Genomic DNA, 144,179 nt, shown 5'->3' with positions numbered 1-144,179 from the left:
CCCGGGGAACACTCATACATCTGGGAGATGCCAATTTCAGTGGCGACCCAGCCATAAATGTGCTGGGTAACAGCACCCACCCTCTCACAGCCAAAGTCGCAGTTGGACAGCTCTCCCATTAATCAAAAATTTCAAGGACTCAGAAAAGCTCTATCTGCCATTCTCTTATTTATTATTTCTCAGGAGGATGCGTGTAATTGTTCAAATGTGTGGCTTCCCTGTGGTTAATCATCTGAGTGTTGAGATAAAAGCTCTCCTGAACGGCTAGCCATCTATTGTTTGTGAAGGAAAACTCCACGTGTGTGAATACTAATGCTGTTTTAAGGGAGGCCTTCCCACAACATCTATTTCAATTTCTTTCTCTGAAAATGCAGAAACTGAGACATTGAAACATAGAATAATTAACATATCAGTGTGCACAAAGCCAATAGCTACATCATCCATCCCAAGTTGTTATTTTAAGTTTTTTAAATGATATTATTATACTAGGTATGGTGGCACGCACCTGTATGCTAGCACTTTAAAGGCTGAAGCAAAGAGATCGAGGCCAGACCAGGGTAAATAATCACTTCCAGGCAAATAATCTCTTGAGCTACATGGGTAAACCCATCTTTAAAAGAAAATATAATATTGTTGTAGAAAACCTTGATGTGGGTCCCTGCTTCCAACACATGGATGGAGCTTCCCTCCATGTGCGCCACAGTCCCTAAACTATGAACCCAAGTAAATTGTTCTTACTCTTAGAAACTAAACCATCGAAACGTAAAGATACACTCCCTCAAAATTCTCTTGCTCCTCTTACTGTTAAAAATATTTAATTGTTAATGTATATGTGCATATGTGCATATGTGTGTTGTGTGCATGTTTGTATGAGTGTGTGTGTGTGTGTGTGTGTGTGTGTGTGTGTGTGTGTAAAGGTTCCAGTACATGTGAATACAACATGAAATGCAGAAGAGGGTGTGGATGTCCTACAGCAGGACTTACAGGCAGTCATAAGTCATCCTATGAGGATGCTGGGACTCAACCCTGGCTTCTCTGGCAGAGCAATTTGAACTCTTAACCACTGAGCCATCTTTCCAGCTTCTAATTTCTCTGCTCTTTACAAATTATTTAGGATTTTTTCTCATAAATTGTCTTTCTCTATACTTTTACTTTTAAATCTCCCAGGGTCCCAGTTTCTAGGTGTATTCTTACTTAGACGTTACGCTTATTGAATAAAATGTTAGCTTTCAAAGATGAAGTACTCCAAATGAAGCAATTATGGCTGAATAGCATTGGATAGCAAGGATTCCTGTGTGCCCGATGTACACCGTCATTTGAAAACATTTTCTCAGTATTTATCAGCCACATCTGGGTATTAGCATGTTGTCAGAGCGTACTATGACACATGTTGAAACCGAAGCACTGTCAGATCACTCACCGTATGTATGTGTCTATACGTCACCAGGCTATTCAGCTGGATGTCTTTTGTGCAGACCCAACACAGGGAACCAAGCCAAAGGTCATGTGGGTTATGATTAAAATCCATGCTATTTTCTGTGTACACAGCTGCACTCACTTCCTTGTCCCCTCATAGATGCTCTGTGTAATGATTTGAATACGGATCTCCCCTGTGGACTTGTGGTTGAAGACTTGATCCTTCAGATGGTGGCGCCACTTTGAGAAGTAGTAGAGATCTTGGCAGGGGAGAATCTAGCTGGAGCTATTGGGTGAGAAGGGCAGGCCTTTGACGCTTATACAGGGTTACAAGTATCTTCCTGTCCACCATAAAGTGGAACAGCTACACTACCACCTGCTCTCCTCAGCATGATGTCCATTCAAGTACAGGGTCCAAGTGACTGTGGACTGAGTTCTCTGAATCTGTGAGCAAAGTAAGCCTCTCTTTCAAAGTTGCTTATGTCAGATAATTTTGTCACAGCAACATATGTTTAATTAACTCATACACATTTTCAATTATACTTTAATTTATTCTTCTCTCATACACCACACCCTGACTACAGTTTCCCCTCCTTCCACTCCTTTTAGTGCTCACCTACCTCCCATCTCCCTCAGGTCCACCCCTCCCACATTTCCTTTCAGAAAACAGCAGCCCTCCCAGGGATACCCACTGAACACAGCACCACAAGATACAACACCAGGGAGAAACTTTCATATCAAAGCTGGAATATACCACTCAGGAGGAAAGGGGTCCTAAGAGCATGCAAAAGAGTCAGAGACACCCCCTACTCCTACTGTTAGGAGACCCACAAAAACACCAGGCCAACGACACACACTTTTGAGAGATTGCTACAACCCTTTCTAAGTGCAGAGCTGAGATTTAGAATCATGTCTTTCTGACTGTGGTGGTCCACCAGACCTGAGGCACACAGTAGGATCCTTTCCAGAGAAAGGCAGGTTAAGGAGCAGAAGGTGTTAGTGCCTTGAGTTAAACAGGGGGTCAGAATACATTAACTTACGTTTGCCTTCATTCTCAGAAAACCCAAAATTCTGTGTTTTCACTCATTCACATTAGTTCTCCTGCTGGTGGGGAGCTATCTAGGAAGGTTTCTCCTTGCCCTCTTTCTCAATAGGTTCTGAGTCACTTCAGCCCTTTGTGGGAGAGAAGCTTGTATTAGTCAGTTTTTCATCACTGAGACGAAATATCTGAGAGTAGCAGCTTGAGCAGGGAGGGGGCTAATTACAGTTTAGAGTTTCAGAGATTTCAGTCCATGGCCAGTTAGGACCATTGTGTCTAAAGCGAGGCAAAGCATCATGGGAGGGGAAACATGGCAGAGAAGGCTGATCGTTTCATGATGGCACAGATGCTTAGAAAGCAATAGAAGAAGGTACGGTGACAAGGAGTCAAAAGAGTGTCGTCAGAGACTTAATCCAATCATGCCCCATCTCCAAATGTTTCTGCAACCTCCAAATAATATCACCAAATTACAAATTGATCAGCAGATTCACCCACTGATTCAGAGTTTCTGTAACTCAGCTACTTCTCAATAATTGAACCCCAAATTGAGGACCAATCCTTCTCCATGTGAACCTTTAGGGGAAGGTTTCCTACCCAGGGGTGAAGGAGAAAAGCAGCAGGGTTGGTTGACCATTCTGAAATTGTGATGGCAGAAAAGACAGCCTGGAGCTGCTCACACATTGAAAATGGTGTGTCCTTTATCATAGAGGAAGCATGTGTCCGTATGCCACGAACGAACTCTCCAGAATCCTTCAGTGTTCATGCTGTCCGAGAATTGTCAATCTGCTATCCCCAGCCCAGTGGGTCCCTTCCTGAACAGGCTGGCTTTCCCAGCACTAACACAGATGAGCAGCAGTCGGGGAGAAGCTCACCTGGATGGAACGGAGGCACCTTTCACTCTAGGGTGGCCTGTGCAGCCCACTGATATAATAGCAGTATCGAGACACTCTGGTTTGATGACAGACCCCCAGCTACAGTGAGGCCAGGCTGTATCCACAGGGTGCGGGCTGCCATCTGATTGCTCAGCTCCTGTAGCTGCGTGAATGAGCTTGGAGAAATCTTCATTAACTGATGCATTAAGATAATGGAGAAATAATGGCCCACATAGGACAATTACTTTCATTATTATGTAGGAATTAAATCAGAACATCTTTTCCCCACCCACTCTGCGCAACTCAGAGAAGGTTCTTGGGGGTTTCAAGCTCTCTCTCCCTCTCAGATGGGGAAAGTTAAAATAAGTGCTCGAACTTTAGTTCATTATCTCCCAATCCCCAGAACTTTGTGTACACAGGAAATATATTTGTTTACCTTTGTCCTCCTTTCCTCTAGAGCAGTTCTCAGCCTTCCTGATGCTGCGGCTCTTTAATACAGCCTCAAGCTGTGGTGACCCCCATCCATATCATTATTTTCGTTTCTGCTTCATAACTATTTTTTGCTACTGTTGTGAGTTGTAACACAAATGTCTGATATGTGACACCCCCCTACCCCCAAAGGGGTTGTGACCCACAGATTGAGAACTATGCCTCTAACATTTTACAAAGGAGCCTTTGGCAAGATTTATTACAAAGGTGGAAAATGGGGGAGGGTGACCCAAAAGCACTGTAGAGTTAAAGCTGTCTAGTTTAGTTGGAAGAGGCTCTGTCTGTCCTCAGAAAGCTTAAGGCCAAAAACTCCACAGCGACTGTGGCTTCTCTCATCTCAGTGCCCACTGCACTCTCTGAGTGGAGCCCGAGTGGCGCTCAGAAGTCGGGATAAACCTGTGCTTCTCGGGGCAGAGAGAAGCCTCGGGTTAGATTGGTGGTGAGGATAGAAGAAAGAGCTGGCATGGCCGGGGTGGAGACTGTGTAGAAGTCTATCCTGAGTTTGCATTCTCCTCCAGACTCTGAGTCTGAGAACAATGAACGGCTTCCTTTCAGGTCACATATGTCACGCTGTGCTTTGAAGATGACGAACATACAAGTGATTGGTTGCATAAGCTTGCATACATCGAAATACTGAGCTGAAAGTTGGATGGGGCAGGAGCATTAGGCTACTTGTTTACAAGACATAATAGTGTTCCTTGTTTGGTTTTCTTTTACTGACTGAGCTGTAAATATTTCATTTTTTAACTTTGTTTTATATTGCGGGACAGGGTTCGAGGCTGGCTTTGAATTCACTCCGTAGCTGAAGAAGACCTTGAACTGCTGATCCCTCTGCTTCCGTACAAGGTTACAGACATGCGCTGCCAGACTTGCATCTATTCAATGTAAAGCCAGCGCTTTCTCTATACTAGGCAAGCACGCTACCAACTTAGTTATGTCCTCAACCACTGAGCTGGGATTTTCAATAATGGCCTGGCTCTCTGTTAGCTGGCTATATGGCCCATTGTTGGTAAGCACCATCTCCTAAAATATATATGTGTGTCCTAACCTGAGGCATGTGTGATTAAGACATTGTTTGGAAATAAAGTTTTGTAGATGTGTACAATAAAGATATTCACATCTCGATTATTGTAGAGGGAGAGATACATGTGTGGAATGGGGACATGGGGTCAGAGACATGAACAAGGAAGGGGGCTATTGGCTGATAAAGGCAGAGAAAAGCAACACAAGCAAGAATTTCCATGACTACCCAAAGGAAGGCTTCTCTAGAGCCTTCATGGGGAGTGTGGTCCTGCTGATGCTATGTTTGCGACTTCCTCCTTCTGGACTGCAAGAAGATACATTTCTGATGTTTAAGCCACCCTGTTTGTGGTCATAAGTTCTGGTAATCATTACCTGGGAACATCAGGACCGTAAGCAAACTGCTTCCGTTTCCTGTCCCCACTGTAGACCTTTCAGGCATGGCTGTCTGTAGGATCTGCAAGGCTCTCTGTGAGAATATCATCTGTAAGCAGGTACGACCTTTCTCTTAGGAATGCCAGTGGTTTTTCTTGGAATTAGATGGCAGCTATAGAAAGGGCTAGACAGATAGGCCAGTGTTGCTCATGTTTCCATCTCTGGAGGGTTCTCTCAGGGCCAGGTTCATAGTGAACAGTGAGAAATATTCTGGGGAAGGAGAAGGTTATTAGTAATGACCAATAGCATTCTGTAATGATAATTGCAGAACATTCCTGGCCAGAAACTGCTCTGAAGGTGGGGCATTGGATAGTAAACCACTGTGTGAGGAAAGCCTGTGTGAGGCTGAAACAAAGAGTGAGGATGTTGAGGGTGGAAGCATTAAACATGCATGTAGAGAAGCCAGAATTGTCAGGTTGCAGATTTCAGAGGCTAACATAGACTGTCTACGGGGTGTATACAAGAGACTATGGGTGCCGTTTTGCCTGACCAGTCTTAGCTTTACAAAGCCACAAGTCACTCACCTGTAATCAACTCAGGCAGTCTTACAAAGGTGCTATGGATACCACAGATCGGAGGACCTTTACTTGCAGAGTCAGTCTTGCACAGCCTGTCACAGAGCAGATTTACTCGAAATAGACTTAGTGAAAACATCTATTCCCAGAAGAGCTTAGAGAGCTGTAGGGCAAGCAGAGGGGTTTGATCATGGTGTTTGGATACTAGCCAAAGATGTAAGGAGAATGCCAGCCTTGGACAGGTCATATTTTTGATAGTCTTTGCAGAGAATGTATGTGCACGCACGTGTGCGCCCATGTGCGCACACACACACACACACACACACACACACACACACACAGAAACAGACACACAGAGAGAGAGAGAGACAGAGACAGAAAGACAGAGACAGACAGAGACAGAGAGGATAGGAGAGAAAGAAAGGGCTGAGATGGCTACTAGTTTTCTACCAAAAGCTTTTCTCCTTTAACACTTACATTATACAAATAAGTTCCTTCATCTTATTTTGCTGTTGGGAGGTAACGGATGATCAGAATTGACTCCCACGGTGCTGTGTGTAAATGTGGAATGCTTGAACACTTACTTGGCCCCAGCTGGTAGTGCTGCTGGAGAAAGTGGACCTATGCGAGCGGAAGTGCATCATTGTGGGTGGGCTTTGAGGGTTCATAGCCTGGAGCCAGTTTCTGGCTGTTTTCTGCTTCCTGAATAGGAATACAATACAAGCAGCCAGCTTCTGCTCCTGCTGCCAGGTTTTCCTGAGTATTGCCTTGTCTTCTTCACCATCACGAAGCAATCCCTTTGAACCGTGAGCCAAAACAACTTCTCCTTTCCTTAAGTTGCTTCTTGTCAGGTATTTGGTTGCAGCAGTGAGGAAACTCATTAACACAAGCTGGGAGAATAGGGTGTATTTGGCTTCTTTGTGGCTACAGTCCATCATGGTGGCGGGGGAAGGAGGCAGCTGATCACCTTGCGTTCACATTCAGGAAGCAGCGCAAGATGCATGCTGATTCTCACCTCGATTTCTCCTTTTTACTCAGGATTCTAGCAGTCGGATGGTGCTGATCACATTTAATATGCTTCTCCCCACTTCAGTTATCTAGAACTCCCTTGCCGCCATGCACAGAGCTTTGCAAATAGGGGATTCTAGCTCCCGTTAGGTTGACAGTCACGGTAACTACTACCCACCCACTGAAGGCTCTGGCAGGGCTGTTCACTGTGCCTGGACTGCACAGCCACACTCGGAATAAATTCAGCAGTTTCTCTGATCTCCAGGCCCTGGCGAGCATGTAAAAAGAGGATCCTGCTGAGGTGCTTTCTCTAGTCTTTCTGGTTATGGCTCTGAACAGTGGGAAAGAAGAGGCAGTGGACAGCCATGAGTGCACGTGAGTAACTGGAAATGCCACATCCCACCCAAACCCCCACCCAGGGAAGGTGGCAGACTGCAGGACTCTAAGGAGTCTGACTTCGGCCAACATCATGTCTCCTTTGCACCTGTGCTGTCATCTGTCATGTGACCACTCCTGTGCTCTTTGACTTAGGCTGTTTGCTGGCATTATCCTCTGAAGTCACCGGTGACACGCTTCACACCAAGTTTAGTGACCTTTCTGCAGACACTCATGCTCCCAAGCTGTCTGTGGGGGTCATTATGGATGCGGTCTCCTTCCTTCTACTGCTGTCTGACCATTTCAGCTTTCTTTCTTTCTAGGTCCCTCTGTGCCCACTCATTTCTGAAGGACACAAGAGATTCTTAAGGCTTTGCCCCCACTCCAAATGTTTAATCCTAGTTAGCTATTAAAGTTATTATTCTGTAACATTTCCAAGAGCATTTAGGTTTTCTCTGAACTATTTTTAGCAACCAGGTGAACTAAGTGATCTCAGGGACAAATTCCTGTACTCTGTCAAAAGTGTCTGTGTTTTGGAGAAAAAGACTACTGGATTGAGGTGGGGTCATTTCTGGGACAAGCTAGAATCCCAGGACAATGGAAACTGTCAGGAATCTATGAGGGTAACCCTAGCTAAGACTCCTAGCAATTGGAAATATGGAGCCTGAACCAATCATCTCCTGAACTAGGCAAGACTTCCAGTGGAGGGATTGGGGCACCAACCAAACAGCAAAGTCACTCTCCTATTCTCACCTGCTTTGGGCATTAAACTCTTTCTCTTCTACTTTTTGTCTGGCTACCCTTATTGTAGCTTTCAACTTACCAAAATGCAAGCTCATTGTGAGGAAGGATGGAAAGACATGGAAATTATGGGGACAGGGGAAGATGCACTCAGATGTCTGTTGATACCACTCAGGAGCCGAGAAGCAAGACTTTCTGTACAACTAGCATCCCCTGTGAAGGCTGACAGGGTAGAGCCAGTGTTCCTCTTGTATACTGATTTTTTTTTATTAACTTAAGTATTTCTTATTTACATTTCAAGTGTTATTCCCTTTCCTGGTTTCTGGGCCAACATCCCCCTAACCCCTCCCCATCCCCTTCTTTATGGGTGTTCCCCTCCCCATCCTCCCCCCATTGCCACCCTCCCCCCAACAATCACGTTCACTGGGGGTTCAGTCTTAGCAGGACCCAGGGCTTCCCCTTCCACTGGTGCTCTTACTAGGATATTCATTGCTACCTATGAGGTCAGAGTCCAGGGTCAGTCCATGTATAGTCCTTAGGTAGTGGCTTAGTCCCTGGAAGCTCTGGTTGCTTGGCATTGTTGTTCATATGGGGTCTCGAGCCCCTTCAAGCTCTTCCAGTTCTTTCTCTGATTCCTTCAACGGGGGTCCTGTTCTCAGTTCAGTGGTTTGCTGCTGGCATTCGCCTCTGTATTTGCTGTATTCTGGCTGTGTCTCTCAGGAGAGATCTACATCCGGCTCCTGTCGGCCTGCACTTCTTTGCTTCATCCATCTTGTCTAATTGGGTGGCTGTATATGTATGGGCCACATGTGGGGCAGGCTCTGAATGGGTGTTCCTTCTGTGTCTGTTTTAATCTTTGCCTCTCTCTTCCCTGCCAAGGGTATTCTTGTTCCTCTTTTAAAGAAGGAGTGAAGCATTCACATTTTGATCATCCGTCTTGAGTTTCATGTGTTCTGTGCATCTTGGGTAATTCAAGCATTTGGGCTAATAGCCACTTATCAATGAGTGCATACCATGTGTGTTTTTCTGTGATTGGGTTATCTCACTCAGGATGATATTTTCCAGTTCCATCCATTTGTCTATGAATTTCATAAAGTCATTGTTTCTGATAGCTGAGTAATATTCCATTGTGTAGATGTACCACATTTTCTGTATCCATTCCTCTGTTGAAGGGCATCTGGGTTCTTTCCAGCTTCTGGCTATTATAAATAAGGCTGCTATGAATATAGTGGAGCACGTGTCTTTTTTATATGTTGGGGCATCTTTTGGGTATATGCCCAAGAGAGGTATAGCTGGATCCTCAGGTAGTTCAATGTCCAATTTTCTGAGGAATCTCCAGACTGATTTCCAGAATGGTTTTACCAGTCGAATACTGATGTTTTAGGGTAAAACAGAAATAGTGCCAGCTTAAGGTCTGCATGTAAATGACCTTGGGTGTGGCCGCACTCTTTCCCCCATACATTTCTAGGGAATGTCAAAAAAATAGTTAACTTTTCATAGTGAAGGTATCTTCCATGACTGTATCCATCAGCTGACATACGCAGAGGACTTCACTTTGTCCTATCCTCAGCATCTGAAATGAGCTGTTGCCACCCACAAGGCTGAGGCACTGGGGTAAAAAAGGGCTGTTCTGTTTCTTCATCTGAAGCCAGGCTACTCTGCAAGGCAAGGCTTATCATTCCCCGGGCTACACTCCCCTGGACACTGGTCCCAGAGGCTCCAGCCCTCTGCAAATGCGGGATTCAGAGATTCATATCTACCTGAGCCCACCCTGCTGCTTCCTGCTGCAGAAGATGGGGAACAGCACAGCTGGGCTTGAGGAAGGGAATGGCGAGAGGAGACTTGCAGTCTGAAAAGGCTGTTTAGGATGCATTGTGTATCTGCCTTGAGGAAATTGCTAGGTCTGAGGAAATTGCTAGGTCTGAGGCAACTGCATTTCAGAGAACCCCTGTATCCTGCTAAGGCCTGAACTTCCTCTCCTGGCACAGCAAATGCTGAGACAAAATCTTTCACATGGTAAAGGCAGAAAACAGTTGCTGAGTTAGGCAGTTTTTAGAGCAATGACGCCACAGTTGGACACATAATTTCCTTTCATTGATCTTGCTTCACTTTACTTCTGCCCCCACCCCCAAGTCCCTCTGCCCACTTTCATTTCTCCCAAGACCACACAGTGAGGACAGAGGAGATCAGTGGTGTAAGAACTGCATTATTTTCTACCACATTCTCTCTCTGAGGAGGGCAAAGTGGAAACGGGGATCATGAGCGGAAAGAATTCAGGACAGGAAGTCTCAGCATCCGGAGTTTCTGTTTTGTCCCCATCCTCTCGCCTGGGAGGGAGGACCAGCCAACCTCCCACTCTGCAGTAAAGAGGCCATGCTGGTAAGTTCTCTGCAGTCCTGCAGGGTTAAGGCTGAAACATGCATGCTGCTCCTGGCTCTCACACTATGGTGCTGTCTGAATTAATTGGAGCTGGTTATTTAAGTACATTCCAGGTGCAGCTGCTGTGGAGGACGCCAGGCTTTTTCCAGAAGTTTTAATGGATGGCCAAGGTGCTGGTTCATCAGAAGGCTGCTTCCCCGGGGAAGCCTTCAAAAGCATAACCCTCAGGGAATCCCCAGGGCCTCCTGAAGTGGGCATTCCTCAATGTGAGGAGCTCATGAGAGGCCTCACAGGGTTTCCACTAAGGTAAAAGACAGCTGGGCCTGTCCCAGCCAGAAGTCCTGGGCTAGAGCAGGGAATATGCCTTCTTTGAAACATAGCTTTACTTAGCTTCCTACTTGAAATTTTATCACAAACTCATATGATGGTGTATATAGCCATTAGAAATAAGAAAGAAACAGGCATCTCTTTTTTTAAAAAAAACTTTTTTACTATATTCCACAAAACAGCAAGTTGGATGCATTGATAAAACCCTTTTAATTGTATACCATGTATATAAAATACATAAGTAGCTACTGTTTATTGAAGACTCACCAAATGCCAGAATTTAATTAAAGGCTTTACATGTATCATCTTATCAGATCCTCCCAAAAAATTGTAAGGAAAGTAATATTTTAAGACTCAACCATATAAATGAGAAAAATAGCATCAAAGAAAATGTAAGTGAACTCCTCAGATCCTCCAATCAGAATCAGAACCAAGCCATGAATACACTTACTGTAACTCTAAGAAAACTACTGATAGTGAGTGATTATTTCTTAAAATGGGTCATCTTCTTCACCTTAGAGGATCTGTAATAAAAACGTTATAAAGATAATTTGCATATATAATACATGTGAAGAATGTCTTATTGGAAAACAGCCAATTAATGGCATTTTAAAAAGAACACGATCTGAACAGAGCCCTGTGCACTTTCATTTCCATCTCTGTCGTTCTCTGATGTGTTTCAAAGGCCGCTTGGCGAGGCCCTTCATCTGCCTGGAATCTTTGGAAATACCCCGGGGCCTAATTGTTTAGCCGCTTAATGAATCTCATTCCCTTGGAGATTCTCTACCAGGTTTAATAACGTCTTTAAGACAGCCGAATCACTGGTTGCATGGAATTACACAGGCATGGCTGTAAGCCAACTGTAATATCCTCGGATTTCATATTGGGCTGGTGTTTGGTATTTGGTTGTGTTTTGTTTAGCTGACTCTGAAGCAAATGAACTTTCTATAAGGCTCAATGTGTCAGCATAAAAGAAAGTCTCTGTAAAGCTTCTGATTCACATTTCGGGGTGGGGGGTGATGGGCTGTTTGGAAATAGGTGACTTCCAAATGCTGACTAGACACATTTGCAAAAGGTCACAGTGGCCAGGGGAAAATGAGCTTCTGTATGGAACTCTGTTCATGTTAGTGGTTCAATTAATCTTACGGTTGCAGAGCATTCGAGTGGGCAAAGAGAAGCAAGATCGACCCCAGGCCTGGAACGCAGCCTCTGAATCTGAAACAGCACAGAATTTCTCAAGGCAGACAGAAGAGGCTTAACAACCAAGAACAACTGCCAGCTCCAAGGAATCCCATGCCCTTAACTCTCTTACCACCTTCCGCTGGTCCCTGTGCATTTGGCATACACTCATGTGCGTATGTATGCATATAAATAAAAATGTGAAAACAGAAAATCAGGAAAACAGCCACTCATTCTACTGGCGCCATGACTTTGAAGAATGTCACCATCTCAAGAGTGTCTGTGGCAGAGGCTCTCAATCTGTAGGTCAGGACCCTTTTGGGGTTTTGGACCCTTTCACAGGGGTTGTCTAAGACCATCCTGTATATCAGATACTTACATTAAGATTCATTACAGTAGCAAAATCACAGTTATGTAGTAGCAACAAATGTGATTTTATGGTTGGGGGAGGTGGAGTCACCACAATATGAGGAACTGTATTAAAGGGTCCCTTGCAGCATTAGGAAGGTTAAGAACCATGAGTCCAAGAGATCTTCTGGATTTCCAAGGCTATTAACTCATTTTCATTTGTGCTTATAGCTTAACATATGGGTCACAGCATTGGTCCTGGCATGCTGCAGTCAAAGACGGAGAGCTCTCATTATATAGGCTGTAAGCTTTGGCTCATTTATCTTCAGAATTTATGGTCAGAAACAAAGAACCCTTGGCTTTCTTTATTGATGATGTCAGACATGCAAGCATCTGATTCTCAGTATCTCTGCTCTCCTCCACAACGCCTTGCTCCTGAGTGTGATACCAAGCTAGGCTCGGCACTGAGAAGATGCCCAGTAACCACAGGTATACCTGTGTGTCCTCCTGACCTATTATTATCCAGTGTTATTGTTTCCTTGGCATTGAAACCTTCTCACCTGGGGAGAGTGTGGGGCTCACAAGGTACATGAAACTGACAAGAAACTAACAACGTTCAAAGTCCTTCATTGAGGTTATGTGAGTAGTAACATTCTCGTTGGGGGATAGCGAGTCTTCAATGGTGTAGCTGTCTGCAAGTTGCAGTTCGCTGGCCGTTCAGCCATTCCAGGCAGGCTTTTCAGGGGCACTGCTTCTGTAAGTACTCATAGTAAATATAATGGTTCCACAAGTTGGACTTAGATACAGTCATCTATCTGCTCTGTGTTACTTTCTTTACCTGGGGAGATGAAAAGTGAGCTTCCAGGAAAAGTCACGCAACAAGGGGACAACACAGAGCCACAGTGCACCCATTATGTCCCACATAGTAGCAGGCCCCCTCCCACAACTCTTTTACTAAATCCAGCCTCTTACCCTGTGAGGCAGATCCCTTTTTAATCCATTAGCTAATGAGAAAATAGAGGCTCTGGGAAGCAAACCCACATGTTTATAAAGGGCTGCAGAAGCTATTGCAGAAGCTAGAACAGAGGTTTGTCATCATGTCTACCCAGCTGCACAGCCCTGTGGGGCAAATTTCTATGCACTGTTGTTTCTACAACTTCTGATGAGGAAGATGCTCAGGTAGGGTGCCCTACACAGTATCTGGGGGAGAGGTGTGTGGTAGGAAGGAGTCAGAGGCTTATCTGTGAAGTACTGTTCTCTCCTCACTCCTACAATCTCAGTCCCGTGCTTGGAGAAGTCATGTCTATATCACCCCAGAAAACATGGACTCCAGGTCAAAAACAGGAACTCTACAGAAACAGTAGTAACTGGAATATAGATTCCACGCCTAGGCCTCCCAGGCCACAGTTCCCACAGTGTGACACCAAGAGGTAACATATGCCTCGATGTTGCTGGTGGATTGCATTCTAGAAGAACTCGGGAAAGAAAACGCATTTGAAAAATGACAGTAAGTTCCTGCTCTTGCTCTACTACCAAAGCTGGGAATGAATCTTCCCTTCCATCCCAAGGGAAATGCCACCTCTGTCTTCTGAGCTACTAGATAGATATCCAGGGGAAGAGTTTGTGACGAAGACCGTCATGCCTCTGCTTACAAGATACATGAGAACATGAGAAAGTTCTGTGGCATTGTTTTCCTGTAATGACAAGACATGGGTAATATGCTGTATAAGTGAAGTAGGTGGCAGGACAGAATGACCTCACATTTATAAAGCATTGCTTTTTGTATATTTATTTTGAAAGGGGTAGAAGAACATTTTCAGGCTTACATTTTTTTTAAAACAAAACCTACTTTTAATAGGGGTTCGCAAACCCTTCTAGCCAACCATCCAAAGGTAGGGGAGAGAGGATGAGAAATAGACACGGGGACGTGGACCTGTTTAGAAGTAGTTCTTTGGGGGCAATTCCAATCTCTGTGGTCAGGAGACTAGCAGTCCAGTTTAGTAGCTTTAGGATAGCAAACACAAATCAGCAGTGGTGATATGATGCGACAGAAACAGCCAAGCCTCCATTGAGTCAGCAGGAGTCAGCAAGAGTGACCAGAACCAACCAGGACACCAGGAGAAGTTCCCTGCTGTGCCTATCTCAACAAAGCGAAGATCAGCCAAGACTCAAGACCAACAAAGCATCGCAAGGCGAGCTATGCAAGTGCCTGTCACTGTCCGTTGAGTTCTATTTAAACTCTCTCCAAACATCACATGTCCTCCTGCAGGTCTTCACAAAACACCACATGAGTCTGTACCACATGACATGACCGAAAACTTCTACTTCAAACATTCATCCAGATGTCAACAGAGAAGAGGCAACTTTTATTGGTTTTCAGTTTAAATTTGTAACATATAGTACTAGTGATAATTTTTAAACAAAAAATACTCCTAATTTGCAACTGAATAACTGGGAGGGCCCTTACAGTTCTATTGCTGACTTATGCATGGGCATATAACACAGGTCAGCTTAACACTATACTTTATCTTCTTTCAGGAGACCTGCCTCTGATGCTGATGCCGGTGCCAATGCCAGTGCCGATGCTGAGAATGACAAAAGTGGCACATGGACAGCTCTCTCCTTACTCATCCTCACCAAGTACAGCATAGGGATTAGGTAATTTTTACCTTCCCATCAGTCAAACAGACCCATCTCAATGGATTCTCTAGAGGAGGCATTGTTTTGCTGTATGCATTTAATCCAAACGACTAAAATATTATAAACTATTTGTAATACTCATGTCTTTTTTATAGTTTTATGGTTCCTCCACTGCTGCACCAGCTCCAGTGGAGCCTGACTGACATGAAACAATCGTGGTCCGCAGGCCAGAGACATCTGTTCCTCAAAACTTGGTCTCCTGGAAACACTTGGCCACTTCCTGCTGGACTTTCTGCCTAGCTGATTGGAATAGGTATGATCGGGAGTTACATATTTGCTCTTTTGTTTCTTTCTCTACTAACAGGAACATGGAGACCTGATTTGGTCTTTATGGACCATGCCTCTTTTGAAAGCACTAGCAAAAATTAAGTAGAATCAGAGTTGTGATCAATAACTTACAACAGGAAGAATTAACTGTGGAAAATCCAGACCTCCTAGATAGTGAAAGAATTAAGGTGCTAGCTATTAGAGGGGAAAGTCCCATCAATTATAAAAAATCCAAACATTTAGGAATTCCTATCAAGTAGTTACATGGAAGAAAACATTATATAATTAGAGGAAGGTGGTGGGCCCCTCCTTTAGGTAAAAACAGCCTGAGTAGATACAGGACCACTGCAATGTCATTGCCCTACACAGGGACATATAATGAAGAAGGTGATAGATGAGTTAATATTGATGGAGAGTATTATATTATTCTTTAAATTTTATAGAACGCTTGGCCAGATCACGTCCCCATGCTTGCCTATTATCAAAAGGAATTATCCTATCTTTAAAAAGACAATTACATAAATTTTGGCTAAGAGAGATTAAAAGACTAAAGATTCCTTGCAGCCGCTGTCCTGTTGTTATCCAAGAGATGATAGAGATTGAGATAAATGAGGTTTATGATCACTGACTGTCACCAGTCCGATTCTCAGGAAAATTTATTTCCTGTCTTGCTTTCTGTTCTGAACTTCATGTAAACTGTTAAACTTTTTCTTGGTTATTGTTTGAGTGTACCCTGGCAAGGGGCCAAAAAATTAGCTCCTGTTCAAGCATTGTACATAACCACAAAGCAGATTTCAGTAAAATTGCAGCAGATTCAAACCTCCCTGAGTGTGTTGTGTCTGTCTGTCATTGCGCCGAACCTGTGCCTTCCTGAGTACCAGAGCCCTGCTTCTCCCACGGTGTCCTCCGCCTGAGTGGTCCGTGGCATTCCACAATACAAATATATGTCATGCACGTACAGATACCACACATTGTATACACAAGGATATCCACACATACCATACACACAAACAACCCCAATGCAACGCACAACCCCCACTCCATCCTTTCACACACGTACACATGTATATATTCCCCTTGTGCATACTTCCCCATGCCCCTGTTCTTAGCTCTAAACAGGAATAGTAGTTCCCTAAGTACCTCACAAACTGTGATTAGTATCAGATAAAGTAAAAGGAAAGACCTCTAGCATAATGTCTGGCATATAACTATTAGATAATGTCAAATTTTCTGTAATGAGTAAATAGTACTCTCTAATGAACCAAAATAAAAACAAACTTTAAATTTAAACCACTCCCTTAGTCTCTAAGTGTTAATACACCTATTTTTCTGGATGTTACTGTCTGTGAAATTTACCATATCTTAGAGCATAAGGAGCCAAGACTTTTTCTAATAGCTGCTTTTTAAGAGAGTCAAACTACCAGGAAAGAGACTGATTTTTAAATAAATGCTTCAATCTGTAAAACTGTAGAAACCAACTGATCACTTAATAATTGCTTGTCAGTCTGTCCTACAGGCGTGAGCAGAGAGATACGTGCCGTTTGTCTGGGTTCCCACACAGCAGACACTCTGGATTTAAGTGTCAGAAGCCCACACTCCTTAGCTGAAGGCCCATGAGGCTACTGCAGGACCCTGAAGCAGCAGCCCTCAAATAAGTCCTGAACAAGGAAGGGGGATGAAGTCAGAGCCTCCACAGCCCACTCTTGGACTCCTTCATTATCCACAATATTCTTCTTTGTCGTTTTGTCTCATGGGTTAGGAAGATGGGGCATGGAGTTGGCTTGGGTCACTGCTGTCTACTCACCTACAGCCAGGAAAGCAAGGCCACATTATAGACATGTGGCTGCTAGGGGTCATGCTTCTGTGTGTGTGTGTGTGTGTGTGTGTGTGTGTGTGTGTGTGTGTGTGTGTGCGTGTGTGCGTGTGTGGTGTGTGGTGTGTGTGTGTGTGTGTGTGGTGTGTGATGTGTGTGTGTGTGTGTGTGTGTGTGTGTGGTGTGTGTGGTGTATGGTGTGTGTGTGTGGTGTGTGTGGTGTGGTGTGGTGTGTGTGGTGTGTGTGTATGGTGTTCGTGGTGTGTGAGTGTGTGGTGTGGTGTGTGTGGTGTGTGTGTGTGTGTGTGGTGTGTATGTGTGTTCTCTGTATGTGTGGTGTGTGATGTGTGTGGTGTATGGTGTGTGTGTGTGGTGTGTGTGGTGTGGTGTGGTGTGTGTGGTGTGTGTGTATGGTGTTCGTGGTGTGTGTGTGTGGTGTGGTGTGTGTGGTGTGTGTGTGTGGTGTGTGTGTGGGGTGTGGGGTGTGTGTGTGTGTGGTGTGTGTATGTGTGTTCTCTGTGTGTGTGTGTGTGGTGTGTGTGTGTGTGTGGTGTGTGTGTGTATGGTGTTCGTAGTGTGTGTGTGGTGTGGTGTGTGTGGTGTGTGTGTGTGTGTGGTGTGGGGTGTGTGTGTGTGTGTGGTGTGTGTGTGAACTGTTTTTCTTACATCTTACATTATTCCAGATAATGTCCTCTGCATTTCAGTGTCCTAACCAGAAATACTTGGGTGACACCGAAGAGCCTTTGAACTTTAACAGTACACAACAACATGTCATTCAGCACTGGGGAGATAGTCTCAAAAGAGCATTCAGTGTTGAGGACAGGTGACAGACCCAACATAGAAAGAATGACTAGAATAGAATTGCCAAAGCAAACCCTCTCCCAAATACACCATTCTTGTAGAATAACACAGTCTAAGTTGCCTTGGTAGGGCTTTTCCTCTTTGGAAAGTATCTTTTCCACTTCTGTGCAGTTTCATGGTGTTTGAGAGCATCCCAGCCTGCCTCTGTCACAAGGTTTCACTACAACCCTCTTCCTTCAATGAATTAATTACCTGCTGGGGCAAGGAACTTAGCCCCTGGATGGGGTGCAGTGTGGGGGTTAACCTTGGTTTGAGGTTGAATGTACCTTCCATGTTGAATCTGCCAAGTGAGTTCTCCCAGACGTGCCCTGTCACAGAGTCCCCGTTTCTAGTCACCCAGAGCTCTGTGATTCCAGGCTGGGTGACGCGGAATAACGAAACCTGTAATGATTTTGTTTGAACTACTTCTTTCATTTCATAAGCTGTAAATTCTTCAGTGGACATAAATATCCTGTGGTCTTCATGCTACTACTCTGAGAAAAATCAGAAGAATCTCGCAGACCAAATTATATATGAAACATCCCCCTCCGGGAGATTCATTTTTTCCTACTGAATTATTAGGTAAAGATAAGAACCACTTGTAGGATGATGTCATTATGCAGGTGAAGGCCGGTACAAGATAAAACAAGGTCTGTCATTGGACAAGAAGGAAGGATAGGCAGGAGAAAAGTTTCTGAGAGGAGGAGGAGACTGGAGTGGGTGAGAGGAGCAGTTGAGAGAACATGGAGGCAGATGTTAAGATTCCTCTCTGCACATTTACAGGTTGCTATGAATATTCTTTTTTTCAGCTTTATTAACTTGAGTATTTCTTATTTACATTTTGATTGTTATTCCCCTTCCCGGTTACCGGGCCAACATCCCCCTAACCCCTCACCCTCCCCTTCTCTATGGGTGTTCCCCTCCCTCTCCTCCCCCCATTACCACCCTCCCCCCAACAATCACGTTCACTGGGGGTTCAGTCTTGGCAGGACCCAGGGCTTCCCCTTCCACTGGTGCTCTTACTAGGATATTCATTGCTACCTATGAGGTCAGAGTCCAGGGTCAGTCCATGTATAGTCTTTAGGTGGTGGCTTAATCCCTGGAAGCTCTGGTTGCTTGGCATTGTTGTTCATATGGGGTCTCGAGCCCCTTCAAGCTCTTCCAGTTCTTTCTCTGATTCCTTCAACGGGGGTCCTATTCTCAGTTCAGTGGTTTGCTGCTGGCATTCGCCTCTGTATTTGCTGTATTCTGGCTGTGCCTCTCAGGAGAGATCTACGTCAGGTTCCTATCGGCCTGCACTTCTTTGCTTCATCCATCTTGTCTAATTGGATGGCTGTATATGTATGGGCCACATGTGGGGCAGGCTCTGAATGGGTGTTCCTTCTGCCTCTGTTCTAAACTTTGTCTCCCTATTCCCTCCAAAGGGTATTCTTGTTCCCCTTTTAAAGAATTAGTGAAGCATTCGCATTTTGGTCATCCTTCTTGAGTTTCATGTGTCCTGTGCATCTAGGGTAATTCAAACATTTGGGCTAATAGCCACTTATCATTGAATGCATACCATGTGTCTTTTTCTGTGATTGGGTTACCTCACTCAGGATGATATTTTCCAGTTCCATCCATTTGTCTATGAATTTCATAAAGTCATTGTTTCTGATAGCTGAGTAATATTCCATTGTGTAGATGTACCACATTTTCTGTATCCATTCCTCTGTTGAAGGGCATCTGGGTTCTTTCCAGCTTCTGGCTATTATAAATAAGGCTGCTATGAATATAGTGGAGCACATGTCTTTGTTATATGTTGGGGCATCTTTTGGGTATATGCCCGAGAGAGGTATAGCTGGGTCCTCAGGTAGTTCAATGTCCAATTTTCTGAGGAACCTCCAGACTGATTTCCAGAATAGTTGTACCAGTCTGCAATCCCACCAACAATGGGGGAGTGTTCCTCTTTTTCCACATCCTCACCAGCATCTGCTGTCACCAGAGTTTTTTATCTTAGCCATTCTCACTGGTGTGAGGTGAAATCTCAGGGTTGTTTTGATTTGCATTTCCCTTATGACTAAAGATGTTGAACATTTCTTTAGGTGTTTCTCAGCCATTCGGCATTCCTCAGCTGTGAATTCTTTGTTTAGCTCTGAACCCCATTTTATTAATAGGGCTATTTGTCTCCCTGCGGTCTAATTTCTTGAGTTCTTTGTATATTTTGGATATAAGCCCTCTATCAGTTGTAGGATTGGTAAAGATCTTTTCCCAATCTGTTGGTTGTTGTTTTGTCCTAACCACAGTGTCCTTTGCCTTACAGAAGCTTTGCAGTTTTATGAGATCCCATTTGTCGATTCTTGATCTTAGAGCATAAGCCATTGGTGTTTTGTTCATGAAATTTTCTCCAGTGCCCATGAGTTTGAGATGCTTCCCCACTTTTTCTTCTATTAGTTTGAGTGTATCTGGTTTGATGTAGAGGTCCTTGATCCACTTGGACTTAAGCTTTGTACAGGGTGATAAGCATGGATCGATCTGCATTCTTCTACATGCTGACCTCCAGTTGAACCAGCACCATTTGCTGAAAATGCTATCTTTTTTCCATTGGATGGTTTTGGCTCCTTTGTCAAAAATCAAGTGACCATAGGTGTGTGGGTTCATTTTTGGGTCTTCAGTTCTGTTCCACTGGTCTATCTGTCCATCTCTGTACCAATACCATACAGTGTTTATCACTATTGCTCTGTAATACTGCTTGAGTTTAGGGAAGGGATCGATACATACAGGATTTTGTGTATCTAGATGAGCCAACTGTATCTTATCTAGGTGAGTGATTATATCTTATCAATTGGATAAGGTCATTGTATTGTGTCCTCTTTCATGTGGCAATTTCATTGAGTTCAAGAGAGTGTGTGGTGGCTAGACATACTGGGCTGCCATGGAATTGGGATGTGTATGTCTAGCACAGTGGCAACCTGCCTTGGGAAGTAGATGAGTAGAGAGTAGCCACCGGCAGTGTGATATGGGTTGGAGCAAAGCTGGTGAGACGCTTTGCTGACTGAGATGAAGACATCCACCAGATGCCATGAGGCACTACGGTGCTGACTCTAGTGTGGGGAAAAGAAAACCCCTATTTCAATTACTGCAACAACCACTTTCCCCAACAACCTAAGTCTCCCAAAATCTTCATTGTATCACTGGGGTTACTTCTATCTTTGGTGCCAGCATCAATATTATCTAGCTATCCAAGGATCTTAAGATTTAAGGGTTACACAAATGACGTCATCATTCAGAAGAGATATTTTTTCTGATGCAAGATTAACTTTATACTTATAAAAGATGCTTTCTACTCTGAAAGACAATTTTATTTTATTCCTTTTTCTTTCTTCCTTTCATTCCTGTTCTCTCTTTCTCAGTCTCTCCCTCCTCTTCTCCTCTCTTCCCCCTCCCTTTCCCTTACCTCACCCCCTCCCTTCCTTGCACTTCCCTCTTCTCTCCTCTCCTTTTCTGTCTTCTCTTCTTCCCTTGCTGTTCCTCTCTCATCTTCTTTCAATTCTTTTTGTCCTCCTCACTTCTAGTGCTTAAGATGGTACCCAGTGCTTTAGGCCTTCCAAGCCACTGTTTATCATGAAGCTCTCCCCAAAGCCCTTGTTCAAGCCCCTTGACTAACAAATGAAATGAACACAGTTGGTCATGTGATTGAGGTCCATTCATTAATACCTAAGTATCTAAGATCACATTATTTCATAGCATAATCACAATGGCTAGCTGCTGAAATAACAAGTATAGTATCATTAAAAGCATGGGTGGCTATGAAGTGGTAGAGAAAAAGGATTACCAAGACCATTTGTTTAGAGAAAAAGTGGACATGGGATGAGCTGCTCTGCTTTGGAGAAATCTTTATGACAGTCCTCTTGATCATCAACTGGACCAGATTGAGAAGCACCTTCATAATTAATAAGGAATATGTGTTTGTGTGTGTGTGTGTGTGTGTGTGTGTGTGTGTGTGCATGCATGTGCCTGTGTCTGTGTGATTTCCACAGATGATTAACTATGTTCTGAATATTAGTGGCACCTTCCCATGGACTGGGTGTCCAGGTGAAATAGGAGAAATTAAGCATATATTTCTGTGGTTTAATTTGTACTAACGTAAGTTGCACCTCCCCTCTTTTCCCCTACTCTTATTCTTGTCCACAGTGATGTGAGGTGTTCTACTCCACACCCCTCCATGACTGTGAAAGTGAGCTAAATGAATCTATCCTCCTGTAAATTGTTTCTCTTAGGTATTTCCCAGGGCAATTGAAAGTCAGAACAACCAGGACCTTGGTACTCAGGTGGATTAGTTGCTGTAAGTACCTGACAATCGAGTTTTAGAAGTTTCTAGAAGTGATTTGTGGGGAGAATTTGGGAAAGTTTGGGACTTCAGGCTACAACAACTCTAGGATCTGTAGGTGGGTCATAACGGGCCATTCTGCTGAGCACTCAGAAATGTCAGGAATTGTCCAGATTCCTACCCATCCAGGCTCAAACACATAAAAGTTTTAACTGATTTGAAAGACTTTGCTTTGAGGAGAGAGCTCCAGAGCACCTTGTTTGCAGATAGCCAACTAGAAGAAGAAGCAGGGAAGTCATTTCTTGCACTCGGTCATCCACTTAGACAGAGTCTATCACAGCAGTGGTCTAGGGGGCCCTTCTACTATTCAAACAGGCCCTGGAGTCGTTCACACAATGCTGGCTTTTCAGGTGTGCACAACAGTTGTGGTGTCGTGGAGGATTCCATCCAGATTCTGAAAGAATGCCGGATAGCATGTGATCCACAGTCCCTGTCAGTAGCTCTTCAAGGAACAGTGGTTGAAGTATGAGAGTGAAGCTTGAGATGTAACCAAGGCCCCAGAACCTTACCCCTGAGAGCAATGAGGAACATCTTCCAAGAAAAGCTGCCCCAGCCTAAAAGGTAGGTCATGCTGACTTCAACTCATAAGGTCACAAGGGCAGGGTTGCCTAAGTGCTTGGGAACTTACTTCAAGCCACCATGTGTACTCAATGCCAGATAAACCACAGGAACCGATGTTTCTCATTCAGAAGCTTGGCTGTGATTTCAACACATCTTTCTTTGCTATTCTCCTACTTTTCCCTTTTGAAGTAGGATTGTTCTATTCTTTGCTACTGTACATTAGCAATACATGAGTTGACTTTTTTCCCAAAAGTTTACAACTAAATAAAGTATTTCAAGTCTCAAAGGAAACCTTGAACCTGGGCTTCTCAATAATATTGAAGCATGAAGTCCAGACTCTTAGTAATACAGCAAATACATTCTGCATTAACAAGATGAAGATTAATTTGGAAGGTGGGTCAGAGTAGAAATAGATTGATAATGGTTTAAGAAGATACATTTGGGTGTCAAGTTGACAGGAAGTAGAATTGTTATCATTGATCTTCATGGTCAATTTGATTGAATTAAGAAGCATCTGGGATATTTATAAAGCACACCTCTGGGTGTTTCTAGTCAGGATTAACCAACATGAAGGACACAGAAACTGAATCTAAAATGGAAATCATGATACTACCTACTTTGGGTTGTTTTGTAGGTGAAACTATCTCTTATTGTCAAGTGACTAAGAACAGGGAATTCTGTGTGAACCTGTAGTTGAAAGATACAGGGAGAAAGTAGAGAGGAGAGGATGAGGAAGAATAAGAAAGTGAGGAAGGGCCAGTGAGAATGGAGGAAAAGTGAATCATTAAGGGTCCTCACTGTCACCCTCCTAATTATCTCATAGGTCTTCCCTAACCTTTTGTCCATTGGTTCACAGGAAGAGAATATTCGGTGGGTAGTATATGTTGGTGGGAAAGAGAGAAAAAATATAGGAGTAAGGACAGATGGAGCTGTTGCCTTATTAATCATAATAACTGTATTCTCATGTAGTGCCAGGGAAATGTTAGTGATTCCCAAAAAACATGTAGGAGTTGATCTGATGCAATCCCAGTCGGACCTTTTTATTCAAGCCCCTCTGCGCACCACCACCACACAGGATGGTTTTGGTGATAAGAGGCCCTGAATGTCTATCGGGGCAGACTTAATAGTAAGCAGCAAGCATTTGGGGGGCTGGATGAGTGTGCAGACAGCTCATTGGGAAGCCACTGTGGCCTTTAACATAGTTGGCTGCTGCTGGGAGTCACACCATAAATTTAATTTCTCCTTCCCTGTGCATTGGTGGCCATTAGGCAGGGGTAGGCTTGTAACTTGGGTGTTCAAGTTTGTTGGGGAATAACCTGGAGATGTGACTCTTGTTGGGGGTGTAACCTGGAGATGCAGGTCTTGTTGGTGGTTAGAGACTGGAGTCAAGCTTTGGTTTTGTTGGGGGAGGGTAACTTGGAAATGAAAGCTAGCATACCAGTGCCTGTTAGTTTGCCTGAGTTTAAACTTAGGTCGGATTCTCTAAAATGGAGTCTGAACTTAAAGATTTGATCCCGGGCTGGAGAGATGGCTCAGTGGTTAAGAGCACCGACTGCTCCTCCAGAGGTCCTGAGTTCAAATTCCAGCAACCACATGGTGGCTCATAACCATCTGTAATGGGATCTGATGCCCTCTTCCGGTGTGTCTGAAGACAGCTTCATTGTATTTAAATGTAATAAATAAGCATTTTTAAAAAAAGATTTGACTTCACACTCTAACATGCATAGACCACATAACATTTTAATGCATTCTTGTGGGTTAAATGAGCCCCTTCTGGCAGCTGTCTTCTGAGATCCACATTCAATTTAAAGCTGATTTACAATGTCTTCCGAAGACATTGATAATTCTAGTCTTGAGTCACAATTGTCAGAGACTGTGGACAAAATGTGAACATGTTCTTGGGATAATGTGCCCACTATTTTTTGTTTTAAAATTTTTCTCTTGGGCATTGTTAGCTTTTTGTATTATACACCATCATAAAGGAATTTCTGAACCTTCAGGATCTGAGCTCATTGAAAAGGCAGAGGATTCATTTTGAAGATTGTTAGAACTTGCACTCTCCAGTCCCAGGCACTTTCAGCTCTCTGGGTACCTCCCTATCCCTCTACAACGGCTTCTGAGAATAGCTGCTTTGCATCTGGATTCAATTCATTGCTCCTCCTTTAATTAGCCAAGAGTATCTTATTATCAGGCCATCCCTGGTCAATTATCTGATTTCCTGCAGTATCTATCAATCAACAGGACAGCGCCTCTGATTTAATTTGTATGCTCATGGCTCTGAGGCTCATGTGGTCTTTCTTGTCAGAGATATATTAAGGAGATTTATTGCCCTCTTAGCAGATATTTCCTTCCTTGTTATCAACTTCTCCTTGGAGCTGGGCAAACCTGCTAGGGCAACTCTTGCAGATCCTGGATCTCCTCTTGGAAAGGTATTTTCTGCCTGAGCTGGCTCAAGGTATGACCCACCTCCAAACGCTGATTCGCCCATCACATTGGGGAAAGTACCCTTAACTAGACCTGGGAATGGCAAGGTGTGCTTCGAATCTCCTTGTTTTCTGTTGGACCAAATAGTGAGAGATGTTTAGAAAAATCATTCTTTAAAAAAAAACTCTCTTTAAGAAAATATGAGTCAGGCAACTGTTTTGAACCCACAATGTATTTCTGTAGGGTTGGTAACTGAATGGGATTGAGCCTTAAAGGGTAAATTTTTTTTGGTTGCTTATCTATTCTTTTTTTTTTCATCTTTATTACCTTGAGTATTTATTTACATTTTGATTGTTATTCCCCTTCCTGGTTTCACAGCCAACATCCCCCTAACCCCTCACCCTCCCCTTCTCTATGGGTGTTCCCCTCCCCATCCTTCCCCCATTACCACTCTCCCCCCAACAATCACGTTCACTGGGGGTTCAGTCTTGGCAGGACCCAGGGCTTCCCCTTCCACTGGTGCTCTTACCAGGCTATTCATTGCTACCTATGAGGTTGGAGCCCAGGGTCAGTCTTTGGATAGTGGCTTAGTCCTGGAAGCTCTGGTTGGTTGGCATTGTTGTTCATATGGGGTCTCAAGCCCCTTCAAGCTCTTTCAGTCCTTTCTCTGATTCCTTCAACAGGGATCCTGTTCTCAGTTCAGTGGTTTAGTGATGGCATTCGCCTGTGTATTTGCTGTATTCTGCCTGTGTCTCTCAGGAGAGATCTACGTCAGGTTCCTATCGGCCTGCACTTCTTTGCTTCATTCATCTTATCTAGTTTGGTGGCTGTATATGTCTGGGCCACATGTGGGGCAGGCTCTGAATGGGTGTTCCTTCTGCCTCTGTTCTAAACTTTGCCTCCCTATCCCCTCCCAAGAGTATTCTTGCTCCCCTTTTAAAGAATTAGTGAAGCATTCGCATTTTGGTCATCCTTCTTGAGTTTCATGTGTTCTGTGCATCTAGGGTAATTCAAGCATTTGGGCTAATAGCCACTTATCAATGAGTGCATACCATGAGTGTTTTTCTGTGATTGGGTTACCTCACTCAGGATGATATTTTCCAGTTCCATCCATTTGCCTATGAATTTCATAAAGTCATTGTTTCTGATAGCTGAGTAATATTCCATTGTGTAGATGTACCACATTTTCTGTATCCATTCCTCTGTTGAAGGGCATCTGGGTTCTTTCCAGCTTCTGGCTATTATAAATAAGGCTGCTATGAATATAGTGGAGCACATGTCTTTGTTATATGTTGGGGCATCTTTTGGGTATATGCCCGAGAGAGGTATAGCTGGGTCCTCAGGTAGTTCAATGTCCAATTTTCTGAGGAACCTCCAGACTGATTTCCAGAATAGTTGTACCAGTCTGCAATCCCACCAATAATGGGGGAGTGTTCCTCTTTCTCCACATCCTCACCAGCATCTGCTGTCACCAGAGTTTTTTATCTTAGCCATTCTCACTGGTGTGAGGTGAAATCTCAGGGTTGTTTTGATTTGCATTTCCCTTATGACTAAAGATGTTGAACATTTCTTTAGGTGTTTCTCAGCCATTCGGCATTCCTCAGCTGTGAATTCTTTGTTTAGCTCTGAACCCCATTTTTAATAGGGTTATTTGTCTCCCTGCAGTCTAACTTCTTGAGTTCTTTGTATATTTTGGATATAAGCCCTCTATCAGTTGTAGGATTAGTAAAGATCTTTTCCCAATCTGTTGGTTGTCGTTTTGTCCTAACCACAGTGTCCTTTGCCTTACAGAAGCTTTGCAGTTTTATGAGATCCCATTTGTCGATTCTTGATCTTAGAGCATAAGCCATTGGTGTTTTGTTCAGGAAATTTTCTCCATGAGTTTGAGATGCTTCCCCACTTTTTCTTCTATTAGTTTGAGTGTATCTGGTTTGATGTGGAGGTCCTTGTTCCACTTGGACTTAAGCTTTGTAGAATTTTAAAAGCATCGTTCTTTTTGTTCACTCATTTGGCTACTGTTGAGTTCTTTTGATATGTAAGGTGTGTCTTCACGTTGGGAGTGAAGGAGAGAGAGTGAGGGAGAGATAACTAGAGGGTCAGTCTTGGAACTCCACAAAATAATCTTTGGTTCTGATCATGCGTTGTGGAAAGGGTCAAAATGAGGCTGTACCCTCTTCCGGGAAAATTCTGTAGACAGGTTTAGCTTTAGGTCTCTCGGAATGTGTTTCTTGATTATCTTATTCTCTTACAACTGGAAAACAGTAAGAGGCATTGACTCAGACCCTCCGTAGAATACATTATTTGAATCTTCTGTTTCTCATGGAAATGCAAACAGCAAATCGGCTGAGTCCAAGAAAGAAACCAGACTATTATTTTAGGCATTCCTCTTCTGTGTATTCTCTTGTGACAACCGCACTTCTGCCTATACAATCCTAGAAGGGAAAAATATCTATCTGATAGCAATCAAATTGCCCTTCTGCCTGTCCAAAGGAGATGAGTGACATTTTGACTAACACAGTATGTTGCTCTTTTATCCTCTGAGGGGAAAAGTTAAACTCTAAAAGCATGGCAAATGCCACATTCCTGTGTGAAGTAATCTCCACATACCAGCTGAAGCCACCTGTCCTAAGACAATGGGGGTTATGTGGAGTCCTGCAGGAGGCGCTGAGGAGAGGGGCTGCCTCGAAAGAATCCCTAGAGGTAAGATTAGATACATTTCCCCTTGAAAAGATTGGCATTGACCTTAAACTTGAAGGACACATACACCCAATAATCCCAGACAGTCAGTCACCAGAAAAGTCCCGGGATGACTTCCTGAGAAGTAGATCAGTATAGAGGGAAAAGAATGTCCCATCTGCACTGACCATGTGAATGAGCAGGGGATGGCAGGGTAACTACGATGTCCTAGTTTATGCGATGAAACATTACAGAAGTCAGAAGAGAGACTGCAACTATACACAGCTGTGTGAGTGAGCCCAACAGATACGATGTAGAACGAAGGATGTGTGTCATGAAGAGCAGACATGGTAGGCCTCCATTCATAGCAAACAGGACAAGCATGACAGGCGATATTCAGCAATGTTTGGGAAGGCAAAGTGATTGGACATATGAGGGCCAAGAAGTGATTACGTGGCAAATCAGTAAAGGGCACAGGTGTTTGGAAGGAGACCCTCAATGGTGTTTGAGAGAGTAACTGGCAAAGTTGGCCCATGTGGTAGTTATATAGGTCTTTTGTTTGTGACTACTAAGCTGTGCTTTTAGATGCACATTTTATGTGTCTGTTATGTTAAGCAAAGAAGATCCAGTGTCCTTTTCTTAGGGCTACCTTTCAGTAGCCAACTCTGTCAGGTTTCTCTGTCCACCAGATGTCCGCCGATAGTTTTTTCCACTAGCATTTAAGACCTGCGGTTGGATTTGCCCATGTCTCTGAAATAGCAACAATTAGCTCTGATCTCTCCCTGCCATCCATAGAGAGGGCTCTTTTCCCAGGGCCAGCCCCTGCCAGCTGCCCTTACACAGTGCACATGTCTCTTTGGGATCGTGTGTAAACACAGACTGTAGCCCATTGATGTGCCTGGGACTGCTGACAAGCGCTGTGTTGATATTAGGAGGAAACAGTGGGACCATTCACATGAAACCTAGTCCTCCCATTTCAGTATCATGACACACAGAGAGACTGAATGGGGAGAGGCGAGGTGTGATTGAGAGGAAAGAGAGGCTGGGGAGGAAGCTGCTGGTGTGAAGATGCCCTTTATCTGACAAGACATTATTTCCAGCTATCTGACCCATACATGACCAGGCAGTCCAGGGCTATAGGAATGTGTCAGAATGTACACGTATTGGCAGGGTTAATTCAACTGAGTCACTGTCTAACAAGCGCTACTGATTAGCTTCTGGTGCTCTGGACTTACCTACCACTGTAGGTGAAATGGCTAAAAATGTCCACTACTGCCATTTTACTAAACCAGCAAAATGTCTAACTGCATTTTAAGTAGTCACCCTTAAATCCACAGATAAACGGAGCTCCTGCCCCTCATTGAAGAAGCTTCTCACAGAGAAAGACCATGACAGAAAACCACAACTCATCAAAATGCCTAGAAAAATGATAGTGGGGTGCCCCGCCCCAAGACATACATCTACATCGTAACTCCTGCACCCAAGGCTCACAACATGGCAAAGGAGACAGGAAGACTATGATCCAGAGGACCAGGAAGTCTGCCCTGAGACTGTGTCTCCTGGAAATGACCAGGAAGCTTCCTCACGGCACCTGAGCTATATGGCTGCCTAACCAAGGCCTGAACATGGCATCAAGAAGCTACTGTCCAGCTCCCCCAGGAGAGCTTGGTAGAAGGCATGGCTTTATGTCTGTGACTCAAATGGACCTGAAAATGTTGAATCGCACAGCTTCTCAGGGTCCTGGCAGCAAGGGCGATGTCCTTCGTGGCTTTCCTGTGGAGTCATGACCCAAGCATAAGGAGCAGAGGCCTTGCATTCTCAGAAGCAGGTTCATTCTCCAGAAATAAAGGCTGGAGCTCAATGAAACCAAGCATAGCCCGATCATCCTTCTAATTCCAATCACTGAATCTCTCTTTTCCTTCTTCGGGGAGGACAAAATGTGCAAGAGTCCAGGAATGTCACAAAGGGAGCAAAAATCCCTCTCTTGGGAATTCAGAGTGTAGGGTAGCCCCATCCTGTATAGGGGCTATCTCATGGCCATTTCCCCCCATATTCTTCTTGACTCAGAACTTCATATTCTCTCCAATTATTTGTTGGATTTCATCCAGATTGATTTTTGGATGCACATTGCAGACTGAGTGATCTTTCTACAAACTAACACACATTTTCCACTTCTGTCCCCATGATTGAGTTCAGAGTAATTTGCGTAAAGTGTAACTTGTAACGTTGTTTGTGTCTTTCAGCCTGCCAAGATCGCTCCATTGACGACTTTGCCTGTCTCCGTTTTTCATCTCAGCTAGTCCAAACTGTTGGCGCTCCCTTAAACAAACTGTGGCCTTGGGTACCTCCCTCCACCTTACCCTCCTATTCCTCTTCCATAAGTGTTTGGGGGTCTCTTCCTTGGATTCACAACAAGACTATTTGCATTGCTATCTACAAGCTATCTGTGTCCTGGTATTTTATAATTTAATGAATGTATGACATCCTATTAAGTGAATATTAAAACTGGGACAAAAGATGACAATTGACGTGTGCCCATCCTTTGTAGCCCACAGAGGATTACCATACACTCCCCTGTCGGCTCCTTCAGTACAATCCTGACCTTTACTGTGCAGATTAACCATTCTGACCCCATTACCAACACTCTGAGTGCTTCCACTTTCCCATGAGAGTTCCTTCATCGGTTATGGCTGCTAGAAGGCAGGCAGTGCAAAGAGTCCTCAAAGGCACTATGTTATTTACACTGGGTGCACCATGGCAGCAGGACAGAGCCCTGACCAAAAACGGTGGTCTTTCTCCTCTTTTTAAACATGACCCCCGTTTCTATTCGATACCAGACAATGTCTTTGGTTCAGATTCCTGTCAGCTTTCAGCCATGTTTTCTCCAACAGGGAGTGCACACAGCCAAGCCTCCTTGTGACTGTTCTACATCTCATTTCCTCTCATAACGACCCTGCGGACATTAGGTGACATCATATAAGGAGAACCAGGAGTGATCTCTGAAGTCCAGTCTGTGTGGGGACCTCTCTTTACTTCTATGACCATCACTGTCTCTGTCCCCTCGGTATATCCGGCTCCTAAAGCTAAGCAGAGCATCACCTTCTCCTTTAAGCATCTGATTTCTTCCAGCAAACTATAAAGCACAAAACACTCCTAGCATACATGTATCGCTGAAAGGTCTCTTATTTAAATGCATTGCAGGAGGCCTCTCTTATTCACGGGCTTGCCTTGTATGGTTTCAGTCACCCATGGTCAGCTGCAGTCTGTGAATATTAAATGGAAACTCCAGATATCTCCAGATGGTTTCATAAGTTCTGAGTTGCGTGCCACTCCGAGTAGTGAGACAAACTCTCCGGCTGGCCATGCTGTCCTATCTCAACTAGGACAGAGATTAACCCTTGTGTATCCGTTCTGTATACTCTACCTGCCCATTGGTCATTCGCACAAGCATTGCGGTGCTTGGGCATAAGTTACTTTTATATTACTTAACAACATCCTGGAGAAAAGGAGCAGTGATACAAGGTAATGATACTTCTCAATGGTTCTGCTTTCTTATTGGCTATTGCTGTTGATTTGTTACTGTTCCTAAATTATAAATTTTATAATTTTATTTTATAAATTATATAATTCTGTAAGTTTCAATATTTCAACTCAGCAACTTTTCCAACCTGTATTGTGCATAACTTTCCCATGTACTATCTCAGTTATCCTGCTTAACAAAACCTGATTAATTTTATTATCCTCCTTTCAAATGAATTAAACTCAAGTTCTGATTGAGTAAGGACTTTGCTGAAAGACACCATGCAATATGGGATCAAGTGACACTTAAACAGAAATAATTGAGTTTTTTTTTCTTTTTTTCTTTTTTTTTCTTTTTTTTCAGAGCTGGGGACCGAACCCAAGGCCTTGCACTTGCTAGGCAAGTGCTCTACCACTGAGCTAAATCCCTAACCCCCAATAATTGAGTTTTTATTATTACTAAACTATTAATTAAACTATTAATCATATACTCACCATTGTCCAGGTACTGTTCTCTTATTATAAAAGCAAAACAGTGCATAATATTGATGAGATGAGATAATCACATTAAAATATTGAGCTTGATAGGCTAAGAATTACATATAGAATAGATTTAGTATAAGTTTCTATAGATCCTGTTCAAGAGGGAGAGACACAGAACACATATAAAGTATAGCAGGAGTTAAAGATAGCAGGTAGAACTTGAAGAAGGGGTCAGAACGCAGGCAGGTGGTAATGCTAACTAGAGTGGTCAGATTGGCTGTCACTGAGAAGTGTACCAGAGTGCAAACCTAGAGTATTCTAGGCAGATGCTACGGCTGGTGAAGGGTCATGAACAAGGAGAGAGTGGCAGGAAATGAGGACATATCGGTAAGATGGGTGACAGTCACATGGGTATGTGTCCTGGCCTTCTGATTTCTGTGAAAGCACAGAGAGACCTCAGGCCTGTCCAGCAGACAATTATCATTATAGCTGAATATGAAAGGGAAACACAAGTTGAACTTTAGATATAGACCTAGACACGGGGAAAGCCATGGTACCATTTTGAATTCAATTCGTTGCACATTCTACTGTGTTAAGGAAGCTACTTGGATCTATGTTCTCTGGGGATTAAAATATGTTTAAGTTAATATGTATGTGCATGTACTTGCATGAGTTTATGTGTGCCGCATGCATGCAGGAGACTGAAGAGATCAGAATGGGTATCGGATCTTCTGGAACGGAAGTGACAGGCAGTTCCAAGCCTGTATGTGAGTACTGGGAGCTGGACCCAGGTACTCTGTGCAAGAGCAACAAATGCTCTTAATCACCTCAGCCCCAACTTCCTGGAAGTTTTCAATGCCCATGACTCAGAAGCAGTATGCCCTTTCCCCTAGAGTGAAAAATCAGTTTAGGTCTTAAGAGGAAAATGGGAAATATTTTAAATTTCCCCAGACTACTCATTATAATAGTGTTATTGGACCTTACACACACACACACACACACACACACACACACACACACACACACACACTTCCCCTCACCCATGTGTGTTGAGTAGTGTGTGTGTGAATGTGTGTATGTATGTGTGAATGTGCACGTGGGGGAGGGGTGTGTGTGTGTGTGTGTGTGTGTGTGTGTGTGTGTGTGTGTGTTCTCTCTCTCTCTAGCAAAACTGGTCAGATGCTCCAGAATGAGGGGAGGCAAGTATGGTATTTTGGGGCAAATCAAAGTGAGGGCGAGGTTGCTAGCCCAAGAGGGAGTGTAGAAATTAAGGAGACGAGCTGGTGGAATCTCAAGACCGAATCACTCCTTTCTGTCCTAAAAGAGGCCACCTGCACTGTGCATGGTCAGCGGGGAATAGTGGCTCCCACAAACGAATGCATGCAGGGGACGGTATATCTTAAGTGCCTAGGAGTGACTAGCTAAGTAAAGTCGCAGCAAGAGCCAAGAGGTCAAATTGGTTCTTGAGGAAGAAAGCCTTAGCAATAAGAAAGGCTTTGATCCTCCAAAGGTGAAGTCCATAGATGCTGGATCACAGACTTCCGGTTTATGGGAAGATTGGCTAGAAAAATCATCCTCCCCAGGGAGGTAACGTCGGCAAAAAGCTGAGCTAGCCTGGATCAGAAGCCCCGGTGGATGACCCACATAGACTCACTTCTCAATCTTTGATGCAGAGCTCATGCCTGACTCCCATTCTTCCTGCAGGGAAACTCACGGCATGATGAGTTTACTGAGTCAGGGCCCCGACTTTCATGTCTCTCTTTGTTTCTTATCGCATGAACCAGTGACCCATGAGTCAGCAAGAAAAGCACTTATTCTACTCCGGGATGGATTGCAGCGCTCCAGGAGTCGTTCCCAGGCCTCCCCCGCGCCCTCCACTTCAGCTTCATTAGCCCTTTAGCTTTTTTCCCCTCCCCAAACCTTGTTTGGATTGTTCTTAAAACTGACCATAAAAGCAACCCTAAACAAAGATTTATTCCTGTTTTGGGGAGAGGTCTCCAGAGTTCTATGAAGTTTAGATTTTTCAGCTCAGTGCTCCACAATTCCACAGTAACCATCAGTGGCTCTTGAAGTACTGGGCTTTTCCAAGTGAGGATTGCGGGGAAAGCACTGAGGGGCAGAACACCAGAAAACAAAATGATTAGCCAAAAGTCATGGCCGGCACACTTCAGACCCCTCTCCTTTGTTGGTTATAATATATTTGTTTCAAAGTTACAAACCTGCTCTACCCAATGGAGTGCTTAGGAGTATGGCTTCCAATCCTCTTGCTGGCGAGCAGTACCAATGACCTATTTCTTGCCTTCCCTAATGTTTTCTCTCTGTTCACATCATAAATCAGATCTCTCTAAGCACTTTATCACCTCTCAGGCTCCAGCCTCTGTTTGGAAGATGATAGCTCGTACCCCAGGGTTGGTATTTTTAAACCTAGCATTAATTACAGTAATTCTCTCTTACTCCTCTTGGCACTTGCAGTAAGAAGGAAGTGACAGTTTGCTCATTTCTTTATAAAGAGCCTAAGGAAGTTTGTTAATTAACTGCAAAATTAGCCGAGGTGAGGTGGGGTCTGACTTGGATTGTTTTCTAAAGACCCAAAGCAAAATTACCAGTACTGCGGAAAGAAAGTGTTTAAGGTTAAATGAAGTGCGCCTGGGTATTCAGAATGAGGACGTTCTTGTCAATGTCTAGATCCAAAAGAGGTGTCAAATTCTAGAGCCATTCCTCTTCAGCTTCATTCTAGTTGCAGAGAGCCAGGCATTTCGGATGTTTGATTCTGAGGAGCTGCAGTTAGTTCTTTTCTCTGTATAAGCTAAGGATGGGAGGTTTGGAGACGTGCTCTACCTGGAAAATCCTTGTAAGCTGCTCTCAGGTCAGCACTAGCGATGTCCCTGGTCCTCTGCTGAGCACTGCCTATAAGCACTGAGCTGAAGGTGTCCACAGTACAAGTGGGGTAGATTCTCCGTGTGTGTGTGCGCGCGTGTGTACCTGTTCTAGTGTGTGTGGTTACATGTGGGGGTGTATTGGTTCTCATTCTACCCTGTCGCTGGGGCCATGGCTGCTTGGGTAGGAAGAACATGGGAAGCAACCTAGACTGTGTTTATCCTGCACAGCTGTCCTCAGGTACTGGGCTTTAGGGAAGCACTGAGACAAGATGTGGGAGGCCAAAGCTGAGGTTCCCTGACGTCAGCTCCCAGCATCCACTCGCCGCCGGGGTGCCAATCAGAGGAGTTGGGAACGAAGGATCAGTGGTCTACCGGCTGCGACTAGGCCAGGACCAGGTGCGCCCACACTCCTGGACGTTCAGGCACCACTGGGTCTCGAGGAATTGGTAACAGAGTTGGGAGCCCATGGTCTGAGGACAACGACCATGAACCTAGAGCCAGGGAAAGTCCTTAGTTTAGCGAAGGTTGTCCGGGAGCACAGAGAGGTCTTCTGCGGGAAACTTAGGCAGAAGTGGCTAGGTAGTCAAAGCCTTTCTATGTTCCCCAGCAGTGGTTCTTGATGAAAGAGACAGTCCATGTTTATCCATACCACTTATTGACTGTTATTCATGGAAAATGGGTGCATACCAACTCCTCAGGGTGGACCAGAGATTAAATACCTTTTGCCCGGAGGAATGTCCAAGAAGGGAAGTTTATTGCCTAAACCCTTAGGGCGTCTAGATAGCTCATTAGCATGGAGAAACTGTGTTTTGGAGCTAGGTGACCTTAGGTGGGAAGTGTGGCACGTGTTCTAGGCCAGGAATCAAGTAGGGGGCAGAGAGCCACCTACCGTCTCAGGCAGACGCTGTACCAAGTTTCCTGGCATGGGCCATAGTTCCACAGGGATGGTGTTTATTGGAGGCTACAATTTAATATTAAGTGACATCATTCCTCAGGAAAGCTGCCCACATTATTTATTTATTTATTTATTTATTTAAATTAATTAATTAATTAATTAATTTTTTGGTCAGAGTCTGTCACTAGCCTAGAACTTGCAGATTCAGTTAGGCTGCTGCCCTCGAGTCCCAGGGATCTGCCTGTCTTCAGCTCCTCAGCACTGATGTGAGGTCACACATCATCACATCTATCTGGTTTTTAGGTGGGTTCAGGAAGTCAGGTGTGTGTAGATTCTTAGGCCCACCTCACTCACTCCCCAGTTCTCTGTCTCCCTCCACTAAGATGACCAGAGTCCACCAAGTCCAGCTTCTTATGTAGGTGCTGAGGATTAAATTCAGGCCTCCATGCCTGGGTACCAAGCCCTTTTCCAACTTAAGTACCTTACCATCCCTCCTTGCCAAAACCCCAACATTGTAGCAAGGATGGAAAGAAAAACAAAACTAAACAAAAAACAAAACCAAACCAAACCAAACCAAACCAAACCAAACCAAACCAAACCAAACCAAACCCAAACCCTCCTCTGTCCACTAGATGGCGCACATTATTCTACCAGATGAATAACACACTTCCCTTAAGGCTAAGGATATAATATTCTTACAATTTCTTTACACTGCTTCCAGAATCTTTCCACACACTACTGCTACAATGAAAACACTAATCAAAGCCATGAGTACTCACATGATAAATTCACTAATGCAGACGGATGCTCAGAATACTGTCAACTTCAGAGCGTAAAGGACATCCCCGCTCTACCTAATCCCTCCTACCACCTTAGATCCTTAGAAGTGGGTTTCTCTAGTCGTATTAATAGCTAGCTCTAAAACTACAAGTGGGCTGACTAGGTCCAGCCCATTTTTCTAATTAGTTCTGGGCTAGTAAATTGGCAGCCTACAGCACTGTTCTCATATAGATGTGGAGCAGGTCAGTGTGACGCCAGCGCTTCTGGGCTCTTCTCTGCCCTGTCCTATGGCTCTATCCTAATGAGCACTCTAAAGGCCTTGGCTTTTAGAGCAGTTGACAATTCTCAAACTTCTAAGAACACAATTATTATTTTACTAAATGTGATATTCCCATTCAAAATCAAATAAAAAAATCATTTAAAAGAGTAGGCTTCCTTTGCATGTCCAGATGTGTGTTTGAACCACTCCCTCAAGTTCTGGCCTGGCCATGTCTTGCCCCTGCCATCTGTCTTGGTGCCCAGAAGGATTCCGCATGAATTCACCTGCATCTTCAGCCAGACCCTATGTTATTCAACAGAAGCATGAGAAGCCTTTCACTCTCATCCCAAAAGAGAATCTGTTTCAATTTCCCTTCAAAGGTGACCATGGTCACTCTAGAGACTTCCCATAGTAAATGAACCAGGTTTGCAAACATGGACACTTACTGCCAGCAGAGAAGTCTCTGCACACAGACCACTGAAGGACACCCTCAGCCAAGCCACTGATTTTCATGAGTGTGCATGATATGTATGAATGATGTATGTGTGTGTGCCCTTCAGTGTGTGACAGTGTAGGTGCCACCATGCCATAGGGCACTATGCTCTTGACAGGGCAGCTCCAGAGTTGGTCCTTATTTTCCAATGGCAGCTGAACTGCCTCCTGGGAGCTTCCAAGACTTCTCAGGCCTCCACTTGCTCTTTGTCTTTAAAGGAACCCTGGAGTTACAGACACCTGCTGCCATGCCTGGGTTCATGGCGGTTTGGAGGACCCGAACTCAGGTCTTGACACTTGCACGGCCCATGCCCCACCCACAGAGCCATCTCCCCAGCCCAATACTGACTGTTTCGAACTAACCTTTGTTTTGCCTCTGGAAGTTCACAAAAGAATGCTTCTCTCTCTCTTTCTCTCTCAAAGAATGTTTCTTATAGGGTAGCTATTCAGAGGCATCAGGTTCATCTACTTGAAAAAAAGAAAAATACTTGGGGGGAGTATGCGTGTGTGTGTGTGTGTGTGTGTGTGTGTGTGTGTGTGTGTGTTGGGGAAGGGCGTCTCGCATCTCTCCAGTTCACCCAGCCTGCAGCCAAAGTGCAGCACTAATGGAATAACTCCCGCGGGTGCCCGCGAAGCCATGGAAGCAATTAGTTCATATCAAACTGTTATTATGAAGTTATTTCTGTAACAAAAAAATACTGTCTTCCTTTAATTTCTATGCAAATGCATGAGAAGCCAACACAGCGTGGTTTACCTCAAGATGCTTTTGAAAGATTTTGATGCGCCCTTTTGAGGAGACAACTGAGGAAAGACAGAAAAGGCACGGGGGCAAAATGGGCTTGTCCTGAGCTGAGGAAGAGGAGCAGCAGCATCTCCCTTCAAGTCAATATCAAGTCCCCCAACAGTTTTAACCCATGACAGAACACACTGGCCCCTGGTGGCATTTGGAAGTAGCATGGCAGCCATCCATCTATGGGACAGAGTTATATCTCAGCCCGACCCTGAAACAGGAGGTCATAGACTAGGAACAGCCATGACCAGTGTGTGGTCAGTGTTTCTATGGTGCCTTGTTATGAGGCCCAGGAAACTTAACAGACAAGAAATAGCCCAGCACCAGGACTAGGAAATTGGCACAGTTTGCAAACAAGCATAAAGTTCTGAGCTCTGTCCCCAGAGGTGACATAAAAAGCTGGGTATGGTGGCATGCTCTTCCAACCTCAGCTGGAGAGGCAGAGACAGGTAGATTGTGGCACTCACTGGCCAGCCAGCTCTCCCCAAGCAGGTCTAACTGGGAGACAAACAGTGGATGGCTTCAAAGGAATGACACTGGAAACTGACATCTAGCTTCCATGCATACAATTATACATATGAAAACACACATTCAAACATACATACATACAGAGAGACAGACAGACAGAGACACAGAGACACAGAGAGAGACACAGTAAGAGAGAAAATGAAAATGTCATATGAAGAAGCAATGTGGACTAGGAACAGAAGCACTTGGGGTGGGGTGGGGTGGGGTGGGGTGGGGTGAGGACAGAAAGCATGGACCCTGTCCAGTTCAGTGCTGAGAGATTGTGTCCTCTAGATAGTCATCTATGTTCCGCGGCTCCAGTTTCTCCTAACATGGAAATTGCCTTGACACTACATAGAGCCAAACAATTTTAACTACAAGACATTTAAAATTCACTCAAAGACAAAGAGCTACAGCTGGTGTCTTACACACCAGAGTAGCATCCCACTGAGCCTAAGGATTCCTCCATTCTGTGTGCAGGGATGATCTGCCCATTGCTGTATTTATTCTAACAAATATTTAAAATTACATTTGTGCATGCCATGTAAATATAGCCTACCATGAAAGGGTTGACTAAAACGCATTCGATTTAGTATTTACTGTGTCGCAGGTGTAAGTTAGCAGCCAGGCTCTCAGGAGACCTGATCTAGACCATTATTAATTAGTAAACAAATGAATTTGGTCATATTTTAATTCCAGAAAAATATTTTGTTCGGGGGGGGGAGGGTGGAAAGAGTGTTTCATGCCAGATCACTTCACTGCCCGATGATGGGGTGGGTGAAAGTTGCTATCCACTTAAAGGCCAAGCTTCATTACACATTGACTTTTCAGGTAACTTGTCGTACGGGATGAGATGCAGAGCAGAGGCTTCATGGATTCTCCTTTGCAAACGCAGGGAGACCATCTACGAAGAGCAGGTGAGTCCAGGGTGTTATTGATTCTCTCCATGTACCAACACAGTGTTGGCAGGAGATCAATCAGACCCTGGCTGAAATACTCATGGATTCTGAAAATGAATGTGCATATGGGAAAGCATTTCCCTGTTGCAGATGTAAGATTTATCAGCTCGCCTCTTGTGACCCACATGGTAGCAAAATTAATGGCTGTTTAGAAGCTATAAATTTAGAAATAGCATCTGTAGATAGGAATGCATGTTTACACATGCTGGATGTTAAGTGGTGGATGAAATGGCTGGGCCACTGGAAGGCATCCTTTTTTGAACACCAATTAGTACACAGTGGATCTATTTAATTGGAAAGAGCTCTTACTTTCTAAGGAACACAGCATTTATACAAATGTTCCAATAAGCAAATAAACATTAGCTTTGCAGCATGAGTCAAAGTCAACAATACCAGCTCCTAGGAAAAGTTAGGAGGACTTTGGTCCACAGCATATTGGCGCCTTGTCGAATGTGTCACCCTTATCAATAAATCCTACATATTTGGAGGGTCTTGGGCAAGGAGTAAGAATTTTAGGTAAATATTAAGAATTGGGCATCATTGTGGAAACTGTTTTGGGATATACTAATATGAACATTCTTTAGATTTGCTCTTTGTACAACAAAGTCCAAGGGTGACATTTAATGTCTTAGTCTTCCCCAACTCTCAATCCCTACAATCACAAAGGAGAAATTAATCAAATTCTCTTGACAACCTATTGGACAAGCAAATAGTAGTATGAGTCAAGGCTCAGAAGATTTTAGGTCCATCGTTAGAACAGAACTTTAATTACTAGTTAGATATGCAAATGCAGAGCCAAAGACTGTACCAGGGACACATACACTTTTCAAAGATTTCTTATCCTTAAGAATTTTATATATGTATATAATGATACATGATCATGCTCAGCGCCTGTGATGGTTTGAATGAAAATGGTCCTCATAGGCTCATAAGGAATGGCACTACAAGGAAGTATGGCCTTGTGGGAGGAAGTGTGTCACTGGGGGTGGGCTGAGGGGGTTGAGGTCTCAGATCCTCCACCCAGGCCCAGTATCACTCTCTCTCTGCTGCCTGCTGATCTGGAACTCTCAGCTCCCTCTCCAGCACCCCATCTGTCTACACGACGCCATGCTTCCCACCATGATGACAATGGACAAAACTTCTGAACAGGAAGCCAGCCCTCTTAAATGTTTTCCTTTATGAGAGTTGCTGTGGTCATGGTGTCTACGGAAACCCCAACTAAGGCACCCCCATTTTCTCATTTCTACTTCCCTATAGCTCTCTCGACATGACCTACTCCTAACTTCAGGGTTTGTTTTTTGTTTTTTGTTTTTTTAGAAAACATAATCCACTAAGTCTAGTTAGTGCTGCCAAATGTACGTGGGTGTGGGACTGTCCACTGCAGCATAGGAATCCTACCAGTAGCCATGCCCTTCAAAAGGAGTGACTACTGCTCCCTAGTGAGACCAACCAGCACATCTATGCTGGATCTTTGGCTGACTTGATCTCGTACAGGTAACTGCAGCTGCTGTAAGCAGGTCTAGCTCTCATGCCTAGAAAACAGCATCTCTCAGTATGCCTCTCTGTCCCCAGATTTGTATTCTTTCCCCTTCCTCTTCCACTCTGTTCCCTGAACTTTGGTGGTGGGGTAAGGGAGTGCAAATGGAGATGACCCACTGAAGACCCATGAAGAAGGCTCTCACTTTCAAACATGCAAGAAATCATTTTAAAAATCAACCATAAATTCAATCAGTGACAAATGTAAAACTTGTAGGAAAGAGCTAAGATCGTGCTTATAGGAAATATCATAGTCCTTGACAGACAGGGATATAAGAGTAACAAATGTGTCTAGGGGGCAGCTCCATCCGCAGAGGGCTTGCCTTGCATGTACAAGGCCCTGGGTTCAATCCTCAGAACCACAGAAGCTAAGCAGTACAACCTGTAATCCCAGCACTCAGGAGGAGAAGGCAAGTTCGAGGTCATCCTCAGCTACACAGTGAATTTGTGATCAGCCTGAGTTACATGAAACCTCATCCCTTACCACCCCTCCCACATAATAAAATAATACATTTCAAAGTTATCAAATTAAGCATCCATCTCAGCTATTTCAACAGCGAAACATAACTGAAGCATCGTTGTAAGAAATATTTACGAGTGAGAGCTTATATAGACTATATGTGCTTTTGGATTTCCGTGCTCTGTAAGCTGTGTTTACCTCATTAATCATAAGAACACTTCACTCCAGGCCTTGGTTTCTAATGCCATTCTCCAGTCAGAGGAACCAGAGCTGCCTGGGAAAATCCCGACTCTAAGACGGGGCCAATAAATACACAAAAAGAATGTAAACCCAGAGAACCTAGCTGCCAACATATGAGAAAAAGCTCAAGCAGGCAAGACATCCGACAAAGGTTAGAAACCCACCAAAAGAGCTCCCTGTGGCCAAAGTAAGGAAAATTTGAGCAAGAGAATAAATTAGGTTGTAGCTCAAAGTGTAAACTAAACATACAGGAGTTCATCCTGGCTTGAATCAGTGTCTGGATAGAGAAACAGATAAATCCTCCGCGCAGGGGATTTTCAAGTAATTTATATGATGCGTCAGTCAGTTGTGTTTTGTGTTGTTGGTTGGTTGGTTGGTTAGTTAGTTGGTTAGTTGGTTGGTTGTCAATGTGAGACAAACTGGAGTTCTCTGGGAACCAGGAATCTCAGTTGAGAAAAATGTCTCCATCAGATTGGCTGGGAGAGAGATCTGTGGTTACATGTTCTTGGTTAATCATTGATGTGGGAGGGACTACATTGTTGTGGGTCATGATGCCACTACCTCTTGGCAGGTGGTTCTGAGTTCTAGAAAGACTGAACTGGGTGAGCCTAGAGAGCAAGCCAGGAACAGCATTCCTCCAGGGTTCTGCTTCAGTTTCTGCCCCCCAGTCTCCTGCCTTTAGTTCCCACCCTGGCTTTCCTTAATGATGGACTGTGATCAGGATGTGTAAGTCAAATGAACCTTTCCTCCCCTGTGTTGCTTTTCCTCATGGTCTTTATCACACCAATAGAAAGTAAACTAGGACCAGTGGATACTCTTCTGAGGAAACCAGTGTCCCAGCCTTGCACATCCAATGACTGTAAAGCCTTCCTGTCAAAGCTCTAAGCAAAAGGGTAAAAACAGGGCAGTCTCGTGGTGGAGCAACCTGGCCAATATTTCACAGCCAAACAACTAAAATCAACATCAAAAGCATCCCCACAGAGTGTGCCCTCGCTAGAATGTGAAGAACACAACACTTCTACATCTGTGGTCTCCATCTGTGCAGGTCTTCCAGAGAGCCATACAAGAAAGTGTGCAAGGCCTTAACCCTGCTCTCTGGTGCTTAATATTAGAAATGACCTGGGTTGGGAGGATGGCTCAATGGTTAAGAACACTGGCTGTGCTTCCAGTGGATACAAGTTTGATTCCCAGCACCCACATGGTAGCTTGCAACTGCCTCTGCCTGTGATTCCAGGTCCAGGGGATCCTAGGCCCCTGACCTCCCAGGGCACTGCATTCATGTGTATATACCCCCACCGAGACAGACAGACAGACAGACACACACACACACACACATACACAATTTAAAATAATATAACTAAATCTTCCCCTCAGAACATAATACCTGCCAATCTTTCTGAGGATCCTTTGACCAAACCCAATCGCAGGGTCCTAAAGTAACTACAGAGGAAGTCGGATGTACAAATAGCTCTTGAAAAAGCTATAGAATCATACAGTTCCTGCGGTGCAGATTTGGAATGCTTCGTTGGATTCTGGAAGCAGAAGGAGAAGAGAACGAGATGGTGGGAGAATGGGAGAGTGAGCTAGAGAGACTATCTTATAAAACTGGCATATTCAAGCCAAATACAATAAGCTTAAATATTTAAGACTCCAGGTCTCTCCTGGGCATGGTGTTCTTCATCAGCCTGATGGATTTCTTTAATCCACAAGGTTGCAAATTTCGTGGCTCTTCCTCAGTTCATAATCTCCTGGCAGTGATGTATATCTTGCCAGCCAGTAATGGTGGCCTGCAGGGTTTATTACTAACGATGCAATTTGGAGTTTAAGGTTTTATTCAAATCCTTACACATCTCTGCCTCTTTCTGCTTCCAGAGCCATTCTGGGGTCTGTAAGAAGATGTATTTTTCTTTAAAGCAAATCCACTTTTACAAACTGACTGAAGTCTGGCCCTAAAATAAAGAATAGGTGTTGTCAGACAAAAGATAACAAGCATTCCTATTGTGTTGCTCTGAGCTGCATTTCAAGGTGTTTGAGAGCCACAGACAACTCTCAGACCTTAAAATAGGTGGGATTTGGGAGACAAACAGATGACAAAGTGCTTGCTGTGCAAGCAGGAAGTCCCACCTGCAGACTTAGTGCTGGGAGGCAGAGACAGGCAGGTCCCTGGGGATGCTGGGCAGCCACTCTAGCTGAGTTAGTGAGATCCAGCTTATCCTAAAAATTTTTATCTAAAAATATGCAATTTCACCAGAACTCTGAGCTCCATATGTACCAGCACACATGTTCATATGCACTTGTAGATATACATGCTCATACGTACCTGCACCAATACACATGCAAACACATGCTCAAACACACAATCATTAAAAGCCTTCCTCTTTTCCTTCCAGAAGTAATTCTGTCCAAAAGCCAACGAGATCACAGGTCCCCATACAGAGATCCATGCACCTGTCAAGCATGGAGCTCTTCCACTGAAGGACAGGCACATAAAGGTGAGCTGAGCAGGGGAAGCATCTTCCATGAGGGAGGTGGCCCATGTGAGTTAAATGAAAGACTCAGAATCCCGGCTCTGTCCTAACCTAACCCGGCTCTGTCTGGACAGGGAACTTGTCTTAGATTCACTTGTCAATAATGTGAATGACTAACCCAGAGCAGTGACTTTACACTGCAGTGGCCCTACAGGAGCTATAGAGACTTTTAGAGGAATGACGGAGGCAGGCTGTCAATCACTGCTTCTGGTCTGTGATCTATATGAGTCTCATATGGTCATGGTTATCTCTGAGGCTTTTGCTTTGAACATTTCGTGCAAGGACCTGTAGATCCTCCACATGCATCTCTGTGACCTCAGTAAGCAAAAAACAGCTCAGCCAGTAAAGGACATCTCACTGGGAAAAAACCACAGAGAAGGCCCTTGGAGACACAGGGAAGTCAGGTACGTCCAAGCCTATGCCTGGAGAAACTGCTCACAACCATCCAGAAGGGCAGACAAAAGATAGCTAATCAGTGCAGCTGAAGCCTGAATTGAGGAGTACATGAATGCTTTGGGTAGAAAGATCTTCAAGGACATTCCCAGCCTCTTTAGCTCTGAACACATACATGCACATGCTCACACACTCATGCACACATGTACCCCTGCTCACATAAAAGCATATGTAATCATACACATACCCTCACATAGAAAACAGCTAGATAGCAGGCATGCTTCTTGACAATGTCTAGGCAAAAGATTTGGATGAAAAACACTCCTAGAATCCAGAGTGTCAGTGGCTGGAAAAGTTCAATCAATCATGAAAGTTGGAGCTGAAATAAATGAAAATAAATGATCCGAGATTCACTTGAGGCATTCTGCTGAAGCCCAGGAAGTTTCTGACTTACCCTTGGTCACATGACCCCTGTTGTAATTGGCAGATGTGAGACGAGGGCTCCTGTTTGTTGGCCCCATGCTCTCTTCACTTAATATCCCAGTACCCCCTCCCAGGAAGCCTGTCAAGTAGAATCAATAGTTCTTTCGTAGATCCAAGCAGAGAAGACAGAAGCACTCCATAGATTTGAAGACAGGCAGAAATGTCATTCCCATTTCCCTTAATTTCTCTAGCTAAAAAACACAAATCAGTTCTAGATCTGAGTAAAGAGAGATGCTATCCAAAAGGGCTACATAGAGAGAGGGACAGAAGTCTACTAAAGGAGGGTGTAGTATAGTGTTTGTGGTGCTTGCAGTGGTACTGAGCATAGGATCTCCAAGCCTCTCCAAGCTCCACTAGAAAGGGCTGTTATTGCAAGGAGAAGAGCGTCTAAATGCAGCTAGGTATGGGGCAGAAGAATTAGTCAGTGCCCTGAGGCCAGGCTGGTTCTTGAGAAAACAACTACTAAGAAAGGATTTGAGGCAAGGTGAGATTCTTTGCCAAAGTTTGAATGGCCAAACGTTTGCTCAGAGCAATCACAGCTATTCGTTTATGAGAACAAGATTGGAAATTTTAAGGATCTGCCTGGCATTGTGTCTAGTGCAAAAGGAGGCATTTGTAAGTCTGACCCAAGTCTCATGGGAAGGATGGTTTCTTCCAAGAAGACAGTTCCTAAATATAAAGGGATGTCTTGACAGGCTGTTCCAACTATCGCTGCATCCTGTATCCCTGGGCTCATAAGCAGAGTGAGTGAAGCATTCGACATTCTCTTCTAAAGCCAGCCTCCATCTCCCTCACCCCTAACCACCACCCTGTAGCCCTCTCTGTAAAAAGTACTTTATTTTAAAAAGGAATGTAAGACTCTTCATATTGCACACAGACTGAAAGGTGGCCAGCTGGCTGCAGTGTTCCTCTTGGTAATTGCAAATGAATATCAATTTCAAAATACTGAGACCCAAGCTGCACTGCCCAGTCTTTCTTTCAACTGACTCTTTCAAAATCCAATTTTTCATGGTGCTCTTTTTCTGACCTCAGGATAAAAGACTCTTCTGTGACAAAGCTTGAGATAGTGTCTCTTCATTCTGTCCTCCAGGCAGCCAGTTATGTGGGACTATAACACTTGTTACCCGAATACCAACTATAGACGTTTTTCCTTTTCCATAACAGCCTGGAACCAATGTTCTGGGATTTCTAGTTGTCCATGCAAGACTCACTTGCATGGGGTATTCTGCCAGTTTTACAATTTTAGGAAAGACTAAAAGTTGCTATGTATATCAGATAGACTCTCACAACTTGTCCTTTACTTTGGAAAAATAGTTTGCTCCACACCCAGATTTCCTTATTTCCTTCTTTTCACCCTCAAGTATTTAGAATTGTTTTCCAAATTATGTGCAGACTTCCTACCTTTGTTGGGAGCTTAGCTTAATCACATGTACTTCTGCATTAGTCAGTTTTGGGTGTGGGGGGAGCAGTTCTTTAAAAGAACAGAATGGACACAAAGTAAACATATCAGAAAGAGAATTTATCAAGTAGATTGGTTTATAACATTTGGGATGGATAAACCAGGCTGGCCTTGAACTCACAAAGATCTCTACCTTTGCCTCCCATTTGTTGAGATTAAAGGTGTGCACCACCACACCTAGTTCACCTCCTCGTTTTGTAACTATTGGATTGTTTTATTCGCAAACTTCGTACCATACATAATTTTTTATTAAACTTAAATATGTTCTTTGACAGTTTCTCTTGTGTTTGTAATGCACTCTGGTTACTGCTACCTGCCATCCTCCCACCCTTTTTTGAATTAGAGAAAACCTTTCCACGGAATACTCTCTACTCCTTTAAGCTCCTCTGGCCTGCAGGAGGAGCCCTTCTCACTTCTCTTGACACTCACGCCTTCCTTTCGAGGAACAGGTATGAGCAGTAGCCTAAACCTTTCAGTTATCTTCTCCCTTACCTAGAGATCACATTTAGAGTTTAGAGCTCATTTATGTTATCTTGCTGCAAAACTTTTTGTTGTTGTCAAGATTGGACAGACTCTCCAATCACACAAGAATGACCAATGTTGCCTTTTATATTTCAGATTAAGCAATTGGCTATGAATGTTTCCCGGTACCATAGTTGAAAAATGGCCTTTGCTTTGCTTGTTGGCCACTCCCTACCAATTATCTTACTTCCCTGAGGGTTTTCACTGAGTTTTCTTGTTCTCTTTTGAAATTTACTTTTACTGAGTATGCAAACTACTGGTTTCACTGTGGCATTTCATACAGCTTGTACTCATTGCTCATCCCTCCGCTGTTGTGACAGTGAAGAGGTTCCTTCATCTTTGTCTTCTTGCTAAGGCCATTTTAGATTTGGTTAGAATTTGATCTCCTTGATGGGAAATTTCCCAGCTCTCTTCTAGAGCCCAAGATCAAGATGCTTCAGCTAACGTATCTCAGCTTCTGTTAAGCTGCTTGCTTGCATAAAACCTCCCGCTACAGCTGTAGAGGGAGATACCAGGATGTGCTTTTTGCCTTTAAAAGTCCTTATTGTAGGCATTGTTACTACACTTGTACCCTGGATACCTGAGTGTAGTCCCAGCTGACTAGAATGAAGACTTTTAAATCGGCTATAAACTGTCTCTGAGTGTTCATCTCTGAAGGGCACCCCATAATACGATAGAGATGGGTTTCTTGTCTTGGTTCATTTGTGATGTATTTGCAGGTGGACTTTAGGCAGCAACAGCTTTAGCTGCCACTATACGCTTCATGTGCTCCTCAGTCATTAAAAATCTGGAACTTTCAGCATAGTAGGACATTCCACAGCCAGCTAGCATTATTTCAGTTCAGTGGAGTCTTATAGAGATATTAAAATCCACAAATGAAATAAGTCACCTTTTGACCAACTCATGTCAGAGATTATGACAATTCATTTAGTTCTGGTCTTCAGATCTTGGCAGAGATATAGAATCCTCCATGTTTGGCAATACATCTTTTATTACCTCCCTAATTTGAATAAACCAATCTACCTTTCAGGCTCCCATCCCTCCCTCCCTCCACCTTTTTCTATTTTTAAAATAAACACCGCACATATCAGTGTACTCTGTTCATCCATGTAATGCTGCTATAGTGGGCCGAGGGCAGAAGACTCCAGGATGCCGAGGTCCTGGCTTAGCTCTTTGAATCCAAGCCTTACAGAACGTCGACCTTTCATCTTACTGTGTCAGACACTTGACAGAATTGGGACTGTCTTCGTTCTCTGAATTGGATCGACTTTTTTTTAATTTTCTTTCTGAAATGAGCAAAGGGAAGGAAATTCTGCAGTACCCAGAGACCTAGATAACCAAGCAGGATTACTCTGTTATCCTTTTCTCCTTGTTAAAAATAGTATGGTTCGACCTCTGGAACTGTCCGCCCAGTTTCAGTTCTTTGCCACGAAGTTAAGTTTTTCACATATCCCCACAGAAATGGCCTCATGTACATTGGTGAGTGGTCAGAGGGCTATGAGAGCTGCTTCACAGCTTGGCTTGATTCCAGTGCCTCCCCTGAAAGAGTCTCTCCTTGTAACAGCCAGTACATCTCGGGAGCAGCGACTCAGCATAAGCATTTATATTCACATGTTTGGTGAAATAAGGAGAAATATATACCTGAGAAAGGTATACACAGGCTCACGGAACTTACTCCTTGATGGTTACAAGGAATTACTTAATCCCCCCGCTCCCGCCCAGCCCCGCCTTGGCAAGGGAAGATCACTAGTTTGAACATGAGTTTGAGTTCCAGGAGACTATAGCTGCACGGTAGAGCCAGGACCAACTGTGAAATTTGTTCCATTAGCATAAATACCAAGTCCAGCCCTTACTCAGCGTTCTTTCACACTAGATCACCTGTTCACCTTTTCATTGGCCTTGGCTCTCAGTTTCAGGTAGCATTGAGGATTGCAGAGTTTTATAGCCAATGCATAAGAATAGGTAAGGGCCTTTCTACCTTTGCAGGCACTTCTATGTTCAGACTATCTTAGGGTTTCACTGCTGTGAAGAGACAGCAGCTCTTTTTTTTTAAAATATTTTATTTATTTCTTATATATGAGTACACTGTAGCTGCCTTCAGACACACCAGAAGAGGGCATCAGTTCTCATTACAGATGGTTGTGAGCCACCATGTGGTTGCTGGGATTTGAACTCAGGACCTCGGGAAGAACAGTCAGTGCTCTTAACCACTGAGCCATCTCTCCAGCCCGACCAAGGCAGCTCTTAAAAGGACAACATTTAATTGAGGCTGGCTTACAGTTTCAGAGGTTCAGTCCATTATCATCAAGGTAGGAACGTGGCAACATCCAGTCAGGCATGGTGCAGGAGGAGCTGAGAATTCTACATCTTCATCTGAAGACTGCTAGCTGCCGAATACTGGCTCCCAGCTAGAATAAGGGTCTTAAAGCCCACACCCACAGTGACACACATACTCCAACAGGGCCACATCTTCTAATAGTGGGATGAGCATGTACAAACCATCACAGTGCTCAAGAGTGGCAGTTTTTGTTTCAGCAAATGGATGCTCCAGGTTTTTACTTAACATGCCCCTTCCTTATAGATCAAGGCTTAGCTGAGGACTCTTGAGCAGTCTCCACAGCCACCTAGACACTTGAGGGATAAACTTAGCAGCTTCTCTTAGAATGAAGGTTTGTAGCCCTCAAATACAGAATTTAATGGTTGTTTATTTTTCTTTTGCATTTTTTCTTTGTCCTGCTAGTTCAACAAGTACTCCATTAAAAGGGAATAGTGATTCTCTACTGTCAAGGTTTCTTTTTTAAGAATGTTGATTACTTTTTAAATTGTGTGTGTGTGTGAGTGTGTGTGTGTGTGTGTGTGTGTGTGTGTGTGTGTGTTTCTGGGGGTAGTTGAATGTGAGGGCAGGTACTTGTGACACCAGAAGAAGGTGTCAGATTCCCTGGAACTGGAGTTAGAGGCAGTTGTGAGCTGGCTAGTGTCGGTGCTAGAAATTAACCTTAGGTTCTTGGCAACAGTAGCCAATTACCCCTCAAGTTAGTTTTTAATCTTTTGTGTCCTTCTGTGTTGTCCCATGGGCTAACAATTGCCCCTTGTTCAAGGTAAGGAAATTCTGTCTTTGTGAGACCAGGTGCAGGTGCCTTCTTGGCCATACCAAGCTGCTGTTCGAATCTTTTCCTCTGAAGCTTGAGATTCTCTTGCCCAGTGCCTGGGTCTCCTTGCTGCTGGCTGACTTGTCAGGCCTGTCAGTAGATCGCGTGGATTGATCTCTGTGTTTGTTTTCCACAAACATTATTCTTTGTTCTTCCCCTGTCACAGCGTTGTAAGCCTGGCTGCTCTGAGTGAAGTTTGAGTTCCACGGAGCTCTGCTTCCTTGTGAGGCCAGTGACTGTTGGCATTTTAGACAAGATAATTCTTTGTTGTGGGAGTAGCCTTGCAGTAATGCCTGCTAAGCAGGCTCCCTAGCCTCCGCACACCAGATAGCAGGAGCACGTCTATCCCCACAGTTTCTAAGCAATGCCAAGAGTCCCCTGTAGACATGTATGCTCCTAGTTGTCATGCTTGGCTCTAAGGGACCAGCCCAGCTCTTTATAAAACCGAAAGAGTATAGTGCTCTATCTTTCTATCTGTGCGGATTAATGGAGAGCTAACCGTAATAGTGGTCCAACTGAGTGAGGCTTTGTACTCAGAAAATATACTACTGTAAGAGCTGGTTTGGGTTGGAAACACTAATGCAAATCACAAAGGCCTTTTGTGAAGAGTCCCTGGAGATATTTCAGTTGGTAAAAGGCTTGCCCCACCAGGATGAGGATCTGAGTTCAATCCTCTGGATTCACATAAAAGCCAGATACAGAGGCATGCACTTAAACTCTCAATAGTGAGAAGACAAGACAGGTGGATCCTGGAATGCCCTTCAGTCAGCTTAACCTAGTCAGTGAGATCCAGGACAGTGAGAGGCTTGGTCTCAAAAATCATGGCAGATGTCTCCTGAGGAACCACAAGCAAGGTTGGTGCTTGACCTCCACAGAACACACATACTATGTGAGTCAAGTCTGGAGAAGGCATACTTCCATGGGGTCACAGTAGGCTTTCACATTTGATCTCCACAGGGTTTAACTAATTGCCTTAGTCTGGTTTGGATCTCCTCAGTACTAAAACAACTATTATTGTCATTATTCCTGCTGTGCTAAAGTCGTTCTTAGCAAACAGAGTCCACAGGCTTTAAAATGGTCACAGTGGATTATTTTCTTCCTAGGAACCTGATGGGCAGACATTTATTTTCTTTGGTTATAAATTAAGCAAATCAAAAAAATTAGAGAAAAACTCTAATTAGGTAATATTGTGATTATTTCTTATTCTGCTTTTCTGCCCCACAAATGGGAAATGACTCAATTGCTTCTTATGAATGATTTTCTTTGAAAATCAGCTGGAGGGTGGTGGTGACAGCGCACACCTTTAATCCCAGCACTCAGGAGGCAGAAGCAGGCGAATCTCAGTGAGTTCAGGGCCTGCCTGGTCTACAGAGCTAGTTACAGGACAGTCATGGTTACACAGAAAAACCTTGTCTTGGAAAAGCAAAAAGCAAAAACAAATAAATGAAATCCAAATCTGTGTGGCAGAGCGTAAGAGAGCATATGTGCTGCCCCAGGATGCACTACCTCCAGATGCCCCTTAGTAATTAGTGCAGAACACAGCAAGGGTCCCTAGTCAGGCATCATCTTCAACATCCTTCCTTTTCCTAAGTTTCTAAAATATCAAAGTTCATCACCACACACCTGCTCTGTTTTTCAATGTAATCTCCTCCCTGTGATAGTTTCTGATCTAGTTTAGACTAAATGATAATCTTGATTTGAGGGTTCTTACCCACAAAACGATGTCTATCATAGCTAAATGCCGCCTATTTGGGTGTGGAGGGACCACTCTGCCACCCACAGACTATGCCACTAAGATGATGGCTGTGTCCTTCAGGAAGTGATGTCGCTCCTAATTCCTAATTCCTTCTGGTCTTAGCAGATGGACTTGGCAAAAATGGTTTGATCTTGATGTAGTGACAGCAGAATACAACAGGGATCTACTGGATTCAAGGGGGCTTGAGAGAGCTGGAGAGATGCCTCATCAGTTATGAGAACTCGCTGTCCTGCAGAAGGCCAGGGCTTAGTTCCCAGCATCCATATCCTGAGATTCAGGACTACCTAGAACACATCTGCTGCCCTCTTCTGGTCTCTGTGGGCACTGCATATCTGTGGTACGCATACATTCGGGTTCATACACACAGATACATAACAGATAAAATACACACACACACACACACACACACACACACACACACACACACACACTTGAAAAAGGTTGTCTCAATTTACCATGGTGATAAGAACGGGTACACACTGTTGTCCATCAAGTTGGGTTGGCGGGAACACAAAAGGGCAGTTGAAGGAAGATATAAAACAAAGGTTCAGAAAATGGGAAGTGTGAGGGAATTCTTTCTACAGTGCGGCATGTTTTTATGACATATAGGCCCCTGGATAGTTTACTCACACAGGGAGAATGTGGTCTACTGACCATTTGTCAGCCTCAGACTCTAGGGTGTGCCTGGAATCTTACTGACAACCAGTGATACTCTGGCATACTCTGATTCACCCACAGAGCATCGGGCATCACTGTCACCAAGCATGAGGTCCTGGTTACAAGGAAAGTGGAGTTTGTAGCTGAGATGCTGGGATACAGTTTGAGAATCTGCAGGATTCCGGTCACGGCCATTTTGGATTTGTTTTTAATTTCCCTAGGCAATACTCTGTCATGACCCTACTTCTTTCTCTTTAACACCCTGGCTTTCCTGAAGCCAGCTATCTCTTTGTGGAGTTTGTTTTTATCCCCATTGTTGAATTGTCAATGAAGCAGTTGTGCAGAGACTTGGAATACTGGGTGACTGGGGCAGTTCCTTGAGATGATCTCAAAGCTGCAGTGGTGCCCAGACTCCCCAGCATTGCTGTCATCCTAGAGGTAGCCTATCACAGGCTGTCCAGTTACAGGTTTGTAGCGGAATTTCCCCAGTTGATTAAATAACAAAGAAGAGAAGAAGCCAATCACTGGGTGAGGAGGAGGTGGGCCTTTTGGATCTAAGAGAGGAAGAGGAAAGGGCAGGAGAAGGGCACTTCCTTTTAGACGGAGAGCGCGGGCAGCAAAGCAGAGGGACTGCTGGGACTGGTGGCAGAATCCAGTGATTTTGTTATCTGTTGATTCTAAACTAAGATTGCCTGGTGTTTGCCATTTTGCGATTCAACTGAGCTTGGGGGTTTGGGGGCGAGGAGGAAGTGGAGTGCAGGGTCTCGAGAGTGCGCCCCCAGCTGGTCAGTTTGGCAGCAGCCAGCCACGGGGGGCGGGGGGGGGGGCGGCGGTTAGATTATGGGAATGAGCAAGTGAAAGGCAAGAAGTTGGGTGACACTACATGGGGTTAACCATGGGGGCAGGGAGACTGCCAGGGACAGGGAGTAATGTACGATAGCATGGATTGATTTTTTTTTTAATTATTACACGCAACACAGGTTTGTTTGTTTTTGTTGTTGCTTTTGTTTGTTTTCTTGAAATTGATTGGTCAGGAAGAGGTAGGGTTTAAGGTGGGAGGGAGACAGTAAGCATCAAAATCACAAAGATGCTAAACTGTGAACAGAGGCAAGGCTTCAGATGGAGTGGGGAGGAGCCCTGGTGCTTCGGGAAGGAATTGCTTCTCACCAAGGCTTCCCATGAATCACACTGCTGCAGCCAGAGGCCAATGTCCTCACAGAACAGAATGTTCATTTGAAACACCAAGAAACAGAATTTGGAGTGCTCCTTCTGAGCTAAGGGGCCAACACAGTCCTCTCTCACATTTACAAAGCCTGGTTCAGTTTGCAAACAACGTTCTGGAATTCCCCACTATTTAAAATGTAGTCTGGGAAGCCGAGCTTGATGGAGCCTCTGGTGAATGAGCGCAGACCCAAAGATGGGCACCTTGTGGGCTGCCCTGGGAACAGGCATGGCAGAGAGCTCCGGGGTCAGAAAGCAGGAGTGTTCCCCTGTATCCAAGGCCAGATAAATTTGCCTGTATGCATCACTCAATGTGTGTGTGTGTGTGCGTGTGTGTGTGTGTGCGCGCGCGCGCGTGTGTGTGTGTGTGCGCGTGCGTGCGTGTGTGTGTGTGTGTGTGTGTGTGTGTGCGCGCGCGCGCGCTTCATTGCTCTCCAGCTTATTTTTCAAGATAGGATCTCTCACTTAGAACTCAGAAACTTTCTAGGTCTCCAGGATCCTCTTACCTTAGCCTCCCAGAGCTGGGATTATAGGCGCTCACCAGATGAGATGGCTTTCCACATGGACCCTAGCATGGCTAGGTCACAGCAGGCTTCCTGCTCTCAGCCTTAGCAGTCTCACTTCCCAGGGGGCAAAGCGCACTGCAGGCTGATTTTGAACACTCCCGGAGCCAAACACACGGCCACACGTTTATTTTTGCCATCCAGTTGACTCAGCTGTGAATCGGCACTACCGAGAGTGACAGATCCCACTTCCTACTCAACGGCCCACTCGGCCCCGTGTTGCTGAGAAGACGTCATGGCGGGGGAGGATCTGTGGGTGAGAGTGAGAATTTTCCCTAGGGTATATAGGAAACCCACAGTCCCCAGGACATAGATCCTACTGGGAACAGCCTCAGTACAAGCCTGGTAATGACTATGCTGCTTTGTGTTAAGACAAACCATGAGTTGGGGATGAAGAGGGCTCGGCAGTTACAACCACAGCCTGCTGTTGTAAGGATCTGGGTTGCGTTCCCAGCACACACAGCAGCTCATAGCCACCTGCCGCTCCGGCTCTAATGGATCAGATGCCTCTTACATACACTCACAGACACATATCTAGAGAAATACACACAATTGAAATTCTTTTAAGTCTTAAAAAAAGGGAAGAAAGGGGAAAATGGTGCAGATGCATTCTAGATAGTTCTCCAGATTTCTCTTTGTCAGGAAACTTCTTTGCTCCAAAAGAAAAAAAGAGTAACTGATTTGACAGCCCTGATTTTTGTCATGTCCCAACATAGTCTATGGAAAGGGGACTGAGGCAAAGACACAAGGTGACAGACACATAACTACTTCCTGGTTTTCTCCCTGATACACACATTTAGCTGTTGTGTCTTTACCCACACAACTAAAGCAGGCTGACCAAAAAAAAAAAAAAAAAAAAAAAATGAGTCTTGTAGAAAAGGGCCTGCAGTCCTAACAGCATATAGAGAGTGCAGGTGTTTTACTTCTGGCCTCTTGTCAGTACATTTTGTTGGAAATTCTCCTTCTCCGTGTCCTCCCTGACCCAGCTCTTCACAGCCTGTGCATCTTTATCAGCCCCCGCTGTTACGAACTTTTGATGTATGCTTGGCATTATCAGTAGTGTAGTGCACAAAGCTGGGTGGCTGATGGAGAAATTCATTCAGTTTCTCCTGTTTGGAAAGTTAGTTACGTGAAATGATGTTTTGCTGGGGCACACAGGGGAAAGGATGTCTTCCTAAAGCAGACACCTGAAAGATAGTTTTCCTGAAGCAGACACGGGTGGAAGGATGTTTTGATACAGCAGACCCGTGAAAGGACCTGTGATGAAGGGGCATAACTATGCCTCCACAGACAGTGGGAGATGAGCACTGAGCGTTGGTTTGGTTTGCTCTGTCTTGCTATTTTTCCCTAACAACACACATGTATTAGTTTACTTTACCTAGCATTGTTGAGCTCAACTTGTGGTAACGACACACCACTGAGAGAAACTCACCAAATAACTGCTTCTGAGGTTCCTGCATCAGCTCCCTGTTTGCCAAGGCCTCGCCTCAAGCTCGTGAGCCTTGTGCCTGGTGTCTGCTTGCCTAGAGGACTGGTCTACAGCTGCTGAGTCGGATTTGGACTGAACTGCTGACTAAGAAGATGGAGCTCACCACCAAAGAACCACTGCTGAACAGGCCCTCTTCCCCCTTATCCTAATAACTTTTCTTTCCACTACCTTGGCTGGGTGGCAGACTAGAGGAGAGGTTGAACCCTTATTAAAAGAAGGTTGCAAAGAGTTTATGCCTTCATCCTCCCTTCCTTTTCATTTTTGGTCTGCTCCCCCTTCTTTCAGTCAGTGAAGGAGACAGAGTAAAAGGATAAACACATTTTATTAACCCCATGGAGACAGGAAGAGAAAGGAGAAGATGAAAAAAAAGAAGAGAGGGGGATGGGAGAGGAGGAAGAGAGGGAGGATGGAGAGGGGGAGGGGAGAGGGGGAAGATGGAGAAGAGGAGGAGGTGGAGGAGAAGAAGGGCAAAGAGGGGAAAAGATATGATCAGTCCATTAGAATGGTTTGGGGGAAAATATGGCAAGATCTAAGACTATGAGGCAGATGCGACTGGGGCATATGTTCCTGGAGGGAATCCTGAAGGGCACATTCTCTTCAGGAGGGTCTTAAATGCCAGTCATCTCTTTCTGATGCATGAAGTCTAGTATTCAGGAGAAAAAGGGAAATTTGGACATAATATAAAACTTTTAAAATGTCCCTAATAGCACAAATCTGGAAACGACCTTAATATGAACCATCGTCATCAAACAGATCCTTTCCTGTTTCACACAACTGGACAGAAGTCAGCAGTGAAAAGGAACCAACAACTCCCATGCGTAGCTACAGTATAGGAGAGTCTCAGCAGGAAAAAACAAAGTTCCAGACTGCGCAAAACTGAGTGACGATGATGCAAACCTTTGCATATGTATCTCGTTCTCTTTGTCTGTTCCTTTGTTGATGGATGCTGTTCTCGTTAGCTTTAACTGTCAAGTTGGCATAGCCTAGAGAAGAGCCTCTATTGAGGAACTGCTTAGATCAACTTGTTTCGTGGGTGTCTATAGAGGATTGGCCTGACTATTAATTGAGGTAGGAGGGACCAAGCTCATCCCAGGGCGTGTGGTACCATCCCTAGGCTGGTGCTCCTCCGCTATATAAGAAAGCTAGCTGAATCCTGTGATCCAGATAGCAAACAGCATCCTCCCTGGTCCCTGCTATATTCTTTGATTTGTGAAGTGAGTTATTGGTCAGAGATAATGCTGCATGGGATAGCAGGCAAGATTGCCTTCCAGTTCCTGTTTTGAGTTCTTGACTTCTCTTCCCTTGGCGACGGACTGTGACCCGGAGTCAGAAGTTGAAACAAACCTTTCTGGTTCTAATCTGTGTCTAGTCAGAGTAACTTATTACAGCCACAGAAAGGAAACCGGAGCAGATACCTTGGGCATTCCCACAGCTTAGCTGTTGGGAATAATGCTTCAACAAACATCACTGTGCAATTATCTTTGTGATGTGGAAGCTAGGTGTCCTTCAGGGATGCATGTACACAGTGAAGTTCTAGTCAATCATAAAGAAGAATGAAATGGTATCATTTCCAGGTAAAGTAAGAATGACAAATAATGTTTTTATCATGTATGAATCGTAGATTTCATGTAAATACATAAAACCATGTGTATCATGTGACCTGAAAGTAGAGGCAAAAATGTCTGGGAGATGAAGGGGGTGGGGAGACGAAGGGGGATGGGGAGACGAAGGGGGATGTAAGTGTGGGGAACACGGTCACAGTACACTAGCTCCGTCCTTAGGAAACGCAGCACAGCACAACATGCATGAACACTGAGTTTTAAGAAGGGAGGCTGTCAAAACAGCTCAGCAGGTAAAGGTGCTTGCTCGCAAGCCTGATGACCTGAGTTCAATCCATGGAACCCACACAAAGTAAAGAGCCAACTCCCCAAAGTCTCCTCTGACCTCCAAATGCACGCTGTGGCATAATCACCAACCAACCAACCAATCAAACAAACAAACAAACAACCAATGTTAAAATTAAAAAAAAAACAACAAAAACAACAACTGAACAGGTTACCTTTGCAAAGGGGATTAGCTGGCAAGAGGTCTGAGGAAGTTTTCTAGGATGGCAGAGGATAGTTTGTGTCTTGTTGGGTTTGCTATGCACACCATTGTCAAAACTCACAGAACAGAATACATATGGTTACTCCATTTCACTGGATGCATGTCACCATGAAAACAACAAAATGAGGCATCCATCCTCTCCAAGCATCTGTAATGCTATTGATTAGGGGCTCTGCTGACAAAGGTATTCTGTCTTTCAGAGCAGTCAGCACCATAAAGTCTGAAAGCCAGGGTGATACAATGACATTTCCCAACTAGTGCCCTGAAAACACACACAGAAACTGGAAAGTCACCATCTATCCTGCCCCTGTTGGTGCCAGAGAGATGGGCTCTCTAAGGGCCTCCTTGGGATGAAGAAACCAGCCGTTCACATGATGCACACTAACAGACTGATGGGGGAGAATAGCTAAGGGAGAGCTGCCATTTCAGCAGGCCAGCTATTCCAGTAACATTAACTCATTTCCTCCTCCCCAGGAGTCTCTGAAGAGGTGGTATTTGGCTTCTAATCTCTCAGTGTGGGGTCTGCAGCTCAGCCAGGCTGTGACTCTTACCTGGGAGAACAAGAGCAGGCCTAGGATTCAAACCCAGTTCTGCCTATGTCCAGAGCTCAAGTTCTTAACCAGTGTGCAGCTCTGAAGTATGCAGCATCTGAGAATTTATTTTAAATGCAACTAGGCTACATGAGGGAGGGGTAGATGGCATTTAGAAGCCATGGGAAGGCTATTTTGGGTAAAAGTGAAACACTTGTAATGTGATGAATCAGATTATCTGTCTCATAAATTAATATTTTCACATCTGTTTTCTCATGATAGAATGTGCCTACATGGCCTAGGCTGTGAGGGAAGAAATACCGTCTATGCTTTGCTCTTTCCTTAATGATGCTGATATAAATACACAGGAGAGGCAGGCTTCTTCTTTCAGTGAACTCCAACAGCATGTAGCCAGTGGAATAGGAAAGTGTTCATATAGAGAGACTGCGTTGTCACTCCCGATGGAACTGAGCAGCCATTGAGGCAGAAGGATACTGAGCAATTAATTAGAAGTCTGCCCAGGCAGAAAGAGAGAAGGAAAGTGGGTACAAACTGACCAAGCTTTGGAAAAACTCAATGACAAATGGGTAGCAGGAAAGCCTGTGAGGGCAGGAAAAAGTCCTTGACCATCTCAGATGAGCAGTGCTTAGAAAGGAGACCCTTGGGAGTTCTGTTTGTCTTTACCCACTCAGATGAAGGTAGGGGGACTGAGAAAAGGAATGACTGCATTTGGATCAAGATCCCATCCCTGGATATATAGACAGCATTGTAATGTTCAGTAAAGTAAGCAATACAAACATAGAGTAGAGAGAATTTCCCATGCTCTACCCAAATCCATGCATTGTTCCAAAAGCAGCATCATGCTAGGGAGAATGGATGACTTGTTTTCACACCGATGCATAGTTGTCAGCTAAGTACCGGAGTTTGAATGTATGTGTTTGTGCCCTGACTACTGCCTGAGATTGCTAGAGGAGAGCAGAGCAGTCTAGGATCCCTTGCTTGAGGTTAACAGGCTGTAGCTCCTGCCTTGTGCTACTACTATAAATGTGGGTTGAATTAAGTTGAATTAAATTAAACAGAGAACTATTGACTTAAAAAAAAAGAGCAAAAGTACAACTGCAGTGTTTATCTGGGTATGGTCAGTGGGCATGCTGCATTGGAATCACCTGGGGCATTGTTTCAAAACAGGAATTTATTATTTGTCTCCATTGTAAAAAATATGCTATGCCTGTGCAACAGGCATATTTTAAGTTGCTTGGCCTTTTCTTGGGAGATATGAACATACATATCTTTACCTCAGATAGGTCATTAAAAACCAATTCCATGCAATTTGCAAGATAGGTTGGACAGTAGAAAAGTCTCCCCAGAAATTACTTTTTATGTTACCTTTTAAACAGTTTTCTGAGCCTTGTAAGTTTCTTTTACTTCCTAAATCTTGTAGATTTCATTTACTTCCTGAGCCTCATAAATTTCATTTACTTCTGAGCCTTGTAAGTTTCATTTTATTCCTGAGTCTTACAAGCCTCTAAAATGGAATGTTTCTGTTCAGAAGAAAGAGTTATGCAGCACAAGGATCCAAAATAAAATGATGGGCAAAGTAAGGACTACCCCTGATTTTCTAAATATTAAATTTAATCAATTCAATGAGAAAAACAGACAAGTCTAAAAGTTTGATAATACAAATGTAAATAAAACAATTATATGAGGTTCCAGGTATGTGAATGGGTGGTAGAACACTTACTTAGAATGTACAAGGCCCTGGGCACACATACAAAATACACACATGCACACACACACACACACACACACACACACAAATGCACACACACACACACACGCACACATACTCATGCATGCATGCACACATGCACATACTCACACAACTCACCTACCCACATACAAATGCTATAACAGTCATACCCGTGATACTGCTGTAAAAGTAACCCATTTGCTAAGAAAGAGATGGGCAGGAGCTGTAAAGAGGAACCACTTGAGGTGAGAAATGCAGAAAACACTATACTAAGTAGACAAAATTTTCCAAGCTTCACTCCAGGCCCATGTTGGGAGCGATGCCCTTGAAGCCCTCCATTGCTGATGTTAAAATTAAGTATGACTAGGCTCATGGAAAATCCCCAGCCAGCTGCAGAAGACTAATACAAATCTGGTGGTCAAGAAAAATAATAATACGATAAAGTTGTCCTGCTGACTAATAATATGACAAACCTGTGACCTTTCTGACAACCTGTCAACATCAGCCTACTCCCTGACCACATGAATACTGTGCCCTTGGCCTGCATAAATGTTTCTTACTTCCCCCTCCCTCTGTTACCCATGTTATGGTATAAATTCAGCCTTGGAGAAAATTAAAATTGTCGCCTTAATCAGACTCTTGTCTTGGTGTCCTTCTCGTCCCTTGTCCCCCATTCTCTTCCAGGTATGCCTGGACCCATCGCTTACAGGCCCACAGAATGGGGCCAAGAGAATAAGGGAGAGAGGGTTTCTTAATCACCTCATAGGTAAAATAGCTCTCATGGAGAAACAAAATACATTTTCTTCCTCTAAGATTATAACCTCACTAGATCCAAAGCTTGAAAAGCTGAAGCAGTCTGCCAATTGGGATCCCTTTGGGACTCACCTCAGCCTGATTCACCTCTCCTATCTAAACAGGTGAGATGAGTATTCTGTCTAAGACAAGCCAGTTGACTGTGTCTACCCAATGGGCTATGAAGAGAAGTCAAAAGTGAAACCTCCAAGGCCCATCACCCTTCCTCAGAGACCCCAAATTCTACTATATCTTTAAAAAATGAGTCCTCTGTCAATCTAAAGCCCTACACAAATCCATGAGAAACTTTCCACTTCCAAATAGTGTAGAAATTTCTGGGAAACTGAATCACTGGTCATTTTCAACTGGGGAGAGGAAAGGTTTTTAACCTGGAGGACCACACCCAGACCACTCTGCAATGCTCCTGGTCCCAGACTCAATAGGCTTTAGGCAGGAGCAATAAGCAGGAGGAACAAGTGAACATGTATGTATGCGACGGTGAATGGTGGTTGCTAAGCATGGTTAAAATTCAGTTTACACCATGTCCTCAGCACCTCAAATTCCCAGAGAAACCACAAGCGAGATGGAGCCAGTTCAACAGAACCGTCTCAGCACTGGGGCGTGTCCATTGTTTTACCATGTGGCAGTTGGGTAAGTTTCTACCACACAGTCAAGTCACAGGTTGACAGGTATAAGGAAGAATCGAGATTTGATTTAAGTCACTGACATAATCTGTTATAGCAACCCCCCTGAGCATCATTCTGACTGATAGAAGTATGAAGTATGACCCTCTATCCCATGTTATAGAAATAAAAGAAACCAAATAAAAGCAAACCAAAAAAACTCATGAACCTAGTGAGCTATACAATGTATTTATCTCATACTAGTTAAATTTACTGTTGTGGCTTTATTTCTGTTGTGGTCAAAAGTAACTTAGTGATGATAGGTTTTATTTGGCTTACAGTTTCAGGTTGCAGTCTATTACTGTGAGGAAATCAAGGCAGGAACTTAAGTAAAGCATCATATCCACACTCAAGACCAGAAAAGTCAAATGCACCCATGTTGCCCCATTTAGCTTTCTCCTATCCTGTAGAGTTCATGACTCCCTGCATAGGGAATGATGCCACCCATCATGGTCAGTCTTCCTACACCAATTAATAATCAAGGCAATTCCCCATAGACATATACACCACAGACATGCACCAACTTGGTAAACACAATTAGCCAACTGAAACTGTCTTCTTGTGTGGTTCTAAATTGTGGCAAGTTGACATTTAAAACTAACTATCACTTTTAGTAGCCATTAAATGCATGCCCGACTGTAGGTTAAATAGTTTTCCTGTGTCAAAGATTAATTACTTTGGTCTAATCAAGGACAAATGAATAGCCACCTTATTCTTTATTCTACTTCCTACCTTGGAATACAAGGGCAGGATTCATTTCTCTACATTTCTTGAGAAGACCCCAGTTTATAAGAACCAGTAGCTGTTCAAATGACTGTTAGTTAATAAAATGTGCAACTTCTTTCACTTTTAGGATTACATGATCTCACCCAATTCTGACTTACACTGCTCCAGGTCTGGAGAGCGGGTAGAATATGTGTATGGTTGGCTTCTTCAGAATTTTATTCTTAAAATCTGAGTAGCTAAATTCTTGATGGTAATCTGAATGAATTGAAAACCTAAATATTTGAGAAGTGCCATTGCCTGAAAAAGAAGGCTATTAAATTTGCAATCAGGGTCTTTAAAAACTAATTGCCAAGAAGTCAAATTGCATTTTATTGTAGTCCCGAAGTACAGAGGCCAGAGACTATTGACTGCCAGTTACTTCCCGAGTTTAACTGGTAAAATCTAATTCTGCTACTGTTATGGGACAATTTGTCAGGAGTTATAACTATGAGGTGGGAAGTTTACAGCCACCTCAAAAACAATTTTATTTTATGGTATTCGTGCTTTTGGTTATCATTTTAAAAACTCTTAAAAAACAGAAATCACCCCTTACTGTTTTCTATCCCTTGCTCTGTTAAAAAACAGAAGATGCACTTGACTCCTGTTTTCCTTTTGGCTAATTTTGTCATGGGGATAGCACATGATCGGAATGATGGTATTTTAAGATTCAGTAGACTCATTTTCATGGGGAAGGTAGTAATAGGAAGTGGAGGTGGAAGCAGCCTCCCTCTGTGATGGCGAATGAGCTGAACTAACTCCTTTGGTGGTTTACTGTGGTGGCTGTCAGGGTGGCTGCCTTGGCCTGAAAGATCTTTTATGTAATTTAAACACACTTTCTGCTCTCAGAATGGGGATAACCAATTTCATAGCTCCCACTTTGCAGTACTTGGAAGAGGCTCCTGGTGGTGATGGAAAGCTGTTGAGTGCAGGCAAAGGTATAAGCACTCTGCTGGAAAGAAACATCCCCATCCGGAAGATGGATGAGCTGAGCTCATTTTGACGGCATCCTCTTAACAAAATTCATTTTGAAGCAAAGACAGGACAAAATGCAAACTCTGAAATTAAGGCGCTGAGATATATTTGTATCAAAACCATTTTTTCCTCCATTTCTATAAAACAAAAGACTACATAGTAAGGAACAGAGAGCCCAACCCTCAGAAGGTCACGCTAATGGAAAACTTTGTCTCTTTGAGCTGGCTTTTGCTGCCACATCCTTCAAAGATGGCAAGATCACATAATGGATCGGGGCTACCTATGTGAGAATAGCTCCAGGCTATCACTTCATGATCCTTGGGACCTTAGCGAACATTTTAACTAATTGTTCCGGTGGAAGGAGAACTTGATTGTACCTTGGGTACTGTGAAAGCTAGACCACAAGGAGGTTTTCAGGTTAGGTCCAACTCACCGTCAAGTTGAGAAGGAGTGAGCAGACATGGGAGAGGTTGAAGGGAGAAAAAGAAGAGGGGTGATTTAATCATGATTTAATTAAAAATTTTAAAATCTGTAAAAAAAAAAAAAAAGAACATAGAGACTGAACAACAAGACTTAATTGATTCTAGTAAACTAAACTGAATGCCTCCCTGAAAGTAAAGTGAACCTTTTTATTCATTTTCTGTTAAACTTTTCTACTCAAATAAAACAAAGATGAACTTAACCCAAATGTGTAAGCGAGGATAATAACTGAAAAATATTGAAGAGCTGCCTCTCAAGGGCAACTGAAACTCAGTGACAAAGAGAAAGTACCTTTTACCAAGTTGGAGTGCCCTCGCAGGAAGCCAGTCACAACCAGAGCAAGGAAACTCTCTTTGGTACTGTGTTTTCAGATGGATTTGCATTTGTGCAGTTCAAGAGATCTTAGCCATCTGACAAGTAAGACACCTGAAGGCAGAAGTCTGTTTGTCACAATTCGTCTTGATGTCTCCTGATGGAGAGACTTATTTTAAATGTACAACATCAGAACTGAACAAAGACACACGCCAGCCCTCCATATGAGCATTCTGGTGGAAGCTGCTCCTTTCAAAGGCTCTAAACCTGAACTAACCATATGTTGAAGGAACTCTGCTTTTCAGAACAAACTAAGGAAGGGTTTCTGTCATCATGATGTGCCTCATAAACTCTGGTAATTGAGTACAAAAAAATCCCAATCCCATGGCAAAAATAAGGATAAAACTAAAACGAAATGTTTCCAGAATACAGAGATACTGAAGACTCAAGATGAGAAGGCGATCTATCTCCAAAAGGGACGGGCATTCAAACAGTCCGTGATGGGCATTCTCTACTTAGCCACTGTGGTCAGGCATTCAAACAGCCCGTGATGGGCATTCTCTACTTAGCCACTGTGCTCTGAGCCATCAGCTCTAAGCTAGGTCAAGGAAGAGGCCTGCTCACCAGTTCTGACTTAAATTTCCACCCAAGCTGCTCCCAAGAGCCCATGGTCCAGAACATTCACTCTGGCCTGGGGTACTAGGGCTCCTTTGGCTCTGGCATCTACAGAGCTTTGCTCCCAGCAGATCATATCAGTTCTCCTGGCTGCTTTCTCCTAACTTATAAAATAAAGACTTTGATACTGACACCCGCTGCACAGATGATGAGAGTCAAGGCAATGGTGAGAATTGAGGTTATGGTGAGAACAAAGGCAATTTAAGGGATAAAGGGTTACTATGGCTCAAAGGTCAAGGGTATGGCCCATGATGGTGGAGAATCATTGTAGTAGACCATGAGGCAGTTGGTCACATGATATCCACAGTAAAGACTCAGAGGAAGATGGATTCTGGGTACCCCTCTTGCCTTTCCTTTTTATTCATTCTGGGGCCTCAGGACATGGAATGATGCTACCCACATTCAGAGCTTGTCTATTCGTGTCAGTTAATCTAATCTAGAAGCTTACTCACAGATAAGTCAGAGTTGTATCTCTTAGGTGATCCTAGATCCTGTCTATATTTTTTCTGTGTTCTGACAATATTAACTACCATACGATAGGGGCTTTATGTTTTTGTTGGCCTATATGTGGTAAGAAATAGATGTGAATCAAATCCAGCTCTTCTTTTGAGGAGTCCATAGTTCCCATTACAAAGAAGGAATCACGTCTAATATAGTTGGGAACCAAGATGTAAGCCCTCATCTTAGAATGTTTAGGGTTTCTTCCTTTGGGCCTCTACCTGCTCCACCTCAACTGTCACAGCTAATTTTTAATATCAATAAATAGTCTCTGCTCTTCTGACCCCAGAAAGTCCTTTATTCAGAGTTCTTCTCCCCTTTCAGTATCCTATGAGAATTCCTTTCAGTAGCTTTTGTAGAGAAAGCCAAGTTACAAGAGAGTCACCTCAAGAAAAACTTGATTCATGCTCATTGATTGGATTATGCGGGGCACTGTCACAGAGGCAGTTTCTTGCTGAAGGCATTTGTCCCATGCCCAGGAACTGACCAGAGACCAGTGATAGTTGGCAATCAAGCAGCAAGTGTTCTATGTGGTTCTCAGTCTACTTACTGTGAGAGCAGCCTGGAGGACTAATTCCTGAGCATGCATATGGTTGCATGTCAGTGTTCAACCACCACACAAAACTGGAATTGTGACGCCTGGTGACAAAATTTTAAAGCTAATTCTAGCTTTTAGAGCTGGGAGTTCTCAGAGTCTTCATTATTTTCTGCTATAAAAAATCTAAGGGCTCACAGAACAAGAAATGTACAAAGGGAGGAGGCTAGGTAAGGAGCATGAGCAGTTGATATTGTTTCCTCAATGAGAGCCAAGTGTACTTGGAGCTGGGACATCACATGTCCAAGTCCCTCCCTGGTACAGAGAGAAGATGTGCACATCAGATGGGTTCCTTTGGCTGTTTCAGAGTGCTTTGAAGCAGAGGGACGGGGAAATGGCTTTCAGTCCAGATCATTCTCAATGACTCCTCCAAGATCCGTGATATCAAAAGACTTCACTGAGGGCTCCTAAGGAGCTGTCCCTATCCTGCATGCTGAGATTGTCCTGATTGCAATTTACTTTTAAAAGAAAAAAAACCAAAAAATAAATAAAGTAAGATGTGCAGATGTGAAATACATTGGCATCCCAGAGAGAAAATGAGCATATTAGGGGCTATTTAAAAAGACCAGCAATAAAGTAGATTTTCAATGTTATGATAGTGTTTTTCTAACTTATTTGAACACTGGGTATGTATGCAAAGCATCTGTTAGCACCCCACCTCCAGAAGAAGGGGGGGGGGATGTACAGTGTGCAGGGCTGATGCCATGTGACTCAGGCAGAATCCCGCTATGGTGGCGGCTGTCCGTGGTCCTGAAAGGCAACACCTTGCCTTTGCTATTTATAGGTTACACAGTATTCACAGGTCTAGCCCCTGCCTGTGCCTGAAGAGCAATACTAAGCATCTCTAAGCACCACCTACAAACATGGCAGTGCAATGTTGAACTCTAGACCCTAAGACATTCTAAATCCAGTGCACGTACACCGTGCACCTGGCATCTCTCCTCCTCAGTTCTACTACTTCCCATCACCTTCCTCCTTCCTATTCTCAGCCAACAGAACTACCACTAGTCCCCTTTCTCACATCTGGAACTCTGACAGATCTCACATTTATGCCTATTTCCCTTCACTAAACTGGGATTGTTACTCCCTGTGTGATGATTATACGCCGGGTTCTGGGAGTGCAGTGGTCAATAGACTGATGGAGTCATTATAATCATGCAGCTTGATAGAGCACACGGTCTGCTCCCGTCCCTTGGCTCTTCACAACTAGTCCACCGCTGAGTCCTGTTTATCCCAGGATGCTTGTCGCATGCACCTACAGTGGTAGAGAGATTCTACCTGGTAAATCTGGTCTCAGTTCCTCATGTTTCCAGACCATCCTGCATACTCTTACAAAAAGGAAATCCCGAACCACTTGCACTGTATTCTTATGTACTGCTTCTTAACTAGATTCTCCTGTGTCCAAAGAATCAATTCTTCATCCCTTGGCTCCCTGGCCCAGCCTCACATTTTCCTAGCTGTGCATCTTGTTTATGCCTCCCTCCCTCTTATTACATGGTAAAAAATACCCCAAGCCTTAGCTCTAACCTGCTTCTGAGATGCAGGCTTCCTCTGAACTCATGGATCTCCTACTGAACAGGATCCATCTCCACATGGCCCATAAGCCATAGAATGGTTTCGAAGTGCTTTAGCCTGGCGATTTATCAGGATCCCCTGTGAAGTCATTTCCTCCCCATTAACCTTGGACACCAAGCGAGGCTTATTTAACTAAACTATCTATGGTACATTCTGGAAATTGTGTGATTTAAGTACAGCTTCTCAGGTGATTCTGGGTTATAGGCAAGATTGAGAAACACTATCATTGTGGTCCATCTCTGTGCTTCAGGAAGAATTTGTCCCATGTCCCTGAGATATATGGTAAGTTTTTATTACACTTTTGGTGTGGATGTTTATAGGTTCATCAGATTGTTAGCTACTCAGATTCACAAAATGTTGTGAAATCTAGGCAACACTACCATTCTGTGTGTGAAGGAAGGGATAGAAACACACTAACACAGAGGGAGACAGACAGGAGAGAAGAGAGAGGAAAGAAAGAATGATCACTTTTATTGAATAATTTAAGGTGCATTGTATGTAATAGTTACTCAGTTCATAGGACCTGAAGAGAGAAGGCTGATCATACCTGGATTGCATATTATCCCTTTCAATTAGTAGCTTTTCTGGCTACAAGTTGTCAGTCGTTCTTACTAAGCTAAACAATTGGAATGTTATTGCAATCTCTCTCTTATAAAGTGTTTCATTAATTCCAGTGAGCTATCACATGCTACAGCTATTTTCTTTTTTTGATCCCTATACTTTAACACTAGAGTAATCTCATTTTGGGGTCTTCTCACAAATCTGAAAGTGGGAAAGGGAAATTACCAAGAACAAAAATCAGTTCTGAGTTCCAACTCAGAAGGAAGTAGTTACAATAATCATGTGTTTAATGAAGGACACACTCTCCTGTGGGCACTGAAGATGGTGTGTAGAGGCAGGGGTACGTGTGTTATGTGTTCTCTATATTTCTTTCCTTCGCATATGGATATGTCGTCATTGTAAGATTTAGTACTGTACTGCACGTTGTAGAGGGGGATTGACAGATTCATTCATACAAGTACAACCAAGTTGCAGTTCACGGTTTGCCACTTAAAGGACATTTGGCCTTTACAAATAAAGCCTCAGTGCTCCCACTTTACCTCAGGCTACTACCTGCCTTCTTGGTATTGGATAATTCAGATGAAATTACATCTCGAACTCCTTAGCACAGTACCAGGCAGGGGCAATGGTGCTAGATAATGTTGTTTTCAGAAATCTCTGGTAAAGGAATGATCCTTCTCCTCTTCTGAACTGTCTAGTATTTGTTGCTGAAGCCTTCTCTGTGTCTTCTATAGCCTTTCCAGCTGTAGGTATGGTGGTACAGACTTGTAATCCCAGCACTTTGGAGGCAAAGGCAGGCAGAACTCTGAGAGTTCAACCAGCCTGATCAATGTAGAAAGTTTAGACCAGCCCTGGCTCTACAATGAAACCTTGTCTCAAAACCAAACACAAACAAATAAACAAATAAAAGCAGTTCAAGCAGAAAGCTGAAATTCAAGTGAAAAAATAGCATTTGCAAAAGTCTTACAAATGAAAAGAGACACTGCTGTTATAAGAAATAGGATTTTGACACAGGCTCGATTGCCCGGTTGCTCCGACACAACAGGGATTAACTACAATTCATTCTTCATTGTTGATGTTCTATTTAAGCAGTAGAGAAAACTCATTGGGCAATCACAGGCTAAATGAATTTGGCCTCCTGACTATTTTGCTACAGAGGACAGAGCAAAACTATTTCTAATGTCCCCCTTTCACCGTGGAAGAAAGAAGCAGCTGAGTCAAAAGAGGGAATGTAAATGTTTTCTTATTTCTTATGTAACTGGTTCAAGAGGATGGGAAGGGGGCTTCCTGAATGAAGAGTTTCGAGCCTCGGCTTTTACAGCTTCCTATAAGTTATGTGACATCCAGCAAGACCTCTCATCTGTTGGTGATCCTGAGACTAGAAATTATAGCACCTACTCTGACACCTTGTGGAGCCATTTCTGATATATTTGCATATTCATTCGCATAACTATTTAATCTATACATATATTAAGCATTGTATAGGCTTATCACCAAGTTCTAGAGGAATAAAGATGAATAAAAGTAAGTAGAGCTGTCACCTTCTGGGATATTTTCAGGAGGATAGCCAAGCTGTCAATGGCACACATTGGAGAAGTATCCAATCTAGACTCAGCTATCTTGAAAGCTTGAATGAGCCCATCTGAGATAAGGAGACAGGAGGGGTGTAATGAACTCAGGCAGAAGCAATGTGATGTGTATTAAAGGAAGGATACAACACAGTGCAAAGCCTAAACAGTGCAAGTTAACAAGGCTGGAGAAAGAGGGGGAGCCATGCAGGGACCACATGATGCAACAGGACCAGAGAGGAAGGCCAGGAGAGATGTGTGTTAGATGTTAGAGCATCACCTAGTGTCAAGAAGAAAGCAGATGAGTGAAAAGGGAACATCATACTAAGGGGCATGCTTGACTTGGTGAAGAAGGAGGAGGGGCTATGGGTAGAAACAGAAGTGAGGAAGTAGGCAGTCCGGACATAGAGCAGCTCAGAGCATGTGCAGGACAGAATTTTGGTACCTAGAAGCAGTCATAAAGCTTGGTTGTGGTCTCAGCATGAAGAAGATCCAAACATCTATCTATCCCTCCGCTTCCATTAGGACAGATGTGAGCATGTTCAGGAATTCTAGGAAAATGACCCAATAGGTGTTTTGGAAGCAAAATCCAGGAAAATGATAATGGAAGGATTGTTTATTGCACATATCTAACTATATTTAACCTTAGTTCATTTTAGCTTTAGGTGCAGCTTGCTATTAAGTCGCTATTTAATATTTGTATGGAGGGATGAAGTGTTACCTGAAGTCTGGACTCTGTTGTGAAATTGAAGAAGATAGAATTTAATTTCCTGTGCCTTCCTCAGAGTCCCAGAGGAGAAGACTCAGCTAGATCTATCTATGTGGGAGAGTGCTCAGGGAACCCCAGACTGTGGACGGAGGACAGATAGCCTGTCTTTGGTTTGGAAGAGCTAGAAGCTGTGTTCCTGTCATAGGCCAGTGGTGAACCCATCTCTATTAATCATGTCCAGAGATTCCATGGCTGATGAGTATTATGCTCAAGTCCCAAGGACCCCAAGACCACCGCAGGGACCCCAAACACCACAAAGGAACCAATTCTGATTTAAACACACAAGGGCCTTTATTACAGGCTTGAGAGCAAGGACTCCCACTGTCACTATCACATTGGGTCAGAAGTGAGAACCCTGAGTCTAGGAGTGTGGAATATTTATTGTAGTTACAGCAAGGCTGGGGAACTTCTTTGTGGGTCAGCGAGGTAATATTTTTAAAACTGCATTTCTAGTGTAATCTGCAGGAAACAAACAAAAGGGCAAAACCACCTGACAAACAGAATGACCAAGATATCTATTTCCTGTACGGTGTTTTAGGTTATCTATATGTACCTTGATCCTGCTGTTGTAGCCTGACTGGCTGTTACTAAGGCACGGGGGGTCGGGGGGAGAGAGGGTTGTCATAGGATGTTTGCTCAAGTGGACTTTGTGCACTCTCAAAAATAGAGTAGGTTGGGCTTTACAATGAGACCAGTCATAGGAGAAAATGGGAAGGGCTCTCATGGGGGCCAGGGAGTGTGCAAGGCCGTCCATGGGGGGGAAGGGCACTATTACCTTGAGAACAAGAGAAGCTGCTTCTCTGTGCCCATGGTTTATTTAAGGGTTCACTCCAAGTAATGACCATTCTTTGGGTTTGGGTATACAACATCTGGTATCTACCATTATCTTTATAATACCCCGTGCTCTCCCTTGTCATTCCTCCCTCAGCTGTTGCTCTTAGCAACCACTGGCCTTTCATGGTTCACATAGCGCCTTTGTCTTGAAATCTCAGCTTTGGGACTAGTCCTTGGTTTTCTGTGTTGATGCCTGAGGAACTCATCTTTAGAGCAGCAGTTCTGGAGACAGACAAAATTCAAAGGCAGAGCTAGCATTTGGGGCAAGTTAAGATGGGTACTCTGGGCTTAAATGCAGGCTATTCCTGTTTACAGGATCTCCTCTAGCCGACATGTTGGCTGTGCATCCTCAGAACCTCTGGAGGCCACATCAAGGACACCTTAAGACAATGAGGAGCAGAAGCCAGAACCAAACAAGACTTTCCCTACCATTAGGATCCTACCAACTCTTTTACCCTCCTTCAAACATTGCTTTTGCTGAGCAGTACACGTTGGAGCCTGGAGGCACATATCACATGTGCATTTCCTCTTGATTGCTTCTGGATTCTGTCCTCACAGACAACAGACTAACTGGCCCCAGTGCCTCTAGGAGCAGACATCCTTTTTTAACCTGCTGCAGACCTGAGTCAAACAACCTGTTTATGCAGATGATGCAGGTGTCAAACTGAAGCCCCTGCCTGTAGGGAGGACAGCCTGCCTGAGGCCATTTTTGACAGTCAGAATAATAACCCAGGAGATGGAGCAGATCTGGTTCTTCTGCCGTCAGTCACATGGTCTGAAGTCTGTGAGAAGTGCTAATGCCTTTGTGGTAACTGTCAGTTATTATATGTTATACATAATGTATATAATACATAATATATAATATGGTGTATTCATTGTATTTTATAGCAGTGAGAAGGATAGGAAAATATGTCCGAGAGAGGATGGAAGAAAGACTTTCTCTTTCTCTGCTCTTGGAGTCTGCACAGAGACAAGTTTGCTTCCAACACACACACACACAATGAACCTCTTCCTTCTTTTTAAAAATTAAGTCGTGGGAAGGTTTCACAGGCAAATGGAGACCCACTGAACTGATTTCATAGGCATTCATTCTTTCAACAGAAATCGCCATGCCTGTGCGGCTGTGTGTGAAGCAGAGTTCTGTGTGCTGGGATGTCACGTGAGTGGACTCTGGATAGATTACACCCCTTGACTGGAATTGAAAGTGAAGCCTGTGATGGTTAATCTCCATCGTCAGCTTTGCTGAATTTAGAATGACCGGAAGTCACAGCACTGGACAGATCTCTGCAGACATTCCCAGAGAGGTCTGAGGTAGGGGGACCTGCTTTGATCATAAGCAGCATCCTGTATCAGCTTGAAGCTCGGGACTGAATAAAAAGGAAGAAACGAGAAAAGGAGCCTAGCACCGGCATCCATCTCCCTCTGTTTCTTGACCATGACATCCATGTCTCTCTGCCTCTTTACTGTGGGTAGTGTGCCCTGCTGCCTCGTGCTCCTGCCGCCACGCCTTTCCCATTATGATGCACACACCCTTATACTGTAACTCAAACAAAGCCTTCCTACGGCAAATATTTTTACGCATTTTTCTCACAATGATGAGAAAAGTAATGAATATAAGGACCGAGCTTTACTCAAAAGGAAACAAATGTGAGTCAGAACTAGGAGTACGGTTGTCATGACGTGGGATGTGTGTGCCACAACCCAACACTTGTGTAGAAGTAGCTCTGTACCATCATCTAAGGTGCAGCAACGCCTCGGTGATTAAAAACAAGACACATTTTTGAATTCGAAACAGCTTCTTTTCTCCATATGATTATCAAATCATTCACAAACCCACCTCCACTCACTTGAAATCATATATCCCTAAATGCTGGATTGAAGCCCAATCCCCTCCCATTCCACTACTGAAGGCACCAGAAGCAGTGGATCCCTGTAAGGGGTCTTCTGGGGACTGAAGCCACGCCCTTGAAGTGAATAGTACTTGCTTTTAACTATAAGATAATAAGTTTTGCTCTGCCATACATCCCATACATACATCCGCTGCCACCGTGGGTTACTTCACTACAGGTCCAAACCAATAGCGCCAAGTAATCACAGACTGAAGCTTGAAAAACTACGAGACAAAATAGACCTTTCCTCCTTATAAGTTGGATTTCGTCTCCGGAGTTTGTTCTAGTGATGGAAAGCAGGCTGACACAGCCTGATTAGTGCATTAGTCTCTGAGATGGCCTTCTTGCCCTTGGAGTCTCCTGCACTGCTCTTGGCATGGCAACTAGAGTGAGCTGTGCTGTTACAAAGTACAGAGGCACCCATTAATTACATGATGGACCTTGGCAATGCATCAAACGGGGAAAGCCTCTGTTCTTCAAGCAGGCTGTAGAAGAAGAGACAAAGAAACACAGGTGATAGGAACTGAAACTAAGTCCTTTGTAGAAAGAGCCCTGGGTCTCAAGAAGTACAACTTCATGGAAGATAATATAATTTTATGTGAGGTAAAAATACACTTGATGGATCCTCATGTTATCCAGAAGAAAAGTCCGTCTTTTTATGTTGCTTGTAAGACCCTATGGCATTAGATCCTAATCATGTCCCTGATCTCACCCCACCCCTAGCACGGCTGAGACCCAGCAACCTCCTTCCACACAATCTCACCTCAGGCCTGGCCAGGTTACTCTGTCAGGAAAGCCATTGTTCTCCCTTATGGTTTGAAGGTGAAATGTCTCCCGTAGTCTCCTGTGGTGAATGTTTGGTTCTCAACTGGTGACTATTTAGGGAGGTTTTAAACACACAGGAAATGATGCTTTGTTGTACAGTGTAGGCCATTGCAGGGCAAAGCTTGACAATTGTACCCAGTCTTCTTCAATGGCTCATTCACATTTGTTTCATGTTCACTGATGAGGTAAAAGCTTCCTGTGCGCCCTACACCACCACCATGATGTTCTGTCTGTCTCATGGGGTCCAGCAACCGTGAACCGAACTCGCTGAAACTCTGAGTTAAGATTTGGCAAATGGCTAGTCCCGGAAGTGTTTACGTCATGTATGCTGCAGCAGCTGTGCGGAAGTAACTACTTCAGGACAGTAGGGAAGACACCTTGAGGACATCTCAGGATCTATGGTGCAAATGTTTTTAATTCATCTGAAGCCTCTGAGGCTAAGAAAGCATTTTCTTGGGTTCAGCTGCCCAGAAAGGCCACAGCAGCAATGGTCCAGGAGAGCTCTGGCTGGAGGCCAAGTGTGGTATCCTCTATGGGATGATTTTCAGGGATGTGGAAGGAATTTACAGGGCTCCCATTCGGATTTCAAAGAAAGGAGCCTGAGGTCAGGCAGTGTGTAGCAGGGAAGCTGCCACTTCAGGTGGCTTCTGAGGAGACGGGAAAAGCTGTGAAGTTGCAGGGGAGCTTGGGTGTACCAGAAACGTGAATGTCTGCTACAAAGAGACGCAGTGAATGGGGGGAGCCAGTCTAAGACCAGAGACAGAGCTCCCAAGCCCTTTGGAAGTCCTCTCATGAAATCATGTGCCCAGACTCTGGGATGCAGCTCCAGGCATTAATTCTGACTGTGACAAGTGTTCGTCTTACTTGGTCCAATCTGTCCTCAGTCAGTCCTTCTCTTTGCGATGCTAGCTCTGTGCTGTCCCATCTTGGGGGGCAGGGGTGGAGACGGAATGTGCCTCACAGGGAAACACAGCCGCCCTGTCCCCGTTGAACTCTGAAGATTCGGGGGATTCTTGGAAATTCACTTCGCACTCTAAGACGTTCATGAACCTTTGAAGAAGGACCAGGGCTGAGATGTTATGCTTTGAATATGAAATGTCTCCTACAGGCTCCTGTGCTGAATGCTTGGCTTGTAGCTGGGGAGGGTCTGAAGGCTTCAGAAGGTAGAGTCAGGTAACCAGTGCTGCTCCTGGAAAGCCATGTTTGTATCTGGGTCCTCCCTCATGACCATGTGCTGTGTAACCTCTTTTGCTTCAAATTCTCAACTACCAGGACGTTGTGCTTAAGCACTCCAGTCCAAGAAACCATAGCCTGAACCCTCAAAACTATTAATGAAAATAAGTCCTTTCTCCTTCTAATAGTTTGTATTGAGTATATTGTCACAACTACATAAGAATAATCAATATAACCAGATGTCCAGTATCACATTATCAGTGATGTGTTTACTGCTTCCTTAATGTAAAACATCAGCCTTCCTCAGTCCTCTCCCCTGGATTAATTTTTCTGTAATCCCTTTTTAATGCCTTCCATCACAGTCTTTTATTTATTTGTCTTCTCTTTTGGATTTTAAAGACCAGGGCTTTGCCTGAGTCATCTATTTCTCTATTCCTAATTCCTGGAATACCAGATGCTTATTAAAGTTGTTGAAAAGAGCATGCTGTGTGTAGTTCCTGTGTGTCTATACCTGCAAAGGAATTGCTGAGACAGAGTCTGTGAACATTTAATAGACACTCAGAGAGGAGCACACCTCAGCACTTAGAAGGCTGAGCAGAAGGATTCTGAGTTCAAGAGCAGCCTGAGCTATAACAGTTATAGGCCAGCCTTGGCTAAACAGTGAGGCTCTGTCTTAGAAGAAAAAAATTTACTTACAAATTAATTTGCAAATTGATTTATTAATTTTTATACCAATAGCCATGTGTTAAACCCCTATATTTTTATTAGACCTTTCTTATTTTTTTCCATTTATAGTAACATGTTTTTACTTATATAGAAAAGATGATATCTAAACACATAGACTAATATCAGGCAATTGTCAGAGAAAGTGCAGGCACACTAATTAAAGTCAGGGTGTCACATGCACATGAAAGTAGGAAGGGGCTTTCTTGGAAAGAACAGAATTCATCAGCGGAGACAGGGTAACAGTCAGGGAAAGGACGAAAATGTATTATTTATATGTACAGAAACGGTTTATTTCTTCTAGCTCAGTCTGCATCATTTGTGACTTCCCCACAGCTGCCTTACACTCTCAGCCTTGGCTGTGAATTCATGTCTAGGAAGGAGCTCTTGCTAGGATCCCTTAACCCCTTACAGGTGTATGCAGCCAATAGACAGCTATAACCTGCTGGGAGAATGAGCAGGAGTTTGAAGCCTTTGGGGCCCAGATCTGTCATCCACAGGGCTCATTTGTTGTGAAAAAAAATGAAGGAATCAAATAACCAGTAACTGAGAAATAACTAACAAGGATACCTGGATACAACGGCGTGTGAGCAAATGCTTGCACGTGTGATACAAGGCTCTGTGAGCAAATTGGGACTGCAGGTGGATGCACGGGGGTATCCTCACTGCGCCTCACTTCCCTCATTTGTAGTTACCACTGCCCCAATAACAGCGTTCTTGGATTCTATACTGGCCGAAGCCATGATACATTGCAAACTTTACTTCTAAAACAATGATGGATGTGGGGATAAATGTCCTTGACACAATGGCAACCAAGAAAAACACCAAGCTAGAACAGCGAGTCCGGGTTACCTTTAAAATCTCAGCCTGCACCCTTCAAAGGTCAGATAGTGAACAGGACAGCTCAAGGGGTTAACACACACTCAATACAAATGTTTTTCTGTTTCTTTCCCTGTGGTATCCAAATTGTCTTCTAGAAGCGCAACTCTTCAACCCTCGTGTTCAAATATTACAATGGAAAAGAGAAGCAAGTACTTACCTTGAAATATATTCCAGTTGGGCCATCCCCAAGATAGCCACAGGTAGATCTCAGGGATGCTTGGTGTGGGACCCATGAGAGCCTCACTCTGGATTGTCCCCAGAGAGATGTCACTTATCTCTGAGGATGGCAGGTGACTGGGGGTTGGATTTGCCCATGCCCTTCTTGTCAGTGTCCGCCTGACTGCGTCTGTTACTTATGGTGCTGCCTTAGCCCAGCATGGCACAGGGTGTGCTGTGTGTGAGTGTTCTAATGAGTTGTCTTAGAAGAAGTTTTCTTGACCTTTTACCTCACTGTTGTTCCTTCCACTGTCATATAACTAAGTCAGAGCTTGCCTACAGAAACTTGGTTATAAGTTCTCTAGGGTACAGCCACTTAGATGTGTACAACCCTCCACCTCAGAAACCAACATTTGGGAGAAAGATGAAGAAAGACGATGCTTTAAGTCTTATGGAACTTCCTGATTGTTTGCTATATCTAGGAATTATCAGGTGAATAACCTCAAACTTGTGCCATTTTCTTTTCTGACTATTATTCTTACTGTTTTCCTTCCAAGTTTAGTATTTGGGTCTCTGGTTTTGTTCTTTATCTAGACTTTGGCCTGACAATTTTTTCAGAGACCATCAATCCACATCTATGATATAAAGAGTATGCCATTTGTTCTTGCAATGAAAGTGGTCTAGCCACTTGGGAATCTCACCCTCTGAAAAGGGGACAAGGCAAGGACACAGTAATTTATGAGAATGGACTGATCAGCTGCAGCTGGTGCATAGCAACCAGCCTGGCCATCGTAGACAGCTCTGTACACACGCCTGCCTACCTACGGCCTCTTGGGCTTTTCCTATTGACTGTTCTCATCAGTTCCAGAAACCCTGGGCCTTATTTACAGAAACCAATTCCTCCAACCCACCCAGGAATCTCTCCCGGGCCATCATTATGACTTTCATATCCAATCCAAGGAAACTGAAGCTCAAAACTTGGTTTCAAAACCTGGTCATAGCTACAGGAAGGTGAATGACAGAGCTTGGCCCCAAAGTCTTCCAAACGGCTATTCACTGTCATCTCAGTGGGGTTCAGACATCTACATGTTGGATATACTTGTTAGTCGCCACAAAGACCCTGGAGGAAATTCTCCCTTCAGAGAATGATCCATATTTGCAAGGCAGCTCTGGAGAAATCTCAAACATTGCTTGTTGGAACCTGGGCTGAGGGGGAAAAAAAAAGGAATTCTAGCTTGGAACCATCTGAATCTAAATGTGGAATTCTTTCAAGGGGCCATTTGTTAAAATCAAGCATAACTTGAAACTTAATGGCTAGACATTATCTAAAAAAAATTATAGACTTCATAAAGCATGAGGTGCCACTGTGGATCAAAACCCACACCAAATAAGACACTAAAATTCATCTGACTTTTCTTTTTACTAAAATGAGAATTTGAAAATCAGAAAACAAATTAGGTGGGTAGCATCTCCCATGGGCAGATGACAGTGAGGGGATGTTGGTGGGATATTTTTTCCCAGAGGAGCTTACTAAATAATGTTACTTTGTTTTATACTTTCCACAACCCTGACTTATGCATGTAGAGCAAAAGAATACATTTACAGTCCTTACGAGTTAGCATCCAGCTGCATGTTAATAACAAATACACAGAGGAACCCAACAGTACTTAATTTATACTATGTCATATTTGTTCAGGTTTATTTAACATCAAACAAATCAAGGTTAATGGCTATAGCTATGTTAACATCCGCACACATGAGCGTACACATGAGTGAATTCCACCTCCAGCTGAACACAACCTCCCTGATTAGGGATGCCCACAGGATAATGTCCTCACATCCCATCTGCTTGCTCTAATGAGAGCATCCTGGGGAGCAGGTACAAAGCAGTGCCAGCCTCAGACAAGCTCCTTGTCCCTTTCATCCTCCTCAGTAGGATGGGGAAAGCCACAGCCTTCCTGCAGATCTCATGTTTATATGGAGCAACTTTTGGGGCATTGGGGATGACAGCTTTGTGTTCACCAGTTCATGCTCAACATAGCATAGTACTCCATGAACACTTGCCAGTCATGACAGGAGAGATTATTTACAAAGCACTTAATGATAAAGCATCATTAAGATCTTTGGTCTGACAATGATAGCCATCACTTATATGAATGTGACTATGAACCACTTGATAAGATTCTTCTAGGGGGCTGGGGATTTAGCTCAGTGGTAGAGCGCTTACCTAGGAAGCGCAAGGCCCTGGGTTCGGTCCCCAGCTCCGAAAAAAAAAAAAAAAAAAAAAAGAACCAAAAAAAAAAAATAGATAAGATTCTTCTAGGCTGGGCATTATGTTGTCCATGTTTTGCATGAGAGGTGGTTGACAGTGTACAAGGATTGTGGATTGTCCAGTGACAAAGCTGACACTCAAAGCTAGAAGTCTACAACCCTTATGTACTATCCCTTCACTGTGTCTGCTCTTGGCCCTTTAAAGGATTTTCCAGACATTGATGTCTACTGTTTGCCAGAGGAACTGATGGTACTCCATCCATGATTTATTAGTCCATTATCCACATTCATTATTTCAAACCATTTTATTATGATAGAAATGCTAGATTTTATGGGAAATCAAAGACTCAAAAGCACAGTTCTTCCCCCAAAACGTACAGTCAAGGTGGAGGAAAACCAAGCCACACAGAGACTAAGAGTTAAATAACAATTCTGTGATTAATAAGGTTTCTTAAAGGCAGGTACCATGGCCCCATCACAACGGCCTTTTCTAGTAACACAGACTTCTTATGACCTTTGGAGAAAATGTAGACCTGTAGGTTGGTTCATCAGGAGGTTCCAGAACTGGGTGTTCACCTAAGCCCACCCTTGCTCTTGAAAGATCCCCGGAGCAGAAAGACCCTCACTCAAGTCTCAGTATGACGTGACCACCCAAGAACTCATGAGAGACTGTCCTTGCTGTAAAAACATAAGGTTTATTGATAGGAACCAGTGCACTGGGATCGAGACTCATAACCCATGCAGGGGTAGAGGAGTTCAACCACGAGTAGCTGAGAGAAGGAGTATTTAAAGGAAGAAGCCACAACCCAAGGGGGCAGGGATGGTGTCATTGGAAAATGTCGAGAATATCAGTGAGAAATCACAAGGAGAAGCTTCCTGTCTCTCAAGATTGCTTTTAAGATTGTAATCTAACTTTATGGTCAGCTAGTTCCTGGAAGAAGCTTCCTGTTATCTTTACTAGGTTGGGATCACATACCTAAGGGCTTATCTTAAGTCCTTTTATCTAGTTCCTGGGAGAGCAGGCTCAAGAAATGTGACCTTTTACCTACTCACTGGCCGAGAGCAGGGTCTGGAATTTGAGGTATTTAGGGCTCCTTAGGGGTGAGATAGCATTTTTAAACTTCTGACTTCTTGATTGCATTTTTTATGCTTTCACTCTTTAATCAAGGTATAAACTTGATCTTGAAGACACCTAAAGGGTGTGCTTTTACTAGAAATGTTAGTCATTCCTACACCTTCTTCCTTTATAGAATGGGTATAATAACCCTGCTTCTCTCGTTGATTGGCAATGGGGATTTAGAGGGGCACCTAACAGGCCAATTGATGAGGTTGGCCAGCCACACTCAACTCAACAAATGCTGGCATGCAGCTTCCTGGTGCCTTTGCATGCTTAGTGATAGAGAAAGATTGCCTTTGTGCTGAGTTAAGTTCTCACCTGGAAAAACTTAAAAGATTTTGAGAAAAATGAAAAAGAGGAGGGTAGTTTCCCTAGGCTTCCTGCTTGTTTGCTAAGATGTACCATTAATTAAACATCCAGAACAAATAGGCAAATTCCGTTTTCAAGTGCTGACTTAAGCTCTTTCCAAGGCCAAGGAGTAAAGTTGCGAGAGCCTTATTATATGTATTATTTAAATATTGTTTGTTAGAGAGAACAAATGGGTCGTATTTTAAAACCAAACCCTTGCACTTGGCACAGAGTTTTCTATTAGTATTTGTCTTAGCAAGCAAGAGGGCTTACTAAAATAAAATAGGAAAAGAAACTATTATGAGCAGGAAGGTGGTGGATTTTACGGGGACACGTTGGTGACAAATGAGGGGCTACTCAGCCCTGAGATGTATGAATGTATGAGAAATAGCTTACAAATCCGAACTTCTGGAACTGTTAGCTGCAAGCCGCATAGTCTGCTGCTCCCCTCCTGCCAAGCTGGTAGGAAGGAGAGAAGGGAGGTTGCTTCTGCCTAGTCCCAAAGAGAAAATTAGAGCAATTTTAATTTTTAGAACATAACTTGGACTTAATTGTTGAAAAAAATGAGAAAGGGAAGAAAAGTAGATGCAGATGGCCCCTTTAACATTATAACATTCTAGAGTGCTCTACCCACTGCCAGGACGAAGGGTAAGATCCCCAGTAGGGACAGGGTAAGGAGTCTGTTGCCAAAGGTGTTACCTCCCTCTGTTACTCAGCCATTGCCCTCTGCTCGGCCTATTTGTCCAGTGTCTATACAACGGTTAGACAGGTCATCAGAAATGGGAGACAGGCAACCATTGTGCCTCAAACCATTTTAACCTTGGGCTCTTAAATTTCCCTACATGAGAATTGCCGGGTCATCATCTTTTTAAAAATATGGACATCCAGACTGAAACCCCAGAGTGGTTAAAGTCAGACCATGAACTGGGATTTCCTATTTTAAAGCTGGCCAGGTAGCAACCAACTTGTACTAAGATTGAGACTGAACACTGAGATCTTGACATGGAGACAAGGTCCAGGAGAAAAGAGTTCCCTGGAGACATCCCATGCTTTTATACCTCAGATTGAAAGACCTCCGGAGAGGACCTTTCCCTCAGGAGGAGACCCAAGCGCCCAATGACCGAGCCGAGACCACTCGGATGCAATCAGCAAGAGGGTTTATTGGAAAACACAGGTACCTGCGAGCACACAGTCTCTTCGGAGGACTTGCGTGCCCAGCAGCTCCAGCATGGGGCTTTTATAGGGCTTGGGGAAGCAAAAGCGGGCGTACAGAAACAGATGCATAGTTATGGGGATTGGTGGATTCAAACGAGGCACATAGACATGTTCACATATGATTGGCTATTTCACATGATGAGGTAATAAGGTATAGCTACACACATTGGCAGGTTTGAATCATATTCAAATGAGGTTGCAACGTGGTAAGAGAGTACGTGCAGGCTGGGGCGTCCTGAATGTCGGGGCCTGGGGGCTTATCTCTTCCTGCCAGGTGGCCTGTGAGTCAGATCCGGTACTCCTGGTCTGTTCTGCATTCCTTTCCTTTTATGGTCTGTTAGTTTTAATGGTGGTGACTCGGCCCTAGGTATCTGGGCGTGCTTGGGCTCCTTCAAGCCTGTTGCAGCTCTGAGTTAAGACTCATGGGGGGGGGTCTTTCAAGATCAAATCGAAGTTCTCGTAGGATCCTCCTTGGTTCCCTGCAGGGTTCTTGTCTCCTGACCAGGTACACGTCATTGCCTTCCCTGTAGTACTTGTCTGGCATCTGTTCACCTTTGCCTTCTAGATGCCAGCATCCAGGGGCATCTGCCTTTGCAGCCACCCATAGACCCTGATGTAATCTCAGCATTCGCCACACTGGGGTGTCCGGGGCAAATACCAAAAAATACAAGTGTAGATTATCAAGGAAGTAATTTCCCTCCTGACAAGTGATCCTCCTAGAATGGATATCCCAGGCCTTTGGATAGCCATGAAGTCACAGGCACCCATTGGAATATAAAGCCTCCAGTACAGGTGTGGTTGGGGCAGCCATGCAACCCAGAGAAGTTTGCACTATGTGATGGAGAAAAGCAAACCTCCCTACAGCCTGGAGAATCAGCACAAAAGCCTGTGTCTTCCTGGTGTGTGGTCAACAGAGCATATCCAATCTTCCATACTGAATCACTACAAACAGGCAAGGACAACCCAGAGGGAACAATTACATTCTTCTCTTGACATCGCATTTAAAATACCCGCCCCTCACAAATAACCAAGTGGAACAGAGCTCCCCAGTTCTAGAGGCAAGACCAACAGGTACTTTCAGAAGGACACAGTCATTTCCTGACTTTGCCACTTAACACGCTGCCTAGAAAAAAAAAAAAAAAACGGTCTCAGCATTTGCAAACAAAATAATGGCTTTCTTGGCGAGCCTCTAAGCCTGGAGGGGTATACCTCCACTGTTTCCATCCTGCTGTGCCCTCAGAACTCAAATGAACACAAATTCATGTATTCTCCTGTTGCTGTAAGTGAGTGTTCGAAATAGCTGATTTTTGCACATTAAAACTACACGTGCATGTCAGCAATGTGGCCATTAATGTTCATGAAGGTTCATAATGGAGCTGGCTTCAAGTCAAATCTATGTCTGCTCTGAACTAATCATGGTCTCCATACATTACCCGTGGAGGGACCCAAGCACAGGGCCATAATATGCAAAATAGTCTAAATGGCTTTTTGCATCCCAGTGGTGCTTACTGTCCAAGGAAGTTGGGCCAGGGCTCCTCTGTATGGGTGGATGCCTTCAAGGAGGATGGCAAGCTCCTCGTAACTCTCCAAGGCCTTCATTCTGTGCAGCCTGGTCCAGGCTAGGGACTGTGACAAGAAAAAGCAGAGGAAAAAACGCACCATTAGATACAGCGCAATGGCTTCCCTATCACAGGTGGAGCTTACTGAAATACTTAACAGGTCTTTGAGTTTCTGCATCTGGTGGTTAAGTGGGGCCTGCAACTTTGTATTGTGAGAACCCTGTTAGAAATAGCAGGTCACCACCCTGCTTGGGGGTAGGACAGATAAGGAAATGACCCAAACAGCAACCCACCCAGCCTAGGGTGAGGACAGAGAGGAAAGTGACTAGGAAAAAAGACAATGCCAGGAAATACCACAAATTCCACAAGATGGGCAGGACAGGGCCAAATGTAGGAGACAATCTTACCATTCGAGTTGACCAATAATTTTAAATGTTGTTCAGGGTAACCAATCGCAGTCGTCCAACTCAGATGACTGCTGAATTCCCCGCCAAAATGTTTATAAAAAGTGTGTGCTTTGTGAGCTCAGGGTCTCCTCTTGCCTGCATGCTGGGGGACCCCAATGTACGTTGGAACAATAAACCTCTTTCAGATTGCAGTGATTCTGGTCTCTGTGGCCTTATTGAGTGTGTGTGTGTGTGGGGTCTTCTGACAGACTCTTACAGTATAGCATGTTCTCAAGTGAGGACAATATATATTGTGTAATTATCTCAGATGATCCTGAAACTGGTGGCCTAACCCTGAAGAACAACTTCATAACTGTGACTGTGTGTTAGACCCTCCTTGGAATCCTGGGGACACAGTACTCCTGTAGTTCTCCCTCAGACTGTGCTCTAACTAGGAATAACACCATCTAGTTCAGCCTCTTGGTGTTTTACCAGCACCTTTCTAAACCATTAATCATACAACACAAAAGTACAGCTCGATGAATTACTACAAGATGAGGATCTTATATATGTTGTACAAATCATACCTCCCAGAACCCAAACATACATATAAAGAGTTAGAGAACTTATGCTGGTTGGCCCAGTGAGCCAACCCAGCAGCTGCTGCTTTGGAGAGACATTGAGCCTGGGTCTACAGTTATTTACAACGTTTATATTCTGCATAGCATCATTTTGATCTTTTTCTGTTACTGAAGGGTGGAGTTATAACCAAGACTCACCAGCAGTCATTCACAGAAACAGAAACATGAAGTGAAAATAGTTGGTTTGTAACTATTTCATTAATAAAGTAAGGAGGGGAGATTAGCCCAGGTAGGAAGAAAGCAAGATTATAGAAGCAAAACGCAATCTGTTGTTTTTCTGTCTAAGCTCACCCCCACAGCTACCTGGCAACAATATGCTCCGCCCCACAGTTGCCTGGCAACAGCCAGGTATGCCTGACTGTACAAGGGGCTGCTTGCCCTCTCCTTTTTCTCTTGCTCTTCCTCTTCTCTTCTCTGCTCTCTTGTCCTCTTTCCTTTGTCTCCTCTCTCCCCGTTCCCCTTCCCCCTTCCCTCCACGTGCTCATGGCCAGCCTTTCCTCTCCTCTTCTACTCTTCTCTCATTAAACCTCTCCACCTGGAAGCATGTTGACTTGGTTGTCTGGACGTGAGCCAAGATTTAAACCCCAACACAGTCCATATTACTCACCAGTACAAATGCAGTAAAGCATGTTAACTTGTTCTTTTGGGGGGTGTTATTATTTTATTTATTACATCCCAAATGTTCACCCCTACAGGTCCCCCTTGCAGTTCTTCCCCTGAGAGGGTGCCCACTCCATTCCATGAGGCTAAGGCATCAAAAGTCCCTATAGGATTAGATGTATTATTTCCCACTCAGGCCAGACAAGCTAGTCCTCTGCACCTATGTGCCCTTCTCTCCTGTCTCCGCCCCCAGGCCTGATTCTGTCTCCCCCTTTCTGTCTCGTTCCCCTCCCTTCTCCCACCCAGTTACCTCCCTGCCTCTGAATCCCATGATTTTTTGTTTCCCCTTCTCAGTGTGATTTAAGAACCTCACTCGGTCCCTCCTTCTTATTTAATGTCTTTGGGTCTTTGGAGTGTAGCATGGGTACTCTCTATTTTATGGCTAATGTTCACTTAGCAGTGAGCACATACCACGCATGTCCTTTTGTGTCTGAGATGTTTTACTCAGGATGATATTTTCTAGTTCCATCCATTTGCCTGCAACACTCATGATGTCTTCATTCTTAATAGCTGAATAGTATTCCATTGTGTAGATGAACCACATTTTCTGTATCCACTCTTCAGTTGAGGGGTATCTGGGTTGCTTCTAGTTTCTGGCTTTTATGAATAAGGCTGCTATGAACATGATGGAGCACATGTCCTTGTGATATTGTGGAGCATCTTTTGGGCATATGCCCAGGAGTGGTATAGCTGGGTCTCCAGGTAGAACTATTTTCAATTTTCTGAGGAACCTCCAGATTGATTTCCAGAGTGGTTGTACCAGTTTGCAATCCCACCAACTATGGGGGAGTGTTCCCTTTCTCTATAACCTTGCCAGCATTTGCTGTCACTTGAGCTTTTGATCTTAGCCATTCTGATTGGTGTGAGGTGGAATCTCAGGGTTGTTTTGTTATGCACTTCACTAATGACTAAGGATGTTGAACATTTCTTTAAGTGCTTCTCGGCCATTGGAGATTCCTCTGTTGAGAATTCTCTGTTTAGCTCCGTACCTCAGTTAACTTGTTCTTAATCCCCCTCATGAAATCAGCAGCCAGGAGACATCATCGAGGTGCTTGGATGTGGAGAGCTCCTCATTACAGCTGCTTACATCCTGAGTTTATGGCCATTCATTGGGTTCCTTAAATAACAGTTTCAGCTTGCCAAGTTTAAAATATTTGATATATTTCAAAAGCCTCTTTCAATACCCTGAACACACACTCTCTCTCTCATTGACAACACTATATTAAAAAACTGGTAGCTTCTAATCCCTGGATCGCATATGCACTGTGTCGTTCAGAACAGCTCTCTCTCTCTCTCTCTCCTATATGTTTCCTGCAATATCAACTGGATCTAAAGTCTTGGCCACTAGCAAGTTCGATCCCATGGGCAAGAACATCTCAGAGGGGCGTTTTCTTTTATTGGGAGGCAAACTACGACTGCTTGTCTCTTTTTGTGTTTCAACCACTGTTGGTCCACGATGCCTGGATGTGTTGAGTGAGTTGAAACTTCAGAATGGTGATTCAGTAATTCCATTGTTTGCTTGTTTCTTTGTTTTTTTAAATAAAATGCTATTGTACATCTTATTTTTTAATTTACTCTTCCTTGTAACTTTAATTTTTTAAACCTTATTTTTAATGATGGTTCTTAAATACTTTAACCTCTGTTTTAGCCCACCACCCACCAGAGGTAGTGAGAAAGAAAGGACACAGGGTAAGTGGACCTGTTTAGAAAGGTTCCCTGGAGCAATCCCTGTAGAGAGCGGCGCGGCGAAACAAAGATGGCGCCGACATCCAGCCTTGTCTGGATATAAACGACTTACTGCGCATGTGCAGGCTTATCCCCTTGCTATGGCTCCCTCTAGTGGTGAACAGCGGTACTGCACATGTGCGGTTTATGCACCAGGTGTTAGTTGACTGTTAATATGCTAATGAGGTGATTCATTCTCCGCCAATCCCTGGAGGACAAGTAGTGGGGTGATCCAAGCCCCACCAATCCCTGAGAGATAATTAGCATACTGTTGTCTATATAAGCCGAGCGATTTTGCTGCTCGGAGTCCCTGTTCAGAAGAGCTGTAACACTGAGAAGAGCTGTAACACTGAGAAGAGCTGTAACACTGAGAAGAGCTGTAACACAGTAAAGGCTTGCTCGCAGAAGAATCCTGTTGCCGCTCGTCGTTCTTGCTGGCGGGACATTGGGCGCGCGACAAATCCCCATCTGTGCTATCTGGAAATCAGCAGATCGGTTCACAAGTCGGCAGTGGAGTGTGAGCCTCTTGCTAATACCTCACAGATGCACCGGCAGTCCAGTTCAGTAGTCAGGTTAGTAACATCAGTGACATGACATAGCAGAGACAGCCAGGCCTCAGCCTTAGCACGAGTCAGCAGGAGGGACCAGAAGGACCAGCAGGAAAAGTTCTAGGCTGGGCCTCAGCCAAGTCAAGATCGGTGAAGACTTGAGACTCACAAGTGTTGCCCAGCCAGCTCCATAAAGCAGTCAAGTTCTATTCCCTTCAGACTTCACACAACTGTGTCTTCCACAGATCTTGCCTCATCGTGTTCGTCTGTCTCAGCTGACCTCGCTGTGCCAATCAGCCCAAGTCCATGGAATCGACGAGAAACTGCAGCACACCACCAGAAGGTTTTGGGGGGCGTTTCTCTCTATGGCATCTCAAAAAATGCAGTTCAACTGTGCAATGTAAAGCGGACCAAATACATGCGTGTTGTTAGCAAGGAATCCTTCATTTCGTGTCCTTTCACATCCTTGCTTTGACAGAACATCCTTTCACCTCTGTTTGCCTCAGTCAACTATTGTTTCATGAGTCTGCCTTAGTCTTTCACCTGGGTCCACTTCAGCTAAATGTTCCTTCACGCGTTTGCCCCAGCAAAACACCATCCAACCAACTTTCCAAAGAGCCCTTACGTTTCTCCTTCTCCTCCTCTATTTCACTCACTCATGGACACGGTTCCTGTTATTATCCGTTTACAAGGTAACCGAAGCTTATAAAGTTGGCCACTTTTAAACTACTATATTGAGCTTATGCACGCAAATATATTTGATGGATGTTGATTCAGTTTAACTATTACTCTTATGAAGCAAATTGTGCTCTCTGTGCCTTCACAGAGAGAGTGGCTGGTCAAGTAGGCTGATGATGAGTCCTCCTGACACCGCCTCGTGCTGCCTGATTGTTTTGATGCTGCCTCGTGTGATTCGGGACTCCAGGCTTTTTTCCCTCCTTCCCACTGCTGTGCTGGGATCAGTCATAACTCTTTTAGAAGGAAATAATGTTTTAAGACCACAAATGGGTAAATCATTGTTTCCAACCCCCCTCTGTTTCTTTTCATTTTATACCCAGTATTGTTTCTTATAGTTTAACATCTGTCTTAAAATTCTTTATGTACACTCGCTAACTCTTCTCGAGGCCTGGAGTCTCCAGTCTGAGTTTTCTAATTCTAACGGATGTGCACGGTCATGTTTTACCGCATTTTCCAAATACCTCTTGACTCATCTTGGAATAGCAAGCAACGGTTTTCTGAGCTTGCTTCTGCTGCACCACCATTGTCTTTAAGGACATTTTTTCCCATTTAGCTCTCAATGAACTTCACCTGGAGTCATCGGCGCCCATTCCTAAGGACTGATTTTATATGGATCCTTAAACAGGAGACAGGGTAGAGAAAGCAACGTCTAACTTCCCGTCCCCTCTTCCGGCTGCTGATTTTGCAGCCGCAGCTGCTCGTCCTCTGACTGCCCGGTGTCTATCCTCGCTCTTCTGTTCTTCCCTGCTCACAGCCTGTTCGTCTGGCATCTCCCTCCAGTCAGAGCTTTTGCTCTTGCTCTGAGTTTCTGTCCTGCAAAGACAGCCTGGCATTAGTTCTCTTGGGGTTCACAGGCACTGCCCATTGATTTTCAGGATCTGCCAGTGTTAGCCATTGTTCACAAATCTACACAACTGGTTACCATCTTCCAGTTATGTGGGAGTTCCTTCACCAGTGATTTTCAAGATGCCTTCCGACTTCTCCTACTTCTTTCCACATAGATGGGTATTGCAGCTGTTACAGGTTGCCCACCTTCCTTTGAGGATGGACTTTGTGGGGACTTTTATGATCAGTGGCTGTCCTACCATGTTGCTGCCCCAAAGTGATGCCACCATCTTCTTTCTCATATACTAAGCTGCTGCTTCCTGATTCTGAGGGATGGTGAGATTACAGACTTCACACCATCCAGATGAATTTGCTTAACTGGACTCGGAGAGGGAAAAAGAAAATTACCTTATTTTAAAGAGGTTCCACCCAAGGAAGCATTATGCTCATGGAAACCTATTTCTTCACTGTCCAGTAAGTACTGTAGTGTGGCTAGTACAAAAGAAAAACTAGGCTTTTTCTTTTCTTTTCTTTTTTTCAGAGCTGGGGACCGAACCCAGGGCCTTGTGCTTGCTAGGCAAGCGCTCTACCACTGAGCTAAATCCCCAACCCCAAAACTAGGCTTTTTTATATTGCATATTATTAACTTACATCTTAATTAAAACAGACACAAGGACTGATGATTACCGTACTGGAAGACGCAGTTCTAAGAAAATAGTTTATTGATGAAGAATTGTTTATTCATAAGGAAGTGATTTGTTTATTAGTCCATTGGTTGATCTGTATAGAGGTTGCAGATTGCACTGTTTCATAGGAATCTGTAAAGACCCTGTACTTTACAGACTGAGAAATAGTTCCTGTCTCTGTTGCCTGGAGCATCAGACACCTAAAGCCAACACTCCTACCTTGCTGGTAACACGTGAGAAGACTGGAGAAGTGCTTACACTCCAGCCTTTCAGGAGCTCTGCCTGGGACATAGTCAAATATAAGTCACCTTTCCACTTACACATGAATGTCTCGTTTCCAGCTTCTCCAAAGTGATTTCCGTTAGGTCCCAAGAAAACTTCAGTTCCTAAAACCCCAAAAGGCAGTCCAAATATCAGGAAATGGGTCCAAACTGGACTACAGGAGGATTTCTGACAGTTAGAAAAAAGTAAACACTCCTCAGAAAACTTTGAAGCTTGTTCCTCTCTACAAGCATTCCCTTCTCTTTGGCAGAAGGGACAGATGGCTACCTTTAGTGCTTGCTAACCTACTAAGCACATGCTGACCCTCCAGAGTCCATCAGTAATACAAATACCTTTTGAAGCCTAGGCTAGCATCCTAGCCCTTTTTAACCTCCTACCCTACCCTAAACTCCCTCTGGTTCACTGGCTTTGCTTCTCACAGCTCCTCATTCTTCTTATAACCTATTTTATATGTTCTGTCTATCTATCTATCTATCTATCTATCTATCTATCTATCTATCTATCTATCTATCTATTATCATCTATCTCTTTCTATGTATCTATTTATCCATCTATCCCTTCATCCATCTACCTATCTTCCTTCCTTTCCTCTTCCCTTTCTTAATATTTACCTATCATCTATCTATCTTTATTTCTGCCTGCCTGTCCATCTGTCTGTCTGTCTGTCTGTCTGTCTGTCTCTGCTTCTCTCACGTCCTGGTCCAGTCTGCTGGCTGCGTTCAGCCTACTTCTTTCTGTTTCTACTGTAGATCCTTCAGTTGCCCCTGGCTGTTCTCACTCACATCTACAATAAAAGCCTCCCCTTAACCATACCATGGATAGTTCATGTCATCGTTTTATACAGTTTCTCTGCTAAAAGCAAAACATGTGTGGGTGTCATGTCTACTTTCCTTACTGTACCAAGTAGTTTGCTCAAAATATTTCTTGATTCACTGAATTAGTACATGAGTCAACAGACTCTGGCTTGTGGATCAAATCTGATATTCATAAGAACTATATATAAGAAAAGAATGGTAATTACATTTTTAAGCACTAGGAGGGAAAAAAAACCAAATCAGTAAGGTAATTTATTTATATAAAATCCAAGTGTCAGTGCATATAAATAAAGTTTTATTGTAATGCAGCCATCTTTACTTGGTGTTGTCTGGGGCTGTTTTCACACTAGACAAAGCCTAAAATAGTTCCCATCTGGCCCTTTGCTGGAAAGTCTGCAGGGCCTGGAGCCCATCAATAAATGCCCATTATTTTCCTGAAAGAGACTTGATTGAATTTCCTATTTCAGAAGAAAATGAATACTTCAAGAAGCTTCCTCCTAGCCATAGCCAGAGAAAGTACATTACATACCCAAAAGTACAGCTGGGATCAGGGAGGGGAAACAAACAAGGGTCTAAATGAAGTTATTAAAGTTGTAGCCTAAGAAATAAAATTCTCCATAGAAATTCTCTTAAGCTCGGGCAACTCAAGGGAAACAAAGAATTTAAGACCCTGTTTATTATCCAATTTCACAGAAATGCCTGGCATGAAAGCAATTACCCATTTGAAGTGCCTCTGCAGAGAAAATATTCACTCACTCCTCCTAAAATTGGGAGAGAGGGAGGAGGACATTAGTTAGTGGAATCATCAATCTTTGAGAAGTCCTTCAGGACAAACATAACACTGAATGTTGTAGGAATGTTTTTCCCCAAAGAAATGAATCAGAAGAGTTCATTTTTGTGAATCTTGTGGTGTCTTTCTCGCTGACGGAGGCAACTGTTGGATCTAAGCTGAGAAATTCACAAAATCACACTGTGTGACAGGTCTCACATGGGAGGTTTATTTACAAGGGGGGCTAAGGGAGCACAGAGGCTGCCTCTGGGTGGTGGAGGAAGAAAAGGAGAGGAGCAGGGAGAAGTGGAGAGGCGGTCTTTTAGCTGGGATGTGGCTCATGTGCAGAAGGACATGTGACACAAGGAGACAATGGGAATGTGTTGTTGCCTCTGGGCGGCTGGTGATGATGTGTCCTGTTGTTGCCAGGTCCCTTGGGCTGGCCATGGAGGTGCCTGATTACCAATAGTAACCATCCTCTTAGAAAAATCCAGACATGATCTGAGTTATCAGCCTGAACCTACACAGCTTCCCTTAGGAGTGAAATTTAATGTATCCCCCTTGGATATTGAAAGCCTACTCATGAATATTCTGCACAATCTGGATGAAGGGGAACAGCACACATCTCAGATCATTTCAATGTCTCCCCTGAGAGGGAACAAGCCATATCAGATCAAATGCCAAGGTGTTCTCCTAAAATAGTTTTCATGTTTTTAAGGTTCCACCCTTAAAGATGATGGCAAATGATTGAGCTACTAATGTTGCCAACTAAGATAAAAGTAGAAGCTTTGATGGCCGATATTTCTTGTAAAGGTGAAAACACAATGGGAAAACCATACGCTTAATACTCCCAGTTGGCTCTACAGCAAAAATGACTGGAAACAGCTGGAGGCAGGGTTCAAACTGAATCTTGTGGTGGACTGCTGATTCTGATGGTTGCCTTTCTTCCTCCCTTGGCCCCGAGAAAAGAATAACCCTGTGATTTGCAACATGAGAAGCAGATTATGCTCAAGGCAGAGGAACAAGAACAGAGAGGCTACTCTGTCCAAAGCTATCCTGTGTGATGGCCGTGGAGTCAGACTAGGAATTAGGTAGACTCCCTGCTGGACAGACAGTTATTAGAGGGGCCGTGGCTAGGTAATAAAGGCAGCAAATCTCCAAGATGGTCAGCTTCTCCCTTTCCCTCTTCACCTGAGACAAAGGCCTGCCTGCTTAAACCAAAGGCCTGGCAGACCTTCTCCAGCCATTAGGTTCCCTGCTGATAGACTGACTCAATAAGTCCCAGGGATGATCAGGAAACAGTGGTAGGCCAATCAGCCATCCTGTCTCTCTTCAAACTGATCAACCCTAAATTGGGTTCATCTCTTCAGATTTTTTAAAAAAGGAAAAGGAAAGGAAAGGAAAGAAAAGGAAAGAAAAGAGAAGCAGCCCTCAAGAACAAAGTGAAATTTTCAGCTTCCTGAGTCTACTCTCTGCATTGCAGATCTTTTTCTCTGTGTCCTCTCTCTCTCTCTCTCTCTCTCTCTCTCTCTGTCAGTGTGTCTGTCTGTCTGTCTGTCTGTCTGTCTGTCTTTGTACATGTCCTTATCCCTAATAAAAGCCCTCCTTTGACTGCTGGTTCCTTCTGCTCCTGTCGGTAGTGTTTGAGGTTTCTCTGCCGCTGCCTGCAGGGCTGAGCTTCTTCCTGCCTTTTAATTCTGTAATTGGCAGAGAAAATGAACCTGTTCGAGGCCCCTACACTGTAGCACTGTCACAGTCAGATAGAGAAGAATAATTGCTTATTAGGATGGGACAGATATTTAAAGGAAGTATCAGAAAACAATGAGTCACATCACAGCGCAGTGGACACATTGGGAGTGGACTTTCCTTCTGCCTCTTGTCAGTATGGCCGCTTCGGCAGGGATGACAATTCTGTCCGGGCACTGGTATAAGCAAGTCCAACTTGCAGGGTTGCTTACAAACTGGAAAAGGACAGTGCTCAGAGTCTGTGGCCCTGGACTTGCTGCTCAGCAAACATTTACCTCCAGGAAGGTGCCACTAGTACAGATTGAACTAAGGGTGGATGCTGAATTCATTCTGTTTAGAAGGCGTCTGTAACACTGAAAGTGAAGAACTCATGGATAATTGGGGAAGAGGTTGTCCTGTATAAAAAGCTGATCTTCAGATATGGACAAGAAAAGGAAGGACCTCTGTTTCCTCAGCCTCCTGGGACTTTCTCTATCCATGAACTCTTTTTTTCTTCCTTTCTGTAAGAACATACAAAAGGGATCCCTGTTGTCATATAGGTGCCATTTTCCCATGAGACTAGAGGTGGACCTCAAGCCTAAACTCTGCCAACACAACCCTTTACTCAGGAGAACTTGGCCATGTTGTTTCAAGCAATTTAAGAAGCTTCCTCACAAGCTAAGAACAAAATTAATTACTTGTGAAGGAGTGTTCTTAGAAATGAAAAATAGGATACGACTTTAAATATGTAATCATGGATACGAAGATAGATATACTACATCCCAACATTGGCATTTTAGGCGGCAGAAGAGAAGATAATTTGGTTGAGGAAGAGAAAGCACCAAGAAATGCCATGTTAACTCTCAAATGCCTGGAACCAGGAGTGGTAACAGACGCGTGGATGCGCTATGGAGATTGTCTCAGCTCCCAGGTGCTGTCTACTTTCCCTCATTTTCACAAGTTATCTGGGAATGGCTTCTAGAAACAGGCAATGTCTTCATATTCCCTGAAGATATGCCCAAGTGACATTCAGCTGTGTTGTTTTATAGTTTCTCTCTCTTTAAAAATTCTTCATTAGACTGTAAATATATTGTGGTTTTGAATATTTGAAGATGGGAGAAATGAACATTCCCTTTGACCAAGGAATAACAAACTATAGAGAATAAACAGTAGCCGTAAAAAATAAACGAAGGGTTAGAAAGAGGAGGAGGAAGGGGAGGGATGACATAAAGGTGGGAGAGAGATGGGGGATGGGCTAAGAGGAGTTAGGGAAGGAAGTGGGGGTTGATATGACCTAAATATATTGTATCTGTGTATGAACTTACCAACCAGAAAACACTGAAGAATCAGACTCCTGTTAGCACCTTTGCTTCACCCACTTTCTACAGAAACTCAAATAGGGAGACAGAGAAGATCTGGAGACTAAGTGTGGTGGCTCCTGTCTTTCAGAGCCAGCCTTAAATGTTCTAATCCTTATAAACAGTCAAAGCCAGATTCTTTGTTCACAGTGTTGGGCCAAACCATATAAAACAGAAGTCAGAGCATGAAGGCCCCCAGTAATGTAAGCCAGTTATTGTTCCCTCTCTTTCCTTGAGTCATACACACACACACACACACACACACACACACACACACACACAAACCACACCCACTCACACACACACCACACACTCACACACACCACACACTCACACACTCACACATACTCACACTCACACACACACTCACACACACTCACACACACCCCACACACTCACACACACTCACACACACACTACACACACTCACACACACACTCACACACACTCACACACACCCCACACACTCACACACACTCACACACACTCACACACACTCACACACACCCCACACACTCACACACACACTCACACACACTCACACACACTCACACACACCCCACACACTCACACACACTCACACACACTCACACACACTCACACACACCCCACACACTCACACACACTCACACACACTACACACACACACTCACACACACCACACATTCACACACACACATACACACACTCACACACACATACACACACACACTGTCAACACTGCCTGTGGACCAATGGCCTTGCTTTGCAATCACACCAAGCCATGACTTTGTCCTGGTCCTGTGTCAGCTGAAATTCCAGAATGGCTCTGAGCATCCCATTTGCTAAGGAAGTGCATTCCTCAGAAAAGGCTGACACAAATAGAATGGGAGAGGCAAAACTGGGGACAGAGATCTCAGGAAAACTTAGCCAATGTCTTGACTCCTGTAAGTTCACTGAGCTGAAAAGGGTCCTCTTTAGAGAAATATTTAGGCATATCCATCTCCAAATGAAGAGCATTCGACCATCTTTTTTAAAAATGGAAGCACAGAACATTACATTATTCCCAGCTGACTGGCAAACGCATCTGAAGACCAAATCCTCTGCAAGATAAGTGGGGGCTTTCAGAATGGTGTGGTAAGGGCAGCCAAATAGCTGAGAACCAGTTCTCACATATACAAAGCTATGTCTGTCTCCATTAAGGCAGTTACAATCATTGTTAAATGATTACTATGTTCAGATAATCATCAGGGAAATGCAGATTTAAATCATAATGCAAATGGCTGAAGTAAATTGAATTGTTGCACCAAGGATACAGAGGGAATAGAAGTTTTGTGCATCACTTCTGAGGTGCAAACCAGTATGGCAGTTTATATTTTAAAAGTTAAATATAAGAATATCATGTAAAAAGAGCTGTTCTTTTTCTGACTGTCTATAGCTATACAAAGACTTCTACAAGAATAGTCATAGCAGCTGTACTTAGAATAACTGAATGCTGCAAAACAATCCAAATGTCATCAAAAGTGAAGGAATAAACAAATTCCTCCATATGCATGTAATATAATCTAAGTAATACAAAGAAATGAGTTATTAAGATATCCAGCCTCATGGGTGAAGCTCAAAATAACTATACTGAATGAACGGAGCCAAGCGTATGTAATATCTGGTCCTATTTATAAAAAAGCTAAAACCTGCAAGCTGATCTGTATTGAAAAATGCAATAATAATAGTTGTTCGTGGATGGGGAAATGGATAGGAACAGACAGAATTAAAGAGGGACCAAAGGAATACTTCAGAAGGGGTGGCTATGTTTCTCCTTCTCTGCAGTCATGGTACCACCAAGACGTGCATATGCCAAATTTTATAAAATTGAACACTTTAGATGTGTACAATTGATCCATGTCAAATATCCCAACATAGCTATTTAAAGTATTCATATTGCTGACTCTGTCCAGTGTGTGTGTGTGTGTGTGTGTGTGTGTGTGTGTATTGTATGTATGTATGTTTTTGCAAGAAACATAAGTTCTTTGTGGGGAGTCAGAGACATACATAAATGTTCATATATTCTCCAAGATTCGGAGCATCTCATATGGTATCCAGCACACAGTAGCTATTAGTTGAATAAATAAATAGATAAATTAGTCCCTGCTAAGGCAAAGACTTACACTGTCAAGTCAAAGTTGACAGCCTTAGTGATTTTCCAAGAACCTAGTTTCTTATGCCAGGCATGGTGGTACAAGGCCTTTATCCCTGTACTTTGGAGGAAGCAGAGGCAGACATCTCTTTGAGTTCCAGGCCAACTGGGACAACATAGTGTGATCCTGTCTTAAATCACAAACAAACAAACTAAGAATAGTATCTTACTTTCATTAAAAGGCAGGCAATCTTGATCACTCATAACAAATATCTTGTGGGTTTGAAATCAGGCATTTTGATGTGAAATTGTATTTCTTTTTATGGTTACAATACGTTTCACACAGAGACTTGAGACTACAGTACAATAGCATGTCACTTTTTGAACTGATATATCTTTGCTTATTTTCCTGAAAATATCTTCTCCATAACAAATGGGAAAATGTGGCTTTACTAATCCACAGAGTTAACTGTGCCTTCACATAACCCAGGCGTTTCTTCCTCAGCAGGGGTTGTGCTCACAAGACACCTTTGTCATGGGGCACTTGGTTCTGTCTTGTAGACCAGAAAGAACCAACGTTAGAAGACTCTAAAGAGGGGCGAGACTACTTTGATTCATCTTGTTTTACAGCTTCTAACCTTTCACACCACAAAAATGATTCCTTTGAGGAAGGTTGTAGGCTCAGGGAGGTTTCTAATGATTCCGTCGAGGACTTCATGAGCCCCTACTCCCCAAGGATGTATTTCATGTTGCAAGGCCAGGGAGAGCTGGCCGGAGTACTCAACTGGCTGGTGTTTCCCAGAAAGCACGCTTCCCAGGGATTAGAGGAGCATAGCCTTTAACATCCAATGGGTAAGACCACCTCCCATCTCAATTCAATAGCTCTTTCTGGAATGCTGCCATTTCCCAGGTTGGTGGTGCTGTGGTGACTGCACAGGGCAAGCAGAACAGCTGTCTGTGCCCAAGGGGCTCCTGAATGAATGAAACACAGAATCCACAGAAGGTGCTGTTGTGGTTTGCCCTGAAGTTACTGTATTTTGATGCTAATTCCACTGCCCCAAGGACAGCAGCCTAGTTGAGGACTCAGAACTCAGGTGACTTCACTAGAACCACCTCTCCATTGAATTTGTAAAGTACTTGTGAGCGGCAGGTACAGGATAGAAGGAGGCCTGTCATTGGAGGAGAAGGAAGGATGGGCGGGAGAGAAGTTTGAAGGAAGAGGAGGAGACTAGAAGAGGAAAGGAGGAAACAGGACAGAGACGGAGAGAGGGGAGACTAAGGGAGAGAGGAAGAGACAGGAGGAGAGAAGCCATGGCATGACAAGATGGCAGGTGATGTTAAGATTCTGCTCTGTGTATCTATAGGTTGTTATTAATGTTCTCAAGGGATGGATGGTACCGGGCTTTGTATGTTTAAGTGGGCAATTATATCTTACCAATTGGATCTAAGATTATTGTGTTCTGTGTTCTTTTATGTGAGGGTTTGAGTGTAGGAAAGTGTGCGGCTGGGATGTGTGTCCGCCAAGATATCTAGCAGATACCTTGGGGCAGCACGGTGCGGACCTAGCGGGGTAAAAGACCAACAATACTTTTTATTTTTATATTTTTACAACAAGGTGCAATTTACTACAGTGTGATAGCAGACAATCTCATTTTTGGTCTTGATTTGCTCTAGTCTAGTAGACTCTCTAGAAGGTCTCTCCAGAAGATTTCAGAACTACTTGGCTCTCTTAAAAAGTACTCAGATGCCCAGTCCGTGTCTAAATCTACCAGATCCAAAGCTTGACTAAAAAGTCACCAATGGACTCAGAGGAAAAAATAAAGAAAAAGAAATGTCTTGGTAATGTGTTTTATTGCTACAAATACTTGACAAAAACACTTTAAGCGGGGAAGGGTTTATTTTGGCCCAGTATTCCACAGCACAGTCCACCATGGTGGGGAATTTCATGGGGTCAGGAGCAGCTGGTCACATTACATCTACAGTCAGGAAACAGAGCGATGAATCCTTTCTTCTGTATGTGCAGTGTGAGTTCCCAGGCTAGGGAACAACACCACCCACATTTAGGGCAGATCTTCCTACCTCCAGGATCCTGATTCAGAAACTCCCTTGCAGACACACCCAGAGGTTTGCTTCTCTGATGGATCCGGATCCCATTAAGTTGATAAGATTAACCATTAGAAGTGGTAAGTCAGACATGATGCCATACATTTCTAACCCTCAGGAGGCAAAGCCAGGAGCATCATAAGTTTGAGGCCAGCTTGAACTACACAGAGAGACTCTATAAAAACAAGATTAAATAAACCTAAGACAAAGCCAATAAATATTCCTAGAAACGTTTCCCACAATTAAAAATTGTGCTAAAATACACGTAGCATAAAATCTACCATCCCAACTGAAGATACCCACATCAGTGACATTAAGCAGTTTACATTGGTGAGTATCCATCCAGTCTGAGAACTCTTTGCTGTATTAATTAATCAAGACCCGCCCCCAACACACACACACACACACACACACACACACACACACACACACACACACACCCCTGGCAATCCTCGTTTACTTTTGCTCCCTGGGAATTTCACTGATTTACAGACATTGTGAAAGTTGGAATGCCTCACTTTCAATGCCACATTTACCATGACCGCACTAAAGATTTTGTTACCAAGCAGAGTAGCACATGGCTCCCCCTGGGAAGATCACAGACATATGGCTGTGGGGTAGCTGAGGGGAGCAAGTGTCAGATAGTAAGCCACAGAGATCCTTGGGCTGACAACATTCAACACAGGCTTTGTTTCAGGGAACTGGGTAGGTGCATAGGTAATAGAGTCCAGAAAATATAGCTAAGGGGCTCAAGGAATTAGGAAGCAACCTTTTTCAGAGAGTGAATGTGATAAATTTAATACAGAAAGATGTTTTAAAATGAGTTCTCACCTCTAGATAATATTCTCCCAACTGGAATAGAGTAACTAAAAACATAGTTCATGTTTCAATTGACACTTAAGTGAGTCAGAAGGTGTAGGTGCACTTCGGCCTTTGGTAATTACAGGAATTTTTCGACTCTTCTGGCAAAGACTGACTAACAGAATATATGACTTTCCTTCATGCTAGGACATCAAGGTAGGCAAACCATGATGAAATTTATGCTGAAGAAGAAGAATCAAGGCAACAGCAGCAGGTGAAACCCAGAACAATCTCTTCTCATTCACGAGTACATCTACACTAGAAAGGGAGAGAGAATAGTAAGTACGAACTAAGCGTGAAAATACAGAAGTTACATCCATAATCGTGAACTAAAGAATGGAAACAGGAATCATGGGAATCAACGCTGACATACACCCCTGACTCCCCCTTTGCTTTGCCCTGCTTCTTCCCTCTTCTCTATGGTCACCCTCTTTGTCAGCAGGCCTTTTCTGTTACTGACTCTGTTTTCATGGGGAGCTACTCATAAACAACCATTTGCTGAGAGTATTCGTATAAACCTTAAGTTCTTTTAGCAGAGTCTGCCACTGAGTCCCATAAAAACTATCTCCAACCTTGAAAGGGCCCAAGAGAAGCAGCCCACAGGCCTCTCTAGGGGATGTGGGACGTTTAAATCTTTGTCTGAGTTGAGGTGTTTGGGGCCCCATCTGAGCTGTGTGGGGATTGACTGGCACCTGACACAACATTGGTGGATTGAATCTAGCTGGCCTTTGCCATGATCTTTCGGGAACTGTATTAACTTTCTATGCTATATAGCCAAACAGAAGGAGAGAAGTCACAGGAGAAATGCACAGAAGCCAGAGCTGTTGAGAGAGGTGACAGAAGCCCAGGATCACAGAACTCTCACCAGGGAGTTCGTCAGGTAGAGGGATGGATATCAAGTCCTTGTCTGAATAGGGAGATTGTTCCCAGAATGAAGAGACTGACTCATGTTGAATTTTAGTCCTTAAGCATGCCTGAGCTATTTCAATCCTGTCTTTCCTTTGTCTCTTGCTTGAAGGACCCAGACACTGAAGGCACCTATCCTTCATGCTGTGTGATGCACCAGGTGCCATACTGGCCCCAAAGAGCCCTCACACATCTCTGTGAGCTCTTCAGGGAGATCCTTACAGGGGTGACTCTCTTCCTGGTGCCTTCTGAATTTTCAGAAAGCTGGGACTGTCCTACCCCTCATCCCACTCTTTGATTGGGGGAGAGAGTTTTGCAAAACCAGACTCCCTAATATTGTTTTTGGCTAGCCTTCTGTGATGTATAGCCCAGGCCTGATCTTACAATGCCATCTGTACTCCCATGCCCTCTCTTCTCAGCCCAGCTCCTTGGGACCTCTTTAACACTGTTCACAAAATGTCACCCAAGGTAATAAAAGATCACAAGGCCCTACAGCTTTCTTTCTGGGCAGACTGCTCAAGTGTGAAGGGTGCCTCAAGACTCTCAGGATTCTGAATTCTCTGCCCTGTGGCCTGGAGAAAATCACTTAACCTTTCGAAAATTCAATTTCCTTGTGTTAATAAAGGAATGGATTACCTCCAAAATCCCTCACCATCTGCCCAAACTGTGACCTTAGGTAGGAGACAAAAAAAACCTGATAGAAATAAGTGAAAATTTATTAAGGTAGAAGAATCCAATGATATGTTTTGCATCAAGAGTCATGAAGGAGGAACTATTTACTCAGTGAAGCTGTGTGGAATAGAGAGGACGGATGGACATAGAGGACAGATCTCTACTCTCATCCCCACCCCAGTAAAACTAAGTCCACTTTGGAACATGCAAAGGTAAGCTGGATTCTGAGAAGGGAAAAGAAGGTATGTGTAAAATGTCTTCCTCTTGAAACAGGGTGCACATCTGGTATCATTTGTGCAGGAAGGCTAAAGGGCCTTGCTCCTAAGATGCTATACCACCGCCTCATTTCCTGATGTGGGTAAGCCAGCAGAGCTCATTAGTTCAGACCCATTTCTCTAGGGCTGTGCCATGCTTGGCTGCCCTCTTCCTCTCCTTCGTTGCTTTACCGAGAGGAGGCTGTGGTACCTGTAGGCTCCTGGAGAAGGATCGCTCTATCCCATCTGCCCATGGCCCATGAGAACATCAAGACACCAGCTGTTCCCCTTGACAAATGGAGGTTGCAGGGATTTCAATCAAGTTTATACAATGATTGAGGGCTACACTTGACAAATCAAGTATCATGATAGATGGTAAAGAACTTGACATTCTGAAAAACAGCACTGAAGTGTTTATCATTATTTGAATGAAGCCCTCTTTTTATAGAGGAAGAAAATGAAGTTCACGTCAGGGGGCCAATGTGCCTGAAGTCACCTGTAGGAAGCAACACTGAGACCAGGAGGTGGCCATCCCCAGCACCCTGTAAGGTCATTGTGTGTGTGAACTGTACAGAGCCTGGGGCAGACTGTTTATCTTCCTGGCAGCGTCCACATTTCGCCAGGAAGAGGCTTATTCTGATCTCAAGCATAGCTTAGAAGCTGCAGTGAAACTCCTGGAGTTAAAGTTAAAAAAGCAAAGTCTAGGCTGGCCAGAACTCATCTGGAATTGGTCCAAATGGAGTTATTGGAGATTTTTATCGTAGGATTAAATTACCATTTTTGAAGTATCTCTTTCATACTAGAAACTAAGCAAACATTTTACATCAGTATTTCTGATGTTTATAAGAAGATAAAGAGAAAGGGGATGTGTTTTGGTGGATGTGTGGTGAGGTATGGGGGAAGGGAGTACCTCTGGGGCCCATGCTAAGGCATCCTTTTCCCCGGAGGGACCAGCCACACAACGTTATAGTATAGAATAGAGTTTATTCAGGGCATGGGGAGGAGAGTTGAGAGGGTAATAGAGGCAGAGAAAGACAAACACACACACACACACACACACACACACACACACACACACACACACACACACACACACACACAGAGAGAGAGAGAGAGAGAGAGAGAGAGAGAGAGAGAGAGAGAGAGAGAGTGTGTAGAGGCCATCCATGAGCATGTGGAGAGAGAGGGGGGAGAATGGGGAAAGAATGGGAGCAAGGAGACAAGAGCAAGAGAGTGAGGAGGGGGATAGCAGCCTCTTTTATAGTGAATCAGACATACCTGGCTATTGCCAGGTAACTGTGGGTGGAGCTTAGACAAAATGCTAACAATTTCTGTTTAACATGGAGGCAAAACTATGTATCTATGGCCTCCTAGAGAGTCAGTGGAGACCTAGGCTTCACACCAGACATCCTGGATCATCAGTTTAACTGCATCATTATTTCTCCTAACCTCCATCAAGAAGCTAGCCCTTGAAATGGGTCAGAAATTCTCCATAGATTCTTCTTCAGCCCAAAGGAGGGGCATATGACATGAACCACACCATCAGCGCAACTCAAGAAGAAAAAAAAAATCACAAGGATGAAGGCAGTTCATCTAAGCCATTCTGAAGATAAGACTGCCAAGAGATGTGCCCTGAGTTGCCGATCCCAGACTCCTAAAGCTGTGCTGAATTCCATCCTTCCAAGGCTAACCCACTGTCCTTCAGCAAGGCTAACCCACTGTCCTTCAGCATCTTCTTTCCAATGACCATAAGAACTCCTCCATTCTGGAATCTTTCTTACTGACTTCTCACTCAGAATTCCATTCCTTTACACTTACCCGTTACATGAATCTCCTGTCTGTTTGTCATCTTGGTTTCTTAACCCATGAGAGACTTTTCCCCTACACGAGCATGTGTGGAACTCTATGTTTACCTGTCACTTCTCTAGTCTAATCAATCTCATGACCATTCCCTATTGCCACTCATTTTGAATCCTAGTGTCCAGGGTCATTCATGGCTACATCCTCAACATCTGTCTGGTTTCACTTCCTGTGATTGACAAGGAAGGACTCACCTTCAGTCTGCTCACTCTCCCATATGGGTCTGGACTCACATCCTTAGTTGCCCCCAGAATCAGGAGTCTCTCTGCTTAGGTCTGTCCAGTGAAATCTCACCCAAACTCTAAGGCCATCCCAGACCCTATCTCTTGCAGGAAGCTTCCCGGACCCAGCTAAGTCTACAGTTCACATCTGAATTCCTGTAGCTACACAAGCCCACCATTTGCTGGATCTTCCCACCCACTGCTTGGAACCCTTTCCAGTTTTTCATACACTTTAGTCTAATCCACAAGTAGACCTTCAGTAGGGATCCTGGCTTGTGCTTTCTTAAATCCCTTCCAGCAAGTTGGTTCCCTGCTTCCTGAGTGCAGGTTCATCATAGAGCGGGAGCCCAGTGGATATTGGTCGATTTGAAGTGAGATAAGACTAAATTATATATCAAAGTAGAAATCAAACTGCATATAAAGTTATTTTCTTCAGTTATTTTAAAAACATTTTCTTGCAGTGAAATTACCTATATTGAATAGCATCAATTTTAAATAGTAGATATTAAAACACATTAGCACACATCAGGATTTATTTCAGAGTTATAAACATACAGAAGAAAGAAAGTTAGAAAGTGTGTGTGTTGATTTGAATTAGAATGGCCTCCATTCTAATATGTTTGAATGCTTGGTCTCCTGTTGGTAGAACTGTTTGGGAAGGATTAATGAGATATGGCCTTGCTGAAGGAGGTGTGTCACTGGGTGTAGGCTTTGAGGTTTCAAAAGTACATACCATTCTCAGATCTCTCTCTCTCTCTCTCTCTCTCTCTCTCTCTCTCTCTCTCTCTCTCTCTCTCTCTCATTGGGATATAAACTCTCAGTTATGGCCCCAGTGCCATGTTTGCCTGTGGCCATGCTCCTTGCCATGAGGGTCATAGACTCACCCTCCAAAACTGTAAGTCTCCAAAAAAAATTATTTCTTCTATAAATTGCCTTGGCCATGATATCTCTTCACAGCAATTTAAGAGTAAGGAAGAATTAAATTCCAATAATGAAATGAAATCATCTTCAGATTTCATATTCAAATTACTTCATTTCAACAATTACTGGACTGACTCGGTCATAATAAAAAGCTCTTACTATATATATTACATATAATAACTTTTATACTGTTAGTGGTTTAAATCAACACAGAGGTAGATGGCTCAAATAGGTTAAAATATACCCGTTCTGGACTTTAGGGCAAGGCTTATATGGATTTTGCCTGTGTTAGCCAGATTTCACCTCCCCATCTGCTGACCCTCAGTCTGTCTCCAGGTTGTACTGTAATACCTGGGGGTCTTGTAATGAATAAGTTTCCTGCATTCTAGCCCAAGAATATGGATGTTTAAGATACCCTCTTAATGATTCTGATGGGAGTTCAGCTTTGGAACTCCCCCATTCTAATCCTCAGATTTGAAAAAACCTGAGGCTTTAAAAGTGTCCCAAAGGCTCCTTCTACCCTCATCTTCCTAAAACAGCCTAGTTTTGGCCACTCCTCTCTCTTAGCATGTACATGCACACAAGTGTGTGTGCATGTCCAGAGCCCTTTAGATCCCTGTGACTTTACAAAGCTGATTCTTTTAACTCTGTGTATCTCTCTGAACCTCATCTGTCTACCCCTTCCTCCTCAGACACTCCTTAAATACTAGTTCCTCTACATGCCTTACACACTGCCCTGGTGACTCTCTGGGGCTGGCTGCCCTTCTTTCACATGCTCAGCAAGCACTAGGGGAACACCTTGTTCACCAGAGCTGACTATTGAGCACTTAGAGTACCCAGCTCAGTTAGCATAGCCCCTGGGTCTCTGTTATCGAGGACCATGGGGTCTAGCTAGGCAGATTACGCAAACCAATGCATTCAATGGCCCTTGCACAGAAAGAACAGTAGAGTCTCAGGCATATCTTTTGTTGTCCCTACTTTGTGTCCATTGGTTGTGAGAGCATGCATTTATTTTGCATGACATTGTGACACGACTGTCATTTTCAAAGTTCATGCTCCAGAATCACAAAAGTTAATAACAGAAAGAAATTCCATAGTGTTTGAGGAAGGTTTAGGATCTCATGATGGGCTATAGTCAGAGATATCCTGAATTGTGTGTGGCCTGTGGGCTGAGAGTTGAACACCCCAACTTAGACAGTTATCTCTTTCTACCATTTCTGGGTCATCTAAAGGTAACCATGTCTACCCCTTATGCCAAGTATTTTCATTTTCACTATTATGTCTATAAATATTATATTTGAATTTCTGCCTTGATTTTTCAGTGTTAGGCTATTTCTATTGCCTTAACTCTAACAATAAATAAGGTTTTATTTCCTCCAGCCCATGAGGACCTTTCCCACCTCTCCCTCCATGGAATTCCCAAGGGTTTTATTAACACTTGCTGTTCCTAATATTATTATTGTCAACATAGCTACCTTGACTTTCCCTGGAGTTGTTAATTACCATTCCCCTGTTTGCACAGTACACTATGTGTCTTATCACTACTTTAAAATCAACTGCATAAACATCTGTGTGAACATCGTCCCAAGAGGTACAATATAATCAATACTTTCAAGTTTGTCTTCCTGAGGAAACTCTTGCAGCGCTTTCAGAGATCCTCCAGGCTGAATTAGTGGCTCTGGGGAACCCAGAAACCAGCTGTTTCCCAGACCTTTCTGTCTTCTCTCTTGTATCAGAGTCTGCTCCCTGTATCCATGTCTGCCTCTTTCTTGATTTGTGGTATCATCTTGTAGAACACATTCTCTGGTATGTTCCTCAAACACACACACACACACACACACACACACACACACACACACACACACACACACACACACACACCAAAAAACAAAACAACAAAATCCAGATGGAATTTTGTGGAGAAACATTGTATGTCGGAAGATGTCTTTGATCTAAGGCGATGCTTGATTGCTTAGCAGCCATTTTCATTACCATTTCTCCACAAAGGAACTCTGTGACAAAGAAGTGAGCCTAGTGAGCTTTTCTGGGAAGTTAACCAGGAAACGTCAGCAGTGGAGTAAGACAGGCACAGGCAGGAAACTTGCAGAGTGGTGTTAATGGACAAGTTTCCATATTGGGTAGCTGACTTAGTCTCTACTGGAAACTCATGGGAGAGGATGCTCCAGAGATGCATTACTGAAGGACAAGGAAGTTGAAGGCTTCCTTTGGGTATAAGCTCACCTGAATGCCCTTAGGGAGTCTTCAGCCAGAGGTTTAGGTGTTTATCCTAGAAGCCATCAAACCACTGTGCACAGATCCTGACATTGGGACAGTAGGCAAGGCTGGGGACATAGTCATACACTAACATCTACTGTGAATAACTTCTCTCTGGAACGGAAACATCCTGATTCATATAGAAACTCAATCTTTTGAATTGTCTAGGCCATACTAGGTTAAGAATTGTCCTTAAGTGTCCATCCCATGGCCTTCAGGTTATAAGAACATACATATGTTTATTTTGCTTGACACTGGGATATCACAAGCTATCCTGGGCTACCTGATGTCCACAGGCTACGAGATGACAGCTCTGATAGAGAATAGAACCACTCTAGGTGTTAGTCTTTGAAAGTCACAAGCTCCTTGATTCTTCCCAGTTCTCAAACTTCCACCATGTGTGTTGATTTTCACCCTTGGTACTCAACATTCTGTGGGCAAGTCACAAAACTTACTTGATAGATGTCACAAAATGATGTCCCTTTCTGTTTTCTTCTTCACCACTTACTAGGCTTCCTGGTACTCAGATATTGTAAGCCTTGCCAACTGCTCCAAGCTCCTGTCCTCTCTTCCTGTTTGCACCGGGCATTTTATACTCCACATTCTGAAGTTTTTATCTTCCAAATACTCTAGCAGATTTCTGTCTTTTAATCTCCAAAGGCCTTATCATTGTTGAGAGAGTGTTTCTCCTAATGACATCATTATCTTGTCTCATTTTTCCAACACTTTCTTTTATATCCTTAAGAATAGTGAATGTAGAACTCACAACATCTCCCTTTCTTCAGTCATAGCTTAGTCTTCCAAGTTGTTTTTGTTTGTGACTTTGTCTTCCATGCTGGAGGCTCTCCCTAACTGTTCTTATAGAGAAGTGGGATATCAGGAGCCATGTCCATGTGCTGGCGCAGGTTGACTACAAACTTCATTAAAGCCATGAATCAATGGGGCGTTGGAGACTCTGATGAAGAAGTAAGTCTTCCTTCTGCCGCTGTTATGCAGTCATAGTGGGCAGAGTTTCTAACAATCAGCATCACAAGAGTTAATCATGGTCAGAGGACAGAGAGTACACTATTCAGCCCTTATTTCCTGTATTCTAATTTTTTTCATGTGTGTGTGTGTGTGTGTGTGTGTGTGTGTGTGTGTGTGTGTGTATGTGCGTGCGCATGTGCCATGGAACCGAAGGTACAGGCGGCTGTGAGCCATGCCATGTGGGTGCTGGGAACTGAACTCCAGTTGTCTGTAAGAGCAGTAAAGGTTCTTAATCAGAGTTATCTCCCCATGAATATGATAGTCTGATATTGTGGAAATTCTTCATTTTCTCCTCTCTAGGAAGGAAGGAAATAGTCTTCTCATTGATGGGAGAGAAGACAGGAGTCATCCAAAGATTAACTGCTGTTTAGACCACTTGTCTCTTGTTGTGGGGTTTCAGGGCCCCCTTGCAGTTTAAATAAGACATGAAACTTCAATTTTGTTTAAAGCTGTTGGCCTTACAGACTCTCAGCTGGTTGGCAGACTCTCAGCTAGCTTCTAACTTAACCTGACTTCCCAGCCCACATCCCCCCCATGTGACTAGCTCTTTACCACCACCCCTTCTCCCCACCCCTCACCCCCGCTCCTATTCCTGTTCTGTTTTATCCTGCTCCATTCCCTGTCTCTTCCATTCTCTCCTCTCTGGTGCCTTCTCCTTAGGCTCTGCCTGCCCAGAAGGTACTTCCTGCCCCAGCTATTGGCTGTCAGATCTTTACTATAACCAATTAGAATTGAGACAATTGCAGAATATCTCTTAGGTTGTTTTTAGGTCATGAGGACTTCATGTTTTGGGCAGTTATGGAAAGACAAACATTTGCAAATAGAAAACCCAGAGATGGGCCATAGAAATCCTGCCACAGATTACCAAGATCTTGCCAGCACTTAGCTCTCTGCTGGTACAGAATTAACAATTGAAAATACAAACACATACCTTAATACAACTTGAAGAAAGTTCACCCCAACAGTCTCTCATCCTTCTTTTAGTTCACTTCCCTCAGCTCTACCTACTGAGGCATCTGGTATAGCAGTTCCTGAGCGCTGATGGGGTTCTGTTATGGGCGACCGTTTGTTTTCTCCCATTACAGTTCCAGAGCTCAGACTAGGCTTTTATCTTGCCTTTATGTTTTCAAGCTTCTACGTTTTTACAGCTACAATTACTTCTGTTCTCGCTGATCATGAGGTTCATGCTTTTAATACAAATTCTTTCATGTTCTTTCTCTGTCTCTGTCTCTATCTCTGTCCTGTGTCTGTCTCTCTCTCTGTCTCTGTCTCTGTCTCTCTGTCTCTCTCTCTGTGTGTGTGTCTGTGTGTCTGTGTGTGTTTTCAAGAGGGGCTGGGAGTAAATGAATGTTTAAAACCCACATAATTTACTAAGAAGTTTAATCTTAGAACATTGGTTGGAGGGATACATCATATTCATTTTGTACCAGTGCCCTCTGTTAGGTGCTCAGTAATGCCTCTTAATATAACGTCTGCTTGTGGAGCAAATGAATGAGCAAATTAATGAATCTTGTGTCATAGTCCCGAGTGACTGGCAAAGAATAAAGGTTTAGTTAGCTCATAGTTGTAGGGGCCAGGAAGTTCAAGGTCTAAGGACCACATCCAGACAAGGCTCACTCGTTGGGTATCTCTGCAGAGTTCCCAGGCAACACTTGTCAAGATAGACAGTCTTACTAACTTGAATCCCTCTTCATCTCCAAATAAAGCCACTGATACAACCATGGGAGCTGCGACCTCAGGACCTTCTCCAATCGTAATCTTCTCTCAAAGGTGCCACCTACAAATACCATTGACCAATGGCACCAAGGATTTAGTTTCAGCAAGAGCTTTAGAGGGATAAATACCTAGGACATAGCAGGTGGCTCCTGGTAACAAGATTACCTCACGCTGTCTTGTGTGGCAGAACCTGAGCTTCCTTAGAGACCCATCTACCAGGCTCAAGAAAGCTCCAAACAGCAGAGACTGTGGTGTTATCATTCTGTTTTGTTCTGGTTACTTTTCTGGGCAGCCCATTCCTATGTATTGAATAATCCATAGTCATTTTTTGTCATTACTTCTTGAGAGATCTGTAAACCAGCTCCAACTTTCTGGAACATTCACTAAAATAAATGGGTTTTTCTATTACATGAAAAGAACAAGTGTTTTCTGGTACAAACAACCCTTACTTGCCCTTTCTCTGGGCCCAAACAAGAACTCAAACAGGGCAGAAACCTGGCGGCAAAGGCCATGGAGGGGTGCTGCTTGCTGGGTCGCTCCCCATGACTTGCTTAGCCTGCTTTCTGATAGAATCCAGAACCACCAGCCCAGGGATGGCACCATCCACAGAGGGCTGGGCTCGCCCACATCAATCACTAATTAAGAAAATGCCCACAGGCTTGCCTGTAGCCTAATCTTATGGAGGCATTTTCTCAACTGAAGCTCCCTCCTCTCAGATAACTCTAGCTTGTATCAACTTGACAGAAAACCAGCGGACACATTGTCCTTCTGCGGGGCAACACTGTAGATATTACCATGTTTACACAATTAGATTGTACGGGTGAGTTTAACATCCAGAATTCATCAAATAGGACCCTAAGAGAGTGTATTGAAGACCAATGTAAATGTTGACACAAGCCAGGCAGGCATGTGAAAACTGAGAGCCTCGATGAAGCAGGGTACTGGGAAGCACAAAGGTGACTCCAGGGGATTTCAACTAAGACACACCAGAGCACCTGTGTGCTTTGCCTTGACCTTGTTAATAAAGCATGACCCAGATAGAAAGAAGATTAAAAAATTATTTAGCACATTTCCTGTGGCCTGCCTGCTACTTGAGGACAAGGGCCTGCCCTTGTTTGTGCTGTAACAAGTTTATAAAGGCGAAGTAACTGAGCGCTGACCTGAGCTCCCCAACAGCAGTTGTCCGAACTTCACCTAGTTCCTCACCAGGTTCTAGATGAAAACGGTGGCTGCCGAGGTCCCAGCCTTTTATTTGGTCTACAGACCATATAAAAACATTCCAAGCCATCACCATCAGTCTCTAATGTCCTTCAGCTGTTGACAAGGATTTGCTACTGAGAGGCCTGGTAGGCAGCAGATTGAGCCAGAGAGGGACCAGGGAATAGCATTCCTGAAAAGGATGGAGGCTTCAGAGGAAAGATCAGGAGTGAGCGCTCTCTCCCCTATTGCAGAGATGGCGGTGAAGGGTTATGACGCAGCTCCTTCAGCAGTGATGGTGGCGAGGGGTTATGATGCAGCTCCTTCAGCAGTGATGGCGGCGAGGGGTTATGACGCAGCTCCTTCAGCAGTGATGGCGGCGAGGGGTTATGACACAGCTCCTTCACAGGGAGCAGTGGTTCCCACTTAGCAGACCATTTGAAAACTGGCAATGCACATCTATTTCTTCTCCTCTGTCTCTTATAGAGAGAACCTGGCAGCACTTGCAGGCAAAGCTTGTAACAAGGATCATTGTAATAACAGACAAAATGAAATGGGTACCTGCTAAGCACCCGATACAGGTAGCTCACCATCCCTTCCACATCCTACCTTTGCTGTACCACAAGATCGTTCTGTTTCAGACTATTATCCAAGGTCAGTGCAGAAAAAGCAGAAGAATTCCACTGGATTTGGGAGAATTGCAGCAATCAGATCCTGTGGGCACACTACTGGGGAAAAGATGGGGTTGTCAAGACCCTGGAACATGGAGCTTGGACTCTAGACGATGAGTTCAAAATCTGGTTCTGTGTTTCCATGTCTTAGGGGTTTTTTTGTGTGTGTGAATAAATTGGAAACCATAGCTCCTCACCTTGTGTGGAAACTGGTGGCTCAGTAAGAAACACAAAGCAGGAGAAAGCCCTCCACATAGAGCAGCTGCTGTTAGGCACCCCGAGGCCTCCCTTGCACCTGATTGCTTTTTTTCCTGTACCAGTGGATAAATTACACCCATTTGTCTGATGGTTTTGCTAGTGAGCAAGGCTAAATGTCTTACCAAGACCACGAAGCTTGGAGAAGTCAAGTCCGTTCTGTGCATGCATCCAACCCAAGTTCCTAACAAAGTCCTGCCTTTCCACCCCTTATTCACTTCCCACAGAAAGAGTCTAATACACAACCAATCAAACATAAAGAAAACTACCTTCAGAAAGTCATTGCTGTGTCTTTCCTGATCCTCTGCAACAGCGGGCTTTCAGGAGTGTATGATTTGATTTGGGGGAGGAACTGGGGAGGAGTTAGTGGCGGGGTAGAAAAAGACAGAAACAAGAGCATTAGTGTGAATCCTTGTAGAGGAATAAAGGAGAGAGGATGGGTCTGAGACCATAGAGTATTTCTAAGACCTTGGCAAAGCCCAGGAATTGACCTTGAACTCAGTCTCCCATCAAATGAGCTCCACACCCACAGTAAATGGATTTCCCTCAAAATTCCTAGCAAGCCACAAAGTGGTGGTGCACACCTTAATACCATCACTCAAGAGGCAGAAGTAGGCAGACCGCTGAGTTTGAGGCCAGCCTGGTCTACAGAGCCTAATTCCAGGCAGCGAGAGCTACACAGAGAAACCCTGTCTCAAAAAACTCAAAATACCTAGCAAGTTCCAAGCAGTGAGCATCCTGCAAGAGAAACAGGAAGTGAAAGTGACCTTCAGCTGTGGCCATCCGCAATGCTGTACCTTAGAACTAGAGATCTGATAGCAACTTTATCCATGGCTGACAGAAATGCTTTGTAAAACATACTGTAGGAAGGCTTTTAGCTCTGCTGAGGAGTTGTGGGTGGGGCATGATTTATAAATGACTTCTCAAAGTCAGGGCTTTCATTAAGGAAAAGGTCTGAACAGGTACCACTTCTCCCAGGTTGCCTTCCCAAGAAGCCCAGAGCAAGGAAGACTCCAAAAGAAAGACCTCCCACACCTGCTCTGCCCTGCCAGGGTCCACTCCTGTCTGAGCCAATCTGGCCTTTAATTTTAATAACTCCTGTGCTATCTCTTCTCCGAATTCCTTTGAACTTTATAGCTATTCCAGGTTTGGTTTATACGCCTAAAAAATGCCCAGTTTCCTAAGGAAGCCTGAAGGCCCACAGGAGCTGACTGGATTCCTCAGGGGAATTCACCAGGGACGTGAAACAGCCTGTGCTTTGTGAAGCTGCAGAATATTTTATTTTCGAATGTGCATGGGCTATATTACTGCTAAATCTGTTTCTTCTTTCCGGAGTTCTCCTGCCAAATCCTTCTTCTCTGCCCTCCAGCAGTGTAGTTGTTCCAAGGTGCCATCAAGGTGGGAAGAAAGAGCATTTAAGGATGCTCTGGGGGAAGAGTCTCCCTATTTGTCCTTTCCAAGGTGGTTCAAGGAACATATAAGGCAGAGGCATAGATGATGCTACAAGGTAACACCTCAATCCCAGTGTGTTCGTCACTTTTCTTTTTACTCAGAAATTACTGTATTGTAGCCCTTAACCTAGATCATGACTAAACCAGTATCAATTCCACTTACTAGCACTGATAATTAACATTTTTCTGCTTGATCCAATTCCTTATAACTTTATTGTTTAGGTTTTTATGAGTTCATACAAGATGCAAGTACTGTGTTTGGTTGCTGTTTGGACACATACACCAGCCTTCTCATTGCTGCCCTCTGAACACTGTAAAAACCCCCTTGCCTGTCCCTCAGAGGTCACTTGGCATCGGAACTGCCATTGGGATGCAGTTTTTCTATTTTGTTTTATATTTTGATGTGTATGGGCATACATGCCTGCATGTGTGTCTTTGCACCACTTATATGCCTGGTACCCACAGGAGACAGAAGAAGGCATTGAATTTCCTAGAATTGGAGTTACACATGACTGTGACCCACTGTGCTAGTGCTGGGAACCGAATCCAGATCTTCTGGAAAGAGCAGATAGTGCTCTTAACCACTGAGCCATCTCTCCAGCCTAAGTCAGTGTTTTAATAACTATTTGTTGGAATAAAATGATCTATCTCTTCCAGGCACTGAAGCCCTTGGCATCCGGTGGCTCTGTCATCTAGAGGTTATAGTGGTTCATCTTCATTACCAACTTGATTGGACTTAGAGTCACTGTAGAAACACACTGTGTCTGTGAGGGGGTTTCCAGAAAGGTTTAACTAAGCAAGGTAGCCTCAACCTGAATGTAGGTAGAATCATCCTGTGGTCTGGACGAAATCATTCAGGCTGAACGAAAAAGAGAAATTGGGCTGAACCGTGACATTCGATCTCTGCTTCCCCCCTGCACATGCAACGGGAGCCAGCTTCCTCCTGCTCCTGATGCCAGGCCTTCCCTGCTATGATGCACTGAACCATCGAATTATGAGCCAAAATAACCCCTTCTCCCTTAAATTTTTTTTTCTAAGCTACTTTGTCACAGTAAAATGAAAGAAATAACTAATGCAGAGACCAACCATTCGCAGGACCAACGGGCCAATCATGCAACAGAGCATGTAGGGTAGTAAGTATAATTAAAGGAGTCTCTAGGAAGAGTGAAGAAGGGCTTGTAGAGCTGCTGCAGGAGGGCAAAGGGTCTTCTCAGGAGGGGACCACAGGTATTAAACACAAGCAACAGGAAACACAAGCAACAAGCAGGAGGAAGGCTTTCTTCACAAAACCTCTTCTTTGTTGTCTATCCTTGCTGTCTCTTTGTTGTCTATCTTTGTTGTCTTTCATGACCATTGATAGAGTTAATGAGCTGTCAGGGCAATGACCTGCAGGCTTTGTCTCTCAGGGGAAATATGTCTAGAAGGTGATTCATCCCAGCATTACAGTTACAAAATCTTGAGACAGCCTTTAATGGGGAACTACTTTTTAAATGTTGGTAGGTCTATTAATCAATTAATAAAGTTAAATTGCTACTTCTCCAGTATACAATATTGAGTATCCTTCAAGAGGTCAGCTGCTTTTCTAAGTGATAAGGTGTAACACTGAACAGAACAGGAGCCTGCATGCTAGCATGTGAGAAAGACATAATGAAATATGTTTGTAACAGGAAACCAATGAACTGAAGAAAAAAAGTCAGGGTAAAACAGAGTCATGGGATTGCCATCCTATATAGAATAGTCAGAAAAGGCCTTTCTATGGAAGCACAATATGAAGAGAGTGTTGACAAAAGAACAAATCATTGTTATCTTCTAGATGAGCAGAGAGGGCAAAGTCACGGAAGTAGGAGGCTGCTCTGAGGGGGACAGAAGGGCCAGTGGTGTGCCAAGGGGAAAGAGGGGCGAGACACAGCTCTTTGTACCTGCCAACAACAGGCCGTGTAAGGATTTCACTGTAGCCGTATTCATAAAGCCAAGTGTTTTGACATTATACAGTCCCTCCACCTTGGGGTATCAAAATAGCTGCTCAATTGTTATTCATTTTATTTGCTTGATAAAATATCTGTCATTTGAGATCAAGACTCTACATGAAGATTTGTGGAAAGCAAAACAACAAACACAAATAGTGAGAGAAGGAAAAGCAAAAGCTAGAGGACACATGTGTGCTAACAAATGTGCAAAACGCAACAAATAAACACAAAAAATACGCAAGACCCACGGCACCTCCAAACGACAGCAGCTTCAGTAATGGAAGCTACGTTCATGAAGTAGCTGAAATGACAGGAAAAGATGGCAGAGTCCTACTTGTTAAAATGTTCAAGGAGGGGCTCAAGAGGTGGCTCAGCTCTTAAGAGCACTTGCTGTTCTCGCACAGAACCTGTTCCTAAAACCCACAGTGCCTCGTGAGCATCTGTAACTCTAGTTATAAGGGCTCAGACGCCCTCTTCTGGCCTCCACAGGTACTGCATGCACATAGTAAGCAGAAATACACACATAAATATTAAATAAAAATAAGATTTTAAATGAAACGTTTAATGGCAAGAATCACAAAGATGACTCAAAGGGACAGCTGGATGAAGCTAAGAAGTCACTTCAGGATCTAGATGAGAAACAAAGTGGATGAGGTGAGCCTTAACAACAACAGCAAAGGAAAGAAAAAAGATATTTATTCAAAACATGGACAAAATAATCATGAAAACTGAGCTATGATATCTGTGATAGGTTCTTTTCTATTGTTATGATAAAATAACCTAATACAAACAGAATAGGGATAAATTGTCTATTTCAGTTTATAGTTCAAGGTTCAGGGTGAGGAAGCCAAGGCAGCAGGGGCTTGAGGCAGCTAGTCTCATTGCTTTCCCATCAGAAAGTACTGGCAGTGAGTTAATATGGCCAGCTCATTTTCCCTTTTGATTCAGTTCAGGATACCAAGCCTAAGGAATGGTGCCACCCACAGTAGGCTGGACTTCAGTCAAAATTATCAAGATAATCCTTCACAGACATTCTCAAAGGCCTTTCTTCTAGATGGCTCTAGATTTTGTTAAACTGACAATTAACTCTACCCATCACAGTCAACTTTGTTAAAACTATAAATTCTCTGTGTTAGTGGTGCTAGGAATTGATCCTGGGCCTTGTGTATATTAAGGACTCTGCTATTCTCTCAACTCTTCAACAGTGTGTCCATCTGATTAAACGACAGCAAGGAAACATACTGGTGTGCTAAGACTTGTTGATACTAGTGATATCGTGGACTTTTAAAGCTCTATTTCCAACAACATCCAAAAGAAGCTCAACTGCCAGAGTCTCTAAGATGCCTAGGATCACAGGTGGGGAAGCCACAACTGCTCTGACAGCTGGAGTAACCGGAACCCCCATAATCCAGGGACATAGGAACCCCTGCCAGTGGCACAGGTTCCTTCCAATCTGAATGAGTTCCCGGAGCAGACCTTGGATGCTAGATCTGCACACAATCCCAAAACATCCAGAGGAAGCTGGACTCCCAGGAGATCAGACACAACCAGAAGCACTGAAGTACTAGCACACTCAAGATCGCAGTTGAGGCCACAATGTTCTTTCCCAACACCCAGAATAACTGGGACCCCACAGGCACCAGGGAAACACAAAAACCCACCCAGCTAGAGGTATGGGTTCCTTCCAGCTTACACCTATGCTTGGAGCAAACCCAGGGCCTGGCTTCCCACCCACCCCTGCAACACCCTGAGAAAGCTTGACTCTCAGGAGCTCTGACACAACAGGATTTCAGGAGCTTGGTCACATCAGGATTTCAGGATCCAGAGGCAGCTTGACTACCGGGAGCTCTGACACACCCAGGATATTAGGATCACAGAAATAGCTGGACTCTGAGGAATTCTGACACAACTGGGATCACAGCAGGGACAGGCTCCAGTCAGAGACAGCAAGGGTAGGTAGCACTAGAGACAATCAGATGGCAAGAGGCAAGCATAAGAACATAAGCAACAGAAACCAGGGCTACTTGGCATTATCAGAACCCAATTATTCCACTACACCAAATCCTGAATACCTCATCACACCATCACACCTGAAAAGCAAGATTCAGATTTATTTTTTTAATATTTATTTATTTAGCATAAATCATATAGCTTTCTGTCTGCATATATGCCTGCAGGCCAGAAGAGGGCACTAGATTGCATAACAGATGGTTATGAGCCACCATGTGATTGCTGGGAATTGAACTCAGGACCTCTGGAAGAGCAGTCAGTGCTCTTAACAGCTGAGCCATCTCTCCAGCCAAAGATTCAGATTTAAAATCATATCTCATGATGATGATAAAGGACTTTGGGAAGGACATAAATAACTCTCTTAAAGAAATACAGAGCACAGGAAAACAGGTAAAAGCCCTTAAAGAAGAAACACAAAAATCCCTTAAAGAATCACAGGAAAACACAACCAAACAAGTGGAGGAATTGAACAAAACCATCCAGAACCTAAAAATGGAAATAGAAACAATGAACAAGAAAGAAATCATAAAGGGAGACAACAGAATACAAGAGATTGACAAGAGAATCTCAGGGGCAGAAGATACCATAGAAAACATTGACACAACAGTCAAAGAAAATGTAAAAATGCAAAAAGCTTCTAACCCAAAACATCCAGGAAAACCAGAACACAATGAGAAGACCAAACCTAAGGATAATAGGTATAGAAGAGAGTGAAGACTCCCAACTTAAAGGACCAGTAAATATCTTCAGCAAAATTATAGAAGAAAACTTTACTAACCTAAAGAAAGAGATGGGGCTGGAGAGATGGCTCAGTGGTTAAGAGCACTGACTGCTCTTCCAGAGGCCCTGAGTTCAACTCCCAGCAACCACATGGTGGCTCACAACCATCTGTAATAAGATCTGATGCCCTCTTCTGGTGTGTCTGAAGACAGCTACAGTGTACTCACATATAAATAAATAAATCTTTAAAAAAAAAGAAAGAAAGGAAGAAAGAGATGCCCATGAACATACAAGAAGTCTACAGAACTCCAAAGAAACTGGACCAGAAAAGAAACTCCTGTCACATAATAATCAAAACACCAAATGCAAAAAACAAAGAAAGAATATTGAAAGCAGTAAGGGAAAAAGGTCAAGTATCATATAAAGTCAGACCTATCAGAATTATACCAGGTTTCCCAACAGAGACTATGAAAGCCAGAAGATCTTGGGCAAATGTCATATAAACCCTAAGAGAACATAAATGCCAGCCCAGGCTACTATACCCAGCAAAACTCTCGATTAAGATAGATGAGAAACCAAGATATTCCAAGACAAAACCAAATTGACACAATATCTTTCAACAAGTCCAGCCTTATAAAGGATAATAGATGGAAAGCTCCAACACAAGGAGGGAAACTACATCCTAAAAAAATGCAAGATTATAATCTTCTTTCAAAAAACCCAAAAGAAGATAGCCATACAAACATAATTCCATCTCTAACAAAAAAAAAAAAAAAAAAAACAAGAAGCAACCATTGCTATTCCTTAATATCTATTGACATCAGTGGACTCAATTACCCAATAAAAAGACATAGACTAACTGACTGGATATGTAAACAGAACCCAGCATTTTGCTGCATTCAAGAAATGCACCTCAGTGACAAAGGGAGACACTATCTCAGAGTTAAAGTCAGGAAAAAGTTTCCAAGCAACTGGTCCCAAGAAAAAAGCTGGAGTAGCCATTCTAATATCAAATAAAATTGACATTTAACAAAAAGTTATCAAAAATGTAAGGAAGGACACTTCATACTCATCAAAGGAAAAGAATCAACCGAGACGAACTCTCAATTCTAAACATCTATGCTCCAAATACAAGGGCACCCACATTCATAAAAGAAATGTTATTAAAGCTCAAAGCACACATTCACACTAAACACAATAGAGACGTCAACACCACACTCTCATCCATGAGCAGACCATGGAAACGCAAACTAAACAGAAACACAGTGAAACTGACAGAAGCTATAAAGCAAATGTATTTGACAGATATCTATAGGACATTCCATCCTAAAACAAAAGGATATACCTTCTTCTCAGTACCTCATGGTACCTTCTCCAAAACTGACCATATAATCAGTCACAAAACAGGCCTCAACAGATACAAGAAGATTGAAATAATCCCATGCATCCTATCAGATCACCACAGACAAAGGCTGGTCTTCAAGAACAACAAAAATAACAGAAAGCCCACAGAAACATGGAAGACGAACAATGCTCTACTTAATGATAACTTGGTCAAGGAAGAAATAAAAAAAATTAAAGACTTTTTAGAATTTAATGAAAATGAAGGCACAACATACCCCAAATTATGGGACATAATGAAAGCAATGCTAAGAGGAAAACTCATAGCTCTGAGTGCCTCCAAAAAGAAACTGGAGAGAGCATATACTAGCATCTTGACAGCACGACTGAAAGCTCTAGAATAAAAAGAAGCAAATACAACCAACAGTAGTTGATAACAGGAAATAATCAAACTCAGGGCTGAAATCAACCAAGTAGAAACAAAAAGAACTATACAAAAAATCAACAGAACCAAAAGCTGGTTCTTTGCGAAAATCAACACGATAGATAAACCCTTAGCCAGACTAACCAGAGGGCACAGAGAAAATATCCAAATTAACAAAATCAGAAATGAAAAGGGAGACATAACAACAGAAACTGAGGAAATTAAAAAATCAACAGACCATACTACAAAAGCCTATACTCAACAAAATTGGAAAATCAGGATGAAGTGGACAATTTTCTAGATAGATACCAGGTACCAAAGTTAAATCAGGACTGGATAAACCATCTAAACAGTCCCATAACCTCTAAAGATAGAAGCAGTCATTAAAGGTCTCCCAACCAAAACAAAGCCCAGGGTCAGACGGGTTTAGTATAGAATTCTACCAGACCTTCAAAGGAGACCTAATACCAATACTCTTCAAACTATTCCACAAACTAGAAACTTAAGGAACACTACCCAATTCATTCTATGAAACCACAATTAGGCTTTTACCTAAACCACACAAAGACCCAACAAAGAAAGAGAATTTCAGACCAATAATTTCCCTCATGAATATTGATGCAAAAATACTCAATAAAATTCTAGCAAACTGAATCCAGGAACACATTAAAATGATCATCCATCTTGGTCAAGTAGGCTTCACCCCAGGGATGAAGGATGGTTGCATGCATGGGAACGCATCAATGTAATCCACTATTTAAACCAAGTCAAAGAAAAAAAACCCACATGATCATCTCATTAGACGCTGAGAAACCATTTGTCAAAATTTAGCACCCCTTCATGGTAAAAGTCTTGGAAAGATCAGGCATTCAAGGCCCATACCTGTACATAGTAAAAGCAGTATACAGCAAACCAGCAGCCAACATCAAACTAAATGGAGAGAAACTTGAAGCAATCCCACTAAAATCAGAGACTAGACGAGGCTGCCCATTCTCTCCCTACCTATTCAATATAGTACTCAAAGTCCTAGCCTGAGCCATTAGACAACAAAAGGAGGTCAAAGGAATACAAATTGGAAAGAAAGAAGTCAAAATAAGACATGATGATATGATAGTATACTTAAGTGGCCCCAAAAATTTCACCAGAGAGCTCTTACAGCTGATAAACAACTTCAGCAAAGTGTCAGGACATAAAATTAACTCAAATAAATCAGTAGCCTTTTTCTACTCAAAGGATAAACATGCTGAGAAAGAAATTAGAGGAGCAACACCCATCACAATAGTTACAATATAAACTACCTTTGTTTGACTCTAACCAAGCCAGTGAAATATCTGTATGACAAGAACTTCAAATCTCCGAAGAAAGAAATCCAAGAAAACCTCAGAAGATGGAAAGACCTCCCATGCTCATGCATTGGCAGGATTAAGACAGTAAAATGGCCATCCTGCCAAAAGCAATCTACAGATTCAATGCAATTCCCATCAAAATTCCAACTCAATTCTTCATAGAGTTAGAAAGAGCAATTTGCAAATTCATTTGGAATAACGAAAACCCCAGGAGAGCTAAACACATTTTCAACAATAAAAGAACATCTGGGGGAGTCACCATCCCTGACCTCAAGCTGTATTACAGAGCAACCATGATAAAAAAAAAACTGTATGGTATTGGTACAGAGACAGGCAGGTAGATCAGTGGAATAGAATTGAAGACCCAGAAATGAACCCACACACCTATGGTCACTTGATCTTTGACAAAGGAGTCAAAACCATTCAGTGGACAAAAGAACAGCATTTTTCACAAATGGTGTTGGTTTAACCTGAGTCAGCATGTAAAAAAGAATGTGAATCAATCCATTCTTATTACCTTGTACAAAGCTCAAGTCCAAGTGGATCAAGGACCTCCATATAAAACCAGCTACATTGAAACTAATAGAAGAGAAAATAGGGAAGAGCCTTGAACACATAGGCACAACAGAAAATGTCCTGGACAGAACACCAATGGCTTATGCTCTAATATCAAGAATCAACAAATGGGACCTCATAAAATTGCAAAGTTTCTGTAAGCCAAGGGACACTGTCAATAGGACAAAATGGTAACCAACAGATTGGGAAAGATCTTTACCAATCCTATATCTGATAGAAGGCTAATATCTAATATCTCTCTCTCTCTCTCTCTCTCTCTCTCTCTCTCTCTCTCTCTCTCTCTCTCTCTTTCTCATATACATATATATATATAGCTAAAGAAGTTAGACTCCAAAGAACCAAATAACCCTATTATTCTGGGGTACAGAACTAAACATAGAATTCTCTACTGAGGAATATAGAATGGCAGCAAAGCACCTAAAGAAATGTTCAACATCCTAAGCCATCAGGGAAATGCAAATCAAAACAACCCTGAAATTCTACCTCACACCAGTCAGAATGGTTAAGATAAAAAACTCAGGTGACAACAGATGCTGGTGAGGATGTGGAAAAAGAGGAACACTCCTCCATTGTTGGTGGGATTGCAGACTGGTACAACCATTCTGAAGTCTGGAGGTGCCTCAGAAAAGTGGACATTTTACTACATGAGGACTCAGCTATATCACTTCTGGGCATACGCCCAAAAGATGCTACAACATATAACAAGGACACATGCTCCACTATGTTCATAGCAGCCTTATTCGTAATAGCCAGAAGCTGGAAAGTACCCAGATGTCCTTCAACAGAGGATTAGATACAGAAAATGTGATACATTTAAACAATGGAGTACTACTCAGCTATTAAAAACAACAACTTCATGAAATTCTTATGCAAATGGTTGGAACTAGAAAATATCATCCTGAGTAAGGTAACCCAATCCCAAAATAACACATTTGGTATGCACTCACTGGTAAGTGAATATTAGCCCAAAAGCTTGGAATAACCAAGATGCATTCCATAGACCACATGAAGCTCCAGAAGTTGGAAGACCAAAGTGTGGATGGTTCAGTCCTTCTTAGAATGGGGGAACAAAATACTGTCAGGAGGAAGTATGGAGACAAAATGTGGAGCGGAGACTGAAGGAAAGGCAGTCCAGAGACTGCCCTACCTGGGGATCAATCCCATATTCAGTCACCAAACTCAGACATTATTGCTGATGCTAAGAAGTGCATGCTGACAGGAGCCTGATATGGATGTCTCCTGAGAGGCTCTACCAGAACCTGACAAATACAGAGGCTGATGCTTGCAGTCATCCATTGGACTGAGATCAGGGTCTCTAATGGAGATGTTAGAGAAAGGACTAAAGAAGCTGAGGGGGTTTGCAACCCCATAAGAAGAACAACACCATCAACCGGCCAGAACTCCCAGGGACTAAACCACCAACAAAGAGTACACATGGAGTGACCCATGGGTCCAGCCACATATGTAGCAGAGGATGGCCTTGTCCAGCATTAATGGGAGAAGAAGCCCTTGGTTTTATAAAGGCTCAATGCCCAGTGTAGGGGAATGCCAGGGCGGGGAGATTGGAGGGAGTAGATGAGTCGATGGGGGAGCACCCTCAGAGAAGCAGTGGCAGGGTGTGTGATAGGGGAGTTCCAGTGAGTAGGGGGAACCAAGAAATGGGATAACATTTGAAATATAAATAAAGAAAATATCCAATAAAAGAAAAATAAATAAACCCATTTTTCCTTATCTGTTTCCTAATTCTATACAACCAACATGAGCTATTTTGTAATTTAGTCTTTTAACATACAAAAGGTAAGTCCTTAGAACTAAATCTTTCTTTTTCCCAATATCTTGGCTGGGGCTATCCTTAGCACAGTTCGAGCATTTCTGGGCAAGAATCACATCTTGGTCTCTGGGAACAGCCTCTTTGCCCTGGCTATGATACACCTGTGTATGGCGATCCACAGTACAGACTTACCTCAGTAACACTCTAACTCTCCACGTCCCTGCATGCTCCACATCCAGCTGATCCTGGGACAGTTTTCCATGAATCACCACTTAGATGTTAGCCACTTTGATCCCACAGCCACTGACAGAGCCCAGGCTTTACCCAATCATCCTGAGTGATGCCTCCTATTGGCTGACTGGACTTCCTACACAGCGACTATCATTTCCCTACCATTCCTAAGTATGCCCCATTTCCTTCTAAAAGTCACACACCAGGAAGTTCTCAAGAGCACTCTACTTTTTCTAATTTTACCTTTTAATTTTATATGTCTATGTGTATCTGTGTATGATTCTGTGCATGTGAGAGTTGGGGTTCACAAAAAGTGATAGATTCCCCCGGGTTTGTAGTTACAGGTCACTGGTGGCGAGCTACCTGTCGTGGGTCATAGTAACAGAATTCAGGTCCTCTGCAAGAGCCATACTAACATTTAACCACTGAGCCACCTCTCTAGCTCTATCACCTCATTTATATTTTTTCCTAACGTCTATTCTCTGTTGTCTCTCTCTGACTGCCCCATCTCTACCTTGGCACCTTGATCTTTCAGAACAGATCTAAAGGCCTCTGTCCGGTCACAGTCTTCAGACTACATGAAAATGCCATTCCCATGCTCAAGCTCAGCCAATGCTGTCTGCCCTCCCTTGGGAGTTCTTCCACACTCTACCCACACAGTCTCTTTCCCAAAGCCCAGTGGACATCCTGCCTCATGCAAGCCTGCATGCTAACAATTTGCCTTGTGTGAGTTCTCTACCAACTGTCCTCCACGCATAATGACATTTAACTCTAACAATGCTATCATTATTTTCTCTACTTTTCAAAGGATAAAACTGAAACTCAGGAGCTGGGAGATGGCTCATTAGACAAAGGCTTGTTGAGCCAACACAAGAAGTTAAGTTCAGATCCTTGGTAGACCTGTAATCTCACTCCTGGGGAGGCAGAGACAGAAGACTCCCTGGGGCTTGCTTCTCAGCAGTCTAGCTAAACCAGGCTAGACTAGGAGACCTTGTCTCAAAATGTGCAGAAGCAGTTGAAGAGTATTACCTCCTGACATTGATTTTTGGCACACACACACACACACACACACACACACACACACACACATACACACATGCTTGTGCACACATGCATGCACAAATGCACACACACACACACACACACACACACACACACACACACACACACACAGAACCACTTGACTGGAACCCTGATTGCTTATGTACGTGTGTACATGCAGCTGATTACATGTACAATCTGGACCTGAGCCCAAGGCCTTACCTGCCCATCACCACCCTCTCCACCTCACTAGTGTCTCTCTCCTCTCAATAGTTAAGTCTTCACAGTCAGAAAGCAGCATCAAGTCCTTCACATTTGATTCTGCTATTTGCTGTTGTTGCTTAAAAGTCCATCCCCCTGTGGAGTGGCGATCTTGTGGCTCTGGGGAGGTATAGGTAGAGTCACTTTAGGGAACAACTTGCAACGTTTACATATCTATTCTCAGCGATTGAGCTCCACAGTATTTGCCTAAAAGAAAACTAATCACTTGCCCACAACATGCTTAGTACGAGATGGTTCATAGTTTATTCGTGAAACAACCCAACTATCAACCAACAGAATGGGACAGAGAATATGAACACTGGTAAACGATTTCATTTTCATAAGAACCGACGCTTCCAGCAAGCAGGTGAGCCCCTACAAGGACTCATAAGCAAAGGCTGGGAAAAGCCAGCAAGGGGATGCTTCCTGATCTTGGGGCCGGTTGCAAGGGTATTTTCAGTTGGAAACTTACACAAGCTGAATGCCTGATGCATGAATGTTTCCGCATGAACGTTGGAAACAAGGATAGAATGTAGTGGCTGAGACCATCACTTGCCTACAGCCTTGTACATCTCCTTTACTAAGTGTGTGTGTGTGTGTGTTGAAGGCATCCAAAATCTCCCCATAAGCAAATGTTCCCATATTTGGTACCACCTGTGGTTCACAAATTAAAGGAGCTGTTCTTGTGGGACTGGGTGCTTATAGCTTTGTCAGTTCTGTGTTCTGGCCCTCCTGTGAGTTAGATTCTGTCCAGGGTGCTGATAGCTTCTGAGAGCCCTGAGCCTTTGTCTCACTTCTTTCTGGAACTCTGATCATATCTATACACATTAGGGATCTCTCCTCTGATCTGTCAGCCTACCTAGCCACAGAGAGAGTTCTACAAAGGTAATGAGTCTATTCAAAAATCAAAATCAGAATTGCCAATGAAGACTACTGGCCCCTATCCCATGGTGGACCAAGGGCATGAGCGAGGAGGTTGAAGCCAGGGAACAATTGAAATATGAAAGAAATTTATTGCTTGGGGTTATTACAGGAGTCACTGGATCACTTGTGTATTAGGGGAGAGTCTTTTGTTTTTGATTACGTTGAATTGCTGTGTTTGTGATTTATGGGGAAATCTGCAATTTTTAGGAAAAGTTCCTGTTATAGTTCCTCCAGGAAGCCTTTTTAATCACATTTAAACAAATACATCTACATGAAGATCTTCTGTTGTTTACTTCAGGAATGTCCTCACCTGGGGCTAGGGTTTGTCACAGGACTCCATTTTGCTTCTGACAGCTGCCACCTATTATTCTAATAAATCAACTTAAATTAGGATTTCCATCTAGAGCTGTAATTACCTCTATATTTTAGCCTTTTAGATACACATTATCATTTCTTGGTCACCTGCTTCTGAGATTTCCCTTGCACTCACACTTGTCCTCGTTTTATAAAGTGCTAGTTAAATTCCAACTCCCTTAAGGACATCACACACAAGTGTCATCCTGGGTGAAGAGCCCACTAACTGTCTTCAACCCTCACTGTGGCTTGTCTCTACACATTTCCATTTGTCTTAATTGTACCAGTCCCCTGGCGAAGAGGAGCATCCATCTGGATGCAATGTATATCTACCATTTCTATACAGCTTTCAACACATGTATCCTGATTTTTAAACACCTGTCTGGACGTCTCGACATTCTGATACACTTGAGTATATCAATTGACTTGTGTTGCAGCAATGCTGTGCACACATACCATAGTCCATGACTGTGTAGAAGAGAGGAGATAAATGTAAATAGTTATGAGTGCACTGGGACATATATATGTCAGTAGCTGAGCTTGGCTTGGGTCTATTGTGCCATTTTTTAACTTCTGGGGGCTCTAGGTTTTAAATGTCTCTAAAGGGCAGAGTTGTGGGAGCATGTATCAGAGAGAAGAGGTCTCTGTTAAGTCTGTTACTCCCCGGGTCCTGTGCCAGGCTTCTCTGACTTGCTATTCATTGATAGACTTATTCTATAGGTGCTAGGAGTGTTATATGATTTTTCTGAGGCAATATGGATGATATTTGTTCTTCCCTCATTGCAAGAAAAAGACTGCTTCCACATTTTTTTTAGCAAAATCTGAAGCAAGCCTTATGAAATACTGGTCAGGCCAATAGATGCTGTCCAGGTCCATACCTGAGATTCCCAGAGAATGACCACGACTTATGTTAGTCTGTTGCTTATACAGGCAAACCCCATAAGGCCTTCATCCAATCAGGGCCAGTATACACCCTGCCATACTTCCTGCCTACCTCACGCCTATGTGTGGTCAAGCACATTGCATGGGGTTGGGGCCACCAAGCTTGTTTACAGAAGAAAGCCACGTGGCATGTTGAAGCACAGCCCCCAGCATTCTGGGAAGTTATTTTTCCCTGGGCGAGTAGGGCTTTCAGGTTAGAGGCATTCTTTTTTTATAGATTTCATAAGCACAGTAATTGAAACCTAACTTTAACCTCACATGGTCTAGTTACCCCAAGAAGGGGCAGCAAGGATAGATCAAAGCAATGAGTCCACCCAAGTCTACCTGTGAGAAAAAATGAGTTTGTTGGGAAATACCTATAGAGCATGGGTGAGGTGTTACTGTGGGCAGCTCGAAAGCAAGGGACATCACTGAAGGCCTACACAAGTCATGAGAACAGGAAATAGAAACTGTTCAGACAAGGCAAGGACCCCAAAGCAGCAGTTCTGAGAATGTCCCTGAGGAAGCCTAGGAAGCCCAGGACAGAGCTGATTCCTGTCTCTTTGTTGTCTCTCCTAAATGAGATCCTCTGCCTAGAGGTTGTGCATAAGATGTGACTGAAGCTACTCATGGATAAAAGAGGCTCCTGGACTGACCAATCCATCCCTATCCCCATACCTCCCTCCAGTTTCTGATATAAGTCCATTAAAAAGCTCCCATATTAATAGCTTAATGGTACCCTATTTCTTAAGACACCCTGACACCCTAAACCACACTGGCCTTTGACCGTTCATCTATTCATCCAAGTTCTTAGACATTTGTGTGTGAGCTTCTGGTTTCTTTCCTCCGTAAGGTGAACGTTTGTATGTCCCATCTCCTGTAGAGAAAGTTGGTTTGACTTTCTTTCAGCCCTCTGCTGAGATCCAGGAACTTAGACTAATTCTGTAGCCCTGTCTGCTTCCCCATCCCCATAGTTTGGTATGTCTTCTCCCTCCTAAATGAAAGCTGATTGCTGAATCTCATTTAAGTCAAGATCAACTGGGACAAAGCAAGGAAGAGTCAGACTAATTTCCATTTGACAAATGAATTACAAATATTGTAAACTCACATTTGCATTTGTGTAAACATGTCATTTCAATAATAAAACACCAGATTCTTCTCATCCCTAGCACCTTTGGAAGGCTGGGAACCTCTCCATTACAGCTTAAAGCTGAAGACTCAACAAGGCCCATTTCACCTCTTGCTTTTTCTGTGGAGTGAATGTTCAAATTGTTCTTTTATTTGGAGGTTAACTTGTAGTTGAGCTCACGGCATAACATCTAAGTATTAATTTACTATCTTCTTTGTTGTTTTAACCCATGATCTGCCAAGAGGTTTCCATGAGCTTGAAAAGGTAAAGAAAAAGGGAAGGAGCCAGCCTTGGAAAGCTTCAGGCTTTGTTTTTGGTTTCACAAGTGAGAAGTCACTCTCCAAGCCAGCCTTGAAAATGCTGCAGGGAGCAGATTGAGTTCAGAGCCGCTCAGAAGGAGGAGTGTTCCAAAACTGAGATCAGAACTGTTTCTAAACAGCTCCCAGGTGAATTTTTTCCTACCCATTTTTTAAAAATAAATTCTGTTAAATTTAGTTGAAAACTGTATCTTCACATGTTTTAACTTTGGCATAAAAGTTTATGTAGATAAAGTGAACTGTGGTGTTTCTTCACACATAAACACATACACACACACACACACACACACGAGTGTTTGTGCAATAACAGATGAAAACAGGCTAGGATTTTGAGAAAACGTAAAGAGGATGCATGGGAGAAAAGGGAAGGAGGTAATGATATAATTGTATTATAATTTCAAAAAGTAAAAAAATATTAAGATATATTTGAAGAGGGCTCTAGGGTCAGTAGCAGAAGATGACATAGCCCTATGTACAGACTCATTAAGACTGAGAAGCTAGCTGTCCTCTGAGAAAGAGTGTCCCCCAAAGTGGTAGGACTATGACACTGTCCCAACAGAAGGACTCCGGTCAGGTAAACAGAGGGTTGTCATCAGGTAAACAAGCTGAAAGCTTCCTGTTTAGTAGAAGACCAGGTCTCTTAGGTGGTTTCTGTTCATCACGAACTTCCTTAACATTCCCCAAAGGTCAGCTACCTCTGGCAAGGGCACCTTGGATGCCCACCCTGCTGACTAACAGAGAACTTCTGCTTTCTTTTCTGCCATTTTGCTCTTCTCTCTGCAACCCACCCTCCCTCCCTCGGAAATAAAGACTGTGGCAGTTCAATCCCCACCTTTCGTTCTGCCCAAGGAGTGGTCTTTTCTCTGCACCATTCTTTATAAAGAGCACCCATTCAAGAGGAATTGATGTTCTGGACCATGCTAGGAACATTCCCGGAAGGAGTGTGTGATTGCTACAATCAGACTGGATTGGTTGGAAGCCAAGGTCATTGTCTATCAGTTTTGCTGCCTCTGAGAAAGTGCCTAGCCTTCATTGTCACAAAGCAAAGTCCAGCAAAGCCCAAGCCTCTACAGAATGTTGTTGACTGGAGAAGACCCTTGGGCGGGAAGTTTATGATGATGTGTGGCTGGTGTGGAGAAGTGAGGGGCATCATTCAAGAAGCTGATGCCTCCAGTCCTCCTACCACACTTCTCATCTTTGTATAAAACATGGCTCAATATGGAACCTGCCCTCACTGAGATGGTAAGGTGGTGAGCATAAGTTGTATATTCCAAAAATTGCCAGTCTACCTATTCCCCCCACTCCATGCACCAGCAGGAATACCTTCCTCTTTAGGACAAGCAAAGCTGTGAATCTGGACTCAGCAACATCTGCGTACCTGAGCATATGGGCACTGGTCCCAAGCACATGCTGTTCTCCATCCCCAGCAGCAGATCGCCTTTGCCTGGACCAAAGTCTGAGCATCTCTCATATGCACCAGAAAAATTCTGGCCCAGAGGGGTAGCTTTAATGGATGCAATAGAAACTGGCTAAGAAGCCCATATATCAGAAGCTACTAACACATTGTTCCTACATATTAGAGTACTGACTGCACCCCATGATTCCTCTTTCCTTGTTGTCTAGAAATCTCAGTGTCATTAATTCCTAATTTTATTGTGTTGTAGACTTTAGTGGGTTGGCCTAATGCTGCTCATGTTATAACATTAATATGGGGCCCCCAAGACAGGTTGCCCCTAAGATGAGAGAGTCCACAGGATGTCGAGTGGCCCTGCCCCCAAGTTATTTAATTGGTAAATAAAGATGCCAACAGCCGGGTTGGGGATTTAGCTCAGTAGTAGAGCGCTTGCCTAGGAAGCGCAAGGCCCTGGGTTCAGTCTCCAGCTCCGGAAAAAAAAAAGAGAGAGAGAGAAAAGAAAAAAAAAGATGCCAACAGCCAATAGCTGGGCAGAAGAGACATAGGTGGGGTTAGGTTTGGAGGGCTTGAGGGGGGGGGACCATGAGGAATAAGAACGTGCAGGAGGAGGAAGGAAAACAGCCATGGCTTAAGAGTCAGGAGAGCATGGCCCTGAGGTCTGGCCAATTGGAGCTAAGAGCAGGTCAGATGAAACACAGTAAGTAATAATTTGGAGTTATCATTAGGAAAGTAGATCCTAAGAGGATGGAGGGGAGTCAACTGCCCGACTCTCGTGTTGTTTACGGCTTATTGTAAATATAAATGCTGCATGTGTGTCTTTCATCTGGGAACTCCATAACCAAAGATAGGGTAGAAACCCTGGGCCAAGATTTAAATATTTCTACAATAGTGGACTACTGAATTATAGTTATGCTATCTTGTGAAAGTATTCCAAAGAATATTTTAAGTGCTAAAACTACCTTGGTTTCTGGACCAGCCATAAAATCCTATACAATATATCCCAGATATAAAAGTTAGCTGACTGACCACTTAACTGCTATTTCTCTGCCTCTGTAAACAATGCTTGCTTGATGTAGATGCCCATTGATGCCATATATATACACACATATATACATATATATACATATATATATATACATATATATATAACCAATATTATTCTATATACCGTTAAAAAACTTGAATAAACTGGGAAGTTGCCATCCTCTGCCTGGGACAGTCCTGCCAGCAATAAATAAGGACTACGTGTGACTTAGGAGAATTTTGTCCTCAGTTACCCCATAAGCATTGTTCTTCCAGGGTGAAATTTCAGTGCTAGAAAGGAGCTATAAAGCATGGGTGCTAGGCCTGGTGTCACCTGCTGGTGGTCAGGTGGCAGTGCAGGCGCTAAGTTCCAGGACTATTTAATGCCCTGCTATAAATAGTCCATGTTTTAACCCTGGAGGGTCTGAAAAAGGAAAAGCAGACTCAATGCTCCCTCCTTCTTGGAAATATAATTTGGCTCTGCTTGGTCCCTGCACACCCAGAGACCCCTATCACCTTCAGCAAATGCATTAAATACCCCTCAGGGTGCTGGGGCAATGGCTTGGTCAGTAAAGTGCTTGATATGCAGACATAAGAACTTGAATTTGGATTCCTAGTACCTACATAAGAAGCAGGCACAGGCACAATGACGTGTGTCTGTAACCTCAGTACTATACAGACTGATCTCTGGAGCTCACAGGGCAGCCAGCTTTGAGCTGAGATTCAAAGAGAAACCCTCTCTCCAAAAAAAAAAAAAAAAAAAAGTAAATAAATGAATAAGTGTTTGAGTTTGGGACAGCTTCGTGGTAGAGCATGTGCATAGCATGCGTAAGGTTCTCAGTTCAATCCCCAGCACTGTCCCTGCCTCAGGAAAAAGGAGGTAGAACAATTGAGGAAGACCCCTGCTATTAATGTCTGGTCTCCACAACGTATGCACACATGTCCACATTGCACATAGACTTTTTACACTCCAGAAGGAAGGAAGGAAGGAAGGAAGGAAGGAAGGAAGGAAGGAAGGAAGGAAGGAAGGAGCGAGCTCTTCAACTCCAAAAACCAATAACAAAAAGAGAAAGAAAGAAAGAAAAAGAAGGAAAGAGAGAAAGAAAGAAAGATTGATTCTTTAATTTCAGAAAGCCATCATCCAGGTTAGGGAGGGTCTGGAGATAAAACAGGAATATTCTCTAGCTCATTTTCATCCCACAGAGCATAGGCTATGATTTCCATTCAGAAAGAACTTCGTGACAAGGCCCAGGTCCCAACCTGCTGTTGCTCAGAGGTTCCTGTGTTCTGACTCCTTTGCAACTGTGAATGAGACTCTAATACAAATGCTCTCTGAGAGTAGATGGAGGCATCAGCTCTTAACTGATGAGGGATTTATTCCTGACAACATCTCTAATGAGTCATAACCTTCCACCGAGATTGTGGCAGAGGCATTCTGTCACTGCAGGGACACCCAGAGAACACTGCTAGCTATTACTCTCACATCTGGAATTCGGAATTAGCCGCTGGATCTACAGTGACAAAGGCATGGCAAGACAGTCCCAAGGTTGACAGTTGTTAGGATCAAAGATTCTGGGTTAGAATGCCAAGGATTCTGTGGTGAGGGAGTCAAATTGGGTGGTAGAAAGAAATCAAAGTTGGGTGTGCCATTGGACAAAGATGAGCAGAAAGCATGGAGCTAGAAGGTTAGAGGAGGAGAGATCCAGGAGAGACAGAAGACTGGGGTTCCAGCACTGCAGACAAAGGTCTCATCTGCTTTCTGCATGAAAAGATTAGTTGAGGTGTGTGTGTGTGTGTGTGTGTGTGTGTGTTTGTGTGTGTGTTTGTGTGTGTGAGTGTGTGTGTGTTTGTGTGTGTGTTTGTGTGTGTGAGTGTGTGTGTGTATGTGTGTGTGTGTTTGTGTGTGTGAGTGTATGTGTGTTTGTGTGTGTGTTTGTGTGTGTGTTTGTGTGTGTATGTGTGTGTGTGTTTGTGTGTGTGAGTGTGTGTGTTTGTGTGTGTATGTGTGTGTGTTTGTGTGTGTGAGTGTGTTTGTGTGTGTGTTTGTGTGTGTGTTTGTGTGTGTGTTTGTGTGTGTGTTTGTGTGTGTTTGTGTGTGTATGTGTGTGTGTTTGTGTGTGTGTTTGTGTGTGTGTTTGTGTGTGTATGTGTGTGTGTGTTTGTGTGTGTGAGTGTGTGTGTTTGTGTGTGTGTTTGTGTATGTGTGTTTGTGTGTGTATGTGTGTGTGTTTGTGTGTGTGTTTGTGTGTGTGTTTGTGTGTGTATGTGTGTGTGTGTTTGTGTGTGTGAGTGTGTGTGTTTGTGTGTGTTTGTGTGTGTGAGTGTGTGTGTTTGTGTGTGTGTTTGTGTGTGTTTGTGTGTGTATGTGTGTGTGTGTTTGTGTGTGTGAGTGTGTGTGTGTTTGTGTGTGTGTGAGTGTGTGTGTGTGTGTGTGTGTGTGTGTGTGTGTGTGTACCTGGCATTCTGTAATGTAGATTTCATTTTCAGTGATATCTTTATCCTTATATAACTCCAAAGTTGAAAAGAATCTCCACTGATTATAATGGTATTCTCCTGTAATCAATAGACTGAGGCAGGAGTATAATGAGTTAGGGACCAGCATGGTCTACACCACAAAAGACTTTAATTCACAATAAACTAAAGGCTTGAGGATGTAGCTCGATAGTAGATCGCTTGCTCTCTGCATGGAGAAGTGAGGAAACTTGCATTTTGAAAGAGAGAAGAGAGGGCTTTCCTTAGGGCAGAGGACCTATCCCTCCTTTGGTCACTCGGATGAGCATACACTGAGGAAGGCAGGACCAGAGATGGGTGAGCTTCCTAACCAGGCTGTTTCTAGACAACAGAATGAGCTTCTACCCAGCTCCAACACCACAATAGCAATGGGTCACAGAGAAATATCTGAATAATGGCTTAGCATAAGCTCACCTATGAGACAAATTCAACAGATGTTTAGAAACACACAAAATGGTTGGGGATTTAGCTCAGTGGTAGAGCGCTTGCCTAGCAAGCATAAGGCCCTGGGTTCGGTCCCCAGCTCCAGAAAAAAAAAGAAAAGAAAAAAAAAACAATTTAAAAAAGAAACACACAAAATAAGATAAAGGTGTCCTAATGGTATCCTCAGGATTGAGCTAGTACTTGAGGTGTGAACTGGATCATGAAAGGATAGATAAGGTGCTAGAGATAAGACTAACTTGGGCACATATAGTCGGTCCACTATTATTGAAGGGGTCATAGGAGGAGGAGAAGGGTGAAGGTACATGCAGGATTAGGCAGAGTCACAAGGATCAGTCTCCGCTTATTTGGGGGTCCTGGAGAAGGGGTTTTGGGATTGGCAAAAAAATGACTTGAAGTCAATTGATGGTGTACAAGCTGGCAGTCTTGTGTTCCATTCAAGATAGCTCTCCAGAGATCTCCAGATAGTTCAACTCTTGCAGACCAAAAGCCCAGTCTTTTATTTACATATCAATTCAATTTGTTTATTCAGGTACCCTTTTGGTTATCCCATGAATCAGCATATTAGCCCCTTTATTCTTAGAAGGAAACAACAAGTTCACTTTTTTTTTTAACATGGCAAATGAATTCAGAGATCTGTCTGCCTTTATAAGCACAGACAATAAGCCAGCTAGATGGGATCTGGCTCTGAGATCACCATTCTTGCCACTCTGGGCCTAAAGTAGCTCTGTCCCAGGAAGACAAAGAACTCAGGAATCTGCCTGCCTTTGTAAGCACAAACAATAAACTTAGCTGGGTGGGATCTTGCCCTGTGATCACCATTCCCTTAATCTCTTTATCTCCTTAATATTTTTCTGACAAGCTGGCTCATAGTGCACCTGTCCTTGTTCTTTTAAGACCTTGAAGCCCCTCATATAATTCATATTACATTCTTATATTTTTTTTTTGTAGTTGAGAAGTTATATAATTTTGAACACATGTTTGCCAAGTTCTTTCCCACAGCCTTAAGGGCTGCCCTGAAGGTCACAGAGTTCAATATTTTGCTGAGACATACCCTCAGACTCATGCTGCTTTTAATAGAGTCATTAACGTTGATGGGGAGAACATTCCTTGATAACTTTGGGAGGGAGAACAGCTTCCAAAGGAGGAACATAAAGTAAATTATGTACATTATTATACAAACAGGCTCTATGTCCACAACAACCCTCAACTCTCATGGAGGCCCAGAGCCTGCTGACTTTGCTCCAGGGGTGGGAACCATGTTATGCTTACTGTCCCTTCCATGGTCATGCTTTCCACATCAATTGAATGAAGCAAATGCCTCAAAGGACTTGGTGAGACACTGTGACCAAGGCAACTTTTAGAAGAAAGCATATTGGGAGGCTTATGTTTTCAGAGGATGAGTCCATGACCATCACAGTGGGAAATATGGTAGCAGATAGGCATGCAAGGCACTGGAATTGTAGCTGGGAGTTCATATCTTGTAACTGGCTCCTAGTCCTCACTCCGTAACATGGCAGCTCTGATGACTAGTTTTATGTCAATTTGACACAAAGTAGAGTCATTGGACTGGGAGGGGGGGAACTTCGGTTGAGAAAAATGGCTCTGTAGTTGTTTGCATAATAATGACCTCCATAAGCTCATATATTGAATGCTGGTCTCTTGTTAAGAGGACTATTTGAGAAAGATTCGGAGGTGTGGCCATATTGGAGGACGGGTGCTCCTGGAGCCAGGCTATAAGGTTGCAAAAGCCCATGTCATTCCAAGCCTCTCTCAGTCCAATGACTCTACTTTGTGTCAAATTGACATAAAACTAGTCATCAGAGCTGCCATGTCACGAAGTGAGGACTAGGAGCCAGTTACAAACAAGAGCCTAAGCAGATGCCAGGGCTAGCCCAGGCAGTGTGATGTGTGAGCCACCACAACCACAGAGGATGGGAAGGAGGGGATGGCAGGAGCTTTTGAGATAATTTCTGACATCCCTTCTAACCTCTAAGAGGCCTTCCAGCACTACGCTTCTCAGCCAGGGGGTGGGAGATGGGTCAGTAGATAAAAGCTTCTCTAGCTTCTGCATGCGACGGCATGCATGTATACACTTACGAACACATGAATGTACGAGACACACTCCATACATTTATAAGGATTAAAATTCTATGTCAACAAAAACACCTTAGACATAAATGTTTATAGCAGCTTTGTTTATAATAGCCAAAACTTTATGTTCTCCAGTGTTTGCAAAGCTGTACTATAGTCACGCAATGAAATACAATCCACCAGTCAGAGAACTGAAAACACTTAAGATCCTGTAGACTTCCCTCGTGGACTAAGTAAAAGGCTGACATTAAGAATGCATGCCATTAACTGTATCGATATGCAATTTTCAAGCCAGCGAAAACTTATCAGTGTTGACAGAAATTAGACTGTTGGTTGCCTGTAGGATAGAGATGAGCTCTGAGGGGTATAAATGGCATGTGGGGGGGGGAGTATTAAAACGCTTTAGACTGAAGTGGCAGACAGATGTATACATTTGTCAAAACTTATCAATTGTGCACTTAAAAAATCTGCATTTTATCGGTGTAAATTATACTTCAATAAAGTTGATTTAATAAATCCTCCTCCCACTGAACAGCCTACAGCAAGATTATAGCTTCCAAAGACAAGACAGATGTAAATGTGACAGGCTGCCAAGGCAAACAGCAGCAGCTCTCTCTGCCAACCCCTTGCAGCGGGCAAGCAGCACCCTGCAGGGCATTATTAGAAGAGAGCTGTCCTTTAAGAAATGAAGTGCCTGGCATTAGGGGACACAGTTTGAAAGGGAACGGAACGTCTGCCCAGGAGATAGATATCCCAGTCCTCAGCCATAAAGGGAAGGAAGGAGGATGTAGACACGTCCATAGAGGCACCTGCGGCATAGTCTGGTGTTCACAGGATTCTCCCCTTTTTGGGAAAGAAGAATCCAAGTGTCAAGGGCAGTGAGTGTGGGGCAGAGGCACAGCTCCACACTGCCTCTTGCAATAGCCTGGGGTGCTCTTGTCAGAGCCCACCATTCAAGCAAAGCTGGATCCTTGCATTCACCACAGAAAATAATTGCAGAACCTGACTGTATGGGGCAGAGCTAAGGTTTACTAAAAAAGGGACTTTTTTTTTCTTTCTTTTTTTTTTTTTTTTTGCACAGAATTAAGTAAAAGCATTAACAAAAGAGAAGTGTTTAGGGAAAGAAGACACACCTAGAGATATGGGTGTGGGCTTCCCAGAGCAGAGTTTCACTTCTGATCTTGGTGGGTTCTAAAGTTATTATTTTTTAAAGATCAGCTAAGGAATTTGAGTGAAATCGCAGAATGGTGAAATCCAGCTAGGATTATAGCTGATAAAATAAACCCCAGCTATCATGAGAGCTGTTAGGAGTTGGGATGCTGGGTTGGGGATTTAGCTCAGTGGTAGAGCGCTTGCCTAGCAAGCGCAAGGCCCTGGGTTCGGTCCCCAGCTCCGGGGGGGGGGGGGCGGGGGGGGGGGGAGAAAAGGAGTTGGGATGCCTCCACTATAAACTAAGCTATAATCTTGTTTGGGAGGCTTTTAGAAGGTGTCTGGGAAAGGACTAGGTTACCAAGGCATCAGGCACGGTTAGTTGTTATTTTAATGTTCTCATTTGAAAATATTTTTACGTAAAAGAAACGTTGATTCCCAGCTGGCAGGTGAGGTGCTACAGGCAGGCTTTGAGGCGGGGCCTCCTTTTCCCTCCTGTGCTCCCTCCTGCCTCACAATCAGGTGGAACAGGGAACAGTGTCTTTAGTGGACTGCTGCTGGTTTGCGATTGCCCATGTGATCCATGGGAAGAGCGGGGAGGGCAACCATGAATCCCAACCAGCTTCCCGGAGAGACGAGGCTGACTAGGGAGGCAGATCAGACCCCGCACATGCTCTTCATAAGCAGTTACAATTAATCTACTTTTCCTTCACAACTGCAGGTTCAGACACTTTCTAGCTATCTATATTCAATTCGTCTTCAGCTGAAAAGCCAAGTGTGTCAACACACACCTGGGGGGTCCCGTGGGACTTATTAAATCAGGATTCTGAGAGTCAGAGTTGCTAAACCCAAATTAATTGCTGCAAATTCCATTGCAGGCGGCCTTCTTTCCGATGGAATGCAAAACGTTAAGCCAAATCCTTTTGTGGTCTCCAGCTCAGAGAAGACGGATGCATCTACACCACCATAACGACAGAGCTGCTGCCTGTAAGCGAGACCACAGAACTAGATCGCCCCACCAGTGGAAAGGAGAAATTCATTGGGAATATGAAAATGCTGGTGGTTAACTCTCAGGTGGAGAGAGAATAGCCAGAGGCCTTTGTGGGAGTTCAGAGCTGCCATGGTTACCTCCTGGGAGGCAGCGAGACGACTAGCAAGAAGGTGAGGAAAGGCCGGCCAGTTATAAAAAGGGGAGAAGTTTAGCTTCAGGGAGGAAGGTGTGGCAGCCAGATAGCCGGGAATTTTATACTATCAGTGGAGGACTTGAATATGTGTTACAGCTATATGCTAATATAATAGAGAGCCCATTTGCCTGAGGCTGGGGGGAGATAAGAAAGTTTCCTGGTAGTTAGAAACCCATTTCACATGTTTCTAAGGAAGGCTGAGTGTCTCTCAATCTTTCTGTTGATCCTGTCAGAGTCCAGCCTGAACTGAGCTGAGCCCAGACAGTCACTTTTGGACACTGTCAGTGGCACTGCCATTTGAGGCAGTTTGCAAAATTGGAATCTAACACTGCCCATCCAGACAGCTTCATTAGGCCCGTGGTGGGGGGAGGGGTTGGGAGTTGGAATCTAACACTGCCCATCAGGACAGCTTCATTAGGTCCAATGAAAGCTTCCCTGACCTCGTATGCTGATGCTATATGGAATTATTGTGAGATTTGAGGATAGCAGACCCAGTCTAGACCGGGAACCAGCATTTTTTGAGTTCTTTTTATTTATGTGCATGGGTGTTTTGCCTGCCTGTATTGTTGTGCCGATCGGAAGACCCTTCTTCCCATATCCCTGGAAGTTGAGTTACTGACGGCTGTGAGCCACCACGTGGGTAGTAGAACACAGAACCCAGGTACTCAGCAAGAGCTGCAAATGCTCTTAAAGGCAGAGCCATCTGTCTAAGGAACTACAATTGTATCTTCTTTCAAAAGACCAAATTCCAGCATTGGAACTAGTAGTTCCCGCAGCAACTAGTAGCCCGTGTTTGATTCATTTGCTCGCAGCTAGCCAGTAAGTGTTGCTCTAGTTACTCCGTGGCTTCCCCTCAGGCTTGTTTTCGTTCTCTGAACAAAGATTTTATTCTCTACCCAGGAGCTTTCAGGTTCCTCCCCAAGCTTGGGCAAGATGCACATTGGCACTCCAGTGACCCAGAAATCTGATTAAGAGGCAGCTCCAAGAGCATATATACTGTTCAGAGACTGCACCAAACAAGAAGCCTGACATACAGGACTGGACAGAGACGAAAAGTAGGGCTTTTCTGGCCAGGAAGTTGAGGAAACAATATACTTAAGGAAAGGGTTGGTCCAGCTGTGGTGGGGCAGAGGTTGGGAAGAAGGCGTTGCAAGTTTGGGTACAGCGGGGTTGGGGGTTGGCGCTGCGGTCAGGTGAGGGCGCCTCCTTTGGGTAGCGGCTACCAGCAGCTCTCTGCGACCTAGGCCCTGCGGCTGCTCAGATGCAGGTTTAACTTACTTCTTCAGCAAAAATGTGGACTTAGAAAAGCATCAAGGAAGGTCGAACCTCAAAGGTCAGACGCAGGGTCAAATGTAGAGGCATACAATAGAAGTGCCTTGATCCTGCCCCTGGAGGAAACAGCCTTTTTCCCCCTACCGTATAAGAACACTCATGAAGCCCCTTTTCTGCACTGTTGGGTTCACAGGCTGTGCATTCGGGCCAGCTGCTATTTGGCAGTATGAATCACTGAAATCCAAGCTTCAGAGTTATTTTGATGGCATAAAGGCTGATGGGTTGGATAGCATGCGGCCACAAAAAGAAGGAAACCTCAGAACGGAGATTAACAAGTGGTGGAATAGCCCAAGTGGTGGCCAGTGGACTATGACAGGCATCATAGCTGCAAATGCCCTCGAATTCTGTTTATGGAGAGTGCGGTCCCTGCATCAAACCATTCTCAGAGATTTACATCCAACCCCGCATCAAAGGTTCTTTGTTCTCCGATGTTGCTCTCGAGACCTTCAGCCATTTCTCCTTATTCCACATGGCAGCAACTGTGTATGTTTTGTGGACCCTCTCATCTGGCATGGTGAACACTCTGTGGCAGTGTACCCGTCTGCAGCTGTTATTTCCAATTTTGTCAGTTATGCGTGTAAAGTTGCCACAGAAAGATACGGTCGGTCCTTCACTTGGTGCATCGGAAGCAATCATGGCTGTGCTTGCAGCGGTCTGCACCGAGATCTCGGAGGGGAGGCTCGCTATCATCTTCCTCCTGGTTTTCACCTTCTCAGCGGGCAATGCCTTAAAAGCCATCATTGCAATGGATACAGCTGGGATGATCCTGGGATGGAATTTTTTTGACCATGCAGCACATCATGGGGGAGCTCTCTTTGGAGTATGGTATATCGCATATGGATATGAACTCGTTAGGAAGAACAGGGGGCCTCTAATGAAAATCTGGCACGAAATAAGGACTAATGGCCCCAAGAAAGGAGGGGTCTCCAAGTGAAGCAAAGCTGGCCAGTGTGGCGGTGCATCTGATCCTCGTTGCTTGGAAGAGCCTCAGCATAGGCTGCTCCTGTGATTTAAATGTCTTCGGTACATGTCTCCTTTGCAAATTATGGCAAAGTTGTGAAATAAATGTTTATATCTCTAGTTTGTTATTAAAAAAAAAAAAAAGTTGGGATTGAGGGTAGCCAGCACCATAGACAGTTACCTACTGTGAGATAATTTGACTCACACTCCCCAGCCCCTTCCAAACACTCCAACTGGTCTTTCTTGCTGTATGGAGGGGGGGGGGGCATCTTTCAAGTGCTCAGGCTAAGAGCCCAGGGGAATATGTGTGAGGTCAGCTGGTTTGTTAAATATAGGTTAACAGCAAGGGCTGGGGAGATAGCTCAGCCAGTGAGTGCTTGACATTGAGGCTTGAGGAGCGAGCTGAATTGACACATTCCAGTTTAAAGCAAAAGGACCTGTTGAAGCAACCAAGATGGCCAGTGTCCTGAGGAACAATGTTCAAGGTTGCTCTTGGACCTCCACACATATGTACACTCTCACAGATGCACTTCTGAATACACATGGACACACACACACATATACACACACACAGGCACATATACACATGCACACACACACACACACACACACACACACATACACACACTCACACAGATCAATTTGTAAATGCAATGTGATCCCTTCCCTTCTCAGCTTTGTTGGAATAAATCACTTTGAACTGTGATTACTTTGTAAACCGCAGTAAAATGCGGCAGGAGGGCGTGTCTTAGAGGGCCCATGCTGAGGCACCCCCACCCTGAGGTACCAGCCACAGGATCAGTCTAGTATAAAATGCACTCTTTTGGGGCGGGGCATGAGAAGGAGGGTTGAGAAGGTAATAGAGGCAGAGAAAGAGAGGGGACACAAAGAGAAGAGAGAAAGAAGAGAAGAAGCTGGCAGCCAGGAACATGTGAAGAGAGAGGGTGAGGGAGGGAGAGAAAAAGAGAAAAAGAGAGAGAGGGAGGGGGGCAAAGAAAGGCCAGATAGAGAGAGAGGGGGGTCAGAGAGGACTAGAGAGAGGCCAAACTGTCCTTTTAGAGCAAGCCAGGCTCCTACCTGGCTGTTGCTAGGTAACTGCTAGGCGGAGCCTAGAAAAAAAATGCTAAGAGTGAGACCAAATAAAATCTTCCTTTTTAGCATTTATGTAACCCATCAGTACCAAGGACCCGATGGATCTGTGCTGATTGATATTGGGTAGGGTTCCAGATGGAGAAAATGAGGGCATCCCCAGTCTTTGAATCTTTACTGTTGTTTTCCATGGTGGACCTATTTCTTAGTTCTCCACTCAGTGGCAATCTCTAGTCCACTCCAATGTCCACGTTCTGTTTTCCATTTAACTATGTGTTTCAGGTAACATGCTGCCGGCAGCAACAGTGCAATCCACACATGCAGAAACAGAGGCACTACGAACTTCCATGTCTGCCCACAACCAAGAAATCAGTATCCGATACATTTGCCCACTGCAAACTGAAGTTTGCAGGTGATGTATGACCATCATTCCTGAGAGAAGAAATACCAAGTTCAACCACAGGAAGTAACCACTGTTAACTACTCAGAGATGGTGTCTGACTCAAGTCTTTTAAAGGAAGGTAAGTTTGTTTCAGCTCACAGTTCAGGGGATACAAAAGTCTAGCTGGGTGGGAAAGGCATGGTGGCAGGGAACCAGGTCTGTGACGGCAGGAAGCTTCGAGCTCACATCTGCTGTAGATCAGGAAGAAAACAGGTAGAATACTCATGTGCTTTCATGGCTCTGTCCTTTTCCCTGCTTACCCCATCAGAAAGTGTAGCTCACCAGCCCTCTAACTACTTAGGAATGTTAGGACCTTGGCAAGCAAAGCTAGTGTTAACCTAGAGCTATTCCTAGGAGCACCCGTCAGACCTCAGTGCAAAGAGAGGCATTCGCAGGGACCAGAACAAGTTGAGGAGACAAACTAAGGTTGACAGAAACTGGGACAGGCTTTGCAGAGTAGCCTGCTGGAAAGGGAGAGCTATGCGAAGGAAGAGCTCAGGAACTCCGCCTTAATGTTCCTTAGAGACTCAGACCCTAGGCTGCGTATTTGTAGGATGGAATCCAGGACCTGGCAAGAACTGCTGTCTAAAGGCCATGAGGTATACAAGCCTCAGGACTCACACGTGTCTGGTGGGTGTTCACTTCTAACCAGCCAGAGGGGAGACCGTGTTAAATACCTATAGCGTGTAGCAAAGACTTTATGAGGCCATAATATTGTACTGAGACTAACCCCTAGGCTACTTCAGGACCCCAAATCAGAGTCTAAGAAAGAGTCTAAGAGAATGAATTTGATCATCCAATAACTAAACTACAAGCCTAAATCCAATTCTGTTTAAAGAAAGGCGTCAAAATCCAGATGCTCAGTAAAGTAACATTTTACAGGGTCTAGTAGGATACAATCTGAAATGAATGTTAAGCCGGATGTAAAGCGCAGTGCCCTATAATCAGAGGGGAATGGAGGGTGGAAACAAAGACCGAGATCCTGAATCCTGGATTTATTTTTGTCCCTTATCCAATCCCCCTTTTAATGAGCAATTGATTTTAGCTCTGTCAGCCTGTCTCGATATGAAGTTACTCTGTTTATTCCCAGATGATGTTCTTGACATCTAATTAGCTAAACATTTACCAAAGCTCGGATGCCTGCTGACAGCTACTTTCTTGAAAGAGCCAAGAACCTGGGCTTGCCTGGATTAGATGAGATGTAGCTCACCATGACACATGTGGGAACAATACATAGATGGATTCCTTCCACATAGGTCATTTGTCCATTTTCTTCTTAGCCCCGGTAGGTTTTGTTCGTATGTCCCCAAGCTACACTCCGCCATTTACCTGCTGTGATCACAAAGCAAAGAAAGCTACGAAGTAAACACTGACTAACTCCCACAAGACACATGGGGACACAGGGGGCTTCATTTAAATGGTGCTCTGCTTTTCTCTGTGATCCATGGGGGATTGTGAAAAATTGTTTCCTTTTCTTTCGTGAGCACGTTAAAAAGTGTCCCAACATTCATTCAATAGCTATGATTTTTACTCATAGCAAACAGCCCAGCCTAGCGAGCCTGCAGAAGGCAGTGGTCACCTGGCTGGAGAATGGACCACTCTGTAACCAGGAGGGTGGATGATGTAAGTCTCCATTGGAGCTTCTAAGTAGTAGACTGGGGACATAGGCCGTGTTGTTTTATTTTTAAAAGTCCAATTCAAATGTCAGTTTTTATTTTAAATACGTAGATCCTTGCTTCCAAAGTAAGTCAGTCTCTCTCTTTCTCTCTCTCTCTCTCTCTCTCTCTCTCTCTCTCTCTCTCTCTCTCTCTCTCACACACACACACACACACACACACACACAAACACACACCCAAACATGTACACATAAAGCCCCACTAAAGCACACACATATACAACTCTTTCCACAAATACAAAACCCTCACATACACATGCAAATATACATAAAAGCATACAAAAACATAACCCATAAACACACATGCATACACACACACACACTCCATCCCCCAACATTTCTCATTATGTGTAGCACTGTATACCAAAGTGACAAGGAGTCAGGGTCACTCTCTGACTCTGCTGGCACCAAGTTGCAGGACCATACAATAGGTACAGGTGC

General features: G+C 43.7%; 2 long non-coding RNA genes and 1 pseudogene across 5 annotated transcripts; 2 read left to right on the top strand and 1 right to left on the bottom strand.

The window, feature by feature from the left end:
- Positions 1-18,895: 18,895 nt before the first annotated feature.
- On the top strand, positions 18,896-30,294 carry LOC103691243 (uncharacterized). Of its 2 annotated transcripts, none has more exons than XR_005499484.2 (3): positions 18,896-22,084; positions 22,480-22,690; positions 30,034-30,294. It is a non-coding gene; the product is annotated as an uncharacterized LOC103691243 (long non-coding RNA). The 2 variants fall into 2 exon arrangements; XR_590509.3 differs by having other exon boundaries at positions 29,128-30,294.
- Positions 30,295-81,798: 51,504 nt separating this feature from the next.
- On the bottom strand, positions 81,799-87,810 carry LOC120098013 (uncharacterized). Of its 3 annotated transcripts, none has more exons than XR_010063164.1 (3): positions 86,918-87,810; positions 83,383-83,499; positions 81,799-82,996 (listed from the first exon to the last, which is right to left on the bottom strand). It is a non-coding gene; the product is annotated as an uncharacterized LOC120098013 (long non-coding RNA). The 3 variants fall into 3 exon arrangements; XR_010063165.1 differs by having other exon boundaries at positions 81,799-82,815; XR_005495957.2 differs by lacking the exon at positions 86,918-87,810 and adding an exon at positions 86,819-86,897.
- Positions 87,811-94,508: 6,698 nt separating this feature from the next.
- Positions 94,509-143,920, top strand: Parl-ps1 (presenilin associated, rhomboid-like, pseudogene 1; annotated as a pseudogene).
- Positions 143,921-144,179: the final 259 nt, after the last annotated feature.

This window comes from Rattus norvegicus, chromosome 1 (genome assembly GCF_036323735.1).
Source record: "Rattus norvegicus strain BN/NHsdMcwi chromosome 1, GRCr8, whole genome shotgun sequence".
Classification (NCBI taxonomy): domain Eukaryota; kingdom Metazoa; phylum Chordata; class Mammalia; order Rodentia; family Muridae; genus Rattus; species Rattus norvegicus.
This window is presented reverse-complemented; position numbering and strand designations above follow the sequence as displayed.